This window comes from Vulpes vulpes, chromosome 11, assembly GCF_048418805.1.
Source record: "Vulpes vulpes isolate BD-2025 chromosome 11, VulVul3, whole genome shotgun sequence".
NCBI lineage: Eukaryota > Metazoa > Chordata > Mammalia > Carnivora > Canidae > Vulpes > Vulpes vulpes.
The window spans coordinates 77,699,578-77,810,376 of NC_132790.1; the positions used below are offsets into that span (position 1 = coordinate 77,699,578).

General features: G+C 44.3%; 3 protein-coding genes and 1 non-coding gene across 12 annotated transcripts; 2 read left to right on the forward strand and 2 right to left on the reverse strand.

The window, feature by feature from the left end:
• The first annotated feature begins 15,443 nt into the window (after positions 1 to 15,443).
• Positions 15,444 to 72,785, forward strand: COLQ (collagen like tail subunit of asymmetric acetylcholinesterase). Of its 4 annotated transcripts, none has more exons than XM_072726813.1 (17): positions 15,444 to 15,684; positions 40,897 to 41,009; positions 42,155 to 42,256; positions 45,864 to 45,908; positions 46,242 to 46,268; positions 48,115 to 48,177; positions 49,871 to 49,933; positions 50,407 to 50,433; positions 51,497 to 51,541; positions 51,721 to 51,756; positions 54,416 to 54,496; positions 59,299 to 59,404; positions 65,903 to 66,042; positions 67,090 to 67,209; positions 67,635 to 67,755; positions 69,249 to 69,351; positions 71,237 to 72,785. In XM_072726813.1, the coding sequence occupies exons 1-17, from the start codon at positions 15,579 to 15,581 to the stop codon at positions 71,304 to 71,306; spliced, it is 1,368 nt and encodes a 455-aa protein (XP_072582914.1). In that variant the 5' UTR covers positions 15,444 to 15,578; the 3' UTR covers positions 71,307 to 72,785. The 4 variants fall into 4 exon arrangements, with proteins under 4 accessions (XP_072582914.1, XP_072582917.1, XP_072582915.1 ...); XM_072726816.1 differs by lacking the exon at positions 71,237 to 72,785 and adding an exon at positions 70,981 to 71,193 and having other exon boundaries at positions 15,491 to 15,684; XM_072726814.1 differs by lacking the exon at positions 15,444 to 15,684 and adding an exon at positions 34,384 to 34,812.
• Positions 72,786 to 79,596: 6,811 nt separating this feature from the next.
• Positions 79,597 to 93,803, reverse strand: EAF1 (ELL associated factor 1). Its single transcript, XM_026015547.2, has 6 exons — positions 93,529 to 93,803; positions 91,500 to 91,594; positions 89,548 to 89,684; positions 87,675 to 87,865; positions 85,734 to 85,967; positions 79,597 to 82,952 (listed from the first exon to the last, which is right to left on the reverse strand). The coding sequence occupies exons 1-6, from the start codon at positions 93,629 to 93,631 to the stop codon at positions 82,906 to 82,908; spliced, it is 807 nt and encodes a 268-aa protein (XP_025871332.1). The 5' UTR covers positions 93,632 to 93,803; the 3' UTR covers positions 79,597 to 82,905.
• Positions 92,966 to 108,369, forward strand: METTL6 (methyltransferase 6, tRNA N3-cytidine). Of its 6 annotated transcripts, none has more exons than XM_072726824.1 (6): positions 92,966 to 93,200; positions 94,741 to 95,133; positions 96,014 to 96,145; positions 99,770 to 99,940; positions 106,599 to 106,740; positions 108,060 to 108,369. In XM_072726824.1, exons 2-6 carry the CDS (start codon positions 94,909 to 94,911, stop codon positions 108,212 to 108,214), a joined length of 825 nt encoding a protein of 274 aa, XP_072582925.1. In that variant the 5' UTR covers positions 92,966 to 93,200; positions 94,741 to 94,908; the 3' UTR covers positions 108,215 to 108,369. The 6 variants fall into 6 exon arrangements, with proteins under 6 accessions (XP_072582925.1, XP_025871296.2, XP_025871297.2 ...); XM_026015512.2 differs by lacking the exon at positions 92,966 to 93,200 and adding an exon at positions 93,874 to 94,033; XM_026015511.2 differs by lacking the exon at positions 92,966 to 93,200 and having other exon boundaries at positions 93,860 to 95,133.
• Positions 101,011 to 101,114, reverse strand: LOC112932580 (U6 spliceosomal RNA). Its single transcript, XR_003237497.1, has one exon. It is a non-coding gene; the product is annotated as a U6 spliceosomal RNA (small nuclear RNA).
• Positions 108,370 to 110,799: the final 2,430 nt, after the last annotated feature.

Here is a 110,799-nt window from a genome sequence, read left to right on the forward strand (position 1 = left end):
TCTTCTTCCTTTCATAGATAACTAGCTAAAGGTTACCAGAGGGGAAGGGGTGGTGGTGGAAGAGAGAGATGGGTGAAATAAGGGATAGGGATTAAGGAGGGAACTTGTCCTGATGAGCACTGGGTCTTGTGTTGTATGGAATTGTTGAATGGTACACCTGAAACTAATAGAGCACTGTATGTTAACCAACTGGAATTAAAATACAAACTTAAAAAATAATAATTAATTTTAAAAAGAAACACCTCTTCTTCCTTTCTTTTATCTGGGGGCCTTTGTGGGTGTTTTCAGAACAACGCTAAATGATGCTGGTGACTGGATATGCACCACTTTCGTTCTAGGTGTTTGAGAATCAGCATACGGTTTGTCTGCTTTCTTCTTTCAGGAGGAGCAAAAGATGACAAAATCTCCCTACAAGGAGTTCCTGAGCCTGCAGGGTTTGAATGTCTTCCCCAAAGGGTGTAAAGTCAGAGAAGAATCCCTAGCCTTTCTAAGTTGGCCTTTGTGCTTGAGGACACCTGCAATAAAAGGTAACTTCTTGGCAGATGAATTAGGGCTAGTTGGGGTGCTGGTCAATCATTTGTCTCCTGGTCTATCTTCCTTCGTGGCACAAAGACCAATGACGAGGGCAGAAATACTGAGAAACCTGTCCCTCTGTAGTCTTCACCTTCACCATCTCAGACCATGATCCCTGAGAAGAGTCAGCAGAGGGTGACCTTTTCTCCCTACAATGATGTGTACATGGTTGGGGGCACCAGTAGGGAGGGACATTGCATGGGATTAAATACTCCAGAAAGTTTTATTCAGGGAACCACCTGTATGAGAGAAAACAGGGAAAGAACAGGAAAAGGCTGAGAGGGCCATCAGACTGCCATGCAGACCTGACGCTGGGAGGCAAGGTGGGGTGGAAGCACCTCTGATGCCTGCAGTCTGAGGAAGATTTGGCAAAGCTTCTGTCACAGTCCCATGTCTCCCAGGAACAGGCCTCCTTCATATCTTACTACGCACAGGCATTGAAGAAGAGCAGCCTGGTGCCTGGGAGATGAGCTTGGCTCAGATCAGGTGATGGGTTTCAGAGAGCAGCAGCTGGGGATCCTGGCAGTTGGCTCCTCATGGCTGCCATAGGCACATCTGGAGGAGGTCCCTTTACTGCTCCCTTTACACTATTTGGGCAGAAAAATAGGGAGACAAAGTCTGTTCAGCAGTGCAAGAAATCCAAGGATCAGACCCAAGTCCATCTGCGGCTTGTTTTTTCAGCTTGAGGCCTCAACTGTTCCCATTGGACAGAGTATAAGCCTGAGGTTCTGTCCTGGCTCTGCTTTGGTGGTTATACAATCTAAGTCTCAGTTTCCTCATCTCTAGATGGTGATAATAGAATGCCTAACTCATAGCATTGTCTGGAGCATATGCTTTTAAGGAATGCACAGCACAAACCTGGCACAGAAGTGCCCCTTGACAGCCAATAGCCCCTCATCCTTCACTCCCTCTTCATGCTTTAGGCACCTAATGCTCCCAGAACAAAGGGTCAGGAAAAACCTAGCTTTGTCCCTTTGTGGAATCTTCTGGTAAGAGAAGTCCCCACGTCTGTATAGTTACTGTGTGCTTTGGACAGCTGGGGAGCTGACCATGGTCAGTATTTAGTTTGGCTGCTTTCCTTCCACCCCTCAGCACAGGCCGGGGCTGTCAGTGTAAACTCAGGAAAAGGCACATTCATTTGAGCCAAACTGAATTAGCCAGACCAGTCGGTGGCCGGGAAATCACGTGCTGCTTTCCCAAACCAAATAGAAATTATTTTTAGATTATTCACTGTTTGGTATTATCCATGCTACAGCTCTCTCCTATTAAGGCACATCAGAGAAAATTGGCTTCAGCCAATTAATGGATATTTTGCAAGCCATTTGTCAGTATTGGGGCCTCTGTTCTCATTTGTGAAAAGAGCGGTTGAAATTGACCAGTGGTTCTCAATCCTGGCAGCATACAGAAATCACCTGGGGATCTTAAAAATCTTGACTCCTGGGCCACACCCTAGCACAATCCTGTCTGAATCTCTGGGGTGGGGCCCAGGCATCAATATTTCAAAAGCTCCCAAGTGATCCCCGTGTGTAGCCCAGTTGGAGAACTAGGGAAAAACGGTTTCAGAGCTTCCTTCCAGCTCTAATTCCAAGGACCTGACCTTGAAGAGGGTACAGCCTACTTCTTTAATTCAGAAAATTGGAATTCTGAATATTGGAACTTTGGAATTTTATATTCTTCCTAAATTCTTTGCTCACAGTCACGATCCTCTTTGGCATCTTAGTCCATGTTTAAATTCACAACTTTACTTTTCTCCTCCATAAATATTTGTTTACTTTGTGTATCTGTCTTAATGTCTTATTTTTACCTATTAGTATGTTTGTGGCAAGTATATATTTCACCAGCATTGGTTAACTTTTATTACCCTATAATAGAAACCAGCTTGAGCTTCTAGTTGTTACCTTAAGTGTATATAGCATGCCTCCGCATGACCACTGCCAGATCAAGATATACAGCATGTCCAGCAACCCAGAGGGCTCCCTCATGCCCTTCCCAGTGAACCTCCACCCCCCATAGGTAGCTGCTCTCTGACATCTCACCAGAGGGTAACCCTCAGTCTCTTCTAAGTGCTTCATCTATCTTAGGTTCACTCCTCTCCCATTTCCTTCTTCCTTCAGGATCATCTCATTGGCGGGGGTGGCGGGGGTGGGGGTGGGGGGTGTCTTCTTCAAGCATGACTGGTTCAGTAATCTATTTATGTATAACAAACCATCCCCAAACTTAGGGGCTAAAGACAAGACCATCTCTCCTCCAGCTTTGCAGGTTGGTGGGGCTCAGCTGATTCTCCTCATCTCAGTCTCTCCTGCAGCTGCTGTCAGATGGCAGCTGGAACCGAGTCCTCTAGAGGCTCCACCAGACTGGAAGCTCTGAGTTGCCTTTTTTTACTCTGAGAAAGTAAAAATTAGCTCAGGCTAGGAATGTAAAAATCTGCCTAGCCGTTCATCAAGCTGGAATAAGAGACATAGATAAAGCCAGATACAAAGCTAGCAGAAGGAAATATTTTATCCAAGGACACATTGCACTGGAAATGCCTAACATCCATCTTCCTTATTCATGATAACCTAAAATCATAGATTATCAGAAACCTGACATGCCCAAACAGCCTTGGTTTGCAAATGCAGTGCAGAGTTTCTGCACGCAGATTTCTCTATCATAACTTTATACAATTCCATAAAACAGGAACTTAAGGTCCACTTCATAGTCCAGATCTGATGTTGAGTCCCTTTTCACAGAGCCTGCTTTGCTTTGAGCCTATCGAACATTTGATTCAATACTAAAATAATTTATTTGTGTATTCTTAAGTGGTGAATTTTATGGTATGAAGATTTATGGTCTGTGAAATATGGCATCCTAGTTTTTCTAAAAGACGGCCATTGAAAGAATTGGAATGTTACATACGGCTTGACACTTCATGGGCCAGCCAGACCATCATAATCCCGTTGCCAGGCTCCTAGCAGATCTGCACTGTTCCAGTTTATAACTAGGCTGGAAGGTTGAAACTCTCTCATGAACCCCCATCTTTTGTTGTCTGTCTGCACCCCACTCATCCTCCTTGAGCCCCCTCATCCCTCTTCATATAATGCGTATATATTCTCCAAATGCTTTGCCTAAGAATCATTGGCTTTTAACATCACCTTACACTGTGATTCCTCAATGACGTCAATTTAATAAAATTGGGCAGCCCCAGTAGCTCAGCAGTTTGGTGCTGCCTTCAGCCCAGGGTGTGATCCTGGAGACTCGGGATCGAGTCCCATGTCGGGCTCCCTGCACAGAGCCTGTTTCTCCTTCTGCCTGTGTCTCTGCCTCTCTCTCTCTCTCTCTCTCTCTCTCTGTATCTCTTATGAATAAATAAAATCTTTTTAAAAAATTTAATAAAATGATTTTTCAATTCAAAAACAAAACATTCAGCTTCATTTCTCTTCCACCTACATTCCACTCCCTCTCCTGAATCCTATGTTATGTGTCTCCCTATATTTCCTCTGGACCATGGCCTGATTCCTTGCAATGGGTCAATAAACCTAGCAAAGTAAGACTACAGTCTTGTTCCTGACAGTCATAGATTGGTGGGCTAGGTTGGCCCAACCAACTCCTCCATTTGGTCGGTCTACACAAGCAGTGTCTTCCCCTACAGGGCCTTTCCCCTCCAGGGCTTCTTTCTCTAGCAGGGTACCTGGGCTTTTCACAAGCAGCTGACTTCCACCAGGGTACAAATAAAAGCTCCCAGGCCTTCTTAGGACTTTGGCTTGGAACTGTCAGTGCTCCTTTTGCATTATTCTCTTGGTTTAAGGAGTGACAGGGCCAACCCAAATTCATTGTGGGAGAGGACTACACAAAGTCAAAGTCCATGACTGCCATAAGGTGTGGTTTCACAGAGGGCTGTCTTTGGAGGCCAGCTTCCTCGGCTGTCCTCTCTCCTCATGGCAGTTCCCACCTTGAGGATTCGTCAGCCTTGGGTTTCAGCCTCAGGCCCTGTTAATCTGCATCCACTTTGTAGAAAATGTCAGGGTTCTTCTGTCATCTGGTCAGTCCTTTCTACATTCTTCTGGGGGCTTGAGGGGTTTCTGGCTACAGTCTCCACACTATGCTGGGATGTCCAGGCCTCCACAGGCCCCTTTGCCTGGACTTCTCCCTCAGATATTGTAATGCTACCACCAGATGCCATGTTGGACATGGCTTCTCCTTGAGGTCCACATTCTGGGGACCCAAGCCCCTCCTTCTGCCCAGGGATTGGTTCCCCATACCTGGCCAACCTACCCACCCTCTGAGGAAGTGAATGCCACTGACTCAAGGAATGGAGGGCTGTGGGAAAGCAGGAATAAAATATGGAGGAGAAAATGTCTAAACTCTAAATATATCAGTATAACCTTTTAAAGAAAGCTCCGACAGTGAGGCTCTTCTGTTTTAGGTAGCTAATTCATGTCATATATCAGTATTTTTGTGATCTGGATTTAAGGTAATGATACTGATCAAGTGTGTAGAACCCTTAAGAGTTTTCATATACATAATTTTTTTTTAGGATTTTATTTATTTACTTGACAGAGCACAAGCAAGGGGAGCAGCAGGCAGAGGGAGAAGCAGGCTCCCCACTGAACAGGGAGCCGGAAGTGGGACTCAATCCTAGGACCCCAAGGTCATGACCTGAGCTGAAGGCAAACACTTAAGCAACTCAGCCACCCATGTGCCCTGATACACATAGTTTTGTTTCATCTTCACAGCAACCTTTTGTTTTGTTTTTTTTTTAAAGATTTTATTTATTTATTCATGAGAGAGACAGAGAAAGAGGCAGAGACATAGGCAGAGGGAGAAGCAGGCTCCCTGCGGCGAGCTTGATGCCAGGGACTCGATCCCAGGACCCTGGGGACCATGACCTGAGCCAAAGTTAGATGCTCAACCACTGAGCTACCCCACAGCAACCTTTTGAAAGGAGTGATTATTATTATTCCCATAATAAGGAAATAGGCTCAGGAAAATAAGTGACTTTTCCAAAGCCACATATTATGTGGTTTTGTCTTGAAGGGACAATTTTATTTTTATTTATTTATTTTTAAAGATATTACTTATTTATTCATGAGAGACACAGAGAGAGAGAAAGACAGAGACACAGGCAGAGGGAGAAGCAGGCTTCATGCAGGGAGTCTGACATAGGACTCGATCCTGGGTCTCTAGGATCACACCCTGGGCCAAAGGTGTGTGGCTTAACCACTGAGCCACCTGGGCTGCCCTTGAAGGGATAGTTTTAAAAGAGAAAAGGTTTGAAAGAGAACAAATGGGCCTGTGATTTTGAAATGAGAACTGACGGAATTTCCTATTTTGATTATCGTACAAAAAGCTTGACTTAAATTTTAGAAAAAAAATCAGTATGACCTAAAGAACAGTAGCAAAAGTATAAGGAACAACAATGATAAATAGATCATAAAGTTTCTATTTAATTCAGCATCCATTGAGTCACTACCATATGCCATTCACTTTGTCAACCCTGTATGTGGCAAGCTGAGAGCCTCTGGATTGCTTATCTGCTTAATGTGTCATGAGACAAAGTTTCCACCTTGGAACAGCTAATGGGGCCTCTAGACCAACTTTGGGCTGAGATTTGACTCCATGAGATTGATAATGAAGAGGATACAGGTGAGATGGTGTTTTTCAAGAGATGTTTTTCAATTTACAAGATGGCATTTTTCAAATTACAAGAGAGGGGGAGGGGTGCTGTTTCAGGGATAGAGAAGGAATCAGTGCTATGAGTGACAGCCGCATAAGGGATAAATCTAGCTCCTCAGCAATGGTAACACATGGCAGTGTGCTTGACCATGTGCAGTTGAGGCTGCTCCTCAAATTCCTGGCAACACCGAACTCAACAGAATAGGAGATAGTTTTCATAAGACCCAGAAAACCAAAAAAAAAAAAAAAAAAAAAAAAAAGACCCAGAAGACCTTGGAGAAAAAATTGCTCACCAGAGATTTTGGCTTAGGGGTCTTTGAAAATTGCTTCTCACTAGCTCTTTTAATATATCTTGATCCTTCCATTAGACCATTACATAGTAAACACTTTACATTCATTATTTTTAAAAAACCATATTCCAAAAAAAAAATAAAAGCCATATTCTATTCTAAATAAAAATAGATCACTGGCTGGCTGGAGAGAGAGAGAAAGGTCACCAAGAAAAATAATGGTATATGCTGCCAATGTCAAAGAATTACTGCTTCTGCTCTCTTCCAGAATTTTTATGGTTTCAGGTCTGACATTTAGGCATTTAATCAATTTTCAGTTCATTTTTTTGTATGGTGTAAGAAAGTGGTCCCACTTCATTCTTTTGCATGTTGTTCGGTTTTTCTAGAACCATTTAATGAGGAGACTCTTTCCTCCATTGTATATTATTTCCCCCTTGTGATAGATTAATTTGACCATATAATTGTGGGTTTATTTCTGGGCTCTCTATCCTGTTCATTGATCTGTGTGTCTGTGTTTGTGCCAGTACCATACTGTTTTGATTACTGCAGTTTTATAGGATATCTTGAAATCTAGAATTGTGATACCTCCAGTTTTGTTCATCTTTCTCAAGATTGCTTTCGCTATTTTGGGTATTTTGTGATTCCATCCAAATTTTAGTAGTATTCTAGTTCTGTGAAAAAATGCTGTTGGTATTTTGATAGGGACTGCATTGAATCTGTAGCTTGCTTTGGGTAGTATGGACCTTTTAACATTATTAATTATTCTGGGGTGCCTGGATGGCTCAAAGCATTTTCATCTATTTGTCATAAAAGTAATATGTTTGTTGTAAGATTCAAATCCTATCAAAGTATAAAAAATAGAAAATGAAGGATGCCTGGGTGGCTCGATGGTTGAGCATCTGCCTTTGGCTCAGGGCATGATCCTGGGATCCTGGGATTGAGTCCCGCATCAGGCTCCCTGCAGGGAGCCTGCTTTTCCCTCTGCCTATGTCTCTGCCTCTCTCTCTCTCACTGTGTCTCATGAATAAATAAAATCTAAACAAAACAAAACAATAACAATATTAATTCTTCCAATCTGTGAGCACGAGTATCTTTCCATTTGTTCGTGTCATCTTCAATTTCTTTCATCATTGTTTTATAGTTTTAGAGTACAGGTCTTTCCCCTCTTTGGTTAAGTTTATTCTTATTGGTGTAATTGTAAGTGGAGTTGTTTTCTTAATTTCTCTTTCTGTTGCTTCATAATTAGTATATAGAAATGCTACCAATTTCTGGGAACATATATAACTGTTGTTTATTTTTTCGTTTTTCTCTCAATGTGTTTATAATTATACCCGGGGACTAACAAGTTAGAGTTCTTTGAATATAAACCATTCCAGCTTTCTTTGACAGTGTGACTCAGCTTAGGCAAATAGGATGATCCAGAGAAAAGTAGAACAAATTGTCTATTTATGGAGCCAACTACTAATATAAATGGAAATGCTTCTAGCACATGTTCTTTCCAGGAATCTCCCAGACTGACTGAAATAGGGCAGGAATAAAAATGGAAAATTACTTTTAGAAGATTATTTGCATATTGGATGCTACAACTCATCACTTGCCTTGAGTTTGTAGAGTTCCTAATTCAAGAACTATTCAGTTTTAAAAATGGACTTCAAGCTGATATATAAGGAGGGAATTGTAAAAGAAATTTGGGGTATATATGAAAGACAAAAAAAGTAATGAGATATATTTTTAAAATGTCTTTAATTCAAAATATATCTTTGAATTTACAAACCACAGGCCTCTTCCAAAGAATTTCTGCACCAATAAAGTGAAATATAGTTACAAACTGGAATCTGAAAATATGGTTACATATGTTTTTAGGGTGGATGTGATGTTTAAAGGGAGGGGGAAACATGGAGAAGAGGAGACCAGAAGAACACTGCTACAAATTAGAATTCTCTAGGGAAGTTATAAATTTGTCCAAAATTTCCTGCTGGTCATCTGGATAATTATACCCCAATAATTCAATTACTGTGGATATACTCACTTTGTTGATTGAACCCTTAGATCAGTGGTCCTTTTTTTTTTGAGACTTTTTTCTATTTATTCATGAGAGACACAGAGAGAAAGGCAGAAACATAGGCAGAGAAGCAAGCTCCTCACGGGAGCCTGATGCAGAACTCGATCCCAGGACCCCAGGATGACGACCTGAGCCAAAGGCAGATGCTCAACCACTGAAGCACCCAGGTGCTCTTTGGTTGCCCAGTCTTATCTCTCTCCTGCTGATGAAGTTGCTGGTGGGAGGTGGCCACGGCCTCAGCATAACCAAATCATCCTTAGTTCCAGGCCAGAACATGCTCAGAGCTCTGTTCTCTGTCAGGGCCAATCAAAAATGGACTGTCTGTGCCTCTCAGACAGAGGGCTTGTTGGCTGGGGCTTGTTGGACCTCATTAATGCAGAAAAAGACACCTTTTCCTACCTTTCTTTAAGAATTTGATTTTTTTAAGAAAATCATTTTTTTATTTTTTTTAAGAAAATAATCTTTTAAATTACAAATTAAGCTATGCCCAAAGTAAAAGTTTCCAATAATATAAGTATGTATAAGTTTAGGAATTTCCCTCCTTCTTCTTATCCCACATAATTCCATCCCCAAGTGTGTAATGTATAGTGTTCTAGATCTTTCTCTCTGTACATGTAAATAATAAATAGATTTACTTGTTTGGTCAGATGCACTGCATCTTTCTAATTTTACTCAGCAATATTCTGTGGACAGCCTTCAATGTCCAGGCATAAATGTGAACTATCTTTGCCTTTTTTTTTTTTTAAGTCAAGTTTAGTGAGGGAAAATTCATATATTCCCACCATCAAAGAGTAGTTTGATGAGTTTTGACAAAGCAGGCAAACAACCACTCCGGTCAAGATAAAGAACAGTTCCATCACCGCCAAAAGTCCCTTTTGTAGCTGACTGCTAGTCACCACTAATCTGTTCTCCATCCCAATAGTTTTGCCTTTTCCAGAATACCTTATAAATGAAGTTATGCAGTATGTAGCCTTTTGTGTTGATTTTAGCATAATGCATTTGAGATTCATCCATAATACTGGTTTCAGCAGTTCATTACATTTTACTGCCATGTAGTATTGCATGGTACACAATTTGTTACACCAATTGATGGCCATTTGGATTGTTTCTAGTTTCTTGTTACTACAAAGAAAGTAGTTATGAACATTCAGATGCAAGCCTTTGGGTGGATATAGGTTTAATTTATCCTGTATAAATACCAAAGAGTAGAATTGTCGTATGATATAGTAAGTATATATTTAACTTTCAAAGAAACTGCCAAACTGTTTCCCAAAGTGGTTGTACCATTCTGCATATTCCCACCAATAGTGTGTTAGAGTTCCAGTAGCTCCAAATGCTCACCAACACTTCGAACTGTCAGTCTTATAAACTTAGCCATTCTAGTAGTATGTAGTGATCTTTCATTAAAGTTTTAATTTAGATTTCCCTAATGACTGACTAGTGACGTTGATTAACTTTTCATGTGCTCATTTGCCATTCATATATCTTCTTTGTAAAATATCTGTTTTTTGCCCTTTTAAAAAAAATTTGGGTTGTTTGTTTCTTTATTATTGAGTTGTAAAAGTTCTTTACAAAGTCTGAATACACACATCTTGTATCATATATGTGTTTTGCAAATATTTTCTCCTGGTCTTTGGCTTGTCTTTTCAACTTAGTATTGTTTTTCAGAGAGCAGAAGTTTAAATTTTTTGGCAAGTCCAGTATAACATTTTTTTAAATGATTGGTGCTTTTTGTGTCCTATTTAAAAAACTTTTTTCATGGAAGCAGAGAGTCAAATCCCAAGGGTTGGGGGAAAAGGGGACAGTGGAAAGATACTGGTCAAAGGGTACAAAGTTTCAGTTATATGGGATGAATAATAATGTACAGCATGGCTATAGTTAACAATACTGTTTTGTACAGTTGAAATTTGTAAGAGAGTAGTTTTTTTAATAAATTAATTTTTATTGGTGTTCAATTTACCAACATACAGAATAACACCCAGTGCTCATCCTGTCAAGTGTCCCCCTCAGTGCCCGTCACCCATTGCCCCCCACCCCCCGCCCTCCTCCCCTTCCACCACCCCTAGTTCGTTTCCCAGAGTTAGGAGTCTTTATGTTCTGTCTCCCTTCCTGATATTTCCCACACATTTCTTCTCCCTTCCTTTATATTCCCTTTCACTATTATTTATATTCCCCAAATGAATGAGAACATACACTGTTTGTCCTTCTCCGATTGACTTACTGCACTCAGCATAATACCCTCCAGTTCCATCCACGTTGAAGCAAATGGTGGGTATTTGTCGTTTCTAATGGCTGAGTAATATTCCATTGTATACATAAACCACATCTTCTTTATCCATTCATCTTTCGATGGACACCGAGGCTCCTTCCACAGTTTGGCTATTGTGGACATTGCTGCTAGAAACATCGGGGTGCAGGTGTCTCGGCGTTTCATTGCATCTGAATCTTTGGGGTAAATCCCCAACAGTGCAATTGCTGGGTCGTAGGGCAGGTCTATTTTTAACTCTTTGAGGAACCTCCACACAGTTTTCCAGAGTGGCTGCACCAGTTCACATTCCCACCAACAGTGTAAGAGGGTTCCCTTTTCTCCGCATCTTCTCCAACATTTGTGGTTTCCTGCCTTGTTAATTTTCCCCATTCTCACTGGTGTGAGGTGGTATCTCATTGTGGTTTTGATTTGTATTTCCCTGATGGCAAGTGATGCGGAGCATTTTCTCATGTGCATGTTGGCCATGTCCATGTCTTCCTCTGTGAGATTTCTCTTCATGTCTTTTGCCCATTTCATGATTGGATTGTTTGTTTCTTTGGTGTTGAGTTTAATAAGTTCTTTATAGATTCTGGAAACTAGCCCTTTATCTGATACGTCATTTGCAAATATCTTCTCCCATTCTGTAGGTTGTCTTTTAGTTTTGTTGACTGTATCCTTTGCTGTGCAAAAGCTTCTTATTTTGATGAAGTCCCAATAGTTCATTTTTGCTTTTGTTTCTTTTGCCTTTGTGGATGTATCTTGCAAGAAGTTACTGTGGCCAAGTTCAAAAAGGGTTTTGCCTGTGTTCTCCTCTAGGATTTTGATGGACTCTTGTCTCACATTTAGATCTCTCATCCATTTTGAGTTTATCTTTGTGTATGGTGAAAGAGAGTGGTCCAGTTTCATTCTTCTGCATGTGGATGTCCAATTTTCCCAACACCATTTATTGAAGAGACTGTCTTTCTTCCAATGGATAGTCTTTCCTCCTTTATCGAATATTAGTTGACCATAAAGTTCAGGGTCCACTTCTGGATTCTCTATTCTGTTCCATTGATCTATGTGTCTGTTTTTGTGCCAGTACCACACTGTCTTGATGACCACAGCTTTGTAGTACAATCTGAAATCTGGCATTGTGATGCCCCCAGCTATGGTTTTCTTTTTTAAAATTCCCCTGGCTATTCGGGGTCTTTTCTGATTCCACACAAATCTTAAAATAATTTGTTCTAACAAGAGAGTAGTTTTTAAGTGTTTTCACTAGAAAAAAGGTAACCATATGATTTGACAGATATGTTAATTAGCTTGACTGCAGTAATTATTTCACAAAATATGTGTATCAAAACATCATGTTATATATCTTAAATATATACCATTTTTATTTAAGAAAAAATAATTTAATTTAAAAAGAGAAATCTTTTCCTAATCCAAGATTTTCCCATATTTTCTTCTAGAAGTTTAATAGTTTTTGCTCTTACATTTAGGTCTGTGATCTTTTTTGAGCTAATTCTTATGTATGGGGCAAAGTAAGAGTTAAAATTAATTTTTGTTTGTTTTACATATGGAAGACTACTTTTTCCAGGATCATTTGTTGCAAAGACTACTTTATTATTTATAATGACTGTATAATGTTTCACTGAAGAGAGATCTTGTGATTTTTTTCAACAATTACATTCACAGAGAATTAAGCTGCTTCAAATCTGAAACTGTAATGAACATCCTTGCATTTCACCTATTGGGCAGTTGAACAAGTATGTCTGTGGAATTTCTAGATCAAATGACATGTGTATGTTACATGTTGATGGGTACCATCAAATTGTACATCAGTATACATATACTTCCACCTGCATGGCCTGTGAGACAAAGCTCTAATTTTGATTGGCTTTATCAGTATAAGCCTTTCACAAATCTCAATTTCCTTCTGGATAATCTAATAGCCTGTGTTATTAGATTCTGAAGGATTGAGAGCCCTTCCAGGAGAGTTTGAAAGAAGATGATAACTTCTCAGTCAGTTAGGGTAACCCTGTAAGAGATAGGATCATAAAATACATAGTTCATGGGAAATGGAAATTTACAGAGCTGTTTCATAGGTGTTGGGGCTTTGAAATACCTCTGTGCTGGGGCCTCCCCAAAGAGCAGAGGTGACTCGTGTCCCATTGGCCTGAATGTATACATGCATCCTCTCCTGTGCAGGCTCCAACTCTGTCCATCTGTCCACATTCCCTCTCTTTCTCCCCATCCTTGCCACAGCCCTCACATTTACCAGGCCCGGGCCAGCCAGCTATATGTGCAAAGACACAAAGAGGAGGCTGAGGAATGCAATTGGCTCACTGTGACTGGAGCATAAAATTATGCATTTTTCCTACTTTTCTTTTCATCCTATGGTGCTGTGATTTAATCAAATTAATTGACATTGTTGAGGATTAGGTGACAAGGGCTGTCCTAAAGTACACAGAGCTATGGGATGGTCCTCTGTCTTCAGGGACATTAGCACAAAGTAAATAGCAATGCAAGGTGGTTTAGAAGCAGCTCAAAAACATAGCAGCAGGTGTCACAGGCAGGACATATTGATACACTTTGTGTGGATTATACAGTCAATGGTGAGATCTAGGTGTTGAGAGAAGGAAGAAGCCATTCTGGCTTCACAGGAGGAGTCTGAGCTGTATGGTGACAGTTCAGATTCTGGCACCATGGCTCTTAAGAGTTACCTTCCTCTGAGGTAGATTGCACCTTCTTCAAACCAGCAAAAGCCCACTGATGGGACTGTAGGTTTCAAGAGTTAACGAGAACAAGCCTGATCATTTCCTGGCGAGTTTGGCCAACAATCACAGATCCTTCTGTCAAGTAGTATGGGAACAGCTAAAGCTGTGCTGTTAATTTTGAAAGTAACCCAAGTACACTTTTCATGCTTTCTAAAGATTTTCTTAAAAAACCCTCTGTCAATTAGTTATTTCTATATAACAAATCATCCTAAAACCAAGTGGCTTAAAACAACAGCCGTTATGTATGCTCATGAATCTGTAATCTGGGGTGGGTCCACCTAGATAGTTCTTCAGCTGGTCTCACCAGGAGTGACTCCTGTGACTGCCATTGTCATCTGGGGACCTGCCCAGGACTAGCGGATTCAAGTTGTCCTCACTCACATGTTAGTGCTTCATCTGAGATGGGCAGGCACAAGGGGCAGGATGCTTCCCCCTCCCTGTTGCCTATCTAATAGTCCAGACTTCTTGTGTGGCAGTTTCTAAGAAAAGACAAAGGCAGAAGCTGCCAGACCTGTTAAGGCCTCAGCCTGGAAGTGGCACAGTGTCACTTCTGCCACAGTGTACAGATCAAAGCCAATCACAAGGCCAGCCCCATTCAGTGGAAGGAGAAATGGACTCCACCTCTTGCTGGGGAGAATGGCACTCACATACGGGGATGGGGAGAGATTTTCAGTGGCTGTCACTGCACCCAAAACACCACAGCTCCCTGGGTTTCATTTTCGCTGTCTCTGTACACAGATTTTAACTCATGCATGATTCATCCCATGTTACCTCATTTCACCTTTCCAACAAACCTTTAAAGGGAACATTGCCTCCATTTTATGAAAAGAATACTGAGGCTTAGAGGTGTCAAACTGTCTGCTGTCAGAGCAGAGCTGAGAGTCAGATGAGACTGGTGCAAGAACTGGGTAGTGTCGCCTTACACTCTGCCTTCCCCCAGGATGAGGATCAGCACTCTTCCCCAAGGAGGTGCAGCCCAGAGTCCAGTAACTACCAAACCATTTCTGAATGAACTCCCACGAGGCACTGGGAGGATGTTATGTAAATTAAAAATTAAAGCAACATGGACAACCCCGTGGATTATTATTTTCATTATTTTAAAAGTCTAAGGACTGGATGTTATGCTATATGTTGGCAAATCGAACTCCAATTAAAAAATATACCAAAAAAGTCTAAGGATCTCTATAACAGGCTTTATAAACCCTTAAGAGGTATTCATTTAAGAATGCAGTACTTTTTACTTGAATTTTGTCTAGTCAAAGATCAAGTTATTGATGCTGTTTCTCCAGATATAGTTTGGTAATCCTTCACTTTCTGTATTTTCACTTATTTTGCTTTGGATGAGATAAAAGGTTGTTGCTCTGGAAAGAGAATAATCATTTTTTCCTGGAGAAAGCTGTTTTGGAACATATACCTCCCCCTTTTTATTGGATGATTAAAGAAAAATAATTCAAGGTTAACTTTGTGTTTGTCGTCCAGTGGGTAAAAATGTCACAGGCTGACACCAGAGGGATTAGTCTCTGGAAATTCAGTGTGAGTCAGGAGAGCTGATTCTGTGATGCTGTAGGGCACCTCAGTTCCAAGCAGGTAGATGCTGGTGGATAATAAAGAAATCTGTCTGCCCTTGAGGACTGCTTCTAGTGAATATGTGAGACTTGGCTGCCTCTTCATCAGCTCTTCAGTAGCCACTTACCTCAGTGTCCAAAACAGAAAATTCTGACATATTAATTTTAATGTGGGCATTTGATCCAGTGCTTGAGATAAATATAACCCTGTGGAGTACGGAGAAGGTTTAATGGGAAATGGTTGGCATTCCTTCTTGGTAAAGGCATGGGGAAAGGAGAGAGAGAGACAGCAGAGAGGGAGAGGGGGAGAGGCAAGGGGCGGGGGAGAGAGAGAGAGGCGCAAACAGCAGTAAGGAAGACAAAGGCAGAGATAAGCAAGGCTTCACGGCAGCCTTGCCTCGAGAACTTGACACTTGCCAGACCCCAGCCAGCATGGTTGTCCTGAATCCAGTGACTTTGGGAATTTATCTTCAGCTTTCCTTCCGCTTTATCGTGTCTCAGCCTACTTTCATCAACAGCGTCCTCCCCATTTCAGCAGGTAAATGATGACCACAACTTTCCTCTCTTCCATCTGTTGGGGGCAGGGGGAGGAAGGAAGATTGTTTTGCAACGTGTCCTGATATTTTCACCATTCTGCTCTCTGAGGAGGGAGGCTGGAGGGAGACAGCCACCCCAGCAGCTTCCTGTCACCCGAGCTGTCTCAGAAGCTCCTTCTGTGCTTGTTCCAAACAGCCCCCACCCAGCTGCTCAAAGCCAGAGACCCTTTTAAAAATGATTTCTGCCTCTCCCACCTCTCCCCATTTGCTGCATGATTTCATTTTGATTGGGAATTGTAGGGAGCTTAAAAGAGGCACAGAGGAGTACAAGTGAAAGAGAAATGAGTCCCAGGCATTTCTATGAATACATCCCTGACCCCTTCCGAAGGGGGCTTGACTCAAGGGGGATGTTGTGGAGCAAACACGCCTCTGCCGAGCTCGGGCAGTGCTCACTGCCAGGACCATCCACCAGAAGAAAGGGGAGTCTGTTGATTCCCCCGTGGGCCAGGGGCCCTTGCAGCCTCAACACTAGGTCTCCCATTGCTCCAGCCCTGTCTGCTTTCCTGTTGTGCTTTCTTCCCACTGTGAGACTTCTATCTAAATAAGGCAGCTGGAGGTCCTGGGAGATGGGAGCTTTCTGGGGAGAATTGGAGGGTTCCAGAGTGATAGCCTGGCCTGGAGTGGGCTGTGTCTGTCAGGTGCAGGGTTGGGTGATGTGGGGAAGGGGGCTATTTATGCCAGCCTGCCAAACTTCTCTGAGGGCACCAGACACCAGCTCGCCCTTGTCCTGTCCGACCCAGAGCAGGGGAAGTATTGTGTTACTGGCATGGCCTATTTAAACCTTTCTGAGGAAACTCCTATGTTTCCGGAGAGCTTGAGGGAGGCTGGCAGACCCCAGGCTTGCTGCCTGTCCCCTTATCACCACACCCCTCAATTTGCCTCAGCCACCCTGGCTTCCTCCTCGCCTCTACACCAGCAGAGGCAGTTTCAGTCATGCCCTCCCAACTTAAGTCTCATAAATACTTTCATGGAGGCAGAGATTTCACTGTCACAGCCTTTGCTGAAAACACAGGTTCTCAGAGAGGACATATCTCTGAGTCCAGTCCCCAGCCTCTTTCTAATCCTAACAACAGGGCAGCAACAGGTTGTGCTGCCAACGCAGCCAGCATTTGTGAGCTGTGAGAAGTGACTCAGAGAAGGGCATCCGGCTGATTACGAAGGTGTGAGGGACTGGGTTGGGGAGTTTGTGGAGAATATTGGGGAGTGAGGAGTAGTCAAGAAAGCTGGCTGGTTGTGTCACCACGGGGTGGGGGTGTGTGACAATATGCCTCCACAAATTCCAGTAAAGAGCACCACACTTCTTCTGGGAGCTAGTGGGTCATTCTATTTAAGGGGGAAACTTGGTAGTCAATTTAGTCTAATTCACTGGGGTTCTTAACCTTAAGTGGGCCACAGAGTCCTTTGAGAATCTGCTGAAAGTTCGGGACTTGAGAACACTCAGTCTTCTGGTTCTAGCTCTGACTTATGGGAGACAGTTGGTGTTAGATTATAAGCACAATGTGGGCAGTGGTTGTCTCATACATTATCAATCTTTCCCCAGGATCAGAATAATGCCTCACCATGGTAGGTGCTTGGTAAATATTTAATGTAGGGATGAGTAAAGAAGGAATAACCACTTTTCTCATCTGTAGATTGGGACTTGCCTTCATTTTATATTGCTTACTTTAGATAGAGCCAAATGACTAATAGGTTCTGCAAGCTAGAGAGAAAAGAACCTCTGATTTATTTTTCAAACTCCTTGCCCTGAAGAGTCCCCTGGTGCAGGTTAGACATCTCTTAGGTAGGACTTTGTATAGACTCTAGCATCCAGGGTAACAGCAGGAAAAAGAAGCACTTCAGATGGTTCAGGTGGAAGAAAGACTTGAATGACAGGACCACTTTCAGAGATGGGAATAGGGTTAAGGGAGCCGACAAGGAAAGTTGAGGTATTAGCAACCTTGTGAAATCTTTACCACCCTTGTGCTTAAAAAGGCAAGAGGAAGAAATAGGGAAATTGATCCCAAGAAGATATGGAACCTTGGAGGAGGGGCCACTGAGCAAGAGCTATGACCACAGAGGGACCCAAAGTAGGGAGAAAGTAGAGAAGAAATACCCCAATCTCCTTCAAACCACCTCTTGGCAGTGCCTTCCATTGACCAAATGCAGCCCCAAGCGAGAGGGCAGGGGGGGCCACTGGATGAAGCCCATGGGGTCAGCTTCTGGGATGCAGGGGAGGGTGGGAGGTAGGAATGTAGAGTAGCTAGCCCACACATCCACTGGCACTTCCTAATCAATTTCTAAATCCAGATCTTCTGGTTGTGAATGTGGTTTTAGACATTTGGCAAAACAATGAAGTAGACCTAGGGGGAATCACTAAGGTAACAGCTCAATAGAGCAAAAAATATCTGCTTTCACCTGTAGCCAGAATATCTCTTGGCTTTGTCTCAGACTTAGTTGCCATGGCTTCCTCATAGCATGGTTCAGAAATAAACTTCTGCCCTGAAATGGGAACTGTTCTGTGACACAGGACAACTTTAATCCTTTGAAAATATTTTCTGGTAATTTGATGTGAAATATTCTATATTCAGAAGCTTGTAGATTCTTACTCTCCTAAAGAAGACAAGCCCTGTGCTCACAGAAACAAATGCCACCCACCGTACCTTAGTGAGTGCCTACTAAGTGCCTGACACTATGCTAAGTGCTACAGAGGATCTAGAGAAGAGTTGGATCCTGCCTCTGTCCTGGGGGAATCTGTGATCATCTGCTGTTGAAACATAGGCAGCATGTGCTAAATGCTCAGGGAGGGTATGGTGGGAGAAGAGCTCTTACGGGCCCGTAGGGCAGTCCTTTCCTTCAAAACTGAGCCAACCCTTCACTCTCACATGGAAGGACTGCATTCTAACAACTCCAGACAGTACCAGCTGTCTAGATCAGAGGTTCATTACCTGGCAACCTCCACTGCCAGGTCCCAAAGGAGAACCACAGAAAGGCGCAAAAAGCCTCCAAGAGGCCAAAAGCGATGATAGAAATCCCAGCACTAAAGCACATGCATTTGATACACAGAAAACTAGCTCAGGCCCTTACTCCAAATCTATTAACTGTTACTTTGGACACCATTCTAGCAGGCATGCATTGCAGGTTTCTAGAAGGGAGGTGAATTGGGTGTGGCACATTAGACTGGAGAGGGTGAGTTCCTGCTTACGATGGACACCATGACAACAACCACAAAAGACAGCTGACAAAACTGGTTGCAAGGGATCCCTGGGTGGCGCAGCGGTTTGGCACCTGCCTTTGGCCCAGGGCGCGATCCTGGAGACCCAGGATCGAGGGATCGAATCCCATGTCGGGCTCCCGGTGCATGGAGCCTGCTTTTCCCTCTGCCTGTGTCTCTGCCTCTCTCTCTCTCTCTCTCTCTGTGACTATCATAAATAACTAACAAAAAAAATTAAAAAAAAAAAACTGGTTGCAAGAAAAATGGCCAGTAAGCAGGGAATAGTTCTGAGATCAAAGAGAACAGTAGACCAGAATTATTTTAGAATTGTCTCTAGAGCCCCTGTTCTGTAGCTAACCCCTTAGGGCACCTCTGACTTATAGCACATTAACTGTTTTTCAGTATAATGTGCATGAATGACCCAAGTGAAGACTGAATTGTATGCACTTAATTTTGCTTAAGAACGCAGATAAGTGTCAGATATATTTTAGAATAATTTCTATTGAACATGGCCCTAATATTTAAAATGTCTGGAGCTGTAACTTGGGTGTACTGTTTTAACTATTGCTGAGTAATGAACCATCCTAACACTCAGTGGCTTAAACAACATTTATCATTGAAGTTCATGTGTTTGTGGGCCAGCTAAGGTCAGCTGATCTAGCTTGAGTTTGGCAGGCCCTGCCTGGGTTCACTGTGGGTCTGTGGATTGACTCAGCTCCAAGATCCATTCACAGATGTAGCTCAGTGGTTGTACAATTTCTAGAATGTCGTGGCACAGACCCAAGGACAATATTTATAGAAGGGCAGACCTTCCACACACTTTGATTTATGTAATTCACACAGCACCTCTGGGATGGGTGTGGTGTGACTCCCACTTTTCACCTGAGGAAATGAAGGCTCAAAGGGGTTAAGTGACTTAGTCAAGATCACAGAGCTAACATAAAATGGGAGAGCTGGAGATCAGAATCCTGCCCTCTGATTTTACGTCCAGGGCTTTTACCAAGGTAGACCAAAGTTCATGAACAAATAGTGATATTAAATTTTGGGGTCCTGCAGACTACTTTCCCCTCCTTCAGAAGCTGTCTTCTAGATGCTTTATTCTCTGTTCCCTCCTACTTTCTCTTCAGTATTTCAATGCCCAAAGCTCTTAGCAAAAGATTGAAGATTATCTTTTACTAAAGCGTGTAGGACCAGCCACGGTACTACTTTACTTCTCTTTTGAAGGTATTTGCATTCTAATGGGAACTTAAATGAAAGGATGCTCTGGTAAGATGAGTTTCAACCAAGGTATTTTGGGGCATGAGACCTCCTGGACCCAGGGAAGAACCACTTCACAGACATTTTCTTCAGGGGTTGTGAGCCAACCTATCCTAGGCCCACGCAGAGACATATGACTTCCCTCTTCCAATACAGGATTTCCCCCGTGAAGGAGGAATTCCCCAAATGATGTTTGGGTCTAGACCTCACAGAGCAGATGATGATAAGACCCAAATCTAGTCCTATAGAATGAGATCATGTGGAAATGTGAATGTTCTCTGGGCACCAGAATCTTCTGTTGGCTGCTGGAATATGACCCAGAGCAGGGGTTTTGTGGCCTAAAAGATCTGATGTCCAACTCTGCACTCCCCTGCCTGGAAGCCAGCCAGGTCACCACTTGGGAACCATTCATGTTCTGGACAGTAGATTATGGGCCATTTATTTGTGTCTGATGCTGATCAGCCACTGTTTAATGTTCTGTAATGCACTTCTAGCCATCTCCTCTGATTTAGCTTTTCTTATTTCCTCTGCATAATTCAATCAGAGAAGGCCCTTAAATTAGAGGGCTCTCCATGGGGGCCAGCCTCCTGCTTCATCTCCTCCCAAGCCTCTGAATAAAGCCACGGGTTGAGCTGCAGCTCAGATACAGAGAGCTGGGTGTGAGACAGGAGGCTGTCCCTTCTAATATCCAGGGCTGGGCCTCTGCATCACCACCTGTCACACTCCTACCTGCTTTCCCCTGATTCACAATCACACAAAAACAACATAGCTCCAGAAGGAATAGAAAGCCCCTTTGGCTTCAGCAAGTCACCAAATAAGCTGGCGTCCCATCTTCTTGAAATGCAGTTCCAATTGTAGTACCTACTTGTACTACTCTTAAAAATGGTACAGGTTAGCCCCAAACCTCTCATTTTGCAAAGCATTTTCACAGTTGCATTTGTATTTACTCTTTACAGTAGTCCTTGCTGTGAGGGACCCTGGGTTTGAATCCTGATCTAGTTGGTTATGAGCTAGGTGATTGTGGGGAAGTCACTTCACTGGAGTGAGCTTCAAATTCCTCATCTGTCATAGAGTGACATATGTAGTATATGACATATGTCATAGCCTCCTTCACAGGCTAGAAGTATTCATTCAACAAACAATAACTACCAACTGCGTACCTGGCACTGGGATGCAGCAGTGAGCAAACAGACATATTGCACCCCCATGGGGTTCTGTGATTCCCCTGAGAAGAACTTGGCCAGGCCAGCCTGCTGGGCCCCAGAGGAGAGTGAAAGACACCTGCAGCATGGATGGAGCTTCCAGACCAGCTGCCCAAGGACCGAAGCCAGGCTCCAGGTTTAGCATGTTCACACTTCCTGTTGTAGATGTTGTAGTACTTTAAAACGGAGACCTTTTTAAAAATCTCCTCGGTTACTGACATTTAAAATAGATTGATTTAATATTTTTAAAGTGCTTCTGATGTCTCTTAGAAACAAAACAAATCAAAAAACCCTTTCGGCAAATGGGGTAACCTGGCAGCCCCGACCTACAGCCATGTTCTGATACAACAACTGTTTGGAATGCGATGTTGCTGGCTGCTCAGCCCAGCTCCTCAGAAGCCCCCTGCACCCCCGGCCTTATGCCTGGCCTACTTGCCTTATGGCCTTTACCTGTGTAGCCCCATCTGGCCTCTGGGGCCAGAATCCTTGCTGGCTTGGACTCTCCCCCTTCCTCCTTTAGATGTCTTGGGTTAGTTTTTCCAGAATTCCCAAGCTCTACAGAGTTCAGTTTAGAAGTTAGCGTTTTAGATCAGTGATTCTCAAACTCTAGCATGGGTTCTCAGCCCTGGCTAGACAGAAGAATCACTTGGGATGTTTCAACAGAAGCCCAGTGACCAGGCTGAACAAACCAATTAAATCACTCTCTGGGGCATGGGATCAGGCACTGATGGTGTTCAGAGCTCTCAGGTGGCCTCGTGGTGAGCCTGGGTCAACCACCGCACTGCAGCCAGCATCAGCATCACCTGGAGGGCTCTGTAACCCACAGATGGCCGTGCCCCACCTCTGGAATTTTGGAGTTGGTCGCCCTGGGGTTGGGTCCAAGAGTTTGCAGTTCTTGTAAGATCTCAGATGCTGCTGATGCTACAGGGCCGGCAACCACACTTTGAGAATCACTGCCCGACTTTGCCTTGGAGCCACTGTATTAGTTTCCTTTGGCCACTGGAATGAATCACCCAAAAGGCAGTGCCTTAACATTTATTTCTCTTATAGTTCTGGAGGTCAGAAGCTAAAATCAGTTTCACTTTGCAGAACTCAAGGTGTTGGCAGGACTGTGCTTCCTCCATAGACTTTCTAGGAGAACGTCTCCTTGTGTCTTCTAGTTTTAAGCTATATTCATTGCATTCTTTGGTTCCTGGCCCCCTCTCCATCTTCACTTCAGGGGTTGTATTGCCTTCCTCTGTGTCAGGTCTTCTTCTGCCTCTCTCTTAAAAGGCCACTTGTGATTACATTTGAGGCCCACCAAGTTGATCTCCCCTTTGTAAGCCTCTTGATTTAATCACACCTGCAGAGTCCCTTTTCCCATATAAGGTCACATGTACAGGTTCTAGGGATCAGTCTGGACCTCTTTGGGGACAGTTATTCAGTTTCCCATCGTTGCCTTTCCACTGGGTAAAGTGTCCCACGAGTATTCTTTATGTGGCACCAGAATTGAAGGCATAGACATACATACTGTCTTCATTTGGATTCCTTTCCACAGCAGACCCTAAGACAAGGACTTGGGTGTCAGTAGTTCATTTAGGTGGTGATCCCAGTAGGGCATAGGGAAGTAAGACAGGGAAGTAAAGGCAGTCAACACAGAGGTAGATCATGAACAGAGTGCTGCTGTGGACAGCTGGGGTTCAGTTCTCCTCGGAAGAATAGGAGAGACAGGGAAACAGAGGCCTAGGATATTTACCCACCAACTCCTGGGGATGTGCTTGTTCCAAGCAACTTGCATGGCTGGAAAAACCCTCTGGCATAGTTACAGGTGTTTGTGGTAGGAGCCTGTAGGGCCTGATGGATCCTGTGGCATATGAGCAGGGAAGCAGCTGTGTTTGCCATTGATCCTGTAAGAGAGCTATACTGATACAGCCATCTTGCATCGAGCACTTTCTCTTTGCTAGCCTCTTTACATATGTGACTTCTTTATAATCTTCACAAGTTCACAAACCAGTAGTACTCCTATTTTATCAAAGAGGAAACTAACATTCTGGAAGGTACAGCTTGTCCGAGGTCACATGCAGTGCCAGGGTCAAAATTCTAAATCAGAACTTTCATACCCCCATAGCATTGTAGAAACAGAATGTTCTAGTGGTTAGGGGTAGGGCCTCTGGTGCCATGCTGCCAGAGTTCAAATCTTGTGTTTTCTTTAGCTTTGTGATGTTGGGCAAGCAAGTTGCCTTCTCTGTGCCTCAGTTTCCCCAGTTATATGGGGCTAAAAATAGGATTTAACTCACAGAGGAGTTGTGAAGATTAAGTGGGCTAATTATGAACATAAGGTACTTACAATAGCACCTGGTGTATAATGTGTCATAATTTCTGTCATTATTTCCAGAACATCACAATGTCTGTACGTATACCAAGAGGTCATGATTTCCCCAAGATGCGTTTGTGTTAAAGGCAAAAGTTTAAATACAACCTACACAATAACTTTTTTTGCTTAAAATATCCAGTGAATTAAGGCAAAAAGAGAGGCTCAGCTGTTTTCCATTTTGCATTTGTGAACTGGTCCTTAAAGCAGGAACACATTGACCAGGGAAGAACGCTCTTCTCATGGTGACCAGCTTCCCCAGATGGCTTTAAAAATACACCTGGCCCTATTCCATCTCCCAGCCCAGGAGCATTTAGCTCCATTCAAGCCCACACTTATGTCTCCACAGCAACCAACATAAGCAGAGGCATGAGGCGTGTGTTGGGAACTGGCAACAGCTGAAGGAGAGGCCTCATGGCCGCTGAGGGGCTGAGAAAAGAGGAAAGCAAAGAAGGAAACATGAATGAGTTGGACAGGCCTCCCCACCCCTTTCCTCACTCATCTTGCCCTGCTGCTCATCTGGCCTTCTTGGTATCTTTCTGAGAAGTCTGGAGAAAGCCCTGGGAGCTTTCTTGCTAAAGCTGCTAGTTCTCTCTGGGGACACATGAGGGAGGGATCTTCTAGAGGTCTCAGGCTTAGCATGGGCTTCTCAGGGATGCTGGATGGTGAGGGATGGGGTGATGATGGCCATTCTACCCATAGAGACCTACCTGACTAGGGCTTCCTTACTTTACCTGGGGATTTGTTCCAGTGTTTCAACATGTCCCCTGTAGGAAGTTCCTTTGGGGTGGGTCATTATTGAAAGTTGAAACTGGGCTGTTCTTTTGTGCCCAAACAGAACTGCTTCAGTTTCTGAGGTCATCCAAGCTGGGGTAGACCTCATGGAGTAGCCCCTAAAAGGCTTCCAAATTCTCTGTAGTTATTTAGAAACCAAATTCTGAACCATTGAAGTTAGCACAGTATTTAGGGGGCTCCAAGCAAGAACAACAGCCCTTTCCCCGTCCTGGTCCATCTTTCTTAGAGCTGCATTGGCAAGGTCATAGTAGGGAAAGTTAACAGTGGAAAACAAGAATGTTCTCTGTGTCCAGTGAGCATGAGAGCTCTGAGGGAGCAGTGTCATTTTGGGTGGCATGTCTGCCCATAGAAAGTGACGAGTGGAAGGCTGAGATGGCTGTCTGGATAGTTTGGGCCTTTGAAATGCTTTCGCCAAAGTATCTGAGGTAAATGGGGTTTTTAAATTTTCTTCAATGACCTGAACCAACTGCTCTTCTGTTGGGAAGCCCTGAAAGAGTGTACTTGCACAACAGGCTTAGGCTGCCATGGTGATTGCTGCTAAGGTTCCCACCAGAAGGTGGTACAGGCACATTTAGTCAGTGGACTTGGTAATTTACCTGTTTACCATTGTTTGTAGAGAGACCTTGCAGCACAGTGCTGAGTCACTGAGGTAGAATTCAAGAATTCAAAGAAATAACTTCTTTGGACCTGCACTAACTCCTAGGGCACATGTGTAGTGTTGGACAAACTGCTCTCTGTGAGATTCAGTTTCCTCCTCTGTAAAATGAAGGGATGGACCAGATTTCAAAGCTGTAGACTTTCTCTGACTTTGTGGTTCATGGGTTGCTTGCTAATTTATAGAATTAGTACCTACATAATGAAGGGGTGTTGGCATGTGTTTCTCTTCTGAGCACTGGTAACTGAGAAGCCATGGTGTGTGCATAGAGGGCATGGGATTCATATTCATACAGCTCTGGCCTTGAGTGACCTCTTCATGACCCACTAGCTGAATGATCTTGGCCAAGTGGTCTTGGTTTAATATCTCAACACCTCAGTTTCTACCTCTTTAAAATGGGAATAATAAGAATACCTACCTCATTGGATGGCAGTGAGGATTAAATGAGCAGATAGGTACAGAGCTTTGCACCTGGAACATAGTTAAGCTCAGTTACTGGTTGCAACCATTATTCCAAATGGTGGTAAGAGCACTGGAATCCAGGCCACTTGCTCCCTCCTGGGAGGCTGTAACCCCATCTGTTCTTACTGAATCTGGAGAGAATTGCTTGCAATGCTGAAGAGGCTACAAGAATTCTGAGATCCTATCTAAAGCTGGAAGCTGAACAGAGAACATCTCAGTGCATGGGTTTTGGAATTGGAAGTCTGGGCTTAGAAGCCCCGTTCCAGGGAACCTTCAGTGTCAAAGCCAGTTTTCCTCACCTGGAAAGGAGGATGTAATACAAGGTAATTTGAGGGGCTATTGGAGAATCAAAGGAGAAAGCATGGGAGGGCCTGGCTCTATGTACTCAGGCACTGTTGTGCCTCAGGGGGGCAACACCAGACCTGCTGGACATGAGGAGCATAGGCTCACACCCGAGGACAGTGTCTTAGCATACTGACTTCTCAGCAGAAAGGCTGCCAGTGGGCAGTCCACCGTGGGCTGCCCTCCCTCCCCAGACAGAGATGAGCTTTCTGGGAACCCCTGCAGGGCACTGCAGTCCTGGGAGTGTCTACCCTTTGGGAATTGTGCAATCCTGGGCAGAACCTAGCTAGTAAGACAAGCCACTTCCTGTATCCAATTCATCCCTGTCAGGAGAAGGGACCCTTCATCTATGTGGCATCTGCCTTATGTGGAATATCAGTTTTGCCTCCTTCAAGATGGACAGTGGATGCCAAGGCACCAGGCCTGCCAGTGTGAGCCATCCCAGGCAGTAAGAGGAGATTTTTAACTATGAAATTTTCAAATTGAATACCAGCAAATGGTGGCTGATTTGACAAGATGCTCAATTTTCTGACTATGTGCCCATCTACCACCACTTTGCATTTTATTCAGTTTTATCTTTCTAAATGGGATGATATAATCCACTTGAATTGATTCAGATTCTCTGTATCATTATTATTATTATTAGTAGTAGTAGTAGTAGTAGTAGTCTGCTTAAATCAATTTTCCATCTCTAAGTTATTTATGGCAATTACTTGAGATATATAATTTTTTATATACTTCCCATGAACAGAAGGGCCAATGTTTATTGCACCTTCTACTATGTACCAGACTATTGTATTGAAGAAGAAGATTCATAAGACTAACTCTAGTCTATTTGTGACATTAAAATAACACAAATGAAGTAATTAATGAGGAGCAAAGTAGATCACCTGGTGGTGTCTCAGGCTGCACAAGTAGTTGGAATTTGTGTGAAAGCAGAGCAACTAAGACAAGGAGACGACTGATCTGAGTTCAAGTTATGATTCTGTCACCTACCTGGGCACTTCTGTGAGCCTCAGTATACTTACCTGTCAAAGGGAGAAAATATTAATAATACTTAAGGTCATTGTAGGCTAGTGCTTAGCAATCATAAGTGTTCTGTGCATATTACTGAGTATGTTGATTCTTGATTTTTCAGGCTACATAAAGGTAGTTTAAGGAGTGTTTTTGTTTTCTGCTTCAGGTAAAATTTCTTCCAAATGAAGAAATATTATGCAGCCATAGAAAGGAATGTAGATGCACTTTATGTAATTATAGAACATAATCTCTTCAGAAATACTGTAAGGAAACCAAGAAGGAGTAGCATATGTATAATCGTACATTCAAGTAACCTTTTGAAGAAGAGAGGGAATATATTATACCTACCTATCTGCTTGTCTCTGCATAAAATATTCCTGAAAAAATACACAGAAAACTAAATGATAATAAATAATTGAAACTGGTACAGAAGGAGAAGAATTTTCATGTATGCTCATTTGGACTTTTGGAATTTTGAATCATATGAGGTATTACCTACTCTAAACATTTAAACAGAATTCCACTTATATACACAAAACAGAGTCTCTCATCTGGAGCACACAGGATGGGATTTTTTGGTCTTGAAACGTCTTTAAGATCGAAAAGCAGCAATAGGAATTGAGATCTCAGAATGGTAAAGTCACACAGTTACAGTGCTGTGGAAAGCCTAAGGCTCATCTTTCCAACCTATTTGATTGTGAAACTCTATTGCTCAGTTGAGTCCAAAGTGGTCAACCTGAGATTCCCCCACTTTCTGGGATCCAGAAATTTGAATAATTCAGTGAGACCAATAAGTAGAAATGATTGTGCTGGATGAGGCCAAGGGGATCCCAGGAACCTTCTTACCCCCTCCTCACCTGCTATGTACCCTCAAATGACAAATACTGAAGGCAGTAGGGGTAGGGATGAGAGGTGCTCTAGGAAAAGGGCTAAGTGAGCCATGTGGTTTTGAATCCCATATGTCAATAGAGCTAGAATGTCACCATGGAAAAATGAAGGTGTGGAAATGTAGTGGCTAGAAACACAGGGTCTTTCCACTTGGACCTAGTTGTCAGTGGATATTGGAAATAACCCACCCATTAGGCCAATGTAGCTGGGGAGTTTTGTCTCTGACCTATTGCTAGATCTCCCAAATAACTCTACAAACTTGGCCTTCCCTGTCAAGCTGTAGCAGAAGATTTAATAGTGCTCACTGTTTTATGCTGGACACTGTAATCAAATTCAGAGCCAAGGCGCAGCCAGTCTTAGGGAGGTTTCTTGATGTTCCCTTGGCTCCTAATAACATTGTCTCCTCCTTCCTTTCTGTTTACCACATGCCATTTTGTCAAATTAGAACTTGAACTCAAAAAAACAGATGCCTTCCTTTAGATAAGGTCGAAAAATTCCCTTGTGGCAGGAAAGGGGGCTGGGCTGTCTCTTGAATCTATGTACAAAGGAGTCACCTTTGATAGATGACTGACCAAAAAGTACTGTCAAGGATGAGATTTTCTTTCATCCACCTAACTAGGGCAGCCATTCTTCCTTGAGGTGTCCCTCTTGGCAGGGGAGGGGGCAGAAGAGAACATGTTCTTCATGGGGATTCAATTTCTGCTCAAGGTGTCTTCATGAGTGACCGCAGGCTTCTCTAGGCAAGGCTGGTGCCCTAGCTCTGATCCACCCCCAGTCCTAACCCTTGTGGAGGTATCTTCTGGTTTTCCATTTCTTTTTATTACTATTATTCTTTTTTATTATGAATAATTTCAAACATTCAAATGAGTGGAAAAAATTATCCAGGGAACACCACTATGCCCACATTATGGGCTGAGTGCCCCCTCCCCCAGTTTCATATGTTGAAGCCCTAACCCCCAGGACCTCAGAATGTGACTGTATTTGGAGCTGGAGCCTTTAAATGAGGTGATTAAGGTTAAATGAGGCGATAAGGGTGGGCCCTAATCCAATCTGACTGGTGTCCTTATAAGAAGAGGAGATTTGGATACACAGAGATAACAGAGATGCTCAAAGAGAGGAAAGGCCACATGAGGACATAGCTAGAAGGTGGCCATCTGCAAGCCAAAGAGAGAGGCTTCCAAACCTTCCAACACCTTAACCTTGGACTTCTAGCTTCCAAAACTGCAAAAAATAAATTTCTGTTAGTTAAGTCACCCTGGTACTTTGTTATGGCAGCCTTAGCAAATACACCCACCAAATAGATTCTGCAATTGCTTTGATTTTGCTATATTTACTCTACCACATATCCCCTTGTCCCTGCATCTTCTGTTTTTTGGAGTAGATTTCCAAATGAATCACAGATTCATTGCTTGCTTTGAAGAGTAAACTATTCAACAGAAAAGGTTGATGTTTGAAGCCTGCTAGCACACGTGATTGAATCTTATGTGGCCATAATGAGGAGCAACTAAGATTGTCTATTTATGTGAGTTTACAAACCAGGAAACTGGGGCCCAAAGATGAGTAAATGTAAGGTTTGATTAAAAAGGCATGCAATGAGGTGTTGGTAAACTTCTCTAACACCAGCTGGCCAAGATGACATCTGCCATTCTTCCTGGGCTTCTGTGCCCATTCTGGCTGGCTGGTAGTGGGGGAGAGAGGTTGCTACTTTGTGCTAGTAACCAAATCTCTGGAAGTCTCCAGTGTCAGACCATCTGGATTCAGTCCTGGCCTACTACCTACTGGTTGTGTATGATCATAGGTACATCCCTAAATCTCTGAGCCTTGGCTAAAAATGAAGATGATAAATCTAATACTTCATACAGTTGCTGTGGGAACCAAAGAAGGATATTGAATGCTCACAGAATAGTTTCCATTGTTGGCACCTCATTACCAGGTTAGGGTAATGCTGTCTGCTGTAATAAATAAGCACCAATATTTTAGTGACTTCATTGAATCAAAATTTATTTTATGCTCACCTAACTGTCCAGTGTCTGGTTGGGGGCAGTTCACCTCCATGCTGGCCTTCAGGGATGCAGGCCCCTTTCATGTGTGCCACCACCATCCCCTCAGGTTTGAGTCCTCTGTACCCAGGCAGAACCATTGGCAAGAAGGGTCGAGAGCCCCTAGCTATTCACACTGCAGGAGCTGGGAAGTACAGCCACTTCTCAGGGATAGCTCTGGCCTATGGAAGGAGGAGCCCCCATTTGGGGGGAGTGCTAGCCTTCTCTACACAGCCACAACTCTGAGGGGGGCTCCTAGATGTAAAGTCCATGGCTGGGAGTTAGGAGTGGCATGAGCCTGCTAGCCAGGAAAGGGCCAGACCAGAGGGAAACCTCCCTGCTCTATCACGAGAGCAGTGAGCACAGCAGGAGAGGTGGGAGGCATAAAGATGGAGAGCCATCCCTCAAGGGCTGGGCAAGTTGGCCAACTGGAGGGCCCCTTCTCACAGGGCTGTGTGCAAGATCCCTTTTGAACTCTGACTCCAGTTCTGTACTATCTGTGTGACCTGGACCAAATGACAGCTTCTCCAAGAGTCCTTTTATCCTCTGTAAAATGAGGATAGTGGTGCTTTGAGGATTAAATGCAGTGGTGCATGGAAGTGCAGTGTTGTCCTTGTTTCATGATGAGGATTTTGCTAAACATGGGCCTGCAAGTATGCAGCACAGGTGTCACTCCTTCCTCTCATCTCAGGGAGCCCGATACCAGGAAGTCATGAGCCTCTATCCTCAGAATCCTTCTTAACATGATGTTTCAGAAAATCTGTGCCAGTCAGTTCACATTAGCAGATAGGATGAAAACTCTTTGATCTCCAGATCCTAGACCTTGCGCTTATTTGTTTCTATATCCATGTGGCATACAAGGACTTGGCACATAGGAAGCATTCAATAAATCGAGTAGAACCTGTTATAGGGCTCTCTTGGAGGTGGCATTTACTTGTTGAAATGGTAAAGAAGACTGTTCAAGACTGTTGCCCCAGGTGGCAAGCCGGTCTCAAGAGGAGAAAGAGATTGGGCTCAATTCTGAATGCAGTAGGAATGAGTGGGGATTGATAGCCAAAGAGCTAGTTGGAAGCGAGGGTGTCAGTGGATGGAAAATTATTAAGAGGAAACCTCAGGGATAGGGGTATTCTTGCTAAATTCACCTCTGAAGGTGAAGGCAGATTGAAGGCAGACCAGGGTGCTGAAGGCAGACCAGGGTGCTAAGATAGCAAGGGTAGGGGGAATGAGGAACTTGCTCAGCTATCAAGGGTGGGGATTCACTCTAAATTGACTTTGCCAGATTCTTGCTAAACCTAAACTCTGCCAGGACATACACAGAAACCCAAGTCCAAGGCCTTGCTGAGAACCTGAACAAAGTTGGGAAAAGGAGAGAGTATTTGTCGGAAAGTAGGACCCATATCATCCAATCTACATCTCTGCCCACCCAGGTTCGGGGATGAGACAGCAGACTTGAGGTACCCTGGGACTGGTGGGACCCTAGGCTATACCTTTGATTTTTAAATTCTTTTTAAAGATTCTATTTATTCATGAGAGATACACAGAGAAAGGCAGAGACATGGGCAGAGGGAGAAGGGGGCTCCCCGTGGGGAGCCTATTGGGGGACTCAATCCCAGGACCTGGGATCACACCCTGAACCAAAGGCAGACACTCAACCACTGAGCTACCCAGGCATCCCTAGGCTATGCCTTTAAACATGCAGGGTTTTTGCCTCACACTGGAGACTCTGGGTCCTGGGGGAGGATGCCAAGTTATCCAGCCCTCAAGATCTCTCTATGCAGCAGGAGTGAGAGACATAGGAGGAGAAGAAGCACAGAGGACTCTGCTTTGACCCAGAACAGCAGGGAACAGGCCTGCATGTGGCAGAGGGGGACAAGACTTCTGGAACGGCGCCCAGGGAGGCCGCATTCCAGAAGTGGACTTCTGGCTTGGTTGATAAGTACCAGAGCTGCAATTAAGACAAAATACTGTGAATATGACACCTGCTGACAGCTGCAGGAAGGCCCCGGAAACCTTTATTATGAATTAGATTTTGCAGGCCACTCTGCTGTGGTGAGCTGATGCCTGGGTGAAGTAACCAGTGGGAACTCAGCAGGCCACCTGCCTCGAGGGCATGGGATGGCTCACTGGGGGAGAAGGGGAAAGAATGTTCTTCAATCCCTGTCCAGGGCCCTTATGAAGGACTGTTTAAGTCTCAGAAATCCTAGCCCATGGTAGAAGCCAGAGCTAGAAAGGGCTTAGAGCTCCTCTGGTCCAATTGCTCCCATTTCACATTTGGGGAAACCAAGGCCCAGAGGGGAAGTGAGTTATCCAAGGTGACACGGCACATTACTGGTCACACCAGGCCTGGAGAACAGGATTCCTAATCTCAGGCTGGCATGCTTGGCAGGGCAGTTAACAGTAAGTCGAGTTTACATCTAGGCATCTGACTCAAGGAGATTTGGCTCTTAGTCCTTGGAGAGATAGAGAATGAAACAGAATAATACAGGAAAGTGAGTTGCAGAAGGAGAGCAACATGGAAAAGAGACAGAGATTCATGAGCCTGAGTCATTAGGTCAAAATAGAGATTCAAACATCAGAGTGGGATAAGACCTCAGTGACCATCTAGGCCAGTCTCCTTTGTTTTTACAATAAAGTGCAGCTCAGTGGTTTACATGTGTCAACCTTTATTTATTTATTTATTTATTTATTTATTTATTTATTTATTTATAAATATTTTATTTATTTATTCATGAGAGACACAGAGAAAGAGGCAGAGACACAGGCAGAGGGAGAAGCAGGCTCCATGCAGGGAGCCCGACGTGGGACTCAATTCCAAATCTCCAGGATCACACCCTGGGCTAAGGCAGCACTAAACTGCTGAGCCACCTGGGCTGCCCCATGTGTCAACCTTTTTAGGAACAGTCTGATGTTGAATGGTAAAAAGGAAGTGCTTTTGGTGCTGAAAAGTGGCAAAATTTCCATCTCCAAGGTTTTTTTAATGGGATTTGAAAAATAATGCACTGTGGGGCTATGACCTAACACAGAAGAATTTGGGAAAATGTGATGCTGATGATATTTCCACAATGGTCTGGGATTTTAGATTGAGCACTCCATGCCCTTCATCCTTTCTCTGATGTCTTAGACTCTGTTTGTGTGAACAGAAGGTAATGCTCCAGGCAAGAAACAGAACCTAAACCCTTTCTTCCCTTTGAAAGGAGCTTCATCTTGGTACCAGCAAATCTTCTCTGCTTTCAAAGTTCGGCTCTCCTCTTCCAGGAAGCTTCCCCTGATTTCTCACTTACATTCCTCCCCCCAACTGGTATCCATCACTTCCTGGTACAAATCCCTCTAAACATCCCCAGCCTTGTGTTAGCCACTTCTCTTTTTGTCCTTTTTAGTACAAAATCATTATCTCTGAAAATGTCGATTTAAGAGCCCTGTTCTATTCCAGGAACTCTGAAATCCTTAGCTCTAGTACTCACAATAATCTAACAAGATGAGTCTTGCTCTACCCATTTTATAGATGAGAAAATTGAGACTCAGAGGGAATGAGTAACTTCCTCAGCGTTATACAGCTAGTAAGTGGCAGCCTGGGTAACTCCAGACTGTGTTTGCTGACTCCAGGGCCTATATTCTTTCCATGACACTGAGTGACACATGCCAGGAACAGGAACTGTGTCTAGTCATTGAGTCTTGGAAACATTTGGCGTTCAATATGTGTTTATGAATTAATGAAACAATAAATGAATGAGTGAATACAAGGAATAACATTTCTTCTGAAGGCTATAGCTCAGGAGTCAGCCAACTACAGCCTGCAGGCCAAATCCAGCCTGCTTCCTATTTTTGTAAATAAAAATTTAATAGAACACAACTACGCTGCTTTATTGTCTGTGGCTGCTTTCATGTATAATAGTAGAGTTATGTTGTAACAGAGACTGTGCAGCCCACAGAGCCTAAAATATTTACTATCTGGCTCTTTCTGGAAAAAGTTTTCTGAATCCTACAATAACTGATGATTTCTACTAACCTGGTTAAAACAACGGTGCTTATTGCTAAGTACTAATAATCTTGTCTTTTATGATCTAGAATTTTGTGCGTGTGCATGCATGTGCATTGGGTATGATTATAAAGTTATCAGATTCCACATGTATCTGGTGTATGCTATTTTATTATTTTATAGGCAAGCTTCATCCAAGAAGGTTTACTTCACTAGCCCTTTGGATATATATATATGTTTATATATATGTATATATATATATATTTCTTTGCATATCTGTATATATATTTTTAATCTTTATAATTTTAAAAATTAAGTTTATCTTTGTTGGCAGCACCTTGGCACAGACATGGTGACAGAGATCTTCCTTGAAGTAGAGGAGGACAGATTCCCCCAGAACAATCACAGTGGGGGTGGACTTTGAGGCTTGCCAGAACAGTATTGACAGGGGCAGTTTCTGAGCTAAATGAAAAGCAGCCTTTTAGACGGATTGCACTCCCATTTCCTCTTGGCTGGCAAGGGCGATCAGTATTCCTTGCTCCCAACCTCACCTCCTTCCTTGGGACAGGGGCATTCTTCTTCCCCCAAGCTGTCCCCACTGTAGCCTCTCTTGAGGCCAGAACACCGTGTACCTGTTTCTGCTCCCGGGAGCTGAGTACTGGCCTCTGGACCCCTGGCATCTGGGGCAGAAGCAACACCAAAGCAGGGATTGGCTGACTCCCACCCCAAATGCCCAGCTGGGAGTGCTCATAGGCGTGACAAATCTCAGCCTGTCGCCAGCGTGTGTTCCCTGGCCAGTCCCTCCTTGGGCCTTGCCCACAATGACTGGTCTATCACTCAGCTTCACTCACCTGCTCACCATTTCAGGACTGCTCTGTTTCTCAGCTTGCTGCTCAGGTGAGTTGTGTGTGTGTGTTGTATGCCTGCATATATGATGTGTGCATTGTTTAGAAAAAAGGCTTAGAAAGCAGACTTGAAAAAAAAAAAAAAGACCTGTTCTGAGTGCTTTCAGCAGTCTTTAAGTGTTAAACTTCTCGATCAGTGTTGGAATTGCACATAAAAGGGATTTGACAATGGAGTTGGTGGGGACCTTGATATACACTCATGAGCGTGTGTGTGTGTGCTTGGGTGTGCCCCTTTTGTGACCTTAACTTTGAGGTCTGAGGCAGGCGGCTGCTGCTCCTTTGGCTTTGAAGTAACATCACACACTATGGTCTGGGGCCAGCCATGGTATTGGGTGGCCGAGATGTTGTCCATTATTCTCCAGGCTGACAGCTTGGGTCATGTGGCCACACTGCCCCAGAGACAGTAGCCACCAAACTGCCAAATCATATCCTTTGTAGGTTGTGCCCTCACCTGCTCCCCATATCCACTCAGGCAAATTGCAAGATGGCAAATTCCTACCTTGGTCTTTCAGAGCAGTTCAAATACTTTCAACTTTTAGGATCAGAATTTGTTTTCAAGATGTGTGGGGTATGTGTAGGGGTTAGAGAAAAGGTATAGGGCATAGCCTTCTCTGGAATATGTGAATCAGGAAAAACTTTGAGCAAATTGAAATGAGCTATCATGAGAAATTCACTGTAGCTGAGACATCTGACTCATGGTCAGAACACTCAGTGCTGCACAGAGCATGTGTCCTTCACCTCTTCTCTCCTTTCGTCCTTCTGCAAGTTCCAACAGGCAGGGAGAGGCCTCAGAGTGGGAGGAGGCGGAAGTAAGAAGCTGAGCAGTCCCCCAACTCTGAGCATTTGCAGAATAGGTAATATATGGCTGCACCTAGAAGTTTCCCACCCCGCAAAGGCAGGATGTTTATGTGACTTCTTTCCTTTGGTGGCTTCTAATGGTACATTTGCTTGATTGAGCGGTGGGGATGGGGGAGTTCTTCTTGCTGCAAAAAACAGGAGGCAGAAACAGGTTGTCTTTCATGACCTACTGATGGGCTGGTCTCATGAGTGGGAGATACAGGTGGATACAGTGGAGATCCTGGTATCATATGTATGAAAACAGAATTTGGAGATGGTTTGGGCCAGACTCCTTATGGTGTAGGTAAGGAATCTGAGTCTCAGAAATGAGCTGTGCGAATCACATGGTCGCTTGCACCCAGACTCATACCCTTTTATCCAAGTCCCTATGTTTTCAGGAGTAAGTGCGAGTAAATCACACTTTCCAAGGATGCACCCAAGAGTAAGTGGGTATTGAGTGCAAAGGCAAAGTCAGCATCTGCAATGGCAAACAAAACAGAAACAAAAACAAGACACTTGCCACAAGCCTGCATTAGACCTAGCTTTATTTCTACCCATGATTTGGCACTGCAGTGGCCATGTACAGTATGACTTCAGTGTCTTTAAGTCAGGGCAAGTGGTCCTGAAATTCCATGGGAGTTGGCGTTTCCAAGGCAGCTGCCTGGGCTTGAGCCACATGGCACACCCGGGTTTCTGCAGGCCCCATGTTCATACACACATGATTGTTTCCATTACCACAGAGCCTGCTGGGGCTTTTCCAAGCTGGACCCTGGGCTTAGACACGATTCCATGGAGGCAGCCTAGTCCTGAAAGAGACCCACAGGCCACTCAGATGACACTAAAATAGACATGTGAAGTCCTGGCTTAGTTGACAGGGAGGGAGGGGCGGGAAGCTGTTCCCAAACACATCCACCTGATGGAAATATTCTGAGTTGGAATGAGCCGTAAATAAACTAGACTGTGCTAAAAACAAACATCTCCAGGGAGTTTGGGGGATAGGCAGAAATAGATGCTCTTCACCTGCTGAAAGTGAAGTCAAGGTCAAGGGGGAAAAGGCAAGGAGGGATGAGGAGAGGTGAACAATGCAGATGCCTCAGCAGGAAAAGCAACTGATAATTTATGTTCACCAAAGAGTTCTCCAGTTTCCAGGAAGAAATAAGAGAATTGCTTTTAAATGATTCGGGGGGGATCCCTGGGTGGCGCAGTGGTTTGGCGCCTGCCTTTGGCCCAGGGCGCGATCCTGGAGACCCGGGATCGAGTCCCACATCGGGCTCCCGGTGCATGGAGCCTGCTTCTCCCTCTGCCTGTGTCTCTGCCTCTCTCTCTCTCTCTCTATCATAAATAAATAAAAAAAAATTTAAAAAAAAAATAAATAAATGATTCGGGGTCTTTCATCTGTGGAAGACCGCACCTAATGTAGTGTAAAGGGAGGCACTGGAGGCCATACATGGCCTGGAAAAATCAATGGCGAGGAGTGCATAGAGCCATGTGAATGTGCAGACCTCTCAGGTGCCCCTGGCTGACAGAGGTTTTGCAGAAAACCACAGCCTCGGCCAAGAGCGGCAAAGGAGGAACTTCCACTAGGGAGCGCCGAGAGGGTTCTGGATGCTGGTGCGCGGCTGCCAAATTCCCCATGTGCCCAAGGCAAGGGACACAGTGGAAGCTGCCCCACTGAGCTTACTCTGCACTCCAGGAGAGCTACTTGAAGGAATTTGAAAAGGAATATGATTGGCATTGATGTCAAATTTTATGACAATGTACTGCAGTGTTTTTTTCCCCTGAGAGAGAGAAAGCAGCTCATGACAGGTGGAATGGATCTGCCACTCACAGCTAGGCCATGGTGTTCTGTTGAATGAGAACAGTTTCAGAGCACAGCATCAGACAAGGCCCAAGACAAAAAAAAAAGGCCACTGTATCACCCTATCAGACACAGACAAAACCTGACCACCATCCAACCACACAAATGGCCAACTATCCGCCTGTCCTTGCTAATATGAGTGACAGCTGCTGCTTTACTACCCACAGCTTCAGTCTCCCTCTGCTCTTCTCTTCTGCTAGATAAGAATTAAGATAGTTATAGACTAACTTTCACTTCCTGACCCCATCCAATCCAGAGCGAGTCCAGACTTCACTTCCTCAAGTCTCCCCCACCCGCAAGCATCATCTAGTGAAGGCCCAAATCCTAGAACAAATCCTTTCTAACAGCCTCTTACAAGATGCCCCGTGGGCCCCTGGTGTGCATCTTCCTTCACAATGAGCCAGTAGGGCCAGTTTTGTGCAACCACACGTGTGTTCCTGATGGTTTTTGGTTGTAAACCCTTGATGCTGTATATCTCAGGTAGTTGTTATGGGAGCCCCTTTCCTTTCTCTGAGCTCCTGACCTTTATTTCCACCCACATGTGGAAGAGTGTGGGGATCAGGAGGAAGAAGCCTAGAACCCTGCTGCTAATTGTATGACCTTGGGCAAATTGCTTCACTTCTTTGCTTCAGTTAACTGATCTGTAAAGTGGGGGTGATGATAACAATAGTACTTAACTTTCAGGATTGCTGTGAGGATTAGATGAATTTATATGTATGGGGCATTTCACTGGTGCCTAAGCATGAAGTAATTGTTTGGGATTTTTATTATTATTATTATTATGAATTCAGCAAGCATTTGTGGAGTATCTAGTGTATGTTAGGTACTGTGCTAGAACCTGGGGATTAAAAACTGGCTTACATCCTCCCAGAAAGCATTGTAGTCAGGGAGATACAAGGAAACTGTTTTACCCTATAGGTATGAGCTAACATGGGGTAAGCCCAGAGAAAAACATGGCAGGACTCTCAACCGTGACCTGGGAAATCAAGGAAAGCTTCCTGGTGGAAGTGGCACCTGACAGTTTTGATGAATGAATAGGAGTCTCTAGGATTAGGCTAGGTGTGGCTGGGAGGAGTGGGATATGAACAGAAGGACCTTGGCAGCCATTCAAGCTCCACAGGACTTACTGTCTGCATGTTGGGAGCACCAGTCAGGCATCTTTCTACCCCCCACATAGCCTGGTCCAGTGCCTGGGAAGGCATGTGCTCAAATGAACAAATGTCTAACCAAATTTGATAGCTTTCCCCACAAACCAGTACCTCTTTTGACTTTTCCATCTCCTACTCTGATCACTGTGGTCCCAGGTCCCTGCCATCTCAAAACCACCCTCCTCTTTCACTCCTACAACACAATGGCCCCTTCCTCGTTTCTTTCTTCTCAGTAATGTTTGCAGTGATCCCTTCCTTTTTTGTCCTCAACTCTTCCATGGCCCTGAGAGGCCACCTCCACATGTGGCTGCTGTAAGATTATATTGATTTTTTAAATTGTGTATGCAGAGGCATCCAGGTGGCTCAATAGGTTAAGCATCTGCCTTCAGCTCAGGTCATGATCTCAGGGTCCTGAGTTTGATCCCTGTATTGAGCTCCCTGCTCAATGGGGAGCCTGCTTCTCCCTATCCCTCTGCCAATCTCCCTGCTTGTGCTCTTTTTCTTTCTCTTTCTCTCCCTCAAATAAATAAGTGAAATCTTAAAAAAATAAAATTGTGTATGTCTATTGTATAATTTGTTAATTTCATTTCAAGGTAATAAAAGGGTCTTCACAAAATATTTCTTACAAAAGGAGGCACTGGGTCAGAGAGGACTGAGGACTACTGGCACAGGTCAGTGGAATGCTCCTCCACTGGAGAGTGAGTGTGTGGATATGCATGGAGCAGCTGCCTAATGTCCACAGACAGGTCCTGGAGCAGAGGGTGCAAACAGTAGACAATCAGAGGCCCCTGAGAGATAAGACAGAAACTGGATTCAGGGCCAAGAGGCATATGGTGAGTGACCTGCCCCATATTCTATGAGGTCAGAGGTTCGACTAAGGAATGGAGGTGAGGATACCATCATAAGACCCAAACTGGATACTGTAAAATTATAGCTTGTGGCAAATATGGGTATTACTGTTGTGAATATTCTAGTACATGTGTTTTGGTGAACATATGCCTGCTTGTCTGTTGGTAAATACCTGTGAGTGAAATTGCTGGGCTATAGAGGTTGCCTGTATTCAGTTGCAGTAGACAATACCAAGCAGTTTTCCAAGGAGGTTGAACCAACTTACACTCCCCCTGGCCAGTGTATGAGAGCTCTATTTGTTCCATGTTCTTGCCAACATTTATTATTTTCTGTCCTTTTCATTTTAGCCATTCTGGTGGGGTATGTAGTGGTTGTCAACCCAATATGCAGCAGCTGTGGAATGGATAAGCAGACTGTGGTCTAGCCACATAGTGGAACTCTATTCAGCATGAACAACGACAAGCAACAATCTGAATGATCCCCATGAATGCTACAATGAGCAAAAGAAGCCAAACACAAGAGTTCATATTGTTTGATTCCATTTATATAAAGTTCCAGAATAGATAAAATGAGTCCGTGGGGTTGGAAGTCAGTATGGTGGAGAGGGAGGAGCACAGAGATTGGACAGGAGCTTACAGGGCTTGTGGATGCTGGGGAGTTATGTGTTTTGATTTGGGGGGGAGGGCGGGGCTGGCTTCGAGGGTGTGTTTGCTTTGCAGAAATCTGTTGGGCTGTAGACTCATGATCTGCATCCTTTCCATAAGGTATACTTCAACACTGAGCATACACTAACGTTGAACATGGGCAAGACCCCATGTTGTATAAAGCAATCAGGGTCCAGGGCCCTCCATTCATCTCCTCACACCCATGTATTGAGTCATTAAACTGTAAACTCTTTAGTGAATATGGGTGACACCAAATGTGTGTGTAGAGTCCAGAGTCAAATATATGTGTTAAATCAGGGCTCTGAGTCTCTTAAAATCAACACCACCTCAGGCCCTAGCTGCCCACTCCCTGAACAATGCCCTTTGAGCACACCATCAAAATAATTAGCAAACACTGCCTTCTGACCTATTAGAGGTGATTTATAGGTCTGAACTTTGCGTTCCTTGTCACATCTGCTAAATGACAAGTCAGTCCCAGAAGAGGGAGAAATGGACTTTATTATGGCCACAGTGTCCATACCACCTGCTTGTTTATCAACCATCTTCGTTTACTGAAGGCTGGGGGAAGGTTACATCAAGTAGTAAACAGAAGGCGCACTCATGTAAATGGATTAGAAATCAAACTCAGAAATCTCAGGTACCGCATGGGTCTCTCAGTGGGGACGACAGAGGCCCCGGCACTGACCCCATGCTAATGAGCAGCGATTTTCTCTGCACAGCCCTTCCCGGCCTGGATCAGAAGAAGCGTGGTAGCCACAGAGCATGCTGCCTCCTGACGCCCCCTCCACCCCCACTGTTCCCACCACCATTTTTCAGAGGGGGCCGAAGTCTGGTGAGTACCTTAGGAGTCATGAGAAAGTAGACATGCTGGCTCCCCAGTGCCTGCCACACCGCCCCCCCCACAGCCGCCTGCTTGAGGTGAGTGGCCTCCAGATTCTTTTTGAGGGATCCAAACCTTTACTCTCACGGAGCAGGTTGGACCCTAGAACAGGCATTTAGCAGTTTCTGGTGTGTGTCTGTTCTTCCACTGTCTTAAATAAGCTACGGAGGGAGATTCTTCGCAGCTGGAAATTGGAGTTGACAAAGTGTCCTGTCTTCCTGAGAACAATGAGGTGATTTAAAAACTTTTGAGACTCCCTACAGCTGCTCAGATATGGATTTTTCCCTTTCTTCCCAAGTATTTGTGAAATTCCCTCCCACAGCCTATACTGAATGGAGGCTGTTTCTGTGAGGTGATGCAGGAAATGGTGCCTTGATAGCCATACTGAGGCGTGAGAGGGAGCCCAATTTGGGAAGAGGGAAAGAGCAGGATTTGGGAAGCTGAGCTAGATGACAATGGGCCAGGATATTCTAGGGACTTGAGATTCTCAGATTTTTCCAGAAATTCTAAGAACTGTACTGCCCAGTGCAGTAGCCACTTAGCCATATGTGACTTGAACACTTTTAATGCAGCTGGTTCGAGTTGAGATGGGCTATTGATATGGAATACTGGATTTTTTTTTACTGGACTTAATATGAATAAAGAATGTAAAATGTCTCATGAGTAATTTTTAAATATTGAATACATGTTGAAATGATAACATTTGGGACATATTGGGTTAAATATATTATGAAAATTAATTTCACTTCTTTCTCTTTACCTTTTTTATGTGGCTACCAGAAAATTTAAAACTATATACGTGGCTTGCACTGGTGGCTTGCATTTTATTTCCATTGGACAGTGTTGTCCTAGATATTGGATAAAAGCCCCTGAAATGAGCTTCCTAACTCCATCCAAAGTGGCTATTCTATCTTTATAATCCATTCAAGCTAGGTATGTCTCAAGAGAGACCAGTAAGTGGGGGCCCAGAAGGTCATCTTCTTGAGACACCCTTTGGGTATCTTGAGGACTGGACTGCGGAGCAGGTCTGTGTCCAGGATGGTGACCCTTCTGTCCCCCAAGTCTGGCTTGTAACCATGTGTTGCTTTGCTTTGAAGCTGTTGTCCCCAGACATGAAGAATCTCATCCTGGAACTGGAGACCACGCAGTCTTCATGTGCACAAGGATCACTCGGCTCCCCTGGGCCCCCTGGCCCCCAGGTTGGTTCATTCCCCCAGATCCTCTCCTGTTGTCTTCTGTTCAGAGCAATGAAGCCCACTGGAGAGACTCTCTTAGAGCTGCCCTTTTTAAAGTAACATGGGGGCTGTCTTTCCTTCTCTAAGAGCTCACCTCCAGCTCCAGGGCCACATGGATAGAACAGTGATTCTCTTCTGGGTGAATTCTGACCTCTCAGCCTTGATTTCCTCATCTATGCAATGGAGATAATTACCCCTGCAGTACTGGATTTTGGGAGTGGTGAGGGGACCAAATGAGCTGCTGCCTAGATGGGTGGGATTATTATTATAATTATCATCAAACACTTGGTGACAGTGGGTTGCCCCTTCTGTGACCATGGACCCTTGCCAGTGGACCAAGGAGTGCCAGAAAGTGGAGGTAATGGGGAACTTGTTACTCTGACCTTCGTTTGCCCCCAGACACTGCAACCAGACAACACACTGCTCCCCACTAAAGCTAAAGGGAAGAGTGAGAAACAGGCAAAACGTTAGAGGGAGGCTTTTCTAGACAAACAAGAGCACTCTCCAGAGACCCTGTCATACAGACCCTGGCTCCTCTGGCCTGCATGGGAGCGGGGGTCCATCAAGGAGGAATGCTCCCTGGCCTGGAGTTTGGAGGTCTGCCATGGAAGGGGAAAGAGAGTACAAGCAACAGTCAGTTGCCCAATTGCCTTATGAATTCTGTTACCCCTTCCAGTTGCCCAATCGCCTTATGAATTCTGTTAACCCCTCCTATGGCTTCTGGTCACAGGAGACTAAGAGCCAGACTCCTCACCCTCAGTTACAAATTCTCTCTCCACCCCTGCCCCCTGAAGAGGACCCTCCCTGTCTCTCCTACCTTGTCTTATACCACCACCATCACCCACCCAATGCACATCTCTTGGGGCCTGGAGCATGCCAAGCTTCTTCCAGCCTTAGGGCCTTTGTGCTTATGGGTCTGAATGTCTGGAATGTTCTTCCCTCTGATTTTTACCACAGCCAACTCTTTTGTCACTCAGAACAATTTGCAGACCAGCTCCTTAGAAATACCTTCCTCAACCACAGTCTACAGTAGCCTTCCCCATCACACTCCATCCCAATGACCTGTTTTCATTCTCTGCATCATTTTCTCACCTTACTACAGTTTCCTTATTCATTTCGTGACTTTCCCTGGTCTCTTTGGTTTTCCCTTTGTAAAATACAGGCCCTATGGCAGTGACTGGCCAACTATGGCCTACAGATCTGACGACAACCTGTTTATTTATTTTTTTAAGATTTTACTTATTTATTCATGAGAGAGACAGAGCGAGAGGCAGAGACACAGGCAGAGAGAGAAGCAGGTTCCTCACAAGGAGCCTGATGCGGGACTCAATCCCTGGATGGCGATCACACCAAAGGCAGATGCTCGACTGCTAAGCCACCCAGGAATCCCGACAATCTGTTTTTATAATTAAAGTTGTATTGTCTCTGGCTGCCTTTGTTGCCACAGTAAGTGGCTGTGACAGAGATACTGTATCAGAGGCAGAGTCTAAGATACTTGCTATCTGCCTCTTAACAGAGACAGCTCACCCACCCCTGGTCTTGAGAGCAAGGACATTGTGTATCTTGTTCACATGTTGTGGGCAGTCTCCACCAGAGCATGGGTTGTCAAAAGTTCTCCATAAATTTTATTGGATGCAATAAAAACAGACCTTTGGACCCAGAATTGGCTGCTGCAGAGGGGCTGGGAAGTCTGCAGATAGGCGAGATGGGTACCCTAAGGAATACCTCTCAGGTGGATTTCTACCTTCCCACCTCTGGCAGTCTCCTCAGGTCTCGGAGCATGTGAGGACCACAGAACATGGGAAGGAAAGGGGGGTTCTCAGCTGACTTCAGACCAGCAGCTCTCCAGCCATGCTTGCCCATCTCGAACCTCACGCAGTCCATTCAAGTCTTAACGGAGAACGTGCTGCCCAATGGAAGGGGGATTTGCAGACCCCTCCCTTGCCCTAGAACACACTGTAAAATGCTGTTCCCAAGTGAAGTGAGATCTGCAGACGGGTAGCATTGACATCCCCTGGGAGTTTGTTAGAAATGTAGGATCTCTTCTCCCCTCCCCCTTCACACAGCCCTGCAATCAGAATCTGCATTTTAGTGAGACCCCCTAGTGAAACCTCTGCACATCCCAGTTTGAGAAGCACTGAGCTAGAGCACAGTGGCCTGGTCAAATCATTCCAGCCCATTTTAAGAAATGGAAAAAACAGGCTTGATAATAAAAAATGGAACAATGAAACAACATTCAGTCACCCTGCCTGGATGGTGCACTGTCCTGGGCCTCTCTTTACACTGGGATCACAGGCTTTGGGGAGCAGGGAACCTCTGCCCCTCTAAGTCACACTTTCTGGGAGCATCAGTGCCCCCTTGGCCTTTCATCCCCAAGGACTTGGCACCATCTACCCAAGCTGGCCTATGCAGCTCTGAAGTAAAGAGGCACAGCTCTAAGGGCCAGGTGGTGGGGCCAGCCCAGTCCCCAGTGGGTTACTGGGCAGGTGGCTGAGGAGGTGGGGTGGTGAGGCCACCCTCCCAGAAAACCCTCTTTCCATAAAAGGGAGCCCAGACCAGGAGGAATGGAGAGGGAGAGAAGCAGGGAGGAAGGGAAGGTGGGAGGGTAAAGGAAGTGATGAGGTGGGGGAAATGAAATGATAACTCTCTTCCTCCCCCCTCCCCTGAAACAGGAGAATAACCAAAGACAGTGATTCCCAAACTTATCTGTTCATTAGAATCCCCTGAGAGTTTCAAAAACCCATGATGACTGTACACCTCTCCTTGAGATTGTGATGTAATTGATCTGGGATATGCCTTGGTCTTTGGGATTTTTAAAAGATCCTCAGGGGATTCTAAGGTGGTAGGTTTGGGAGCTGCTGAGGGGGCTGTTTGGTATTTGGACAAGTCTCATAGGAATCTTATTTCAAACAGGCTTTGTATTAGGCGTGTTCACCTGCAGATCTTTGGGATGAGGATTTCCTCTCTGCTGTACTAGGGAATTTGGAAGCAGTTAGCCAACTGAGCATTTCATAGACGTGTGAGCAAAAAGTAGCTGCACTCTGGCTGTGGATGTGCCAAGCTTTAGTAGTAGGTGCTAGAATCCTGAAGCTAGAGTCCGCTCCATTCCTGTGGCTGGGCAACGTGACAAAACTGCTCCATTGCCTACATTCTTAACATCTTAAGAAAGGCTTTCACTGCAACTGGTCCCCAGAGATCCAGCACAGGAATTTCTAAGTTGGCTGTTCCTGTGTACAAAACGGAACTTCCCTCTTATCAGGGCCTCAGGGAAAGTTGGTGAGAGCAGCTAAAAAGATAAGAGAGGTGATGAAGCATCTTGTTTTCAGCAAACAAGACTCTTCAGTTGTAACCATGGCACCACTGGAAACAGCTCAGAGAAAGCTAGAAGAGGACAGGAGACTGGTTTGGAGGGCACAAGAGGGTCCTTCATGGGGTCCTTGGAGCCCCGAGTCTGCAAGCTGTTGGAGGAGTCCAGTGGGCTAAGAGCTTCCCTCCCAGTCCTGCCTTCCTCACCACCCTGTCCTGCCTTGGTTTGATATATACTTTTTCATTTCTCATCTTGATTGTGTAGGGTCCACCGGGACTTCCTGGCAAGATAGGACCAAAGGGAGAAAAGGTATGAGCCACTATTACCTTCCGTCTGCCTCTCCTTGGTAATTCCAGCCTATATCCTGGGGATGCCACTGAGAATCTTCTGGTTGAGATTTCAAAGCATGCGCTAATTCTGCCTTAGTGCATGAGGATGAGCTCCATAATGATGGGGCTGCTGCTGCAGGTATGAGATCCCACTGGTGTGTTTCAGCTTGGCCCACTGACATGGCAGGGGTGCTGTGAGCGGCCAAGCAACCAAGCCACATGGTCATGCCCAGCCATCAGCCCTACTAAGCTCTGTGCTTCCAGAACTTCTCTTCCAAAGCAGCCTCTGCTTACCTGTCTTCTCCATCCACAGGGGGAGCTTGGCCTACCAGGAAGGAAGGTATGGTCCATGCTGTTCTGTCAGCATTACATGGGCAACCGTGCTCCACATGTGGGGGGAGGGATGTGTATGTGCACACATGTGCGCACACTCCTAGGGGTAGGGGGGACCATCAGGTGCTTCCTTGGGCTCCAGTACCCAGGTAGACAGTAATCCCACTGCCATTCTGATGATGACAGTGGGCTCTTTCTGCCCGCTCTTGTGTTCAAGAGCTAGAGCCTGCTACTATGGACTTCTAGTCCCAGGGGACATTTGGACATTTGGACTTCTCCCAGGGGCTGCCAAGCCTGGCCGAATTTTCCCCAACCTCAGAGCATCTCATCCTGCTATCCATTAGAGGGCACAAAATGACTCTCACTGTCTATTTGATTATACTGGAATGAAGTGCAACACAGAAGCAAATGGCTCTTGCCTTTTGGCCCAGCTGAAATAAATGGGTTACCTAAGGTCACAGGCACTCTGAGTGAACCAAACACATGTCATCAAGACTCTCATTCATGTCAGGAAAGAGTAAATCAGCAACCATTCACTGTAGTCAACAGATGCTGGCACTGAATCTGTGGGTCTTGGTGATAGAAGGAGGTGCAAAACTTTGACCAAAAAAAGGATGCTCATGATTCTAAATATAAATCACTATTTTGCTGGTTAAATGTTTTATTCAGGTGGTTTCACTATCAACAAAATCCTCAAATGGACCTTTGCAGAGCAAAATTATATCCCTCCAGGGCCCAGATCACAGCTCTAGCCAAAGTATAGTAGTGATTATCTGAAGTGCAGGCTGGAAAGGATTCTGGGATGGTCTCCATGCTCAAAACTAATGAAGACCGTGATCAATTAGTGATGTCTGCCATAAACATGAGAGGCAAGAGTAGAAACCAGTACACACTCCAGCATTTGTGATCTCTGGTTTAGGGGTTGAGCCTTCCACATGTCTAGCTAAGCTAACTGCAAAACTAGCCAATGGGTACAGAGGTTGAGAGAGACCACAAGTCCCCCCTCCCACTTGCTCTCATAAGGCTTGCTCTTTCATAGCTCCTGGCTTAGGCTGGTTTCCCTAGAAGCAGAGGTAGAGGCCACATATGCCATGGGCAAGTGAATGAACTATGGAAGCTCTTTCAGGAGGATCCTGAGCCAAGAGGGAACTGGATGGTACAAGGGGAGAAGCCCAGCTTGGCATGGTATCAGATGAAGTTCATCTTCAGCCTTATTCCTTGGGGAGCTCTGGAGTGTGAACTGAACCACAGAATTTGTCCCGCCTTGAAGTAAGGGAGTGGGGCTATGGCTGCAGGTACCTAAATTGCAAGGCAGCTGCAGTTGCCCATGGGCAAATTCCACAGTTGCAGGTTGCAGGAATGAGTTGTGGCAGCAAGGCAGGTAGCCCCTGGGGGATGGGAACAGTGAACAAGTGAAAAAGTTTTTGAGGGAATACCAACAACATCTGCTAGTACACCAAATCCTATCCCATTCCACACCATGTCCTTGGGGAGAACCTATTGGAATGCAAGGAACATTGGGGGGCGGGGTAGATGAAGGTGATAAAGAGCAAAAAGTCAAGAAGTTTAGAATCCCTTCACTGCCTTCCTACCCGCCCCCCACCCCCCACCAACTTCCATGTCTTGAGTAGAATAAGAACTTATATGTTGACATAATGTGATATCAAGGACTTTAACTTATATCTAAGTGACCCAACTTTCTAGGCCATCAGTCTTTAGAGGGTGGGGATGGGTAACCCAGAGGCCATGCTTAGGGACTACACAGTTCCTGTTGAACCCCCAAAACAAATTTTATTTTCTGGAAGGAGGGAAACAAACCCAGTCATCCTGACTTTTGTTGTTCATTTTTGAAGGGTAGACCTGGTCCCCCAGGTGTTCCTGGCATGCCCGGGCCAGTGGGCCCTGAAGGACCCAGGGTAAGTTTCAGACACTCTCAGGACTCGTGTGGTATCAGAATATGAGAAGATGTCAGCCCCCCTGGCCTTTGGCACATAGTGAAACTCATTTCCTTAAGAGGAAGAACAAGAGAAGCCCAGAGGTCCCCATATACTTTCTCCTTCGGTTGGACTACATGACCTTGGTCCACTCAATAGCTCTACTTCTCTTCTGGGGGGAAATGAGGGGCTGCTTCCCTCTTTCACAGGGGCCCTAGTTCTCCTTTGTCCTCAGAGTTAGCATATGGTTTTTTGTTTGTTTGTTTGTTTGTTTGTTTGTTTGAGAGGACCTCAAGAAGGGCTTGTGTCTGAAAAGCTGTTGGCAGGAGAATGGTGGTTGAGGGGGTAGACACTGGCTAGCTGGAAAGACTAGAATCCTACATTTAGACGGGGATTGCCAAATGCTGATGAAATCCCATTCCTCAGACAGATTATGGAAAGCTGACACACCTACATCCATGCCTTTGTTTATATTCTTCTTTCTTTGTTCAGAGACTATTGAGTGCAGATTTGACCTACAGAAATTAGGGATGGGCAGGTGAATGTCTCTATGTGCTCTGATTGACTTACCAGCTATATTTATTATGGGAATAGAAAACTGTTCCCAGTCCTCTTAGGAAAAGTCCCAAGGATATTTTTCTAAAAATCCACTGTATAGTGCCTCCTTAAAATGTGCCTGGTACATTTTCCTCAGTTGAGGAACTGAATTTTTTATTTAAGTTTGAATTTAAAGACCTTTACTCAGTTCAGTTAATTGAAAATCTTTAAGCATGTTTGGAGTGACTTGAATGTGTGAATCTGCTTTTTCAGCTCTAAATTTTATGAATTCTAAATACAGATCAAGTATTTTGGATGGAAATTTAATGCCTGATTTGAGATGTGATTTAAATACAAAATACACAAAGGTTTCAAATATATATATTATGAAAAATAGAATGTAAAATATCTCATTAATTTTATATTGATTATATGTTGAAATGATAATTAGATTAAATAAAATGCTCTTGAAGTCAATTTCACCTGTTTTAATGTGACTTCTAAAAACATTCTAAAGTATGAGTATCTTATATTTCTACATTTTATCACTGGTATAGAATTTTTAGCACAGACAGTGCTGAAAGTTCCCACTGCAAACCATTCTGAGGGGTAACATCGAGAGCCCACCCATGAGTCTTAGCCCCCTGTCTCAATAATACATGCCCAGGGGCTGATGTTCACTCTGTTTGGCTGCAAACCTAGGGTCAGAGTATATGGAAATGCCTGAAAGGCCCTACCTATGCAAAGAACAAAGCAGGTAAAGTTTTAATTGGGGTTGGGGGGGCTGACACTTAGTCCTGTGAGGCCCCAGTGCCCCCATGCTCTCTCCCCACCCTCCCACAACCCACTCCAATAACAGATGGAGCATTTATAGCATCTTAACATTTAGTTTGGAGATCTGCTCTGCTCTGCCTTGGGCAATTTCATTTTATGTTTAATCTTAAATATCATAATGAAGTGTGGACTATGGAGCCTTGAACTCCTGGGAATGAACAAGGGAGCATGGGGGGATCCTCAGATTCATCAGCCAGTTCCAATGTCCCTGGTTCATCCTAATCTTGTCCCTGATTCTCCTGGTTCTGTTTTTCTATAAAAGTCACTGTAGGTCCTTTCCTCCTTCTTCTTCTAATTCCCACAGGGTGAAAAAGGTGACCTGGGTGTGATGGGCTTGCCAGGGTCAAGAGGACCAATGGGCTCCAAGGTCAGTGTGTTGGTCCAGGTGGACATTCCCAGGTCTTCTAAATTCTGGAACAGCTGCTGTCCACAAAGATGCAAACTGCCATCTGGGTTTGGGGAACATTAGAGATATTGGAAAGCCCAGTGCCGGAATGCTTGCCTATACCAGCCTTGTGGGGCATCATGCCTGGGACACAGGGCATACAGATGTCCTTCCTGCTATTCTCCTGGGCAGGGAGGGTCAAGCTTCTGAACGAAAAAGTAGTTGGAAACCTTCATTCAGGCCTTTGTGAGTAAGAAAAGCAATGTTCTATTTAGGCCTGGTATAAACATAACCCTCGGGGACATCTTTGTGTCTACTGCTACAGCCCCCACTAAAACTTGGAGCACAAGGTGGGGACACACCTCGCCATCATATTCAGGGATTCCTTCCACTCTTGCACCAAACCTAGAGGTCCTATAGGGCTGATCCTAAATGTACCTTTTGCTTTCTTTTAGGGCTACCCTGGATCCAGAGGGGAAAAGGTTAGTGTTTGTCTCTGATGGCTTCCCAGAACCTGATCTGGGCTATTGGCTCTGGAATCAATGGTGAGCAGAAGATAGGCCCAAGCTTTTCTTAAATTAGTGACTATAGTGACCGTTCCTAGATATTCCCCTGTCCTTTGTCATTGGGCTGAGAGAGCAGTGAAGGGTCCTCTGAGGCAGGGCACATGGATTAGGGAGGAGCTCCAGTGGAGGCAGAGGCCTCTCACATGGAATAGATGAGCAGTTGAAGATTGTGCCTTGTGGAGAGGGAACACGGCTTGCCTGGGGGCTCCCAAAGGAAAATGGCTGATGTGTGTCTTTAGACCAAGCTTCCACCACACAGCCTTCTCATCTGTCAAAAACCAAACCAGGGATCCATGGGTGGCTCAGCGGTTTAGCACCTGCCTTTGGCCCAGAGCGTGATCCTGGAGTCCCAGGATCGACTCCTGCATTGGGCTCCCGGCATGGAGCCTGCTTCTCCCTCTGCCTGTGTCTCTGTCTCTCTCTCTCTATGTCTATAATGAATAAATAAATAAAATCTTTAAAAAAAAAAAAAAAAGCAAACCAAATAAAAAATCCAGCCAGAACCTGGGGACAACTTTTCTACAGAATGAGAGAGGATCCAGGACCTAGAATTTTGTGAGTTGTCTTTTATTAATACAAGGGTCTTTGTGGCCCAAACAAAAGGTAGATCACAGGGATGCCTGGGTGGCTGAGCTGCTGAGCAGTTGAGCGTCTGCCTTTGGCTCAAGGTGTGATCCTGGAGTTCTGGGATCGAATCCCTCATCGGGTTCTCCACATGGAGCCTACTTCTCCCTTTGCTTATGTCTCTGCCTCTCTCTTTCTGTGTCTCTCATGAATAAATAAATAAAATCTTTTAATTAAAAAAAAAAAAAAAGGTAGATCACAAAGCATTCCTTCCTTGGGCAAGTCGCCTAATCTCTGAGCCTACATGTTGGTCTATACAATGAAGGTGTTGGCCTAGAGAGTTTTCATTTTGTAATGCTCCAGTTTTCCCCTCAGGGTATTAACTCTTTGACTCTCTCCTGTGATTTCCTCCTAGGGATCCAGAGGTGAAAGGGGTGACTTGGGTCCCAAAGGAGAAAAGGTAATGGCCTTTGCATGGAATGATAAACTACAATGGAAGTGGCAGCCCCCTGTGAGTTGTTGGGCTGACTGGCTGACTGACCAACAGGGCTCTTCTCTTGAAAACAGCCAACCACCCTCTTCCATAGCCCTCTCAGGACCTATCTCAGAGATAGTCACTGTGTGTTGCTCTCTTCACAGGGCTTCCCAGGATTTCCTGGAATGCTGGGGCAGAAAGTAAGTACTTAGAAATAGTAATAAAGTAGGCCTCAGTAACACATTAGACCTAAGCACTACACAAATAGCTCTGCCTTCCTGTCCATTGAGCAGAGAAAGTGGGTTTTGCTGTCGAAGCTTCTGGTCTAGAAGAGGAGCAAGTTGCTGTGCACATTGATGAGAGGGTTCCAGCATGGTCTGAGACCTCCTTCTAGTTCAGTGGAAGGGAAAGGACACCCCATTTGGGTGGAGAGGCCTTTCTTTGCATTTCTTACCTCTTAGAGGGCCACAGGTAATGTTCAGGAGCAGAAGGCATCATAACAGAGGGATCAGATTTGAGCTGCAATGGTCAAGAGCCCCAGGGTGAGGCACAGGCATCTTTGGCCTAATACCATTGCTAATGACACTCAACTCAGACCTTCTTCGAGGGCAGCACATCTACTGCCAGAGGTATGCAGCATTATTTCAGCTGGGTGACAACAAACATTTTTTATTTGACAGTTAAATATTTATTTAAACAGTTAAATATTTAGTGGGATTTTATGGATATCTTGCTGGGAACAAGGCTACATAAAAATGGAGTTCATTCAGTTGATTTACAACAGAATTGAGAACAATTCTGTCGAACATTGTGTTCTTCATGCTGAAAGCCACTAACCTTGGAGATTGTCATTTTTCCCTAGCCTTACAGCATCACAGCATACATAGTATTCTTTGAACATGCAAAATGCATGCTTGCTTAGAATCCTAATTGTGTTCTGAGTTTATCTTAAAGTTTTCTTTTCCAAACTTGAATAAACAATTTTTATCTGACCTTCAGTTAGGAGAGCATATTTAAATAATTTCAATCATCTGACAGTAATTTATTATTATTTATTACTACTTTCAGCTGTCAAAAACTCTGTTCCTGCTCTTTCCTAGGTGGAATGTTGGGTTAAAAATGAATACTTACATAAGCAAGTTAAAGGAAACATTAAAAGAGAACAAAATAATTTGATTTAAAAATATTTAGGTTAGGTGCATTCAGTACAACAGTGAACATCAAAGAATAATAAATTACTGTGGAATTAAGTATGACAGCTTCTCTGGACTCTGCACCATTTACTAGACTTGCCATTTAGAGTTCTCTATCATTTATTTATTTATTTATTTATTTATTTATTTATTTATTTATTTTTTAGAGTTCTCTTTCCTTTCATGGCAAGCTGTTTTAAGACAAAGATGATATGATAATAATAATTTTTATTAGAAATTAGATCAAGAATATACTGGCTGCTTCCAGTTGATGAAGAGAGGAGCCATACTTCCTGCTGCCAATCTTAAAAAAGAAACAAAAAACAAAACCAAAAACCACTTATACTGTTTATGCTGCAGTTTTCTCCAAGCCAGATAAAATGCCCCTTGACCCCTTCTAAACAGCCGAGGAAAATTGTATGAGCATCCTTCTAGCCATAGAAAGTCCATGTTATCCTCCCACGCTCTCACTGCCTACGTCCTAGAGGACATGACAGGTTGGAAAGAAATCACAGGTTTAAGGACAGTTCTTGGTGTGGCAAGATGTTAATGGCTTGGGTAGGGATAAATCTGTTAACACTGGCTGAGTGCTGGATAATTTCAGAGTTCTATGCTTGATCCTTATTCTGTATTAGTGTTTCCTGTAGTGTTATACTTCCTCTGACCTTCATGTGAAGAGCTTTCTTGATGTTTATTGTTCTCTTGAGTGCCTGGGGTAGCTCTTCATGGACACTGGCTTCCAACTAATAGAAACTCTCATGGTTGCTCTTGCGAAACTTAGCTTGTTGGTGGCGCATTCTGGGTTCTAGAGGGATAACTGGAGGTGGGAATGATGTTTTGGGGTCCATGACCCAAAGGGATAGTAGGTGGGCTTGGAGTTCTAGAAGAACACAGGGAAGGAAAGAAACTATGATGGAGAAATGGATTTTACAAAATGTTGGCCATAGTACTGCAATTAGTACATTTGGTTCTGATAGTTCAAAGTAGGGCTTTTCGATTAGGAGTATTGTTGACATTGCTTCCCATGCCTTTTACAATAATTATATTGAGCATTTGAATATGTCTGGAACATTTTCCACCACAGTTTTCATCTAAATCAAATGAAAGTGAGCTGGAACTCAAACCAGTTTTTACAGAAGAGTAGGGAAATGTATAACCCTAAATAAAGGTCATTACATGAACAGAAAATTTTGAGAGATGATAGCTGTCAAAACTGTGTCCAATCATTCAGAAACTCATAGATGTGTTTTGTTTTGAGCATAAATTCAAAACACAAAATTTCAACTAAGAGAGAAAGCATTTTTCCTTGGCAGCTTACAGTGTCACAGTCATATATGTCACTGAAATGCAGGAATCTCCTACTTTGGCCATTTAGCATGGTGATTTGGGACACCAAAATGTGTGCTGCCCAGCAGCTGTCTCTTTCAGAGACAGCTTTCAGATAGTCAGTAACTCACCCAGAGTAACCTTGTTCTTCCCTTCCTTGAAAAATCTATCTACCTTTTACATCACCTCATCACTTTCCCAAACTCCCAGATTGGCCAGTTGGAAAAAGTCTGGAATGATCAAGTACACTGGTCTCATGACAAATGATTGGATAGACCTGTAGAGATGACCCTGCTCCACCTGCCTTAATTCCTCTCTTGCTTTTCTTTCTTCTTTCCAGGGTGAAATGGGTCCAAAGGGTGAGCCTGGGATAACAGGACACAGGGGACCCAGAGGAAGACCAGGAAAACGAGGCAAGCCGGTAAGAATCTCAGTGCTTAGCATGCCTCTGAGGTCAGACCCTCCTGATGTAGGTGGGTGGTGTAGAGACAGATAGGTGGAGCCAATCAGAGAGATTCCATAGGCATAGTCCCCAGTGTCCTCTAGGCTGGTAGGCAGAAAGAGTACCATTTTCAGGAGCTTCTGCTTCTCTAGGCTAACCAAGGTTTGAAACAAGTAAGATAGAATGCTCCATTCAAACATTGTCGAAGGCCAGAAGCAAGAGTGGATGTTTGATTCATAAGAATGGGTCTATCTTAACCAGAGCAACTAGGAGTAGAAGCCGGATCTGGTTGTTCATCAAGAAAACTTGCTTTTTGCCTCAATGCCCCAGACACAAATGGAGTTTTGGAGAACAGCCCCAATATTTCCTTGCTATTGAAGGGTCTTCTGCATCTTAACAATATGGTGGTTTTTCCCTACTCGGGCCCCTGATTTGTAAGTGATTCTATGGACACTGTTAAGGACTAAGGAAAATTGTTCATTCTGAACTCCTCTTGTTGAGCAGGTTCTTGTGTTAAATCATGTGATGTGGGGACGACTGGGTGGCTTGGTGGCTGAGCATCTGCCTTTGGCTCAGGTCATGATCCTGGGGTCCTAGGATCGAGTCCCACATTGGGCTCCCCACAGGGAGCCTGCTTCTCCCTCTGCCTATATCTCTGCCTCTCTCTCTGTGTCTCTCATGGATAAATAAATAAATTTTTTTTAAAAAATCATGTGATATGAGAGGGAAAGATGAAGGCACATTTGCTTTAACTGACTTTAGAGCTGTGTTGAGTACCTCAGAGAAACTTCTCATCTTTTCTCTAATGGGCAGGCATTTCTTTACATTTTTGGTTGTAAGTTTGTAGACTCTTTACTTCTTTTTCCATTATAAATGTAATACATGATCATCACAGAAAACTTGGAAAATTCAGAAAATAAAAGGGAAGTGTTCTAATACCTAACACCCAGACATAACCATTTTGGTGTATTTCCTTCTAGTGTTATTTCTTTGTGAACTTTGTAGTTGTTTGGGTCTTTTATATCCAATATAAAATATATTGATAGTTGTCATATCCTAAAACTGTAACTTAAAATCACAGCATGCACATTTTTGCTCATTACTGCACATATTCATTAAGTGTTTTTTAAAAGTTGTATTTAGTTTAGAGAGAGTATGAGCACGAGCAGGAGAGGGGCAGAGGGAGAGGAAGAGAATCCCAAACAGACTCCCCACTGAGCATGGAACCCAACACAGGGTTCTGTCCCATGACCCTGAGACAATGACCCAAGCCAAAACCAAGAGTTGGACATTCAACCAACTGAGCCACCCAGGCACCCCTCAGTAAGCATTTTGAAGCATTTTTAAAGTATCTGCATCACATTTTGTAAATGAGTAAGCAACAGATTGCTTGGACAAGAGTGGCCTGACCAAATAGTGCTGAGAGAGATGAACATCTTTGGGTGTAAACCTTTTTCCATTCATATGTTTTCATTCTTTCCTTAGGCTACATCTGTGGTTCTCAAACTTGAGCATCCATCACAGTGAGCTAGGGGGCCGATTAGATGCAGGTTTTGTGCTTCAGGTGCAATGGTTATAGTTTCAAATTTGTCTCTCATCACCCCCAGTGCATAGGCCTTACTTCCCAGAGAGTCTGATATAATTGACCTGGGGTTTCAGCACAGTGGTTTTTCTTAAAGCTCACCATATGATTCTAATGTGTAGCCAGGGTTCTGAACAATGGTAACAGTATGAAGCCAATTCTGGTCTTTTCCAAGTGAACTTAGGAAAGACACAGGCCCCAACCTGGATAATATGAATTCCATTATAACTTTTGAAGTCACAATAGTCTAGTTCAATTTTCAAAGGTTTACAATGGCTGGCATGTCTATGACTTCACAGTGATGCCACAATTCCCTAAAAAACTTGACTCTGAAAAAGGAGGGAAAAAAAAGGTAAAATCTTTTTCTTCCCTACTGCTGATTCCATGCAGAATGTTTTATGCTTGGGGTTCAAGAAGCCTGCTGGCTTTTGTCCTTCTAGTGCTTTTCTTGAACAGTGCTTCTCTTTTCCTGGTGAGGGCTTGAGCCAAGAAGGCTATTTCCTGACACTGTTGCAAATGATTCAGTTGGAGCAATCTTAAAACTACCCTAGCACCATGTGTAGTTGCTCAGAGAAATGAGCTCATCCTTCCTACAAGATGTTATAAACAACCTGAGTGAGCTCCGAACCCTCCCTGCCTGTCTGGTCAGCGGATACTTGAGCTGTTAGCCTTGGGAGACCACCATGGTACTGCTTTTCTTTTTAATCATGAATCAGTTTCCTAGCATAGAGTCTTATACATCAAATGTTGTTGGGCCAGTGGTGCTAAGAATTTCTGGAGGTTATTATAAGTCAATCCAACTCTTGGAATCAGAGATCCAGAATTCAGGAGATTAGAATTTCAGAGCTAGAAGGATTTTAGAAACCACTTCATCCACTTCCCTCTGTCTAGCCACAAGGAAACTGAGAGCCAGGGAAGTAGAGTGACCCCCTCAGCTACACAAGCTTCCAAGGCAGAATTTGAACTTCGAGAGCTGAGACTTGCTTTCCCCACACATCTCTCATCACCTTCATGCTTTGGCACTCGGCACTCGGCACGGCACTCGTCTTCAACCAGGCTCAGGAAAACCACTCTTGACTCTGTTATGCTAATCTTCAGTTAAGGAGACAGAACAACTTCCTTGAGAGGTATCACCAAACTTTGTAGCAGTAAAGGAATAAAGAATGCTACCTTTCCTGGAAAGCACTGCTCATTGAGTCCTGCTCATAGAGGCTTATTCTAAACAAATGACTGATATACACAGAATATTCCATTATTGTTTGGTGTCAGAATCAAGGAGTGCTTCCAGCTCCTTCAAGCTGTGGCATTTCCTGTGCTCAGTCAGCTGATGTGCTTTTAGAAAAATAAGCCTTCACTGTGGCTATATTAAGATGGTGTGACCTCCTTTGCTGTTCTGGCACCTATCTTAGGTACCAAGCTTCAGCTTGGGCAAGGGCCTAAGAACTCCCTCCATCGGGATGGAATTGGAAATAAACTATGACCTCACAGGCCCCATATTAAGAATTTAAGAGCTCCTAAAAAGTAAGGAAATAAATAAACAAATAAATAAATAAAAAAGAATTTAAGAACCCCTTGGATATTGCCAAGAGAGACTCCAGGGCCATGTTGACAAAGTGGCAGATCACGTGTCACTGTTGTGATTGGAAAGGAGTGCCCTGCCTGCCTGCTTCCCAGACTTGGGGAAGATTATGTTTCATTACATGGGCAAGCCTGCCAAGGCACAAGTGTAGAAAGGGGATCCAGGTCAAAGGTGTCATGCATCAATCACTGTCCTGTTCAGGCCTAGCATAAGAGCAGACAGTTAGTCAATTGTTTAGGGGAAGAACCTACCGATTGGTTTCTGGAGTCATTCCTAAGATCAGCCCTAAGGAGAAAGTTCTTGTTCTTGACCCTCTCAGAACAAGCAGCTAGGAGGATAGCCTGTGTGGAATGGCTACAGCTCCAAGTATGCCTCTCTTTAAGACATCAGGCCTTTTCTAACCATGTGAAAAAGATGAAACCAAGCTAGTTGCTATGATAGTCAGCTTGACCCCCCAGCTCTTGGTTCTGTGCAAACCACTTTTTTACCTCTGAGATCTTTATTACTCTCACAATAAAGCTGTGAAGGTGTTTGATGGCCCCCATTTTATAGATGAGAAAGCTGAGGCACACACCAATGACCTGAGTGACCCAGGGTCTTATGGCAATGTGAAAGCCCACGTCTCTTGACTTCCAGCTCAACAGAACTACTTCCTCTTTTTGCCCCCAGCATCATCCTCCTCCCTCATTTAATCTGGGGAAGGGAGGTGAACAAGACAAATTCCAGCCCACAGGGAGCCTATGTCTCATGGAGAGACACTGACAGAAAGACCACACATTAACAATGGTGTTTCTGATCTGGGTAATGCTGGGAGGGAGAGGAGCCAAGTTGTGAGAGCCTGTGACAAGAACTGCCTTGGTCTGGCAGGGTCCGGGAAGGCTGTGCTGCGGTGACACTTTACCTGGGAGCTAAAGGCTGGGAGGGACCTTACCAGGCAGAAGAGTGGAGAGGGAGCTTGGGCGGGGAGGAGGAACGTAAAAGGCACAGTGTTCTTGAATACCAAAAACAGAAGGCTGGAACAAGACTAGAAAGGCCAGCCATGAAGGACTCTGTAGGCTGAAATTGCTCTGGGACTGAATCCTGAGAGCAATGGGACCATTTGATGGAAACAGCGCTTGTGGTAAAATAGAGATGGTTTTGATGAGTGGGCAGAGGCCTGTGTCCTAGACTTGTTGCCTCAGCACTAGATGCCTTGCATAAGTCTCTGCTTTCCTCTCATGCCTTGCATGAGCCTGTTTCCTTCTCTGTCTGGTGAGGGGAGTGGGTTGGTTTGGTTGCTTTCAGGAGTCCTGTGCCATGTTTCCAGGACAGAGCAAGAAGTAATGTCTGTGAACTTGTAACCATCACAATCTCAAATGTCATTTGCCCTGAGCTTTTTTTTTTTTTTTTTTTTAAGTAGGCTCTCACAACCCTGAGATCAAGAGTTGTATGCTCCACCAGCTGAGCCAGCCAGGCACCCCTGCCCTGAGCCTTTTAGGAGTTTGGTGGTCAAGGCCTCAGGTTCATCTTGCCCTGGGCTCCTGCTCCAAAGTGCAAAGTGACCCCTGATTTAGACATAAATGGGGAAGGAAATTTGCCATGTCATGTTATTGTAACAGGCTCTGCCTTTCTCTCTGTCAGGGGCAGAAGGGAGATAGTGGAGTAATGGGCCCACCAGGCAAGCCTGGGCCTTCTGGTCAACCTGGCCGTCCGGGCCCGCCAGGCCCCCCGGGGCCCCCATCTGCAGGTAAGAGCTACACTGCTTCATATCATCTACAGTGCCGCCCTCCTGGCCAGCCTCCCCGGAGAGGGCACAGGAGATGCCTGCAGAGCTCTGCCTTGTGTTCTGAGTTAGAAACTACTCGAGGCACTTGAGTATATTTATAATTTCTCCACGGTTTGGCTCATTCAACTTTAACACAAGAGAGGTAAACACCATCCTGACTCTGTTGTATGATTTTATTTATTTTTTAAAGATTTTATTTATTTATTCTTGAGAGACAGAGAGAGAGAAAGAGAGAGAGAGAGAGAGAGAGAGAGGCAGAGACACAAGCAGAGGGAGAAGCAGGCTCCATGCAGGGAGCCTGATGTGGGACTTGATCCCGGGCCTCCAGGATCAGGCCCTGGGCTGCAGGCAGCGTTAAACCACTGCGCCACTGGGGCTGCCCTGTTGTAGGGTTTTAGAGAACAAATAGAGGAGAAAACAAAGGGAAACATGATCACATTGGTGATGTCATTTATACTTCAAGTGAAAAATAATAACAGGCATATATTTCATCAACTAACACCTTTTTCTAGAAAAACTCTTCATGACTCCAAGCAGTTCTCTCAAACCTGGAAGTCATGGCAGAGTTTTCTATCTTATGTGGTGTTACCAAGGAGTCCTTGTTGGTTTGCACTGAACATACAAAGAAATCAAAGCCTACCATTGAAGGGGGCATAGAAACACTGCTACCTTCTTCACCTTGTTTAATTTGATGAGCTAAACCCTTTATTTAGTTTGTTGCCTCATCAGCTCCAAATGCAACCAACATTTCATAGCACATTCTCTGTATAAACACAGCATCTCTGAAAAGACTATTTACTATATAGGGTCCTTTGTCCTCAGTTATACAAAAGGAATCCAAGCAATTTTTATTATCATCTTTTTAAAAGAAAATTAAGACATTTTAAAATTCTACATTGCATTTTTCTTCCATGTGTTTATGGGAATATATTCATGGGATGGTCGAGAAATGTTATAATATGTTAGATCCTTTTTTTTTTTAAGATTTTATTTATTTATTTGAGAGAGAGAGAGAGAGAGAGCATGAGTGGTGGGAAGAGAGGCAGAGAAAGAGGAGGAGAAGCAGACTGCCTTCTGAGCAGGGAGCCTGATGTGGGGCTCAATCCCAGGACCCTGAGATCATGATCTGAGCCGAAGGCAGACACACTAAACCAACTGAGCCACCCTTAGATCCTTTAAACCAAATTAAAGCTGACTCTGAGATTCTAACCTCCCAGGTTGCCAGGAAAATTCAATCTCAGGCATTATTGAGGTTCTCTCCACTCCTCCAGCTGCCAAAAAAGAGTTGGGTGAAGATATTGGGGCTTATGGCAGAAAAACATCAGGGGAGTTCCCTCCAGCCTTTGATCTGCCCTCTTCACCTCCGAAATGTCTGCTGTCTGAGGCCACATGGTCCAAGGGTGCCTGGTGACTACCATCTTCATGCCATGCTTGGGTATCAGAACGTTTTCAAGCCTGGGCCGTATAGCTCAATCTCCTAAGAAGTGCCCCACAGCCATTCCTTCTAAGACCTTGCCTCTTCTCCAGGACACAGGGAATCCCTGTCTCTCCATGTCTGGGGTGATTTCCCCTCTTCCGACCTCCAGCCCCCTGGCCTCTCACACTTCTCATACACTGCCACCCTTTCTAGGAGCTTTTCTCTTCTGTGAACAGAGGGCAGAAAGGCAAAAGTCTTCACATAGTACCTGTTTCAGCAAGAGCAAGAAAGCACTAAGTCCTGCTACCTTCTTGAAATTGGGAGAGGAAAAAATAGTGGGAGAACAAACACCAGTTAGTATAACAGTAAGATATCTTATAATGCCTATTTCTATTCTGTTAGGGGAACTAGACTGGAGCTCCAACCTGGCTCATGTGTCCTTGCCCCATAATCTGTTTCCGTAAATTGACTGGACACATCCTTGTGGGGGGTCCTTCCAACTACGATTGACCCTTGAACAATGTGGAGGTTAGGGGTGCTGATCCCAGTCAGCCAAAAATCGACATATAACTTCGGACTCCCCCAAAACTTAACTACTAATAGCCTGCTGTTGACTGGAAGCCTTGCCGATAACAGTTGATTAACACATACTTTGTATGTTATATGTGTCATATACTGTATTCTTACAAGAAAGTAAGCTGGAGGAAAGAATGTTACTAGGAAAATCATAAGGAAGAGAAAATGCATTCAGGGGACATGCTGTGAAAAATCTTCATAGAAGTAGACCTGCACAGTTCAAACCCGTGTCGTTCAAGGGTCTGTTGTGGTCCTCTTCCTCCTCGGTCTGGTACGCATAACTGGCCAGTGTAGTCCTGTTTTCTCTGCTTGCTTTTCAGGCTCCTTCTCATTTAGCCTAGTATGCACACCTCGGCCCACCCCTCCATCCTCTGACAGATCCCAGCCTCACCGCCCTTTACCCTCCTGCTGATTCTGCTCTCTGTTGAGCTGGAGCGGATCTCTGAAATAGCATCCCTGTCATCCTCCCGTCCACCCAGCAAAACCGTCTCCTTGCTTCAAAGCCCTCTCCTCAGCAAGGCCCTACCAGGACATACCTCCTTCCCCCATGTCCAAGTCACATATTGCCTCTCTGCTACGGCCTTTCACTGGTAACTGTTTTCTGCAGCTGTGTTTCATCTTCCTTCTATTTTTTTTTAAGATTTTATTTATTTATTCATGAGAGACAGAGATTGAGAGAGAGAGAGAGAGAGAGAGAGGCAGAGACACAGGCAGAGGAAGAAGCAGGCTCCATGCAGGGAGCCCGATGTGGGACTTGATCCTTAGACTCCAGGATCACGCCCTGAGCCAAAGGCAGGCGCTAAACCTCTGAGCCACCCAGGCGTCCCTCATCTTCCTTCTAAATGGTAAGTCCTTGAGGCAGCGTCTGTGGCTGAGTCAGCTTTGCATCCCCATGTTCACCTGGCAGGTGAGATGGGCAGGGCCGGGTCCTACAGGCATTCACCGACACAGGCCATTTTGGTTCTCAGTCTGTCCCCCCTGGGTTATGGCACAGCAGTCAAGGAGGATGCAGTCCGCTTCTGACTCATGTCCCCTTCCTGTGCCTTCTTTTGAGTCACTTCCTTTCTGGGGATCCTCTCAGATGGAAGGGGCTCAAGAAAATGGGGCAATAATCCTGTTCCATAGGAACATTTTTGGGAAAGAGGGATGAATTTAAAAGAGAACCTCCCTAGGCCTAGGGCCAATTGGGTTACTGTCAAGAATGGGAGCAGGCCCCCAGATTGATTCCTGAGACCACCTTTGGAGGCTGATAAAAGTCCCAAGCCCACTCAGGAGGAAAATGTGTCTATCTTTACCCAAGACAGACCTTCAGATCCATCTTGGGATGTCCTTGGGCTCTTTAGATCACAGGCTAAACACCCCTGGTCTTATCTGACCCTCTTTATAGAAAAGAGCAGAAAAGGTTCAGAGGACAGGGACTTCCCCAAGATTGCAGAACTGACTGCCGGCTTCACATGGCCTAGAGTCAGTCTGTGGCTCCTGGTCCCGAGACCTTCCCATTCAGCCATGCAGCCTCTGCAGAGGCAGAGTGGGAGCTGGGGGTGATGTGGAGGCTGTTCTGTGGGGTGCCTCCACCTTCTTCCAGATTTCCCATCTCAGGCCAGTAGTGTGTAGCCAGAGGTGACGGGAGGCTCTCTGGGCAGTGATAGAGAGCCAGGGCCTCTGGCTACAAGGGATGATGAATCAGCCAGGCCCACTAGAGCAGCTTCTAAGAGGCCAAGGTGAGGAAGTTCAACTTGCCATGCCCTTCAGTGCCTCCTGGCAGGAAACCAGCAGGCAGGGTGACAGATGCCCTCTGACAGCTGAAAGGAAGCTTCAGGGAAACTGCAGTGGTGGCAGGAAGCAGGCTCCCTGCCTCATCCTGTCATCCTGTCAGGAGGCCATCTCTGGTTCTGGTGCCCAGTGCTATGGGGCAGGATGGTGCTGGGGCAGGTGGAGAGGGTGGGAGCTCTTTAGTACCCGAGTTATAGAGAAAGAGGTGCTAGGAAGCCAGGGAGAGAATAAAGGCAAAATGCCTCTAGCACGTAATCTGCAATAACCAAATTTCACATTTGTCTGAGTCCTTCCAGTACCCAGACAGGGTTTAAGTGAGTCACTGTGGTACCTAGGAATTGCCAGCTTCCTACAGGCATCAATATTCCTGGACATTTGTCTTTGGAATGGCATAGTATTAAGTGAACATGAATTCACATTTCAGTGTCACCACTTACTAGCTGGATAATGGGACAAACTCCTGAATCTCTCTGGGCCACGGTTCTGGAAGAGTTGTTGGGGTCACAGAGCCTGCTCCAGTGCCACTCTCACATCCTCGGTTATAGAAATTCCCACTTCAGATCCCCAGTGTCATGATTACCCAGAATATTCCTGGGCTGATGGAGTTTCTGTCTTTTTGGGCTGTGTTGAAAATATCAAAACACAAGACTAGAGCTCTTCCTGCAGCATGGTTTCTTATTCAAAGTACCACAACCTGGTATACAATGTTGGCAAGCCTCCCTTCCCCTCTTGCTGACATTATTCTGATCTTGGACATATCTGTTCATCAGCTCAGGAATGCTCAGGGTTGCAGGGAGGGTATTCCCATTGAGGTCTCCTTTAGCTGAAGCTGCTTCCTTGACTAGACCTTCTCCCCTGGGGTCACTTTATTTTCTGCCCTTCTGGGATATGCCAACCATGTCCCCAGTTGCTGGCTTCCCTGAAAGTTACACAACCTGAAAGCAATGACTGTCTGGTTTCCAGACTCCCCTTACTTTCCCAGAAAGAGGCATACTTCCTTTCTCTGTCTCTGGTTTTCCTCTCTTTCCTTTCTTCCTGTCGGATGGCTCTTGCCCTAGCTCTTTCCAACCAACCCAAATACGATTTTTTAAAAGATTTTGTTTATTTATTCATGAGAGACACAGAGAGAGAGAGAGGCAGAGATCCAGGCAGAGGGAGAAGCAGGCTCCATACAGGGAGCCCGATGTGGGACTCGATCCTGGGACTCCAGGACCACACCCTGAGCCGAAGGTAGATGCTCAACTGCTGAGCCACCCAGGTGTCCCCCAAATATGATTTTTTAGCATTTTCTGAAGACCAGTTAGTCTACATTCACTTATTCATTCATTCATTCATTCATTCATTCATTCAAATCCATCTTTAATCATCAAGCATGTATCATGCCCCTACTGTGTGTCCAACCATGGGAAATGAAAACAGATACCAGCTTTGTAGATCTTACATTGTACTGGGGGAGACTGACCTTGATCAGATAATCTCACAAGATACAAAAATCAGAAACAGAAGTGCCATGAAGTAAAGGCATGGGGAACCATGAAATTGTATCCAGCATGAACATGCCTTGAGTGTGAGCATTCAAAAGCTTTCCCTGAGGAAGTGATACTTGAACCCAGGTCAGGAGCAAGCTAGGAGGTACCTGGAGAGGGAGGCCTGGAGGGTGAAGGGAAAACAGTCTAGTAGGGGAATGGCTTGTGCAAAGACTGCGGCAGTTTTCAACCTCGGTTTACGTTGGAATCAGCTTGAGAGCTTTTAAAAGCAAAAATGCCTGGTTTCTATTCTCAGCATTCTTGATGGAATCAGTCTGGAGTGTGGCCTGGGCATCATTAGGGCCTTTAAAAGTCAAGGTGAAAACTGCTACCCTAGCAGGCCACCCACACTGCAGGGAGTAGGTTTCCTAATCATGTGTGTTCAGTTCACTCTTCTCAGTACCAGGGGAGAATGAGTAGATGGAGCATTTTCAAACATTCCATTTTCTTCCAGAAGAAATCAAAGAAACCCTCCTTCAGAAATTCCTTTATAAAGATCTTATATATAAAAGCAAAATAAAATGAATAAAAATAATAATAAAGGTTATCAGTCAGCAATGTGTTTATCAGCAAGAAGTCTCTGTTAATCATAGTCTAAACAAAAAGGGGATTTTCTTATATAAGGAAGTGTAGAGGTGGACAGTGGCTGGCTTTGGTTCAGCATCTAAGGGTCACTGTTAGGGTCCCATGTCCTAAGAGGCCCTGGTCTTTCCTACATGTTGGCTTCTCTTCTCATACCTATTACTTCATGGTTGCAGTGTGGCTGCTGCAGCACCGGACATCTTCTCTGTCTTCTAGATAGGAAGGAGGAAGCCATGTCTCTTACCAGCAATGTTTTTCCTGAATCAGGATAGACTTTCCCAGATGCCTACCCTTCTCCCACTGCAGACCTTGCATGCAAGGTAGTCTGGGAGGTAGAATGCCTATCTGTTTCTAAGTATAGAGAAAGGGGAGAGAGAGAGGGTTGGGGAAGGTGCTGCGACACCCAGCATAGTTAAGGGGCCCACAGAGAACACCTCCTCCACATCTTGGAACAAGAGTCCTTTTGAACCTCTCCCCCTAAAATACCGTGGACTTTGACCTTCTTTCTGTTGTGAAGGTTGCTCATGTCTCCCTTGAGCTATTTGGGTTTCCCTTTCTTCACTCAAGCAATCTGTTGCTTCCTAGGACAACTTGTGATGGGACCCAAAGGGGACAGAGGATTTCCCGGGCCTCCAGGAAGCTGTCTTTGTGGAACCCCTACGAATGTGAATAACCCTTCTTACAGGGAATCCATGTTTGGGGCCAGTTCTCCACACGTTCCTGTGGTAAGGCTCCTAGGAGCACTCTGGGCTGGTTATCCATCAGGAGCTCTCACCTGATCCTCTCAGAGCTTTGTAAAAGCCGTTTAATAAAACTGATTTCCCCATTCTACTTGGTACACATTATAGGAGATTGGAAAATTAAAAGTAGGAAACCAAACTGTCCATTTGGTTGCAGGTACACTTTGGAGTATTTTCTTTGTCTTTAAGAACAAAAAATTATTTAAAAAGTCAAGTAAATACAAAAGCGGAACAAATAGTGTAATAAACTTCTATGTACCCTTCACCCAAATTCAATATTTATCCACTCCTGGCTAATCTTGTTTCCTCTTTATACCCACTCACTACTGCCCACCCTCCCTTGGATTATTTCCCAGTAACCCTGGACATCAATTCATCATTAAATGCACGCAAAATCAGCCATCCAACATGCGGCGGTGCTGTGATTTAGTTAACCAGTGCCGTACTGTCGGATTTACAGGGCTCTCCCAAGCTTTTTCACTAATGTAAATAAAACCATAAAGAACACCTCTGGCTATAACAGTTTTGTCAAGAATCATTTCTAGATGTTGAATTACTTGATTAGATGATATCACCTCTTTAAGTCTTAGGAACATTTTAAACGTTTAAAAGAAAATTTTTTAAGAGTTTATTTATTCGTGAGAGACACAGAGATAGGCAGAGACATAGGCAGAGGGAGAAGCAGGCTCCCCACGGGGAGCCTGATGCAGGACTCCATCTCAGGATGCCAGGATCACAACCTGAGCCAAAGGCAGACGCTCAACTGCTGAGCCACCCAGGTGCCCCCTTAAATGTTTAAAAATTTGAAATCACGCTTCGTCTTAATGCAAACTCAGTAGGAAGTGGATGAGAAGATGTGGGAATCAAGGCCTTCCTCCCTACTTCAGGAGGGATGATGGAGTGTAATTAAGCAGACCCGTCCTGCCGCTGTCAACCAGCCGAGGGATAGAGCTTCTGCTTCCTCCTCCAGCTTTTCCCCTGTTCCCTATAGAAGTGTTTTTCTAGGATCCTCATCAGTATGTTCTCTGGCAGATTTTTGTAGTCAACAACCAGGAGGAGCTTGAGAGACTGAACACCCAAAACGCCATTGCCTTCCGCAAAGACCAGAGATCTCTGTACTTCAAGGACAGCCTTGGCTGGCTCCCCATCCAGGTACCCTGAGGCTGGCACTCATGACATACCCCACCCTGGAAAAGGACATAGCATTAGAGGAAAGAGGGGCCAACAGTTGGGCCTGGCACAGAGCCTTTCTGCAATCTGTTCCCATGGAAGGACTGGGCGTCCTCTGCTGCTTTGCTTCTGAGCAGTTCTCTGTGCCCCTGCTCCCCAGATGGAACCTCCTCTTTGAGCCAGGGTTCCAGATGGTCTTCCAATCCCATATTGCCAGGCTGCCATCTTGATCTAGGCCAGCTTTCCTGTCAGCCGCAGAGCCCTGGGCAGCAGGAGAGGAGTGCCTTTCCCCTGCCAGGAGGTAGCCCCCACAGACCCAGAGCCTCTAGCCCCATTATCAATGACCTGCCCTACCTGCAGCTGCCCACATGCCATCCCTAGTAATTGTCATGTGTTTCTTTGGCCAGGTAACCCCTTTCTACCCTGTGGACTACACTGCAGACCACCGTGGCTCCTGTGGGGACGGGGTCCTGCAGCCCGGGGAGGAGTGTGATGATGGGAACAACAATGTGGATGACGACTGCATCAGTGAGTGGGGCCCAGCCAGGAGGGCCTGAAGCTCAAACTGCCATGGGGTGGATGGGGGGTGGGGAGGCTTGGGGCAAGCCCCTGGACGATTGGAGCCAGAGGGGCACACCTGGGCTGCTGTGGGGACAGCCCTCCCATTCAGGCCACATGTTGACTTCAACTCCCCAAGCATGTCAGTGGGGATTGGTGTCAAGGATCTTGCTCCCAGAAAAGCCACCTGTCCCTCCCTTTTCCTGAATCCTACTTCTTGCCAAAACCCACATTCCAGTCTACATTCTTTATCAAAAGATAAAAGGTGATGCAGAGTGAAAGACAAAAGGGAGAAGCCAAGAATTTGATTCAGGACTTTGTTACCAGATAAAGCCCTAGTGGCAAAGCCCCCTTTAGGGGAAGCTGCCTTCAGGCTGATGGGAGGCGGCAGGATCAGCACAGCACTGGAGGGTTTGCTTTTCTTCTTTCAGTCATGCAGCAAAAGCAGGAGGTGAGGAAGAAGGCAGGGGATTTAGAGTCAAACAGAACAGAGTTTGAATGCTCAGAGAGGAGGCTACTCAGTGAGCCGGGAGATGGAGGGCAATTCACAGCTCTGGGTCTCACTTTCCTCAACCAAAAAATGGGTATGACAGTACTAACTGCTCAGGTCTTCAGAGATTCTGTGAGCTGATGTGCGCTGGATGTCAGGGTATCATAAGGGATCAACATCCCTTCACTGAATTATTTTCAAGCCCCTGCTGTGAGGAGCCAGGCCCCGGCTAGAGCTGGGGATGTGTAAATGGAAAGTCTCATTCCTTGCTCAAGGGAAGGTTGATGGCACAGCATAGTGAGGAAGTTATGCACTGAGATGGATGCAGGGACAGAGAAGCAGCTGGCTCCCTCTCAGAGTATTTCCATCTCACTTTCCAGGATGGTGATCACTGGCATGCCGGCTTTGCCTGGAGTCCCTTCTGTCCCTGGTACAAACACCGTCAAATAGGAGATCATACAGCAGGAAGGAACTGAGGGGGGTCTCAAAGCCCTGTAAAATGAGGGTGGGGCTCACACTCCAACACCCTTCCCTTGTGTGAGAACAAGAGACCCCATTGAAGATCATCTGGCTCCCCAGGGACTTGGGGTCACCCACCCTGGAAGTTCTCTGTACACAGACAAGAGCCACCTCGGCCATTACATGTGCCCAGTGCTCAGTCTCCAGAATCTCACTTTGCAGGAACCCACAGTGTGTCCTGTGAAGAGGAGACGGTATTCGTGCCCAAGGCTTAAGATAGGGATACTGAGGCTCAGAGAGCCCAAGTGGGCTGAAGCCTGGGTCTCTTTATTCTCTGGTGTGGGGTTGGGGTTCTGAGGGGCAGTCCCTGGATACATCTGAAGCTTTATGGAAGTCCATTCAAGAGGGTGTGTGCTCTGGGTGGATCCTTCAGGCCACACAGCCCTTACAGGCTGAAGGAAGTTTGTCCCACTCTGAGTCCCCTCTCAGGACTATACTTCCTTGTGTCCCTCAGGCTGTCACCGGGCCTACTGTGGAGATGGCCACCAGCACAAGGGCGTGGAGGACTGTGATGGCTCTGACTTCGGCTACCTGACGTGCGAGACCTATCTCCCTGGGTAGGAATCACCTCACATGCTATTATGACACCCCTGCCTCTCTCTCTGACTGCCTCCTCTTTTTTCCTTCCCAGATACTTTCTTAGTGTTTCTTATGTTCCTGTACTTTCTAAACACTGAGGTATGGTGATAGATAACACAACACATGGTCCCTGCCCACCTAGGGGAGACAGGCCATAAACACATAATCACCATGTGCCCTCCCAGAGTGCCTGAGTGCCCCTGAGGCCAAGCTGAGACAGACAAGGACCAGCTTTGTCCTGAGCCCCTGGAGATGAGCAGTCTCTATATTTAGCTGTTGCCCCTGGCTGAGCAGCTCCCATCCCCAGTGGCTACCATGACCACATTAGTCTTCTGGAAAGTGGGTCTGGAGGAAGCCCAGTGGAGGGTGGAGGGCATTTCCAAGAATCCAAGCATCTGTATAACCAGAATTCCCTGGAGCAGCTACTAACCCCTGGGCCCATGGGTGCAAATGAGATCACACCAGCATTAATATTTAATTTTGCTGGTTCGTGGCTCCTCCAGGAAAACCCCAGGAACCCCAGGAATTTAGTATCCTCTTCAAGGATCCCTCTGGTTATATCTGGGACTCTCCAGTGGGTGTTCATGTTGCTCAGTATTCTAGTGTCTTAACCTCCACGTTGATGTCTCCCAAGCCAGCTGAAGGGCCACTGGGCCTGTGAAATGCAAAACAGCACCAAATTCCCCTTAATCTTCACCAAACTAGAGTTGTATAACATTGTAGGAGAAATGGGAAGGCTGTTCCTCCCCCCAGGTCTTGCTTCTCCCTTGGCTCCAGAGTGGATCGCTGGCCCCTCACACTGCCTAAGTCTCTCAGAGTCCTGTCTCTAAAGCATTCCCTTCCAGCCCTGTTCCTGGGACCTAGGCCCTCAGCAGGGCTGGCAGATAGACACCAAGCCTGCCGTTCTGTTGCCTCATCTCTGCTCTCTTTTACCAGGAGGTATCCACAATGCCCACCCCCCAAACACATCAAACCACGCTGGGAGAACTACAAACCTGTAGTCATCCCACAACAAGCACTGTAGGCTTAACCAGCACCCCATTGTATCTGTGTGTCTTTATGTACTACCCTGTCTCCAATGTACGGAGGATTCCTAACAGACACCCGCCAGAGAGTTGGCAGGTCTGAGCTGATTGGTTGATGGCTTCATGGAGACAACTCAGTATAGACATTTGGACATGGGAGTACAGGATTGCATAGAGCCCAGGGCTTTCCCACTGGCTCACTGTGGTTAATTACCTCTAGAAGCCTTAGGGGACACTTATAAATATGGGTATAATGGATGGCACATTGTCTCAGGATTAGCACTTGGGCTTACAGAAGTATAAATTGCTAAAATGGTGGCCCTCTGCCACATGTTGCTACTTAAAATTAATTAAAATTAAATAAAATAGAAAATCCAATGATTCAGTCACACCAGATTTTAAGAACTCAATAGCCACATATGGCTAGTGGCTGCCATATTGGACTGCACAAAAATAGAACATTTGTATCACTACATTATGATCTGATGGACAGCACTGGAAGGAAATCTTTCAGGTCTTAGGAAGGGAGTAATTCTCTAAGATTCTGTGTTAAGAACAAGGTTGCCAACTCTTTCCACCCAGATCCCTCCATTGGGTTCAAGGGGAAAAGCCCCAGAGGCCTGGACTCAACTGCTCCAAGCCTTTCACCCCAAATGAGAATGAGAACAATCTCTATGGAACCCTCAGGTAAGGTAGCAGCAGTGGCTGGTATCTGATGAGGTTTGGCCAAAAAGTCACCAAAGGTGGCCTTTTAGAACATGGCTTGGTCATGAGGGCTGGGCAGGAGCTCTCTTGCCCACCATCCCATGTGCACCCTGACTCCTATCTGCCCCCTCAGGTCATATGGAGACCTGCAGTGCACCCCGTACTGCTACATCGACTCCACGTCCTGCCGCTACTTCACATGAGGAGGAGGTGGGCTGCATCCTATATATTTGGCAACAGCTTCTCCACTGTCATCAAATTGACTTTGCGCCATCCTGGTCCAGTTTCTACCACCTTCATATGACAAAAACAAGGACAAACTCATGCTGTTAAGACATGCTTTTGACTCAGTCGACTGGAAGAATTTAGGACTACTGCATCCTGTCTTAATCCAAAGTCCCAGAGAACCTTCCATGTGCCCAGCCTGGGAACTGTTCCCCCCTGCTACCATCTGGCCAAATAGCCAACCTTCAGTGCCCTTTCTCTTCTGGAATGTTACTGACTCAGACCATTGACTTGGCTTAGAACTGTTAGCCCCACCAAGACCTGCAGGGTTTTTTGAATATGTTCTCATCACACTTGGGGCATCTGGTGTACAGGCCTCTCTGTTCCTCTGACCTCCAGAAATGTGGGCATTCTCACCCAGGGCAGCCGGCCATCAGATCTCCCCAGGCTTGTGAAACACAAAGCAGGGAAGTGGGCCTGTTCTCTTGGAGTGGCTCCCAGCTCTGGACCTACTGAGGAACCCCTCAACTGTCTACAGCCCAGCATAGCCTCACGTGGATGCAGTTTCCCCAAGAAGAGACCCAACTGTGAAAAAGTCCTGTGAAACGGTGCTCTGCCCCTGGAGAAGGTGGAGGCCCAGCTGGGGTGCTCAGCATGTGAACAATAGCAAAGCAGTGACATTCTGCTTCTCAGTGTTCCCCAAAGGGGTAGCTCTTGTAGTTTCACCATCCTCAGCACCATCTCATGGCTCTCTGAGCTTTAACCTCTGTCTTATGAATGCCCATTATGTCCATTTCTTGTTCAGGGGGTTCACTACCAGAGGGTAACCACTGAAGTCTACACCTGGGTAGGCTTTTGGTGTTCTCAGTCCTTAGGAAAATGTCCCCATGTGAGGCCCTACGACTGAGTACTTGCTCCAGGCAGAGGCCATTTCTGTCCTGGGCTCCAGCTCCAGGCTGCCTGCTGCCTCCTGCGCACATCCTATGACCTTCCCTTGGTGTCTCCATAGTGCATAGCCTTGCCCTCATGTCTGTGTCCCTGAGCCCCCCATGTTTCTGCAGGGTCATTAATTAGTTTGGCCTTTGAGCTGCCTTGTAACACCATCTTTCCTGAATGGGGCTTAGCTTTGTTTTGGAAGTATGTCTCCCCCACCCCCCAATGGCAGACCTCAAATGGAATTTGCCTATTGCTACCAGATGGAGGGATACTTTTGGGCTTTTGTACAAAGCTATCTAATGTGCCTGAGTCCTGGGGACTCAGTAGACAGGAGCTTCTGGCCCAGCGGGCCATCACTAATGATCTGTAGTAGATGGGATCATCCCAAGGGTGATGCCTTTAGAGGTGGGGCACGCTGGTCAGCCTGGTTCCCTCAGCCTCTACTGCACACCGTGGGGTGACACCTTCATGCTGGGATCTCCAGATGGGAAATCAAGAAATACAAGCAGTTTGTTTCCCCACTGTGGCTCTCTCTTCCCTGGGGGTTTTGGGCCAGTGTCCCAGCATTACCGTTTGGAATGAGAGGTCTGAATTTACTGTCTCCCAGGCTTTGCAGAGGGTTCTAGAACGTGGAGCAGTACTACCTCCTCAGGGACAAGGGAGGAAACTGATATTGAGAGATTTAGAGGGACTTACCTAAGGCTACAAAGACTGGTCTTGCCAACCCAGTTCCACTCCAGCCTTATTTTAGGACCATGTTTAGAACAAGATGGAGCTCCAGCACTGCCCTTGGTTGGACCTGCCACGAGAGGCCCTGTTCTGGGTCCCTTGTCTTGAAGGGCACCAATCTGGCCTTCCCCTGGCTATGACCCTCCCCACGGGGCAGGGAGTCTATGAGGCCAAGGTGACGTGCCCACTGAAGCTTGTGCACCCCTCTCCCAGACTATGATCCAGGTACCCAGGAGACCACAGTTCCTACCCAAGTGGTCCTCCTACACACGTCTGTCATCCTGACCTGCACACACATATAAGCATGAGGGGTGGCCAGGGACAAGCTGTGTTTAGGGGTTGTAGATGGGGCTTGGATATGCAGGCTGGGGTTCCCACAGAGATAGGCATGAAGCCTCTCTCACTTGGACGGGGCCTTGCTCTCCTTGTGCCACCACAGAACTTTGAGGCATCTAAATATTCCAAATGCAAACCCAGCCTTCCAGGTCTTACAAAAAGTGTGACTGTCAAGTAAGCAGACAGGACATATTTAGGAATAGTTTGATTCTAACATGAAATACTAGACATATGGTACGTGAACCTCCACCTGTGCTCTTGTAACTAGATTTCACAATTATTAGACAGGTGAGGGCCTGTCTCTGACTATTGCAAGGGGTTTCTGAAAGGCTCTGAAAATGAAGGATTCAAAGCCACATGTTTGAAGTATATATGTAATAATAGCAATCCCCCCCCCCCCCCGTGGCATTTGTGATTTTTTTATATTTTTTTTATTTTTTATTTTTTTTTAAATTTTTATTTATTTATGATAGTCACACACAGAGAGAGAGAGAGAGAGAGGCAGAGACACAGGCAGAGGGAGAAGCAGGCTCCATGCACCGGGAGCCTGACGTGGGATTCGATCCCAGGTCTCCAGGATCGTGCCCTGGGCCAAAGGCAGGCGCCAAACCGCTGTGCCACCCAGGGATCCCCATTTGTGATTTTTAAAAATTCAATTAATAACATAGATTATTCGTTTCAGAGGTAGAAGTCAGTGATTCATCAGGTGCCTAGAACACCCAGTGCTCCTTCCATCACATGCTGCCCTCAGGCCTCCCCTGAAATGCTGTGGTCCAGGGAGCAGCTCCTCCAGGAACAGGGACACCTGTAAGCAGGCCAGGTGACCATGGGAGAGGTAGCCAAGCCTCTCTTGAGAGCACTGGCTGTTTCTGTGGGGAGCTGAGGTGCCACAGAGGGGAGGGCAGAGCCCTCAACTGGGAGTCTTGACATCTGGGCTCATACTTGGTTTGTCACTTCTCACAGACTCCATCTCCTTACCTAGAAGAAACTGTACACAAGGGCCGAATTTTCTTTCAGCTCTAACAGCCTGTGGGTGGGGACTCTCCTCCAGCAGTGACAGGATATGCCTAGGAGTGGAGATGGATATCCTCAGCTTCTCCTGAGACTGTCACATAGAGTGGCTGAGAATATCAGGGTCTTCAGAGCTGCAGCGGAGTCACCAAAAAAGGCTATGTCAGTTTAGATACTTTTGTTGGTAGGTAGCAGAAAATCCAACTTAGATATAATATAAACTACAGGGTGGAATTTATTGGCTTATATAACTTAAAAAATTCCAGCAGTTGAGTGGAGATCAGACATGGTTCAAGCAAGGCTTCCACTCCATTTCTCTGCCCGGGCTCTCTTCTCCATTACTTGCATATCTCCTGTTAGTTTGATCCTTGGGTGTCACAAGCTGACTATTGCAATTTCAGGCTTACATCTGACCCTATAATATCCAGAGGAAGAGATAACATCTATTCCAGTGGCTCTCAAGAAAGTTTTTTTCCAGAAGCCCCCCAAAAGTCTTACCTTGAGCCTCATTGCCTATTTGGGGTCACCTGCCCATTCCTGAACCAAGTCTTCTTGTCAGAATGCCGCCTGCTAATTGGATTACAGCTGGGTTCCTGAACCCACAGAGGCAAAAGGTGTAAGATTACTCCTTGTTCACTCCCTAGGGATTCTCCAGAAGCACATCACCTGTGTAAGGAAGGCTCGGCTATTGGCCAATATAGTGGGGAGCAGGTATGAGGTGAATGGGTGCTGGGTACACACAGTGTCTATTACCGTGGCAGTCTCTGGTTTTGCTTTTCCTTTTGGCAGGAATAGATGCTGAACCACTTGGGGAAAACCTCTGGGAAGACACCTCACAACTAGACAGCTCTTGGCTGATTCTGATAGAGCTCCTTGAAAGAAGTTGACTCTCCTAGGGAGCCAAAGGTTATCAAAGAGGTGGTGTAGTTTGCTTTTGTGAAAAAAGGAGAGGATAGGATTTACATATTTGGGTTTGGAGCTTGTCACCAACTCCCTATTTAATTTTCCTGCATAATTTGCTTAACTTTTCTGTTTTTCTCATCTTTATACTGGGTTATTTCAGGGCGTGTTTGCATTTTAGTGATAATACGGTTAAAATTTCTGACACCTAGAAACTCTTTACAGAGGGTTGGGTTTTATCTGTGTCATTATTATTTAAGGACTTAGGCTGAATCACTCACCTCTTTGGGACCTGGGGGTTCTTTCTTTCCCCTTTGAGGCTGGTTACATGGGTTCACTTTTGACAGCAGTTTGGACCACAGTCTTTATTATAGCCTTTACTATAAAACAGTGAAAAAGAGCAGGGGTTCTCAAACTCTGCAGCACATTAGCCTGTTTGACAAATACCACCAGGGATGAACCAACACAAATTTGTAGACCAACAAAATCAGGTTCACTGTCGTGTAGTAAGAAGACCAAACCCCAGAGGAGTAATGGGACATCTCATCAAACCAAGAAAAAGATTATGACAGACTTGGGGAGGGGTGCAGTGTAGGCAGAACATGAAAGCAGCATTGTGGAACAGGCTCAAAGCAAAAGAGGGGTCAAGGTCAAGCCTGGACTGGGAAGTGGACCCAGGTCCCGATTCCTTGGAGAACTGCAAAGTTAAGAAAAGCAGGGACTGTCATGCTGGAAAATCCCTATCAGAATTTTTGAATCTAGGGTAGAAACTGAAACTGCTTCTCTGTGTCAGTGACTCATGCAGCTCAGGTCTTCCAGGCAAGGGTGGAAAGTTTCATTGTTAATGATAGGATTGCAAACTGCAAAGTTTTGACAGCCCAAGATTTTAGTCACAAAGGTTGACATGATTTTTGTTCAGGTGGCAGGAGTATAAAGCAAAGCTGAGGCTGTCACTGAAAAGAAAGCAAGAGTCATTCAAAGAGTGATTATGATACTGTAGAGCTGACCTTGAGAGAAAGATTGCTTCCTGTTAACTTTGCAGCTTTATCAGTGCCTGCCCTGACAGTCTGATGAATGACATGGTACAGGGCTGACTTTACCTCTCTCAGCCTGGACTAGTTTTTTACCCTTTCACCAGTAACAGAGGCCCAAGCTCTGCTCAGCTGATCCTCAATGACCCAGCCTATGGCGAGGCTTCTCTAGGCCAGCCCCCAGGCTCCTAACATAACCAGGGAAGCGTGGGGATGGGGTTTGGCTCCAGAAGTCTTTATCCACCTTCAAAGCCATTTGAGTGACAAACTTGTGAGCAAAGTAAGGTCTTTAGAGGAACCTTGGTAACTAGTACTTAGGAAGCAGTGCTTGGGAAGATGGTAGGACAAATTTTCTAAGCATCATGGGACATACACTGATCATCCATCACTTTAATATGGGCCTGGAGGACGCATAGGTCAAATTGCTTAAGAATCTCCAAACCTCAATTCATAGGCCAACCATGCTCCATTCACTGCTTTACTTGAGTTGTCCCGCACTCCCCTTCCCTCCCCTATAGTGGAGTGAACCAATTTCAGTGAAACTCAGATCTTGCATTAGTATGGTAACAGTGAGCTCACAGATCAAGGATCTTGGCAATTCATCAAGGAGACAGTTACACTTCAATAACCTACAGTAACCACCCATGGGCCCAGAGGCTCCAAGAGTGTGGTTTCCATCCTCATTTGTTGCAAATGACACAAGAGTAAAGGGTTGAGGACTCCCTACCTCACATAATTGGGGAGGGGGGGCAGGCAGACAGAAAGGGGGAATAGGAAGAGAACTCACACTGCCTTTATCAGAGGGCCTTCCTCTCTGGGGATTCACCTAAGTTCTTTTCAGCTCCAGACAGCTGACTTTTGGAGTCAGACAACACTACAAGAAACAAGAAACCAACTCACTATAAGAAGAAATGGGCTATTTCCCCAGCCCTTGTTTGCCTTTGCCCCACTACCTTTGCAGAAAGAAAAAGGGGCCCATGGAAAATGCCAAGATGTTAGTACCTCAAGAGAATTTGCGATTATTTTGGTTTTGCCATCCTTCCACCCCCTCGATACCTCCAGATTTGGGGTTTTGATGTTCCTACTCATAAGGAGTATCACATCCCACTGCATGTGTCATTCCAGGTTACTCTCAATCCAACTCCTACCTAGGATGGCAAAATGAAGGCAGTCATTCATAGTAGTGGGTCATCATTTGAGGCTCATCATGGGAGACTATCTTCTTGGGGCAGAAGTTTAAAGCTTTAGAGTTTATGAGGATGACCTGAAGGACTTGTCAAAACATTACTGGGACCCACTTTCGAGTTTCCAATTCAGCAGGTCTGGGGTGGAACTTGGTAATTTCTATTTCTAACAAGGAAGGTCCCAGGGGATGCTGATGGTGCTGTGGACCAGGGACCACATTTTAAGAGCCACTACTTCTGGGGAAATGTCTCATCTGAGAACAATGGTAGTAGGCCAAATACACTGGGGGACAGGAGGACTTTGGGTTTTTTTTAATACTCTTCCATTAAGGAAGTAGGGTCTTTGTCCTTTCCTTTTGAATCTAGGTGGGCTTTTGATTGCACGGACCAATAGAATGCTGTGGATGTGATGCTGGGTGACTTCCCAGGCTAGATCATCTACAGCCAAGCAGCTTCTTGGGACAGTAATCCTAGGGGAGAGCAGCCATCATGTAAGAAGCCCAACTACCTTGAGACTGCCATGTTGGGTTCTGGTTGACGGATCCAAATGAACTTGCTTCCAGCCATCCCCGCCATGGTTCCAGAGATGTAAGTGAAACTAGTTCAGACTCTCCAGTCCTGCTTGTCTGCCACCTAAGTTAACACTGAGTGACCTCAGTGGAAGCCCCAAGGAGAATAGCCCAGCCAAGCTCTATCCTAAATCCTAACCAACAGATTCCATGAGATAAAATGGTTGTTGTTTAAGCCACGAAGTTTTAGGGTAGTTTGTTGCTTAGCAATAGATAACAGTGCTTTAGGTTGGAAAGGTTAGAAAGGAAGCAAACCACTCTGGACAGGGCAAAGCGCCAAGTCCAGAGGAGCTGCTGGCTTGCGTTTGGTGCCCTCTGCAGGATCCATGAATACAAGTTGGCCTTAACTCCTACATGGACTTTTATTTATCTGGCTAGGAGAAAAGCCAGGCAGAGAGGGGACTTAAGTCATTGTATGGCCCAGTGTTCTCAACCATGATGGGGATGTGGAGTATATACAGGTTGTAGAATGACTGCAACAACCACCCTAATTCTCACACCTCCCTGTATCCACACCTTTCTAACATACTTTGCTACTCCTCCCATCAGCTGGTGAAATGAAATGTATTTGCCCAACCCCTTGATTCTGAACTTGATCTTGTGACTTGCTTTTGGCCAGTGACATGTTAGCAGTTGTGACAGAGGTAGTGGTATTTCGTCTCTCACTCTAGCACCTCTGCCTTTGCCATGACAATATGCCTATGCTAGGCTGGCCAAGGCCATCCTCGATCAGCTGAATCCGTCAAGACATATGGAGCCCAGTCAAGACCAGGCTGTCCAGGAACACCCAGTCTAAATCACCAATCCAGACTTGTAAGCAAAATAAATGTTTATTTTAAGCCACTGAACCCTGGGATGCTTTGTTACATATCATTGTAGCAGCAATACTTAAATGAGGATCAAACTCCCTTAAGTGATGAAGGTACACTGCAGTGTCCCCAGAGTCCTCATTCAAATCTAACTCCTATATCCCCCTGAAGAAATGGGAGCCAATTACAGAATAAGCAGCAGAGGATTCCTAGCCTAGTTCTCTTAATGTGTAATTGTAGTCAGTCCAGATCTATGGAGCACCCATTAGGAGAAAGATAGGGAATTAAAAAGGGAATATGGTCACTGCCCACCTAGAAGTTTATAAACTATCTGGAGCCAAGACCTCAAGACTGATGTAGGCATGTGGAATGGGAGCAGGGAGCAGGGTCACTTCCAGCCAGTGAGTGTGCATGTGTGTAAATATATATGAGCGGCATGGCACCATAGGTGGAAGGAATCTGGTGAGCTAAAAGACTAGGATATGTCTAGGGATTCAGTTTAACCCCTCTATGGTTTTCAGATTCAAAGCTAAGCTGCCTTTCCAGACCAAGTAATGGCCTCAGATGCCATGTGGCTCACTAAAGACCACCTTTAGTTTTGAACTTCACACCTTTTAAAACTGGGGTGTTTATCCTAATGATCATAAACACCAAATTAAAAAGGAATCCATTTAGATAAGCTTAAGCATAAAGGATTCTTAATAGAACCCTACATTTTTCATTGATTTCTAGGTAACAAAAGAAAATCCACCAAGACATGAAGTGTATTGCTGACCTTTTTTTTTTTACTTAAATATAGTGATCTTTAAGAGAATAAACCAAAAAAACTTTACACAGCAAATATTTTACATAAATGTAAACATGCACATCTACTTCATAATTATGCAAAATAAACTTTTAGGCACAAGAGTTTAAAAGTCATTAAAGAATAAGACAATAAACCCAAGACAGATAGGACAGAAGCGACAAAAACACACATTTCATAACGCTTCAATTGGTCTTGTCTTCCAACCTACCGGTTAAGGCCTGAGTTTCAGAAATCCTACCTTCCTTGCCAAATGGAAACATCCAATTTGGCTGTACCTAATATACATCCACATAACAGACTATTATCTTTCAAAATAATGTAATAAATACATCACACACACACACACACACACACACACACACCTACTTAATCAGCCTCTCAATTAGGATAGCAAAGATTTTGGAATTTTCAAGTTTTCCCACCACTGAAGCACATACATATTAATACCACACACAGAAAAATGATTCTGGTATAGAAATAAAATAGTTAATGAGTGGCATCATCACAAATCTCTAGTTTGTATTAAGTTTCCCCAAATCACATCTTTATTGTGGCTTGCCATGGCTTCTTGGGTACCTTGGATTTAAGTCTTTATACCTTACCTAATGACTCACGGGATGGTAGTCATAGAGGACGAAGAAAAGGCAATTTTAACAATTCAGTTAGAGACTTCAAAAGCATGAAAATCAGCACGGATCATTTCAGCTGTCTCCAAATGCTTGGAATGTTTTCTCCATGTCTACCCTCTGTACTCCACTGGTTGGTTTTCTCTGCCTCCTCCCCACCAGGCTATAAGCATCTGAATGTCTACTCCTGTGGACACCCCAGGGAGTAGCGATGAGAATGACAGACAAGTCCCTGCTCTTAAGGAGTTCACAGCAACCAGAGCTCAAGCAAGAGGAAGGTCAGTACGTACACAAAGCACTCCAGTGGGCTGAAACAGACAGAGTCCACGAAGATGGCACCTATAGAGCGTCGGGCCTGAAGCCTGACGGGGAAGAAGGGAGGGAGAGACTGAGAAGGCACAGAGGCACAAAGAACAAGTCCAAGGAGGCTGGTACAAGCTTACTCATGAGAAGTAATCTATGAGGCCAAATTCTTGATTTCTGAAAAGACTCCTTGTTCTGGTGGGTAAAGGTGGAGGGTGGGGAGAGGGAACCACCGAAGGCTTTGTGCAGAGAACTAACTGGAAGCGGGCTAGAGGACAACCGTGCAGTGTCAGATGGGATGGGTGACAGAAGAAAGGCCTGAAGCCCACAGATCTCAACTCACCAAACCCAGTGCCACATGCAAGCATTTCCTATAGAAACAAACATCTTGACCCGACATGCCAAAAACCACAGCTCTATCTGTATAAATCAAGACTTTAGGAGAAAAAAAAAAAAAAAAAAAAAAAGACAGAGAGGCTTAAATAGATTTTTTTTTTTAGTTCAAGTTCCTGGAACCTGCCCCAGCTTGAGCAAGTTAAGATCAGTGAAACTATTCCCACATCCAGTAACAAGTCAAGTCTCCCAATCAAGACCTTCACCTTCCCTGAGCTGTCATTACCAAGGAATTATAAAACAATTACCAATTCATTATAAATTCCTACCTACCATTAAGTCCACGGAAACCTCAGGATGGGCTGAGAACCCACCACAGAGTTCTAGTGTGTCCCTATTACCTATACTTGGTGGGGGGAGTGAGTGTGCCACTGGATAATGGTGCTGGGCCTGCATCTCCAGTTCACTGGAGCCACTGTGTGCATCAAACCAGTGATTCTGTAAGGTGCAACTCTCACCAAAGCCCCACCATGAATCCTCTAATTCCTTTCCAGGTCCAGGTGGCTTCCATCTGCTAGCTGGGGAAGCAGAGGCCATCTTTGGGTGCAGGAACCCAAAGATGGAAAATCATTTTTAATGTTCTTGATACCCACTGAACCAAAGTAAATGGCAATTTCTCAGGACATTCAAATTGTATTCATTAAAATTACAGAAATGGGCTACTCCATACTAATCACGGGACAATTTGTCACACATTTACTCAATATGGAACATTTACTAGTGACTAGTTTCCTGTAACATTCATTTGGAAAATGCACACTGCAAAAAGGCAATCTTGTGACTTTCTTCTAGTTGTATATCAAAAATACAAATCGTTCTGGGAGTCAGGCACAAACAGTGGTACAAAAGCATGAACAGAAATGCCTTCTCCAAGAATGTGCTCATTTCATATTGCAGAACTGCTTCCTATCTGGATTCGGGTTTTTGAAAACCTGCTACTGATTCTTTTGTTCAGAAAGATTCCTTCACTATACCGCTCTTCCACTCCTACCTCCCCCTACTAAAATGTGAGTGAAGCACATGTAGCATGGATCTACATGGAACTAAAAGCCCCAATCTGACTGAATCTCAGGTGTTAACACAGTGGCTGCTGGTTTAATCTGCTCGCCCAGACTCATGTACTTAGGGACTTTTTGGATCAGAATTTGAGCCATAAGTACCCAACACTTTTGTCTTTTGGAATCGAATAAAAGCTCTGATGTACAACTATCAATGTCTTGCATGAGAATCTCTGGTTCCAACCACTGAGATTCAAAGGAGGGAGCAGCAGGAAAAGCTTGGACTGGGGGTAGGAGACCGACCATAAGCCAGCTGTGGGCTTCTTTTTCCTTATTTGTAAATGAGGGGCTTGAGCTAGCAGAGCTCTAGTGTACCCTCAGGAGGACACTCTAGGACTCCCTCCTGAAGTCCATTTCTACACAGGCTTATCAGACTGGGTCAGACAAAACTTCCTTACCACTTTGTCTCAACAGTTTAAAGTGGTTTTAACATACTTCTGTGCTGCAGTTTGAGGTTTCCCTCTCTCTCCTACCCCTCAAAGACCAGGTTTCATTTCACTGGTGCAAACCACTGGGGCAAACTGTGGCTGCTGAGGTTTAAAATTGAATCACTGGTCTGCTAAAGATAACGGCCTTTGAGTAACCTAGACCAGGGTACATTGGTCTGTTTTTCAGGAATAGTGTTAACCAAATAGAAATATAATTCTGTTAGTTCTTCCATAGTTCTACTTTGCAACATGAGATTGTTTGAAAATTACACGAGAAAATCACCCATCACCACTAAGTTAAAGACTTGAATATCTGAGACCTCCAGAGCCTCAAACTCCTACTACAGTCACTGATCCATAGCGCGTCCCTCTCAGCAAGGGGGCTGGCTCCATGCGAGTGCAGCCTGATCCAGCAGCACATCTGTGCACGAGGAGCTGATTTCGAAAGATCCAACTCTAGTCATCACTGTCACTGCCAGACTCACTCAACTGCAAGTCATTTCCTATAAAAAGAAAACAGAATCACACCAGAAGTGCACAAGTTAAAAACGACTTCCCCACAAGTCTTTGTATGACTGCCTTGGTTATCACACTACAGTAAAACCAAGCCAATTCTACTTAATTAGGGAGGAAAATCGATTTCGTTCAGTGACAAAACTGATGTAGTCAATGTTTTTAAAGAAATGCTATTCCTGGTATCTGCAAAGCATGGCAATGCTGCTTCCTGGGGTAGAAACAGGTGAGGAGCAGGCCAGACAGTTTTTAAATGTGTTAATGAATAGCAAGAAGGCATTTATAAATAACTGATTCATGATCTACAATTGTTCATATTAAGTTGCTTTATAAATGCTAAAATAGCACAGTTAGGCCTCCTGTTAAGGAAGCTGAATACTGTTGATACCAGGAACATGCTAATCCAGGATCCCCTCTGTACAATATACTCATGTTACTTTAAACCTCAATTCAACTAATGAGCTTTTATGAAGCCTCATTTTTTTAGTGTGCAGAATTTAGGTCTTAGGAGTGAAGAAAAGAAATACTCAACATTTCAGTACCAGATGATAAGAGTAACAGGACCCCAGCTGATACCACTTGGATTGCAAGAATGAACTACCATAGGACTAGACTGCTGATCCCTAGGCCAGCTCTTCTCAGAGTTTGTTCTCAGGACCCTGGGGTCCAAGGCCCCTACAGGAAGGTACTTCCCTTTTACTACATGCCTGTGTGACACCAGATTTTCCTCATAACAATGCAGAAGCAGGTGTAGAATCCAGCTTTCTACTAACCCAGACATTAAAGAGATTCATAAAATTTTAAAGCAATGTTATTCTTCTTACTAAATATTTTGATTGGGGGCAGCCTGGGTGGCTCAGCAGTTTAGTGCCACCTTCAGCCCAGGGCGTGATCCTGGAGACCCAGGATTGAGTCCCACGTTGGGCTCCCTGCATGGAGCCTGCTTCTCCCTCTGCCTGTGTCTCTGCCCTCTCTCTCTCTCATAAATAAATAAATCTTAAAAAAAAAAAAAAAAATCTAAAAAAAATTTTTTTGATTGGAAAATTTTCATAAAAATGTTACTTTTGTTAACATGTGGTAGTTTTTATTATTATTTTAAGATTTTATTTATTTATTCATGAGAGACACAAAGAGAGAGAGAGACAGAGATATGCAGACACATAGGCAGAAGGAGAAACAGGCTCCATGTAGGGAGCCCAATGTGGGACTCCATCCTGGAACTCCAGGATCACACCCTGGGCCGAAGGCAGGCACTCAACCGCTGAGCCACCTAGGCATCCCCAATCCATTTATTTTGGAAGAGAGAAAATATACTCTAGGTTACTACTCAGGAAAACAATATTATGATTACTTTATATGTTTATATACAAAGGTTAGCAAATTTGCACTATTTACTGTGATTTTAGGGTTTCTAAGTTGGTTCCAGTTGACAGCCCTGGTTTAAATAACTCTAGTGCTTTACTGTATATGAGACATGCAAAGTTAAGGTCTTGCTACAGAACAGGATGACTTGGAGCCGTGAGGAGTTAAAAGGATTTTAAGACACTGGTAAGCAGGTAACATCCACAGTGCCAGTTTTTTGCTCTTTTTTTTTTTCTAGGAGGAAAGAATAATTTAGCATTAACTGGGCAAAATTAAAAACTGACCTAAAGCCACAGTAGCTATCTGGTACTTTTCCACTGTGAACACCAAACTCCCAATGTGAAATTTCCGATCTCTAGCCAACTGAGAAGAGCACCAAAGCAGACCCTGATCCTGATCCCCAGAATATAGGCCCACAGAATGGGATAGCAGACAATATCCTTAACGGATACCCTAACAGTGTTGAACTCACTCAAGTGGAAAAGTGGGACCTTGAGTAGTGTTTCTCCAGTAGGGGTGATTTTGTGCCCCAGAGGATATGTGGCCATGCGCTAAGATATTCTGTGTTGACACAACAGGGGGAAAAGGGAGGAAGAAGGGCACCTAGTGGATAGATCCATCCTGCGGTACATATGACTGCCCCCACAACAAAGATTTATCTGGCCCACAGTGTCTATAGTACTGAGGTTAAGAATTAGTTTTGCCTGGACCACAGTGGTAGAGTTAACTAAATTAGCTTCCCCCCATTGCTTCCAGACCTTCCAACCTCCTCAAAGGCAGTCATACCAAGTGAGAGCATTAACAAGGATTTGGAGGGAAGGGTGTAGGAACTAGAACTCTTGCAACCTCTATTACATAGAAATTTGTCTTTGTTCTTATTTTGCTCTGCTTTACTTTAGTATCAATTGCATGGAGAGCCACCCAGCCATGGCAACACCCCTTCCTCTCCCTCTTGTCAAAGGCTGGTTGGTTTCCAAATATATCCTAATGGCTCAAGCTCCCAAGTCTGTGGGCTATAGGATCCCATAGTCTGGAGAATAGGGCTCTTGGGGCTGTAAAAAGACCTGGAGGCAGCGTTCAGTATGGTGGTAGGCAGTGCCCTAAAAGCCTGGTAAATGCAAAAATAAGGAGCCAGGCTGTTCATGTTTCAGCATTTTCCAGAATTCAAAAAAACCTCATTTGTGCCAGTGGAAAAAAAAGAAGAAAGAACAGACTTTTTAGTTTTGTATGCCCCTTTTTATTACCCTTTGGTAACTTACTCCTTTCTGCTCAAATTTTCTTTGTCAAGATGCTTTTTTATGCCTTAAATATCTTTTGGTGCATAGGTTCTAGTGTGAGATAAACAGAAGCCACATCTTTGGCCGGACATGCCACCTCTCTCTGAGCCAAGAAAGGGAGAGGATACTTACTGAGTGTGTTCATGAGCTGGTTGCTTCCTTGCGGCCGGCTGGTTCCGTTGGCTACGGCTGGCCTGCTGTTGTAGGGCTGCTGGTGTGCGGGCGGCGGAGGGGACGCTGGGCCATTGTCCTCACCCCCGCTGCTCGAGCTGTCGTCATCGCTTCCTGATGAGCTCTCGGAGTCTGAGGAACTGCTCCCACTACTGCTGCTCATCTGTTCAATAATGTCAACTTCGGCCCTCAGCTCTGGAATAAAATGACATAGCAGGAGTTAGTGCAGCAACCCCTCTCAAGGCCGCATGCTGAACCTTCTATAAACAGTGAAGTGGCAGGACCAATAGCAAGGAAGAGTAACTTACACTCCTCCTTCCTTAATTCCTTAAAGACATACAAAAAGAATGACTAAAACCAAAACCAACAAAGTAAAACTGTCTCCAGAGAGACAATGGAAACATTAACTTCACCCCAAATAACCAAAAAGAAAACAGTATGAGATAGAGACTGTTCTGTGTAAGAAATGGATAAAGTCTATTTGCCTTATCTACTAAGACAAAAAACAAAAAAATATTGTGAATTATGAAATTAAAACACCAAATAAGAGAAATATTATGCTAAGGGGTTGAAAAATATTTGACTAGGCACTGGAAGATCTTGATGATTGTTTCGGCTCTACCTCTCACCAGCAGGGAGACCCCAGTGGGAGTTCATGAATTTTCCAAGATATTAAAAAAAATGCGAGCCAGAGCAGACAGCCTCTGAGGTCCTTTCTGGCTATCCGATCCCACAAAAAAACTGCAAGGGGAACCATGGTAACTGAAGGAAAATGGGGAAACGACATTCCTCCTCTGCCCTCTTTCTATATCTCACTGACACACTCCTGTCAGGTACTACCTCTTCTACACATGTACAGCAGGGAAGGAAAAACATGTTTTACCTTTTCAATATCACTGAGAGTACGTTAAGGACACATCATAGGATACATTAAGATGCCAGATTTTCCTGTCCGAATATGCTATGTGGTTTTAAACAAGAATGGTTCCTTTAGGCATAACTGGCAATAACTCACCACTCACAGTCCAATTCCTGATCAACTAAAGTGAAAACTTTAATAAATAGCATTCTAATATCCATGAGGAAAACAAAACCAAGAAATAAAAACAGGAGGTTTTACAAATGTGCACCGGGCAGACTAATTCTGTTTACTAAAAGAGAGCACTTCTATAAGGTAGAAAAGGCAAACTTAAGGACAACTCTTTATCTTTCCCTGTCTGCGACTGTTACAGATTTACTTTTGTTTCATAAAACCTTACAAATCTGAAATACAACACTTAGCCTCATAACTTCCTAAGAGTCTGGACAACTAAAACTACCCACTCACTATATGGGAAGAAAGCCAAGGTAATCTTGGCCTTGGAGAGAACCTGACCAGACCTCTAGGTCTTTCTAGGCGTTAACTCCTTAAAAACATATAATACATACATTCTCATTTCAAGGTCCCCATAGCACTTTCATGTTTACATACTTTGTGTTAGTACAAAGTATTGGGGTCCTGGTATTTTAGATGTTCTTCTGACCTAGATACCATACTAACACTGACACATCTGGTTTTCACCCCAACACCTTGGAATTCTCTTCTCCCAAAGCCTTAAAGGTGTGTCGTACAGACCTTTGAATGGCAGTCATGCTTGTTTATATCCTGGGCCTCTAAGTAGAAAGCTGCAAAGATAGCCACAACTCCAGTTACTATTCCAAGACCCAGCCTTGTCAAACGAGTTAAGTGGCAACAGCCCTGACCCACCCTCATCACCTCTGGAATGGTGAACTCTGCAGAAATTTTTTTCATTGGCAGAAAATGCCTGTGCCATCATGTCAATAGAAGAGCCTTGTGATTGCCACAAAAACACCAACACCCCACACCAAGTTGCTATCATGGTTCTAGAAAATGCTGTCTACCTCTTTTGATGTCATCCAGCTGGGGTTCAGGTGAGGGGTTATCTTTCAAGGGGGAAGTTTTGGGTCCAACTGGAGGCTTTGTTGGAGCTCTGAATGGCATAGGTGGTGGAGGTGGTGGTGGCTGTGATGGCTGTGGGGGACGAGTGGGTTGCTGCTCCATTCGGGCTTGGATTTTACTGCTCCCCTCGGCTCTGAAATGAGATAAGGACATTAAATTGGAGGGACAAAAATAGTACTCAACTCTGTTCAGGGGACCAAGTACCTGCAGGTCTCTGCACAACCCTGTGCTCTTTACAGACTACTTCAAAATATTGATGTTGGTAAGTTTATCACAGGAGCTACTCATGCAACAGCTGCCTATTGCATTCCAGTACCACATCCTGCACCAGAGATAGATGAATAAAACACACACACTTGCTGTCCTCAAGGAGCTCACATTTTATAGCAAGCAGATAAAACCAGTATGGAAGACACAATGGGATTATGAAAACCCATTTTTACCAGTAGACAATATGATTATTTATTTGACTTGTGTACAATATAAAGTTGTATTCACAAGTGTATGAGTTACTAAGTAAAACCAGCTCTCAAAATACTGGCTAGTTTGCAGATTTTTGCATGAATTACTGCTTGCTCATCTTGTCACGTGCCAGCTCTTACAGGCAGACAAGCAAAGCATTCCACCCCAAACTGAGAAAATTCTATTCGTTAACAATTTCTTTTGTATATGGACTAGCCCAGCAAACTTTGGGCTTTCTAATATTGGTGAGCACACAAATCACCTGGGGAATGCATTTAAAATGGAGATTCTGTCTCAGCAGGTCCTGAAATTCTGCACTTCAAAAAAGCATCCAAGTGATAAAATGCTGCTAATCCACAGATGACACTGAGTAGTGAGAGATACACCCTTGACCATCAGCTGTTGGGGGAATAACAGTGTCACTAGTTTGGGGAGGGAGGTAATTAATACAAATACATCCCAGGTGGGAGAGGAGCAGGAGCTTGAAAGCCAGCATAGGGCTCAGCTCTGGTGCCAGACTCCAATAAGTCACAAGCTAATAATCAATCTCTGCATCTGTGTGCTTGTCTTAAAGGATAAAACAGCACCCTTCTAAAAGTTCTTAGTAAAGTTAGGTAGGATAATGCATGAAAGCATTTAGGATCGTGTTCAGCACCTCATAACCCATAAATAAACAGTAACTTTCTATTTTTTGTGGAATGAGTAAAGAAAAATGGCTTGAGAAAGCATAAACAGAAAAACATCAATCAGACTGTAACTCTCTTTAAGATTTCACAACTGTATTACAGTAATCGCTATATCTCAATGTGAAAAAGAGAACCACTGGGTTGCTTCTATTAATGAAATAAATTTTGACTTTAAAATTGAATTGGCTTTGTATTAGACATGTAATGCCTGTTGAATTAAATATTAAAAGAGCTCACTATTCAAAAAAATAGGCAAACTTTATTTTGGTATAAATAGCTCAAACACATCTTGTGAAAAATGAGTTATTTTCAATCTAATAAAGAATATATATCACTCAATGATTCTTTCATAATTACAAGTCTATCAGTTTAAATCTTATCCCTTTCGGTGGTACTATATCAACAATCATGAGATTAACAAAACAGATATAATTGCAAAGTACATCCTTTCCCCAGTGGTTTACATGTTTCAGGTCTTAAAAGCATTATTTCTTTTTATTGCATTTGAGGAAGCGATACTTTACTGATTTGTCAAGAAGACAGACATAGAGCTGTTGAGATTATCAATAGGACACTGAGCACCCAGATGCTCACATCTTTATAAAATAAACAGATAATGCAAAGATATAAAAAACCCACATCAATCTGTATCTGGTTATTTACATACCTTGTTTTCTTGACCTGAATGCTGCTACTGAGTTTTTCCAGCACATATTCACCAGTGTCATGATTAATAATAAGCACACAGTCTTTCTGATAGGGCCGTTTGTTCCCCTTGAACACAGTCATTGGTGGTGTGGATCCCTAAATGCCACGAAAGTAGATGATGATCAAACTAAACACATCAGTTGTGAATATCAAAACTGAATTTACAAATGACTATCTCACAAAATCTTTTATCAGAGTTACCCAAATAGAATAAACTGATTCCTTTGGCTTCCTAGGCAAAAAGAACGGGGAAATAGTAATACAGCAAGAATCTGTAACTGTGCAACTGCTTCTCAATAATCAAGAAAGGTAATATAAATTTGCAAAATTACTGTACATTTTTCTAAGGATTTAAGCTGTGTTACAATTAATGGCAAGATGTGAACTGATAAAAATAGATTAAACATTACTTGCTATTACACTGAGTAGAACTTTCACTATGAGAAGTGAAACTAGTAAGTATTTCTTTGTAATTTCAGAGTCCGGTGCTTCCCCTCAGGCCAAGTAACCAACACAGCATTCTCTAAGGGCAGCTGGTTATTCAGCTTGGCTCAGAGTAAGTACACCATGCCACTCAACTGCCTAAGCCCTTCAACTGCTACCCTGTTCCTCTGAGACCAAACAATAAAATCTTTAAACCACACACCTGGCCCTTCTGCCTCACCCTAGACCACTCAGCCCTCGGCTCTGTGGAATTCAGAACAAAAGGTGGCTGGCCTCTCAGGTCCTCAAGCTCTTTTTTGCACACCTTTAACAAGGCTTCTGCCCACAATATCCTGTCCCTTCTCGTTCAGTTACTTAATCTTCAAATCTGCTCAAAGGTCACTTCCTTAGAGAAGCTTTCCCTGATTTTGTAAAATAAATGGTTTTTTAGATTTCTTTAGTTCCAGGCTATAAGCTCCCCAGGGCCAAGAAATGTGCTTGTGTTAAGATTGTATTCTCAGTGCTTAGTAATGGACCACCACATAGTAGGTGCTCGATTAATATTTGACGTATAATACATGACAAATATGGGATTTAATCCCTTGTATAGAATAAAAAACTGCTTGGCTCTTTAACTCCCAATTCATAGGGTAAAAACTTAAGAGTTGGAAGGGACCTTAGAGACCATTTATCTAACCCCTTTATTTTCCATTTGGCAAATGAAGATCCGAAGGGAGATGATGTAACCTGCCAAAGGCAACAAATAATGAAATAGCAGTTGGAGCTGGCAGACAAGTAATTGTTCCTCAGCGCAAAGCTTCTTATCCAGAGCCTTTTCATTCTATCACTGGTTACCAAGACCTTATGCTGTGACATGCAACGACACACATTCATTAAGAGTATCTGATACTTCAGGGTTTGTGATTACAGTGCTGCCTTGAGCAAAGCTTCAAAAAAAAAATCTCTCTGCAAGAAGAGTTCTCAATTTAGCTTTTAACTGAGTTCCTCACCCCTACATTAGCTGAATGCTCTGATTTTCCGGTTCTTGCTTAAAACTTTCAGCCTGCACTTTGCCTTTTGCCAGATATATGAAAGATTATCAATCCTGCTCCTGCCTGCCTTAACTCCTGGCTTGCCTGTGCCACACTCCTAAACTGTTGTTGCTATAAACCAACATAGCATCTAGGGCTTTTCTCTTCAGAACGGGGAAAAAAAGCTATGCCAATCTAAAAGAGGGGCTATGTATCCAGATAGGAACCTGGTCTACTTTGTAGCAAATGGGGGGAAAAGGGAGATTGGGGAAAATGGCAAAGAATCATTTTTACTCAAGCACTTGGGAAGCATGAATTCCACCCTACCCCACCCCCAAAATTCCTTTTTTCCTTATGTTGGAACTTTAGAAATCTAAAGTTTGTAAATAGTAGGAAATTCAAATCGCAATAAATAGAATGTGAGGATTCACTGTGATTCCACAGTGCATAAACTTACAGGGATATGTGGCAGTGTAATTGTGACTTCATCTCCTTTGCCAACCTGAAGCTCTCCTTCGCATGAAGTATCTATAGATGCTGGCTTAAAGTCATCTAAAGGGAAAAGCAAAAGAGCATTTATCCACCAAGTTACTTATACTAAGCCTCCTGGGCATTCTTATTTAAACATTAAATTTTTTTGTTACTCCAGATAAATGCAAAATACAAATTTAGAATTAAAAAAAAAAACCTACTTCATTGTGGAAAATTCCACATATACAAAAGCAAAGAATAGTACAATATGAGCCTCTGTGTCCTGTCACCCAGCTTCAATAATTACCAATTCAGGTACAATCTTGTTTCATCTACACCTCCCACATATTTTCCTCCCATCCCCACTGGATCATTTTGAAGAAAAAAAGCTAGAATTCATTTACCATTTTATTAAGCAAAGATACTCCCATCTCCCAAGTGACAGATGAGCATTAACGCCTCATTATCCATAAGGTGTTTTATTAGGGTTGTTGCATACAGGATCAAAAGCAAACACAGCATTTTCGAAAGATTCTGTGATTGTTAAGCCCAGTATGAAACATGGAAGGCCACAGTACCATATAAACTGATTTCATTTTGCAAAGAAGCTCAAAATCAGAATTTGCCACACTCAACTTCTATAGCTTTAACAAAAATAAAAATACTCTTGTAGAAGTACAGAGCAGATGGCTGAACTGCACCTCCAAAGGTTAATCCTGCCCATATCTCTCAACTGCTGCCAAAGTACAACATGAATAGTCATTTTACTCCATTTTGACATACACTGGTCTCAAGCTGCAGGCCAGGTGCTTGTGTGAAGCCTCTCAAATTCCACACTGCCCTTCACCCTATTAAACCATCAACTTAGGAAACTGTTCAGGAAATGATGCTCCTGTCACATTCCCCACATCTACCCTCTGAGAAAGCCGATGTGCTGTCAGCAGGAGACACGGTAATGGGAAGGCAAGTGACCACGGAAAGATGGAACTTCGTTATCCCAACACGCCCTCTTCCAATGTGTTGAGTCACTTTTATTAGCTCCTTAGACGAAAACAAGTCTTAACCAGCACGAGCACTACGGAGACGGGAAACCAGGAGCTTGTGAATCACAGAGGGATGCTCAAATCAGCCCATTCCTAACAGCCAAAACTTCACCCAGGGCCTGGAGTGGACGTGCCCTCCCTCCACAGAGTCTGTAATCACACAGAAAAGGAAGGTCCAGCATAATGACTACTTGGCTGGTCTTTAGGCCTCCTCCTCTGCTTCCAAACATAGCTCACCAAGCTTTAACTTACTCCAGGCTCACCAATTCTAATTTTATTCGTCGCCCACATAATACCACATGGGGCTTGGTACGGAGTTTAAGTGTGGGTAGGATGGGTGACCTCAAAAGACGGCAGGGTCCGACGAGGCACGCAAAGCCAGAGGGGGGGGAAGACGCTGACGGAACGCACGGGGGACGCGGGTTCTCGGGCTGCCCAGGAGATGGAGCGCAGGCTCGGGGCGGCCCGAACAAAGACGAACGAGGCAAGAAGGCTGCTGAGGCGGACAGGGAAGAAGGGGATGGAAGGGGAGGGAGGCGATGAGGCCCTCGAGCAGACGGGAAGGGCCCTGGGAAAGGGGGATGGACCACAGGCGACCTGGAGGCCGACGTGAGGTCACGGTCTTTCCGTAATAAAGAGGGGGGGTAAGTTTCGCACAAGGAAGGGCCGAGTGGGCGGACGAAAAAGCACGGGGGCCGACCACCTTCGGAAGAAGTATCTGGGATCACAAGGCACAAGAATACAGTTGGGGGTGACGAAGGGTTGGGTTTGGAAGCGGGCCGGGGAAAAGGAGGGGGTGGGCGGCGGGGGCACTGAGGTCCCGGAGGATCTAGGGGAAGAGAAGGGAGCTGACGCAGGCTGGGGCTTCCAGGGCCTCGGGGGGCCGGGGTCGGGGGCCGGGGGCCGAGGGAGGGGTCGGGCTGGCAAAGGCGGGGCAGCGGCCGAAAGGGACGCAGGGGAGCGCCGGCTTACAGCGAATGGTGTGGAAAGAGGCCCGCGGCCGCTTCTCGAAGCTCTCCCCGAGCCGCAGGCAGTGCTCCTCGCGGTCCAGCAGCGGGTTCGCGGTCCCGTTCATGGCCCTCGCCGAGCCCCGCGCCCGCACCGGCGCTGTCCCCGCGCAGCCGCGGCCCGAGCTTCCGGCGCCAGCGTCCGGGGGAACGACGCTCCCTGGGCCGCGCTCCGCGGCGCGCGGCGAGCCCAGCCGGCGCCCACCCGGGGCCGGAAACAGGTCCTCTCCTCGGCGGCGGGGCGGGCCGGGCGGGGGAGGCCTGCGCGGAAGCAGGGCCGCGCGACTTCCGGCGGCGGGGCGGGACCTCTGCGTCCGAGGCGGAAGTGGCGGGGGCGGCGCCATGGCTGAGGGTTCCGCCGGGTGAGGTGCCTGAGGCGGGTTTGTCCGCGCGTGGCGGCCTCCCAAGCCGGGCCGAGGGCTGAGGGCGTCCGGCCCTCCCCGTCCAGGCGAATGTAGGAACCGACGACGGTGAGCCCGAGAGCGCGGCGAACTAGGTGAACACGGGCCTGGTAGCCAGTGTGGCCGGCTCTCCGCAGGCCCTGGCGGCCGCGGCGGCCTGGTTTCCCCCGAGCGCCCTCCGCCCGACGGCTCCGGCCCCGCGCGTCATTGGCCTCTTCTCCCTCACGCGTTAATGGAGGAGCCGGAGCCCCAGCCCCTGGAAAGCGACGCCCCCACTGGTTCGTGAGACAGCTTCCTGGGAGTGCGATCAGAGACTCAGGCCGCCGGGCTTGGCTCCAAATTTCCCCCCTCCCCCAAAGCGAGTCTCCGATCCTTGAGCGACGGTGACCCCACTTGACCGCCTGTCGCCACCTCGGGAAGCTCTCATGGTCGTTTTAAGTCGCCCCTCGTCGCGGGCACCGAAAACCGACGAGCGTCTTCTCCCTAAGGTTTCTCAGTCAGTACTTGGGCCTGTCCCTTTTTAAAACGCAAACCGGTTTATAATAGTTGACTTGTGGTTCGGTGCGTGAGAGTCCTGGCCACTGAATGTCAGCCGTCTGTCTGAAGGTAGGGACTGCGTCTTGGTCTTTGTGACCGACCTCTCGTGTAGTGGGCCAGGTTGTGTCGAGTCAGCGTCTGAACTGTTTGGTGAAAGAAATGTTCTAGAACCACCCACCCAGCGTCTTAAAAAAAACTGTTCTAAAGCCACTAACGGAATCTCCTTTCTCCTGCAAAAGGGCTCAATGCTGCCTGAGAAATCCAATCAGGATTAATCCAATCTTGAGAAACTGTATCTGAAAAAAACGCTGCCTCTGTATGTCTGCAATCTCAGCTTGGAGTCCTCGGGTTCCTCAGGGATGGAGAGTCCTCAGCACTGTTAACAGTAACGCCTGTCAGTTGAGGAGATGGCTTCTTTGCAAAGAAAAGGGCTGCAGGCAAGGATTCTCAGTTCTGAAGAAGAGGAGAAATTGAAAAGAGATCAAGCTTTGGTGTCCGATTTTAAGCAGCAGAAACTGGAAAAAGAGGCTCAGAAGAACTGGGACCTTTTTTACAAAAGAAATAGTACTAACTTCTTCAAAGATAGACACTGGACCACCCGAGAGTTTGAGGATCTCAGATCATGTAGAGAGGTAAACTAATATTGCACCTTATTTGAGTTGTTTTTCATTTAAAATGTGAAGAGGAGTGTTTCTTGCATTCCAGTTGGGGTAGAGAATTTATGAAGCCTGTCAAAATGCTTTGTTCCCTGGAAACACACTGTTTGGTCTCAAACACAGTTTAGCATTTACTGGGTTATATAATCTGTAGGAAAGAGAGCTTTAGGAGTCATTTTCGATTTTTTTTTTAAGATTTTATTTATTTACTCATGGAAATACAGAAATAGGCAGAGGGAGGAGAAGCAAGTTCCATGCAAGGAGCCCGATGCAGGACTCAATCCCGGGACTCCAGGATCACACCCTGAGCTGAAGGCAGATGCTCAACCACTGAGCCACCCAGGCATCCCTATTTTCTATTTCTTAAAGCCAGTCTGAAAGTCGTAAATATTAATTTCATACTGGATGACTTCAGTGAGATTCAGATTCATAAGGATGATGAACACTTTACCATGGCCCCTTTTCTAGAACTTTAAATGTGTCCTAAGCCTTATCGTAACACTGTTGAGGTAGGCATCCTGATTATCCCCACTTGTCCGGTAAAAGTGAAGCACACAGCTGTGTAAGTGGTCTGGCAATAGAACACGGGTGAAGGGAGGAATTCAGATTTGAGTGCAAGCAGTTTAGTCCCAGAGCCTGTTCTGTTAGCCGTTGACACTGTTTTTACCATACCAAACTGCCCCTGTTGGATGACAAATGAGGTAGGAGTATTAGCTTTAAGTTATCAATTCATGGGTTTATTGTCGGCTCCCTGGGTCAGAGACCTTGTTTCTCCTGTCCTGAGATGTATTCTTGTAGTTTGCTTTCTCTGTGATGCACATGTAGCATGCTATGACTTTGGGTTCTGTTTCCTTAGTTTGAAGATCAAAAATTGACTATACTTGAAGCTGGCTGCGGTGTTGGTAACTGTTTATTCCCACTTTTGGAAGATCAGAATATCTTTGCTTATGCCTGTGATTTTTCTCCAAGAGCAGTTGAATATGTCAAGGTTGGTGCTCCATCCATATATTCTGTTGTGTTGCTCTTTTTCTTAGATTTCTCTGACCTCCCTTCTCTACTCATTTGCCTAATTCCAGTTCTCTCATTGAAGCTAACCAGCTGTGATCACTATGGATGTGTTTTTCCTATTTAATGCATATATAGTACATACAGAAAACATAGCTTTACTCAGAAAAGTAGAAGGAATTACACCAAAATGACACTAATATACTTAAACCCAGATTTAATGATTGGCAGCATTTTGCCACATTTGCTTTATAGACCTTTCTTTGCTGAACTATTTTAAGATTTTACTTATTTATGGGCAGATAGAGCAAAGCACAGGTGCATGCAAGAAGGGGGAGAGGCAGAGGGAAAGGGGGAGAGAGCATCTCAAGCAAACTCTATGCTGAGTGCAGAGCACTATGAGGGGCTCCATCTCACAGCCCTGAGATCATGACCTGAGCTGAAATCAAGAGTTGGATGCCTGACTGAGCCACTCGGGTGCCTCTGCTGAACTATTTTAAATTACAGATGTCAAGACACTTCCCTCCTAAGTATGTCAGCATACGTATTCCAAAAAATAAGGGCTTCTTTGTTTTTTTGTTTTTTTTTTTTTAATTTTTATTTATTTGTGATAGTCACAGAGAGAGAGAGAGAGGCAGAGACACAGGCAGAGGGAGAAGCAGGCTCCATGCACCGGGAGCCCGATGTGGGATTTGATCCCGGGTCTCCAGGATCGCGCCCTGGGCCAAAGGCAGGCGCCAAACCGCTGCGCCACCCAGGGATCCCTAAGGGCTTCTTTGTATGACTGCAATGCACTTGATTATATCTAACAAAATAACTATAATCCACTAATGTACAGATTCAGATTTACCCAAGTAGTCCCAGGTATCTTTTATACCTGTATTTAGTCAAGGACTACATCTTGTACTTCTTAATGTACCTTAAATCTCCTTAACCTAAAACATTCCTGCTCTTCCCCTTGACCTTTTCCCCATTGGCATTGAGTTTTTGAAGGGCAAGCCATTTTCTGTAATACAGTCCCACGTTCCGAATTGGTCTGTTTCTTTATATCATTGTTAACTTGTTTCTTAATCTCCTGTATTTCCTGTAAAGTAGAAGTTAGTTCCTATCACATAAAATATATTTTTGGCAAAAAATACTATAATAGGTGATGGTGTATCTTTGGTATTATATCCTGTCAGGAGGCATTAACATCTGGTAACCTCAGTATATACATCATGCTAGCTTTAGATTTGGTCACTGGGTTAAGATAGTAACTTCCTAATTCCTACCTAAAAGATACTAACTAAGGGGTACCAATATTTACCTTTTGCCATTAACAAATATGTGGGAGATACTTTGCCAAATACCTAATTTTCCATCAACCTTCCACAGTTTTAGCATCCATTAGAAGTTCTTTGTTGTTTTTAAAGATTTTATTTATTTTAGAGAGAAAGTGTTGAGGGGATGGTGTGGGCAGAGGCAGATGGGGAAGGAGAGGGACAAGCAGACTCTATGCTTAGCACAGAGCCAGTTTTGGGACTGATCCAACAATCCCTCAAGATCATGACCTGAGCCGAAATCAAGAGTAAGACTCTCTACTAACTGAGCCACCCAGGCGCCCCTAGAAGTTTTTTTAATAGTAGTATCACGTTGCATCAGATGGAGCACCATCCTCTGTGTGAGAACCCCCTGGTGCTCCTGGAGGAGACCCCTACAAATGGGTGGGAATGCCCCTGTTACATTAGCCCCCAGGGGCTTCACACTGTAACGTCCACACTCAGTCTCCAGCAGTTTTATCAAATTTCTAGTTTTACTAGTCTGGAGGCTTCTGCCTCAGTAAGCAAATGCTTAGGTCCTTTCTCTCCCAGAAGGCCATTGTCTGTCTCTATATTTCAGGATGACTGGTGGTTCTTTGGGCTCTGTTCTGTGATGGGTTCACAAAAAAGTCATTACTTTGCTATCTATCCATCTTTTTCCTTATTATAGGATGGGAGCTACATTTTTATACATCTATACATCTTTGAACTGAAACCAGAAGACCTTTAATTCATCTGGGTAACCAGTCAGTCTCTAACAGTGTAAAACTAGTTGTTCAAACATAGTAAATTGAATAAGAAATTCTTTTTTTCCCCTGATAATTGTTACTTTTATTATCTACTTTTTATATATACTTGTCATCTTTGTTACCTGTTTTTTTGTCACATGCAGTACGAAATTCCTCTGTATACGTGGGTCTGTCTGTTCTGCCTCAGTCATTTATTTGTCCCCATTCAGACCTCATTGCTTTAGTACTACATTTTGTAAAATGTTTTGATGTCAGTCATGTACATCCCCCTTCATTGTTCTTCAATTTAAAAATTGGCTATTCCTAAAGATTTGCTTCCAGATGAATTAAATTTGCCTTGTCAAGTTTCTGGAAATCTATTGGGATTCTGTTGAGAGTGCATTGGATTTAGAAGTGGAATTATAGGGAAGTCTGGGTGGCTCAGCAGTTAAGTGTCTGCCTTCAGCCCGTGGCGTGATCCTGGAGTCCTAGGATTGAGTCCCACATCGGGCTCCCTGCATGGAGCCTTCTTCTCCCTCTGCCTATGTCTCTGCCTCTCTCTATCTGTGTCTCTCATGAATGAATGAATGAATGAATGAATGAATGAATGAATGAATGAATGAATGAACGAACGAATAAATAAATAAATAAATAAATAAAATCTGTAAAAAAAAAAAAAAAGGTGGAATTATAGATACAAATTGGTTATCTTTTCAATATCAAATCTTCCCATCCAGTACCTTCGTATCTGTTTATTCAAGTCGTTATTCACACTAAAGAGAAAAATTTAATGTGGTTTTTTTTTTTTTAAAGATTTTTATTCATAGAGACAGAGAGAGAGAGAGGCAGAGACACAGGCAGAGGAAGAAGCAGGCTCCATGCAGGGAGCCCAACGTGGGACTCGATCCCGGGCCTCCAGGATCACACCCCAGGCTGCAGGCGGCGCTAAACCGCTGCGCCACAGGGGCTGCCCATTTAATGGGTTTTTATTATGCTCTTGTAACACCTTATACTTACTCTTTTTTTATGATAGTTTTATATATTATCTTTTCTTGTAATGCTTTTAAACCACCATCCACAAAGTTGTGGTAAAAAAAAAAAAAAAAGAAAGAAAGAAAAAGAAAAGCCAGGCTGCCTCAAGGGAAACTATGCCCCGAAGAACTGTGGGAACATCTCCATGAGTGGATTTGGAAGGACTTCTCAGAAGATTTAGGCTTATAGTGGGTGAATCAAAGGATTAAGGAAGCACAGGTCAATTTTGACTTTTCATCCCTTTAGAGATACATGCTTCTAGAATGCTAAGTTTTGAATGTGACAGCTTGTGTCTCTCCTCAGTTAAAGATAATTTGTTAAAACAAAATCTTGTTCCTCATAGCAATATTGAATACTACATGCTTTGGTGTGCGAATGGTGTATCACTCAGTTTTACCCAATAACAAAGTGATTTTAATTTTTGTGCAGCAGTGCACAAGTGGAAATAGGATCTTTTATTTTTTTTTTCCTTTGGGTCTCCTTTTGATGCTTTATTTTTCTATGTGTGTCAGCATGGATGTTGCATTAAAACTTTTTTTTCTCTTCTAGCAAAATCCTTTATATGACTCAGAAAGATGCAAGGTGTTCCAGTGTGATCTAACCAAAGATGACCTTCTGGAACATGTGCCCCCAGAATCTGTGGATGTTGTCATGTTGATATTTGTACTCTCTGCTGTTCACCCTGATAAGATGCACCTTGTCTTACAAAATATTTACCAGGTTAGTGATTTGGAGCCTAGAGGTTGGACATCCTGATCTTTTTGCTTACCTCCCTTCTGAGGCTCATGTCTGGATTCAGAGTCTCCTCATTCTCACTAAGTGTAGAACATGTAGTTGGGTATGGAAAGGTATTCTTCTACATAAAACAGTGACCCTAAATTCTGATTTATCTGGTAGCCATCACTGCTCTTCAGATCTTGGCCAACCTTGGAACAAGGATGATTTTGCAATTATTTCGGCTCTCTGTGTGTAATAACATGCAGATATGCCCTGCTGTAAAGTGAAGGGAGGATATGGTTCAGTGGTCAAGAACCATCCAGCGCCAGAGTGCCTAGAGACAAAACCTGGCTTCCCTGCTTAAATAATTCCTTTACCTCCCTGAGCCTCAGTTTCATTACTTAAAGAATACTGAGATACTAGATTGTATGAAATAGATGAGATATGTATAAAGTGTTGAGCACAATGCTAGAACATGGTAAGTGTTCTTTAAAAGTCAGCCATTTTTACTATCATGGTTACTAGACTGAGGAGAACCCAAACAGATCTGGCCATTACGAGGCTACTGTAGCATTGGGGAAGTAAAGGGACACTCTTAAGTCATGTGACTCAAGAAAGACAAATCACCTCATCTTCCTTGGGCATCAGTTTCCTTGGCTGTAAAATGGGGATGTCTCTCAGTTACTGAGAGATGTAGATGAGATCATGAATGAGGCTACTTTGTAAACTATAGTAGAATTTCTCTTATATCTACAGCAACAGTGTTATTCATTTAAAAATCAACTAATCAAGAAATCGAAAAAGGTACATTCACCTTAAACATTTTGTTTAATGAACACCCAATGCTCATCCCATCAAGTGCCCTCCTCAATGCCTATCACCCAGTTACCCCACCTCTTCCACCCACCTCCCCTTCACTACCCTTTGTTCGTTTCTCAGAGTTATGAGTCTCTCATGTTTTGTCACTCTCTCTAATTTTTCTCACTCATTTTCCCTCCTTTCCCTTATAATCCCTTTCACTATTTCTTATATTTCTCATATGAGTGAAACCATATGATGATTGTCCTTCTCAAAAAAATAGGGAGCACTTCACGAATTTGCATGTCATCCATGCGCAGGGGCCATGCTAATCTCTGTATCATTCCAATTTTAGTATATGTGCTGCCAAAGCGAGCACAGCATTTTGGTTTCTTTAAAATTAGAGCAAAGGGTGCCTGGTGGCTCATTCAGTTCAGTATCTGCCTTCAGGTCAGGTCATGATCCTGGCATCTAGCCCTGCATCAAGCTCTCTGCTCAGTGGGGGAGTCTGTTTCTCCCTCTGCCTCCTCCCCTACTCATGTTCATGTCGTCTCTCTCAAATAAATAAATAATTTTGTAGTGGATCGAAGACTTAAAAACAAGTGGAAAGTAACGTGAGGGCAGAGTTTTTTTGTTTTTTTGTTTTTTTTTTTTTAAAGATTTTATTTATTCATGAGAGACAGAGAGAGAGAGAGAGAGGCAGAGAGACAGGCAGAGGGAGAAGCAGGCTCCATGCAGGGAACCTGATGTGGGACCCGATCCCGGGTCTCCAGGATCACACCCTGGGCTGAAGGCAGGCGCTAAACCGCTGAGCTACCTGGGCTGCCCAAGGGCAGAGTTTTTATATTTTTACTCAGATTTAGCCTTGATTCTCCCACAGCTAATTAAATAGCGGTTTGTTTAGTGCTTTTTTAAAATCAGTCTTTCCGAAAGTATTGAATGTACTTTTCATAGAAAATAAAAATGATCATTATTTGCATATCACATTGTTTATGTATTCCTATATAATTTTAAATCTAAGTACAGCTGGCATAAGTAAGTTTGGGAACCAACACAGCAGCTCACCCAGGAGCCACTAAAATGCGAGGGCACACAATCTAAACAACCTGTAAGTCTCACCTGTTCAGTGAGTCAGGGGCTTCAGTCAGTCTGCTTTATGAAGGGAGAGAAGAACATTCAGCAAATTGAAAAAATAGATGTTTTAAATGTTTTTTAAGTAGTAAGGTGGAAATTTCAAGACCTAGAAACCTGTTAGTAATTATTCTCACTTAGTATCTTAAGGAATTCAGATATTGCCATCTTGGTTTCAGCTCTCTGCTTATGAGGTTTCGTAAGGTTTTTTCCTCCTCCCTTCCCCATTCCCTGCCCATGGTATCTAAGCAGATGAGAAGGTAGCCATGTACCCACAAATGGGCATGGACCTGAAGCTGGGTGAAGAGGGAAGAGAGGGCATCAGGGAAGAGATGGTAGGATCACCTGATTTGAAAATCCAGGTGAGGGCAAAGGATGAATAAAGATGGAGAACTACAGAAGAAGCTGGAAAGATGGTTGAGGAGGATGACCAGGGTGACTAGTATAAAATGAGAGACCAGAGGTATTACACTTTTTGGTGTTGACAAGACTTGAGGATATTATTATGGGAGTAAATGGTTTAGGAGGGTGGAGGACAGGGTCTTGGAAGAGAGAAGCTCAAGTCATTAGGAAGCCAGCATGTTTGGAAGGATAATCTGCATATATTGAAATTGCTCAAAACTAATGAGTAGTATTGAGGATAGGAGAAAAAACCAGAAGTTATATTCACTCATGAAACAGGGAAATGACCCTGGAACTAATAGATGACAATAACATTAAGGGATAAGATTAAATGATGTGATGACACATCATCGGATGCCAGGGGTTTTAGGGAGGAAAGAGAATACAGGAGAAAGTAGCGTGAGAAGCATAGAGGACACTAACCTCATCTCCAAGCCCAATGGTACAAGGGTCAGTAAAGAGAACACAGCCCTGACTTGAGAGGTTGCAGGGAAAACAGAGTCCTCGGGACAGTTTGTTAGCACAAGAATCTGAAAGGAACATTCAGAAGAGATGGATACTAGTGATTGTACTGATGAGGGGTTTCAGGAATGGGGGAGAAGTAGGAGACAGGGACAGAATAAGAAGTATCTAGAACTTTATGGGGATGAGAGTGCCTACTATCAGTATTTCTTTTCAGAATTACTCTGGAGGTCCTAATCAGCTCAAAAAGAAGGGAAAAAGATAAGAGAAAACTATTTGCAGACCATTGTCTAATTAGAAAATATTAAAAGATGACAAAAGTATAAGATGAATGTAATGTACTTAAAATGTCACTTAGCTATACACCTATAAAAGAGTGACATGCATTGTACAATTTTACTTTTCCATTTAGTATTACACATTTTATTTTTTTGTTTGATGTGGAGTTTTTGGTAGGTTTTTGTTTTTTTTTTTCTGAGCAGTTTAACAAGCTGGTTCTAGGTTTACATGAAAGAAAAAAGGGTCAAAACACTCCTGAAGAAGAATGAGATGGGAAAAATTTATACTCTACCAGATATAAGGACTTACTACTGCTGCAGTAATTAAGACAGAATGGTATTGACAGAGGGACAGAAATAGTGAATGTGATAGCTGAAAAACTGACCTATGCATAAATGGAAATTTGCTGTATGATGGAGGTGATGATGAAGATCACTGGGAAAAGGATTGTTGAGTGAGTGCTGCTGGGACCACTGGGTGTCTGCAGGAGAAAGCGAAATTGTCCTCACATCCTGTATAAAAATCATTCTCAGATCAAGACTTAAATGGAAAAGACAAGTTTAAGTCTTTCAAAAGAAAATAAAAGAAAAAAATCTTTGTGACCTCTGACTGGGGAAGTTTCTCAAGACCCAAAGCATTCTAAGCATAAAGATGATCATAAGAGTAGGAGTTGCTGTCTTCAAGACAATATAATACAAAGGAACTTTAAAAACAACTTGCAGAAAGTAATTTAAAGTTTATACGATGCAAGATTAGTATCCAGAATATGTGAGGAATTCCCATCTAAGAAAGATAAGCAAATTAACAGAAGAATGGCAAACATGGATAGTTGTTTTATTGAAGAGAACACACATATGAAAAGACAACCTCAGTAACCCAGAAAATGTATAATAAAACCCCAATGAGACACTGTTAGATTAACAAAATTAAGAAGTCTGACAAAGCTCAGTATTGATGGAGGATATGCCTATTCTTGATTTAAATGGAAATGTAGAATATACTATCTACATTTTAATAATAAAATGCTATGTATATTTTTTTGGGTTGAGCTGTCTCAGCCCACACTTGGCCCCCATTATAACCTTTCTTTAGTAATAAATGCCATTTCAGCAATGCTTTCTATTTTTACCCCCTAATAGAAATCTTTTTTATGCTGATCCCGAATGAGTTTTTAGTGGATTGCGTCCCTCTGCCATCATAGTCACATAGTGACTGGCTCATTAATTTCAAATCACGAGCTTCATCAGGAAATTACCAGAGGAGTAGCTATCTCTCAGCCTCTGATAATAGTAAGACACCCTTTGGGCAGCTCTGAGGCTTTGCACGAACAACCACAGTAATAAGCTGTTGTAAGGTAGATGTAATTACTGTAGGATTTAAACTACCTAAGTGTAAAATGAAAGACAGCCTTAAAGTTGAATTCCCTCATTTTTGGAATAGAATGATGAAGTAAAAATAGACAAAACTTGTCATCAGAGGACTGGGTATTTGTATTCCAATGCCAACAGCTTGCCTGGAAACCTCAGGCAAGTCACCTCTACTCCAGGCCTAACCTACCCTACTTCTCAGAGTTAGAGAATGAAAGAACATGATGGCGAGAGTACAGTATCAAGATCAAAGAAGGCATTAGTATCAGACTTACTATTTTATGGACAAGAAGACACAGGGATGTAATTTGCTCAAGGTCATTCAACTAGTTATGGAAGAACTGGGATATGAATCAAGATTTCCAAATTCCTGAGTGTTTCTTTCCACAGTCCCAAGTAGCCCTTCCTTCCTTCCTTCTAGATTAAGAATAAGTCTTTTTTATATAAACTAATTTTTTCAGAATTTCCCTTGCAATCATTCACATTTTTTTTAAAACTTAGCATTTCAGACTAAGCTAAGATAGGTGTATATATCCAAGAGGCTCTTTACAGACAATGTTTAAAATGCGTGCTCGTGTTAAGCATTTACTAAATGAGGAAATCTGCAGCACACTTGGAAGTATTAGGGACAATCTTTCATACTCTATTCAGAAGAGAAAGTAGGTCAAACTGCGTCAAAAACCTATTATAATAGTTGTGTCTTAAAAATCATCTTACTGGATCCCTGGGTGGTGCAGCGGTTTAGCGCCTGCCTTTGGCCCAGGGCGTGATCCTGGAGACCCGGGATCGAGTCCCACATTGGGCTCCCGGTGCATGGAGCCTGCTTCTCCCTCTGCCTATGTCTCTGCCTCTCTCTCTCTCTCTCTCTCTCTCTCTCTCTGTGACTATCATTAAAAAAAAAAAAATCATCTTACTGATGTGATGAATCAGAATAAGATTTAATAAAATTAGTGCCCCCTTTAAAGTCCACTCTTATTTGGTAGTGTTAATGCGGTTTGAAAGAATTCTCATATAAAAAGCAAATGTCAGTACGTACCACTTTCTATTCATTCTGAAAAGCATATGCTATTTGCTTTGCAAGATAGAGGCAATTATACCCACACCCTGCTGATCCACCTCCCAGTTTTTGAGACACCCATTCTGTGACACATCTCTGAAAGGCTTTAAGTGAGGGCCTCCTAGCTGGGCCTGTCACTGATCCCCGTCCCTACACTACTGCACTGGTCTGAGGATCTCCTGTCAAAAAACGCAGCACATGGGAAGAATACTGTTACCCCCTCCCCTCTCTGTCTTGTTAGTGTGAATGGAATTGGAATAACACCTCATCCAGGTCCAGGGCTAACAGATGTCTCTGATTCTATAATATGCTGCCTTTGATCCAAATGTGAGTCTTGACTCCCACACGTACTAGCTGATGTGTGAATTGTGGAGAGATCACACTTATTCTTACCTGATATCAATTTCATCATCTCACATGAGGCTAACAATCACTCCTTCCTTCCTCCCTCCTATCTGAGAAACTACAGAGTGCTATTAGCTATTATTAGCATGGTGGGTAAGGTATGCATAGTTGTAGCACAGTGAACCCCATGTTGACACTCAGAATGAAGGAAGCCAGCCAGAATCATTAAGAAGACAAAATAACATTTTTTTATTTTTTTTTTTTTTTATTTTTTTTTTTTTTTAATTTTTATTTATTTATGATAGTCACAGAGAGAGAGAGAGGCGGAGACACAGCCAGAGGGAGAAGCAGGCTCCATGCCCCAGGAGCCCGACGTGGGATTCGATCTGGGGTCTCCAGGATCGCGCCCTGGGCCAAAGGCAGGCGCCAAACCGCTGCGCCACCCAGGGATCCCCAAAATAACATTTTTTTAAAGGGACCATTTAATCCAGGATCCTATACTAGGAGACGGCTAAAAATGTTGGGAGAACATGCTTTAAAGGAGCCAAGACTATTTCATTTAATATCATTAACATTTAATTGTATGACCCTGGACCTTGTAAGGGCTTGGGAGGTATCCCTTGAATATGTGGGGCCATGCAGGTGTTGCTATACCTTTGATTAAGGAGGATCTTTTTCCTTCATGCTTTGGGTGGTTCAGTCTGGTTCCTTTCATAATTATCACAGATGTAAGTTATTTTAATCCCTGAATCAGGTTTTGTTTTGAGTAGTTTTATTTGAGCCGTCAACATGTTAAGTGCTACCTGCTTTTGTTTCATAGGTATTGAAACCAGGCAAAAGTGTCTTGTTTCGTGACTATGGGCTGTATGATCATGCCATGCTCAGGTTTAAAGCTGGCAGCAAACTTGGGGAAAACTTTTATGCTAGACAAGATGGAACAAGATCATATTTTTTTACTGATGGTAAGGTTAATAGAATTTGCTTTTATTTCTGTTTACTTGTTTGCATTATCATTGTGTTTCTGGGCGGGAATGGGGGCAACAACACGTAGCACATGCACAAGGTCCTGGCTGGAACAGTCTCCAGTACCCACCACTTAGCCAGCACCAGGGATGACTGCTAGTACTCTATTAGGGACATAGCTATGACCGTGGTGAGCTCTCAAGCCTCCTCTGGTCACAGTATCTAGTTAATGAACCTGGGTTAATGGACAGCCTCTGACATGCCACATGTATAACCTACCGGGAACTGTGCTGGAAAAGGGGGAGGGCAAATCAGGATCTTCACTTTGTTCAGGCACGAATAAAACAAGGCTGGCTCAGTCGGAGGAGCATGCAGCTCTTGATCTCAAGGTTGTGAGTTTGAGCCCCACATTGGGTGTAGAGATTACTTTAAAAAAAAAAAAAGCAAATAAACTTAAAAAAATAACATATGTACAAGTAGGACTGTATAATGCCTGGAGGTTACCTTCCCAGGTCACAAAGGCAAGACACTTTTCTCTATAAAGGTTTTAAGTAAACAAGTTTGCTATCAAGGGGTCTTAAACATTTGTACATCTTGAAATGAAATATTCTTTTGTGTTTAAAATGAAATAAAAAATGAGTGATTGCCCTTAAAATAAAAAAAAAAATGAGTGATTACCTTTATGACTGCAAAGTCAAAAATGTCAGGTGAAAATTAAAAATGTTTCTGATTTCATGACATCTGAGTAAACCAATTGTAAATAACTGAGAAGACACATTGAGGTCTGCAGAGTGCTTCAGAACACATTCTTCAGAGTAATGCTCTAAGAGTCTTATATTTACTATGTAGCCATTCTATTTGATTTAACACATAGTGATGTATTACTTGGGTTCAATTTTCCTGAGGGTGTATCACCAAAAAGTGACGGTTTTCCCCAGTCTGGTCACAGATTTTCCTCCATCATGTTAGGCTAGATGAAGTACTTGATACAAACATACTGAACACGTGAAAACTTGGTATAAATCTAGCCAGTTTGGAATTTTGTTTCTTTTCACTTGGACTTTTGTATTTGAGGACTCACAATAATAGGGCAAGGTGGCCATACTCCAGGTTTTCCTTCAACTTTTCTGGATCAGTTATTTAGTTAAGGGTTTCTGTCTGAGTGTAAGATGATGACAAGTAGGAATGTTACTTTCCAAAACAAAACCTTCTAGAAATTATAGCATGAAATATCCCAGTGAGCACCCTCTCTTTACCACTGCAGAACAAATGTAGTAGTATCGAGGCCTTGAGCATTGTTGATCTGCTTGCCTTACAGAATTCCTGGCTCGGCTCTTTACGGACACAGGTTACGAAGAAGTGGTGAATGAGTATGTGTTTCGTGAGACGGTGAACAAAAAAGAAGGCCTTTGTGTGCCAAGGGTTTTCCTTCAGAGCAAATTCCGAAAGTGTCCTAAGAACCCAACTCCATGACCATGGGCTGGGCCACAAATTGTGACCTTTCATGAGGTTGACATTTGTGCCTCTGCTTGAAGAGGAAAGTTTAAAGCCGCTATTTTGTATATTTTTATATCTCAACCTTTTAAAATGAGTATGTATAATTTTTATATTAAAAAATAGCAAGCGTGTGTGTGTATGTGTTTGTGTTATTGAAATGCAAATAAAATTGCCAGGCCTGAAAAAGTTTTATGGTATAATGTAATATAACCATGCTGTCTGACTAAAATTCCACCAAGGGGAATGCATAAGCACTTACAGAGATCCTTACTGTCACTCCTGTGATTCTGTAAATGTGCCTCTAGGCAGCATGTCAGGCAATCCTGTGGAAAAAGGAGGCCAAATAGACAAAAATAACACATTCAGATGTATTTTTAGCCTGAAGGAAAGTTCTTTTTTCTTTTTCCAGCGTCTCTCACTTGACTATTTTTCTCTGCTTCAGTTCATTTATATATATGCCTCTTCAAGACCAGTGTTTCACAAATACAGCTTTTGCTATGACTCAGGAACCTACCATGGCTCCCTGCCTAATTCTTGAAACTCTAATTGAGCCAGGCCCTGGCCACACTCTCCAGGGAGAGAGGGGAAGGCCAACACCTGTCCTCCCCATCCACCTGATGTAGCTTCTCTAGGAGTGCCACAGATGGATTGTCCTCATAAAGGAAAAGCTGCAGAGTGTTCACTTGGAATATTTTAAGTTGGCCTAATGATATACCTACCTTGGATACTGAGCAAGGTGACCTCTCAGTGGCCCACTTTTAAAATACACTGGTTGTGAAATCTACTTAAGTGAATGACATGATGTAATCCATCAGTTTAAGCTATGAGCCAATGGACTGGATTAAGAAAAATAAGGCTGAACCTAACAAAAGCATGGCATAAGTCCCACTGCCTCTGTGTCCTCCTGTCGATTCTCCCCAGGCAAGTCTCTATTATTTGCATCACGGGTTAAGAGTAGAGCAGCAGGGATTTCCACAGTTTCGGTGCCCAGGGACCCAGGAAAGCAAAGCCACAGTTCAGTAGCAAAACTCGAACAGCATTTGTTGAATCCTAGTATAAAGAATCCACCAATATTACCTTGTCTTCATAGACAGAAAACCGCTCCAGAAAGACAGTACTAGTGAACTGTGTACATGCCGTAGTGTAGCATAGGTATATAGTTTATATCTGGTATATATATTATACCACACAATATATATCCCGTACTGTACCATGTAGTACAAGGTACTTTGGAGCTTTTGGTATATACTACATTCTTTAGTGCTAATGAAATTGTATCATGATTTGGAGTTTGGAAAGCAGGGTTCGAGTGCAGGACTTATGCCACACAAGTCCTCAGCTTCTTGGAGCCTCAGCTTTTACATCCCTAAGGCTGAGCTCCTGGGGCCTACAGCACAGGGCTGCTGCTAGCACTAAATGAAATTCACTTGGGAGTGCTTTGTTTACTAAAAAGTGCCGGCTAACTGCTAGTACTCTATTAGTTTGCATTCCCCGCCCCCCAGCACCCAAGAAAATAACCTCTCCCGTTATGAAATCCTAATTCCTCTTCCAGAAGGCTGTTATTTTAAATCTTGGGTTTCTCAAGAGAGTTTGGGATTTGGATGTGCCGCCGCAAGGTGGCGCTAGATGCTCAATAATCCCACTGGCCTTTGCTCCCATTTTAGTCATGGGTCTAGCACGTTCATTTTTATTGTCATTGGAAAGGAAGGAAAATGCTTACAAATGTACTTTCTAGGTCAATTTTATCTCGTAAGGTCAATTTTGGCCTCGCTGTGAAGATGAGAAGTAAAGATACCTCTATCCAACGTTCAGTCTACTTTACCTACAGAAGGTAGTTTGCTTTCGACTGAATTTGTGTAACATTTTTAGACAATAGGCTCTGAGCGTGCCTGCAAGGCCCCCGTCCCTCTCTCATTCCTGAATGGTTCTGTGGATTCATTTTTACTGTTGCTAGGGATTAAGGCAAAGCAAAAGAAGGGACTGCAGCATGGATACTGTTTGCCTCACACATTCATAGTTATCTTTGACAGCATTTGGTTTCCTATTTCACAGTAGTCAAGCAAGGAAGAGAAAATTGTGAAATAAATCATGTGCACCAAGAGAGCGAAGTAGGACCATGTCTGCTGTTGGGAAGCAAACATTTAATATAAACTTAAATAGGCTCTCCTCCTGAAACCAAATATTCCATTAAAAATAAAATTAGCTACGTTCATTTTTCTGCCCTCCTTACACCTGGGGCATTTCATTAGATAGTGTTCCACAAATACCCACTCGAGAAACAGGACACCTTGCGGTTGCTCTGGCTGAAGTACAGGGAGGAGGGAGGACAATGTGGGTACACGATGAGAGGTAGGGAAGTAACCCAACGAGATCCTCACTAAGGCAAAGTGGGACAGCCAGGAAAGCAATCACCAACACAACATCAGAGGGAAGAAAAAGAGGAAGCGAGGCTATGGAAAACTTGAGGGTAGCAGCTGGCAACTGTCACCATCACTTGGAAAGAAAATTTCCACATTTTTCAGTTAGAGGCGTCATATGCCCTGCTATAAGGGCATGGCCAT

Coding starts and splice junctions, on each gene's coding strand:
- EAF1 (XM_026015547.2), bottom strand. CDS start 93,631: ATGAACGGGACCGCGAACCCGCTGCTGGACCGCGAGGAGCACTGCCTG. Junction 91,595..93,528: donor CTCTTTCCACACCATTCGCT/GTAAGCCGGCGC, acceptor TTTTCCCTTTAG/ATGACTTTAAGCCAGCATCT. Junction 82,953..85,733: donor CCAGCTCATGAACACACTCA/GTAAGTATCCTC, acceptor TTCTTTTTATAG/GAAATGACTTGCAGTTGAGT.
- COLQ (XM_072726816.1), top strand. CDS start 15,579: ATGGTTGTCCTGAATCCAGTGACTTTGGGAATTTATCTTCAGCTTTCC. Junction 51,542..51,720: donor TGGGTCCCAAAGGAGAAAAG/GTAATGGCCTTT, acceptor CTCTCTTCACAG/GGCTTCCCAGGATTTCCTGG. Junction 67,756..69,248: donor TGTGGATGACGACTGCATCA/GTGAGTGGGGCC, acceptor TGTGTCCCTCAG/GCTGTCACCGGGCCTACTGT.
- METTL6 (XM_072726824.1), top strand. CDS start 94,909: ATGGCTTCTTTGCAAAGAAAAGGGCTGCAGGCAAGGATTCTCAGTTCT. Junction 95,134..96,013: donor ATCTCAGATCATGTAGAGAG/GTAAACTAATAT, acceptor CTGTTTCCTTAG/TTTGAAGATCAAAAATTGAC. Junction 96,146..99,769: donor GAGCAGTTGAATATGTCAAG/GTTGGTGCTCCA, acceptor TTTCTCTTCTAG/CAAAATCCTTTATATGACTC.